Raw genomic sequence first — 128,481 nt, 5'->3', positions numbered from 1 at the left:
GACTCTGGTACCTAGAACTGAACCGGGACTGCAATGCATTGTAAGTATTTAACCCTCTACACTGCAGCCTTTTTTTTTTTCATGCTGGAGATCAACCCAGGGCTCACACATGTAAGGTTTATCCCCGGTTTTAAGGCCCCTTTGAATTCTAACAATTATTAGAAGCCTTCTCTAAACTTCCTTTCCCTAAGACCACTGGCTCTGCAGTCATTTCTGTGTTGCTTGCAGGGGACCTTAATTACTGACGCTCTGAATGAAAGAGGCCGTGGAGAAGAGGTCTCCAGTTCAATGCTGACGATTTTTCAAAAAAAAAGTCTGGGAAAGCAGAAAATCAGGGTATTATGGGGCTTGTGAGCAAAATATCAGGGAAGTTCCTGTGGAAATTTTTGTCAGCTCTCATGTTGGATATATATGGTCAGAATTTGGATCTACCCAAGGATCGCTCAGTAGCAAGGGTTCAGTTATGTAACTGAAACCCAATCACTAACTGTATCTCACTGTGATTCAAAACAAACAATTTACAAAACAAAGAAGGGTTCAGAAAGGGGTAGGGAACAAGAAAAAGCACAGGTGCTAGCACAGCCAGCTCTGCCCAGGAAGAGAAGAAACCTTGGCAAAGCGGGTCACAAAGTAATCAGAATTTTGTTTTAAATATGGAACAAAGAAAAAACACGAGAGGTAAAAAAAAAGGAAGAAAAAACACCATGGAGTGCTTAGAATCCAATGATTTTGTGTCTTGAGTAGGCAGCTATTCGAGGGTTCGTCTGACAGGCGGAGGCACCGTCTGGCTCAAGGTTTCCGAAAGTGGAATCATCAAGGTGGTTTCTTGATACTAAAAAAAAAAAAAAGTGTCCACGACCAAATAAGATGAGAAACTTTTTAAAGAAGGTTATTTGGAGAAGAGAATTTAGGGCAACATTTGTCCAGCTTTAAAATTTATATGTAGGATTTATATATAGGGGCTGGAGAGATTGCACAGCGGGTAGGGCGTTTGTCTTGCACGTGGCCGACCTGGGTTCGATTCCCAGCATTCCATATGGTTCCCTGAGCACTGCAGAGCCAGGAGTAACCCCTGTGCATCACCAGGTGTCACCCAAAAAGCAAAAGCAAAAAAAAAAAAAAATATATATATATATATATATATATATATATACAGAGTCTCCTGCCCCCGTGCTGGCTGTCCTCACCAGGGCCCCTTGGAGGGAAGCGTGTTGAGTTTCCTCCTCCCCTCCACCCCGAGCAGAGCCCTAACAGCCAAAGACCTCCAGAACCAGCCACAGCCATGCTGAGACCACTCTCCACATGTCTGGACAAGCCTCATGCATGAAGGAACTGGCAGCGGAACCCAGGCATGTGGGTCCTGGGGCTGAGATCTCCAAGCCTGCTAGGATCGGGACTAGGTCTTCTCCACCCAGATCCCCCATCTTCCAGTAGGTAGGCGTCACACCCACTAGCTGCTGCCAGCGCCAGGTTGGTCCCATCAACGATCAAGACGCAGAGACTATAAAACCCAGCTCCCGGAAGAGAACAGCACAGTCTCCTGCCCCTGCGCCTGGCTGTCCTCACAGGGGCCCCTTGGAGGGAGGTGGGTTGAGTTTCCTCCCTCCCCCACCCCCAGCAGAGCCCCAACAGCCAAAGACCTCCAGAACCAGCCACAGCCATGCTGAGACCACTCTCCACGCGTCCGGACAAACCTCATGCATGAAGGAACTGGCAGAGGAACCCAGGCATGCAGGTCCCGGGGCTCAGATCTCCAAGCCTGCTCGGATTGGGACTGGACCTTCTCCACCCAGATCCCCCATCTTCCAGTAGGTAGGCGTCACACCCACCAGCTGCCGCCAGCACCAGGTGGCTGCGTAACATCTTATTATCTCATTCTTCCTTTGGAGAACCTGGCAGGCTACCAAAAGTATCCTGCCTGCACGGCAGAGTCTGGCAAACTCCCTGTGGCATACCCAATATGCCAAATACCAGTAACAATGATGGGTCTCATTCTCCTAACCCTGAAAGAGCATTGAATGTGGCTCTTTTAAAATCTCAGGGCTGGGGCTGGAGCAATAGCACAGCGGGTAGGGCGTTTGCCTTGCACGCAGCCGACCCAGGTTCAATTCCCAGCATCCCATATGGTCCCCTGAGCACCGACAGGGGTGATTCCTGAGTGCAGAACCAGGAGTAATCCCTGTGCATAGCCGGGTGTGACCCAAAAAGCAAAAAAAAAATAAAAATAAAATAGGGCTAGGACGAAGGAGATGTTACTGGTGACTGCTCGAGGGAATCGATGAACAACAGGATGATTGTGATCGTGATATATATGCACACATATACATATTTATATATATATATATGTTCCTTTTATGTTAGCATGGAATTTTACAATGATTGTCTTCCCCGCCCCCCCAAAAAAAGTAAACTTTGGGGTTCAGAATATGCTTCTTCCAGTTGCTCAAGCACCACCCTGGAAAGGAGCTGACAGTGACCTAGAAGAGTAGGTGACAAGGTGCCAGCCTTGGCAGAGGTGAAGGGTCCGAGCCTTCTTCGGCGTGAGCATGCCTGCAGTGACGGAGTCAGGCCAGGCCGGAGCTGGGGTCCCAGGTCAGGGAGATCCTTCCTCCTGCCTGTGGCCACACTGGTGACCCAACACAGCCCCGAACAAACTGGCAGGTTAGGCTCGGATGGAACTCTGAGCAGTGGGTGAGGTGCCGAAAAGAAAAGGCTGTGACCCCGCGCGAGAAAATACACGTTTAATACAAAATAATGTTTCATGATGAGGGTAGAAGAATAACACTGAGCTGCTAAGAAAGTTCTGGAGCCCAGTCTCTGAGGAGGGGCATCTGCGTCACTCTGGAGCGCTGTCCCCAGACCAGTGTGGCACGGCACTGTGGTGCGGGGCGTCAGGGCGGATCCCGCTGGAAGCCCAAGGACCTTGTGTGAGCCCCGAAGATGCTTTGGCCACGGTGACCAGAGAGGACAGCCTGTGGTCAGCAGGGGTTTGGTTTCTGGGAAGGACCCGGACAGGGTCAGCCTCTCCCCTCCCAATACTTAGGCTGGTCGTGAGGGAGCAGATGGTGCCCAGTGGCCTGATGCGGGCTTTGCTGCCCAAAGGTCCGTGCGGAGGAGAAGCTGCGACTCTCCCAGGCCGAAGTGACCCGCCGGTTCTCACTGGGGTGGTATGTGTGGTCTCGGTCCAGGAGATTCTTGTACTTCAAATCTTGTCCAGACTGAGGGAGAGAGAGAGAGAGAGAGAGAGAGAGAGAAAATGTTAAAAGACCAGAGAACTGGGGCTGGAGTGATAGCACAGCAGGTAGGGCATTTGCCTTCCACGCAGCCCGACCCAGGTTCGATTCCCAGCATCCCATATGGTCCCCGGAGCACAGCCAGGAGTAATTCCTGAGTGCATGAACCAGGAGTAACCACTATGCATCGCTGGGTGTGACCCAAAAAAAAAAAAAGACCAGAGAACTGCTGGATTCTACAGGCCAAGTCTCTTGGCCCCAGAGAACAAGAATGTCTTCCCTGCAGGGTGATGGACGGTCTAGCCCAAATGGGACAGTCCCATGGAGAGCTTCTCCCCCTCCAAAGTTCTCCCGCCCTGCCAGGATCTGGAAGGAGAGTGACTCCCTCCCTGGGTCGGGGGGCACCCGCCCCCCCTGGGGCGACCTCCTCTGGCGAGAACGGCCCAGTGGCGCCCTACCCGCTGTACTATCACTCCGGTTCCAGAAACTTACCTGGAGAATGCGGCCAGGGTGAGCACCTCCAGCAGCAGCTCGGTGCCGCAGAAGAAGAGCAAGATGCAGTTGAGGACGGCCTCCAGGCGGAGCGCATAGGTCTGCAGCAGCAGGTAATAGGCGGCCATGGTGGCGCAGGGGAAGGTCAAGGCCACGCTGATCCCAAGCGGCATCTTGCGTTGGCACAGGTTGCCCTTGGAGCCTGTGGGACACAGCCCAGGGCATCACCTCGGAGGAAGGCGGGTGGGATGGACGGGCGAGGTGGGGAGGTGCGGGTCCATCCCTGGGCTCCCGCCGTGAAGAGTCAGCGGCTTTGGGAGAAGGGACCGGACTGGAGCCGTTGATCCCAGTCCGGTTCCTACACCGGGATCAAAAGGCCCTTCACTGGGGGGAACTTGGAGTGGAGCCTCCCACGCGGTGCTCAGGGGCATCACAGCTGGCTGACACCGGGCCAGATGCGCCGGCAGCTCAGTGCCTGGGAATGCAGATGTTCAGGCCCTGCAGTGCTTGGGGCCTCCGGGCTACCCCTGGATGTTTGCCAGGTGGTGCCAGGTCAGCCATGCGCCCTGACTACTGTTCTGTCTCCCAGTCCCTGCAGAGGGAAACTTAAAAATGATGTAAAGAAGATTACTGAAAGATTTTCAACTCATATATAGAATAATAATTTTTTCTCTGCTTTTTGGGTCACACCCAGTAATGCTCAGGAATTACTCCTGGTGGTGCTTAGGGGACCCTATGGGATGCTGGGGATTGAATTCGGGTCAGCTGCGTGCAAGGCAAACGCCCTACCTGCTAAACTATCACTCCGGCTCTAGAAAAGAATTTTATAAAAAGAGAAAGTGAAGGGGCTGGAAAGATAGCACAGCGGGTAGGGCGTTTGCCTTGCACGCGGCTGACCCCGGTTCGATTCCCAGCATCCCATATGGTCCCCTGAGCACCGCCAGGAGAGATTCCTGAGTGCATGAACCAGGAGTAACCCTGTGCATTGCCGGGTATGACCCAAAGAGCAAAAAAAAAGTAAAATAAAATAAAACAAAAAAGAGTGTGAAGATATAAAAGCCACAAGAGTGTGGGACTGCAGAGACCCGCATCTCATCTCATACCCTCTTCTAAATACGTCCTCTGAAACCTCTTCATCTGATGGGTGACGACGGGGCCTCGTTTCAATGTGTGTTTTGGGAGTCTGGCCACTTTATCATCTTTATTGGTCATCTGTAATTGTTCCTCATGGGAACTGTCTTTTCGTGCTCCTTACCAATTTTAAAATTAGGTTGTCTTCTTTAGTGACTTAATGTGAGCCGTGATATCCTTTTCATGTTGCGAGTATATTTCTCCCTAGGTCTGTGGCTTAACACGTTAGGGATGAAACAGCCTAAGGAGAGATTTACGCTGTATTTCTGGGGATAAAAAAAATGTGTCTTGTCTTGGGGCTGGAGCGATAGCACAGCAGGTAGGGCATTTGCCTTGCACGCAGCCGACCTGGGTTCGATTCCCAGCATCCCATATGGTCCCCTGAGCACCGCCAGGGGTAATTCCTGAGTGCAGAGCCAGGAGAAACCCCTGTGCATCGCCGGGTGTGACCCAAAAAGCAAAAAAAAAAAAAGGTGTCTTTTTGCACAGCAGTGGAAGGATCTCAGTGCTAACCTGTGTGGACATGGACAGTCCTGGATGAAAGTTACAACTGAACCTATTCTCCCCACAAGCCAGTGAGAGGAACCATTCTTGCAGCCGAGAGGGTACTAGGTAGTACCTCATGCCACCTCCACCCCCAAGTCGCAGAAAACAACCAAGGGGCAAATCTGGCCCCCGATATGAAGTAGGTTGTGAAGGGAGAGGGGAGGGTCAGTAATGGGGTATAATTAGATCAGATCTCCATCAACTTAACAGATCCCAGGAATGCAGAGTCTCCGGGCAACTCTCACCAAAAAACAGGCGAATGACTTCAATTCCAAGATACAGGAGCAGCATCGTCACATCCAGGACCAGATTGGCTGTTGGGTACGGCAGTAGCAGACCTGCCCGGACAAAGGCCAGAGCTGACCAACACAGAGGCACCCACAAGAACCCACAAGAACTCACACGCTCTTGGAAACAAAGGGGCCGCCAGTCGAACCTGCCGTCCCTTGGGATGTGGGCAGGGGCTGTTTAACCTGCAGCCAGGCGACCGTACGTTACTATGAGGCCGCCATTCCCCGAAGTGATCAGATGTGGGTGAGGGCACAGACTAGCAGAGTTCAGGGGAGAGGTAACGGGAGCATCAGAATGGAGAAGCCCATTGGGGCTGGAGCGATAGTACAGCGGGTAGGGTGTTTGCCCTGCACGTGGCTGACCAGGGTTCAATCCCCGGCATCCCATATGGTCCCCCAAGAAGCAGCAGGAGTAATTCCTGAGTGCAGAGCCAGGAGTAACCCCTGAGCATCACTGGTGTGACCCAAAAAGCAAAAGGAAAAAAAAAAAAGAATGGAGAAACCCAGGGGCTGGAGCAATAGCACAGCAGGTAAGGCGTTTGCCTTGCATGTGGCCGACCCGGGTTCGATTCCCAGCATCCCATATGATCCCCCGAGCACTGCCAGGAGTAATTCCTGAGTGCATGAGCCAGGAGTAACTCCTGTGTATCGCCGGTGTGACCCAAAAAGCAAAAAAAAAAAAAAAAAAAAGAAAGAAACCCATACTTCCCTAGAGCAAGAAACGCTTTTCCAAGGAACTGCTCTCTAGGAAGCTGTCTGACCAGGTCACTGCAAATAAGGAGGCTCTTGGCAGAGGAAGCTCTGGGTGCAGGTGGGGAAGGCGAGCCCCAGCCCTTACCTTTGTACAGAAAGATGAAGAGTTCCAGCAGGAAGTAGGCCGCAATATACCATCGGTTCAGAGAGAAGAGGATTTCCAGCGGGGTGGAGGACAGCCGCTTCCCTGCAGGGTGGGCGGAAAAGCGAGAAGAGGGATGGGCCGCGGGCCTGCAACGCTCCAGCCCATCTGCATTGCTGCTGGGGCTAACGGGGAGGAAACGAGGTCGCACCTGCAGCGACCTGGGGGACCCTTCTGAGGGCTAATGAGGGTGTACTGGGGTGAGGCCCTTCCAGCCCCACCATTCCCCAAGAGGCAAAGGCAACTCTTGGCTCCAGGGAAGAAAGTCGGGACCCAATAATGGTTCCCTGAGCATCACCAGGAGTGATTCTTGAGTGCAGAGCCAGGAGGAAGCCCTGAGCATCACCGGGTGTGACCCAAAAAGCAAAGAAATAAATAAATAGAATTGGGGGAGGGGACTGGAGTGATAGTTCAGCGGGTAGGGCGTTTGCCTTGCACGCAGCTGACCCGAGTTCACATATGGTCCCCTGAGCACCGCCAGGAGTAATTCCTGAGTGCAGAGCCAGGAGTGCAGAGCCCTGTGTAATACCGGAAGTGACCCAAAAAGCAAAAAAAAAAAAAAAAAAGAAAAAAATTGGGGGGGCTGGAGCGATAGCTCAGCGGGGAGGGCGTTTGCCTTGCACGCAGCCGACCCGGGTTCTATTCCCAGCATCCCATATGGTCCCCTGAGCACTGCCAGGAGTGATTCCTGAGTGCATGAGCCAGGAGTATTCCCTGTGCATCACCGGGTGTAACCCAAAAAGCAGAAGAAAAAAGATCGGGGCCAAGCTCCTTTTCCAAGAGCTCATCCCCCGACACTCCTGGGGGCGCAGACCAGTACTGGCTCCTTCCAGGCCACGCCACGAACCGGTATCGGAACCGCCCGGGACCGACGCGGGGATAACGGACTCCACCACCCCCTCCCAAGACGCCTTCGGGGGGCGGCGGGCGAGGACCCCTCCCACCCACCCACGCCCGGGGACGGAGGGTCCGGGGCTGGCGCTGCGGGGACAGCAGGACGCGGAGCCAGGGTGGGCGGCGAGGTGATGGGGTGACGGCGGTGGGCGGCGAACCCGCGGCTCCCACGCCCCCGACGGCTCACCTCGCGGCGCCATCTTCAGTCTCCATGGAAACTGCGTCCGGCGCCGCCACGGCCGCTCCCGGAGCAACGAGGCGCGGCCGGAAGCGCGGGGTAGAGTGGCGTCGGCCTGCGGGTCCCCGGCTCCCCCCCGCGCCGCACTCTATGGTCACACGGGCCGACGGCCCTCCCTGCGCGCTCTGCGCCTGCGCGGGCCCGAGCGCGGCCGCCAGGGGCTCTGGCTGCAATTCCTGTGCGGCTGGGGGAGGGGGAGGGCCCCAGGACTGGGGCCCCGGCGCGGGGGCCCGGCTTCGTGCAGTGCCTCCACCCCCCGGCCGGCCGTGCACGGCCGCGTGAGCTCAGGACTGGCACACAAGCGCGTGTCCCGTGATGTTCTTTCCGTTTCGCGGTCCACAGATGCAGAGGGGTGTGCGGGGATGCTCTGCAGATGCGGAGGGAGCGGGGGTGGGTGGGCACGCGTCTGCACCAGACTTTCGTGCTGGCGATTAATCAGGCAGCTGGGACGAGCCACCAGAAGGAATCCCACTCGGAGATTGGGATCCTGGGAGCACTGTGAGGCGAGCACACGAAGGTGGCCCTTGATGGGCTCCTGATCCAGACCGTCTTGGTGGGGGATGGGGAGAGTCCTCCCTACTGCTAGGCGTCGTACTGAGAGATGCGTCTTTGGGAAGCCTGTGTTTGGAAGCGCAGACGCCCCCGCCACCTCCCGGGGGAGTGGGGGAGAAAAGGCTTGAGTGGGCTTGGATGGACTTGGCTGTCTCCCGTTATCAGGCGGGACGGGATAGAAAACAGATGTGCGGCCCAGGGTGGACTGGCGGACCTCTAAGCCAAGTGCTGTCCTGGCCAGCCAGCTGGGGAGGGAGCTGGGCAGGGGCTGCTACCTCTTTGCGCAGAAGGGAAACGACAAAGCAGTTCCCTGAGCTCGGGAGAAAGGCTCAGGGCAGCAGAGAAGGTGGGGAGCTCTGTTTGCTGTCACTGTTCCTGGGGTTGACCCCATATGGGCCCCTGAACCCTGCCAGGAGTGATCCCTGAGCACAAAGCCAGGAGGAAACCCTGAGCATCCCCGCTGTGATCCAAAAACAAATAAAAAAAACTAGTAGGGCCGGAAACCAAAACAAAAAACCCAACAAAACCAGAAGGGCATTGAGCCAGCCTGAGGAGCTAACAACTCCTCCTCTTCCTCTTCCTGTATGGACCCTGCCACTTGGGCCATCACCCCAAGACCTAACTTTTCTTTTTTTGCTTTTTGGGTCACACCCGGGGATGCACAGGGGTTACTCCTGGCTCTGCGCTCAGGAATTACTCCTGGCGGTGCTCAGGGGACCATATGGGATGCTGGAAATTGAACCCGGGTGGGCCACATGTAAGGCAAATGCCCTACCCGCTGTGCTATTGCACCAGCCCCCGAAAGAACTAACTTTTTAAGGTATTCTCCCCTTATTTTTATTTTTGCCTTCTAGAAAGAAACCCATTTGGTCATGGTATTTGGTTTATAAGATCCTATGATTTGGTTAGAAAATAAGGGACATACCCAGACCAGAATGGTCAGTGGGCTGCCGTGCACATTTTGCAGGCAAGAGGTGCAGGTTCAGACCCCAGAACCACATACTCCCCCTGAGCACTGAGCGGGGAGTAACCCCTGAGCACTGCTGGGTGTGGTCCCAGAACCGAACAAATCGGACTGGAGAGTACAGGGTCGTTAAGATGCTTGCCTTGATGTTGAAGAGATAGTTCAGCAGGTAAGGTCCCCACCTAATCAGGGTTCAATCCCCAGTATCCCATATGTTCCCCTGGGCCAGCCAGGAGGGATTCCTGAGCACTGAGCTAGGAGTGAGCCCTGGGCACAACTATGGGTCAGTCCAAAACAAAAGTGCCTGCCTTGGCAGCTAGAGCAATAGTACTACGGGTAGGGTGCTGGCCTTGCATGTTCCCGACCCTATTTCAGTCTTCCTCAGCACCCCATAGGGTCCCCCAAGAGGTGCCAGGAGTGAACCCTGAGTGCAGAGCCAGGAGTAAGCCCTGCACATCACCAAGTGTAGCCCCCAAACAAAAATGTGTCTTGCGTGTGGATTGTGGTTCAATCCCTGCTACCGCAGGGTCTCAAACACCACTGAAGCGATCCCCCACATGGAACAGAGTACCCCAAGCACCACGGGCATCCTCCTCCCCGCCCCCCCCCAGCCCTCCCCTCCCCACACAATAAAGGACAGAGCTGGCCTTGAAGCTGCTCTTGGAAATCCTTGGAAGGTTGGCCTCCGGGCTCACATTTAAGACCCGAATTTCAGAATTTCCACCACTTCTAAGAGGCTCATTTTGCATGGACTGCAGAAACCGTGCAGTGGACACCGAACCCCGCTTTCCTTATGGGGTGCTAGGGTCAGAGGCCAAGCAGAGGTTACTCAAGAGGCCAGGCTGCCACAACAGTCCCGGACACTGGATCTCTTAACAAGCTTTCCCGGTTGACAGCATTTCACCCGTGAGGTCAGCACTTGCTTGAGGCATGAACGTCCTTGGGATGTCATGGAGGTGACCCTTGGAAGCTTCACCCCTGGTTCCCTCTAGATCTCACAGGAGTGCTCCCCGAGCACAGAGCCAGGAGTAAGGCCAGAGTACCACTAGGTGCACCTTCTACATTTGCGGAGTTTGCTTTTTTTTTCTTCTGGTATTTGGACCACACCTGCCAGTGCTCAGGGCTTACTCCTCTGCATTCAGGAATCACTCCTGGCAGGACCCTGTGGGATTCCAGGGATCAAAATCCGGGTTACTTGGCCGTGTGCAAAACAAGTGCCTTCCCCGCTGTTCTATCTCTTGGGCTCCCGAGTTTGCTTTGTACCCTTTGACTTAACAAACCGTTTAGTGATCTGTGACCAAGTTATCAAATCCTGAGATGCTCTTGAGGACTCCTGACATGTGTTACCCATTTTATATATTACTCTAGTTATTCTTGTTTACTCTCGTTATTCAGAGTCTCCTGCCCCCATGCCTGGCTATCCTCACCGGGGCCCCTTGGAGGGGGGAGGGTTGAGTTTCTTTCCCCCCCTCCACTGCCCCAAGCAGAGCCCCAGCATCTGAGGACCTCCAGAGCCAGCCACGGCCATGCTGGGACCACTCTCCACATGTCCAGACGGGCCTCATGCATGAAAGAACTGGCAGAGGAACCCAGGCATGCAGGTCCCGGGGCTGAGGTCTCCAAGCCTACTCCGATTGGGACTGGGCCTTCTCCACCTAGATCCCCCATCTTCTAGTAGGTATGCGTCACACCCACCAGCTGCTGCCAGCACCAGGATGGTCCCATCAATGGCCAAGATGCAGAGACTATAAAACCCAGCTCCTGGAAGCACGCCGCCGCAAATGCGGCCACGCAACATCTTATTATCTTTTTTTTTTTTTGGAGAACCTGGCAGGCTACCAAAAGTATCCTGCCCACACGGCAGAGTCTGGCAAACTTCCCGTGTCGTGTTCAATAATACCAGTAGCAGTGATGGGTCTCATTCTCCTAATCCTGAAAGAGCATTGAAATGGCTCTTTTAAAATCTCAGGGCTAGGACGAAGGAGACGTTACTGGTGCCTGCTCGAGGAAATCAATGAACAACGGGATGATCGTGATCGTGATCGTGATTCTTATTTTATTTATGGGGGTGGGAGTGTCACACCCTGCTGTATTCAGGGCTCACTCTTGGTTCTGCACTCAAGGATCATAACTCTGGCAGGATCTTAGGGGACCATTTAAGCTTCGGGGCTCAACCCGGGTCAGTAACATGCGAGGCGAGCACCCTGCCTGATGTGCTGTTTCTCCTGCCCCTCATTCTAAGTCCTTTTGCTCATATTTTTCTCCAGTTTTTACAGGTCTTCTGAGAGAGACTGATTAGTAGTTTTACTTTTCTGGGGAGTCATACTTAGGGCTCCCTGGGGTGAGAGAGATAGTACAGTGGGTACATGCTTGCTCTGCACAAAGCTGACCCAAATTCAATCCCTGGCACCTCATACGATGCCCCAAGCCTGCCAGGAATAATCCCTGAGCACAGAGCCAGAAGTAAGTTCTAAGCACCTGAGTCCCCCCAACTAACCAAAAGAATTTACAGTTTAAAACATTTTTCTCTATTCCCCCCCCTCCATGATCTATGTATTTCTGGTTTTACCTTTCCTCTTTCTTCTAGCATTTCTACCGAGTTGGGTTTAGGTTGCTCATTTAATGGTTAAGGTGAGAATTTAAAACTTTAGATTTTCATTTCTCCTGTAAGCTGCCTCTGATGCATTTCATTATGTTGTATCTTCATTCACAGTCACAGTCCTCCCGTTGTTCATCGATTTGCTCGAGCGGACCCAGTAACATTGTGATGTTACCATGTTTGGCATATCGAATATGGCACGGGGAGCTTGCCAGGCTTTGTCGTGCGGGCGAGATACTCTCGGTAGCTTGCCGGGCTCTCCGAGAGGGGCGGAGGAATTGAACTTGGGTCGGCCATGTCGGCCGCATGCAAGGCAAACGCCCTACTCACTGTGCTCTCGCTCCAGCTATTATTCAATAATAATTATTATTATTATTATTAAGTGCTTCCTAACTTATTCCTAGCCTACTCGCTGATCGCTGGATAATTTATCGGGGTGTAGTTATTTCTATTATTAATTTTGCAGTGCAGGATCTCACATCCTGAAGGCGGATGCTCTGTCTCTGACCTGCACCCCTGGTTCCACAAGGTTTTATTTCACTTCTGTGTAGTTGTGGTTTCCAAGTGCAGCTGTTGTGGACGTGTTACCTCTCCCCACCCCCAGTCCCCGTCAGTCCTCGTCCATGACTGTCGTCATCAGTGTCAGTCTAAGCTTTGTCACTAGAGGGCAGTAGAGAGACACAGCAGGAAGAAAGGAGTTTTGTGTGTGTGGTTTTTTTTCCTGGTTCCAGCATGCTGAGCGGTTTGTTTTTGCTTTGGGGGGCCCCACCCAGCATTGCTCAGGGCGTATTTCTGTTCTGTTCAGTGATCACTCTTGGCCGTGCTCTGGGGACCTTAGGGGATGGTACCAGGGATCAAACAATGGTCAGCCTGGTGCACCCTACCCTGTTCTCTCTAGCCTGTTTTGTTTGTTTGTTTATGGCCACACCCAGTGGCAATGCTCAGGGCTTCCTCCTGGCCCTGCACTCAGGGATCATTCCTGATGAGTGCAGGGTTCTGATGGGAAGGCCAGCGTCCAACTGGCTGTACTATCCCACCCTTTTATTAATATATTATTATTATTATTATTTTACTATATTATACCAAATGTAACCTGCCCACAAGGCAGAGTCTGGCAAACTCCCCGTGGCATACCCAATATGCCAAATACCAATAACAATGATGGGTCTCATTCTCCTAACCCTGAAAGAGCCTTGAATATGGCACTTTTTAAAATCTCAGGGTTCGATTCCCTGCATCCCATATGGTCCCCTGAGCACCACCAGGAGTAATTCCTGAGTGCAAAATCCAGGAGAAACCCTTGTGCATCGCCGGGTGTGACCCAAAAATTAAAAAAAAAAAAATCTCAGGGCTAGGATGAAGGAGACATTACTGAGGCCTGCTCAAGGCAATCGACGAACAATAGGATGAATGTGATCGTGATTCTTATGGTAATTGTTATATATTTTTAATTGAATCACCGTGAGATGCAGTTACAAGGCTTTCATGTTTGAGTTTCAATCCTACAATGATCTAACACCCATCCCTCCACCAGTGCACATTCTCCACCACCAATGTCCCTAGTATACCCCCCACTCCCTTTCTAACCCTCCCTCTGCCTCCGTGGCAGGCAATTTTCCCCATACTCTCTATACTTTGGGGCATTGTGGTTTGCAGTAACAGATACTGAGAGGCGATCACGTTTGGTCCTTTATCTACGTTCAGCACACATCTCCCATCCAGAACGATCCCTCCAACCATCGTTGTCTTAGAGATCCCTTCTCTGTCCCAGCTGCCTTCTCCCCCAGCTCATGAGCTAGGCGTCCAACTATGGGGCAACATTCCTGGCCCTTGTGTCTACTGCTCTTGTATCCCGCTCTTTTGATGCTCAGGGCTTACTCCTGGCTCTGCACTTAGGGATCACTCCTGGCAGGGCTCAGAGGATCATTTATTTGGATTGCTGGTGATTGAACTCAGATCAGCCACGTGCAAAGCAAGTGCCGCCCCTGCCTTTATTATTAAGTTTTTTTATTTTTGCTTTTTGGGTCACACCCGGCGATGCTCAGGGGTTACTCCTGATTCTGCACTCAGGAATCACCCTTGGCAGTGCTCAGGGGACCATTTGGGATGCTGGGAATCGAACCCGGGTCAGCCGCGTGCAAGGCAACCGCCCTACCCTCTATGCTATTGCTCCAGCCCCCTTATTATTAAGTTTTGCTATGGTTGTGAGGGCCCCACTCAGTGGTGGTGGTGGGGTGTGTATGTGTGTGTGTGTGTGTGTGTGTGTGTGGGAGGGAGGGAATCATGTGGTGCTAGGGATTGGTCCCAAGGCCCCACACATGCAAATCATGTGCTCCGCCACTGAGTCACTGAGTCACCCGCCCTCCTTTGCATTGTGATGCTCTTGCCCATGCCGGGAGAGACACTACAGCTCCCGTATCTGCAGGCCAGAGTCAGATTCCCTGGATGTGGTGCTCAGTGGCCATTTCATCCTCTTTAGCTGCAGATTCATAGGACACCCGACTGTTGCTTGCTGCACGGAGGAGGTGTAGGGAACAACGCATCTGACCATAAATAGTAGACACTGAGGCTAGCTCAGAGCACGTGGAGGCCCCTGAGATTGAACTTCTGGTCTTGTGCTTGCAAGAGCTTTCAGCCTCCTGGTGCGTGCATCTGCATAAACATATATGTGCACGTGTGTTGTGTTTGTATGGGTATGGTTAGAATGCGTGTATGTGTGAGCATGTGCGTGCATGTGGTGCGTGCATGTGGACATTAGTGTGTGCATGCATGTGTGTGTGTGTGTGTGTGTGTGTGTGCGCGGTGCCAGTGACGTTGAAGGCAGGTGCTGCACTGTTATGTCCCATTTCCCTTGGCACTTTTCCTTCGTCACAATGTTCTGAGTGGTTGCCGGAGAGACGGTACAGCAGGTAGGGTGCTTGCCTTGCACGTAGCCTACTCAGGTTCGACCCCCAGCATCCCGTAGGGTCCCCCAAGCACCGCCAGGAGTGATCCCTGAGTGCAGAGCCAGGAGTAACCCCTGAGCATCACCATGTGTGGCCCCCAAACCAAAAATGAAGAAGTAAATTGCATAACATGCATCTTTTTTGTTTGTTTGTTTTGTATTTTGGGACCTCACCCAGCAGTGCTCAGGGGCTATTCCTGGCTCTGCTCAGGAGTATGAGCATCCTGGTGGTGCTGAGAATTGAACCAGGGTTGGCAGGATGCAAGGCAAGAATTTTATGAACATTATTGTTTGGTTCTGGGGCCTCTGGCATTGCTTACGGCTTACTCCTGTTTCTGTGCTCAGGGATCATTTCTGGTGGGGCGTAGGGGGCCATATGTCGTGCCGGGGATCGAACCCACATATAGCAATCCCCTCCCCAGACTTCAGAGCCAAAAATGCCATGGCGACTTTAAAGAAAACAGCTGTGAAGACCAGAGATTCATTTAGCTGTGACTCATTTTGCGGCACGGGAAAAACTGCCTATCCTTCAGGGATTGTGGCAAGGAGTAGGGATTACAGTCTTCCTGAACCAGCTTTCTGGAAAGAATCGATCAGAATTGTTATTTGGGGAGCTGGGGAGACTTTGAAAGGCAGAGTGCGTGCTTTGATGCAGGGGTCCAAGTTCAATTTCTGGCACCTCCTGGTGCCCCACGCACTGCAATGTCCCCCACCACGTCAATTTTTTCCTTTTTGTGTGTGGGGGGGAGCCACACCTGCTGGTGCTCAGGACTTCCTCTTGGCTCTGTGCTCAGGGATCATGCTGGACAAAGTCAGGTAACATAGGGGATGCTGGGGATTGAACCCAGGTTGGCTGTATGCATGGCAAGTGCTCTCTCCGGCCCCCATCTTTTTTTCTCTCTTTTTTACAGATGAAGGTGGTAATAAATATGCATGGTGACTATTTTTGGTTTGGGGGCCACCTCTGGTCATGCTCCATCGTCACAGCGATGCTCAGGGAACCAGGTGATGCTATGGGTTGAACTTGGGGTTCCCACATGCCAGCTACCCCTTGTCCCATCTCCTGGCCCCTGAGAGTTTTCTGGAGCACAGCTGCGTTGCCTCATTAGGTACCCCCCCCCGGGTCGTGTTCACGTCCTGGAGGGGCCGGCCCCCAGATCTTGCCTAAATGGGCCTTCGCAGGAGCAAGCTGTCCTCGAGACTGCTGTGGATCTAGAGATGAAGTTGCTGAAGCAGTGGAGATGGAATGTGGCCTTGTCTTCATGCCTCTGCCTGGGAGCTGAGAGACTTTTGTCCCTCCGGCCCCGGGGGCTCCGTGACACTCACTCTGATCAGGGGGGGTCGGAGACAGTACACAGAGTTGGGGAATGGGATTGCAGCAGGGAGCTCTGTCCATGGACAGGCCCAGACTAGTGGACGGAGGGTGAGTCAGGTCACATGAATCTGGGCTGATCTGTATGGTCACTCGCTGAGGTCTGCTGGGTTCGCCCAGGCCATGGCAGCTGCCCAGCCGTCCCGCAGCTGACCACACACGGCGGCAGGCCCAGCAGGAAACCTAACCCCACCCCAGCCTGAGACACCGAGGCTACGTAACGTCTGCTGCTGCAGGCTTAGGGCTGACTCCTTCTCCGTCAGAGCAGACAGGTACCCTGGGCACACAACCTGGGAACATTTCTTTTGCCCAAATAGGCAAAGGGTTTTATTTTTTTTTTCAGGCCACAGCAGGAGATACTCAGGGGTCACTACTGACTCTATGCTCAGGGCTCACTGCGGGCTTTGTGCTCGGGGCTCACTCCTGGCTCTGTGCTCGGAGCTTACTCTGGGCTCTGTGCTCAGGGCTCACTCCCGGTTCTGTGCTCAGGGCTCACTCCTAGCTCTGTGCTCAGGGCTCACTCCTGGCTTTCTGCTAGGGCTCACTCCTGGGCTCAGTCCTGGCTCTGTGCTCAGAGCTCACTCCTGGTTCTGTGCTCAGGGCTCACTCCTGGCTCTGTGCCAGGGCTCACTCCTAGCTCTGTGCTTGGGGCTCACTCCTGGCTTTCTGCTAGGGCTCCCTCCGGGCTCTGTGCTCAGGGCTCACTCCCGGCTCTGTGCTCAGGGCTCACTCCCAGTTCTGTGCTCAGGGCTCACTCCTAGCTCTGTGCTCGGGGCTCACTCCTGGCTCTCTCCTAGGGCTCACTCCCGGCTCTGTGCTCAGGGCTCACTCCGGGCTCTGTGCTCAGGGCTTACTCCGGGCTCTGTGCTCAGGGCTCACTCCTGGCTCTGTGCCAGGGCTCACTCCTAACTCTGTGCTCAGGGCTCACTCTTGGCTTTCTGCTAGGGCTCACTCCTGACTCTGAGCTCAGGGATCACTCACTCCTGGCTCTGTGCTTAGGGCTCACTCCTGGCATGCTCAGGGCACCAAATAGGGTGCCAGTCAGCCCTGGGTCAGCCCCCTGCAAAGCAAACATTATTCTTATTGTACTATCTCTCCGAGCCCCAAAGGAACATTTTTATACTTTTGAGGCAATTTAGGCATCAGATGAGGGAGCGACAAAGTCTGAATGAAACACAAGTCTGGAATTCCAGGACCGGGGCAGAGGATGAACCACACATTTCTACACAGTTCCCTTGGACTCCCGCGGGACTCCGTAAGTAGCTGTATCTGTCAGGGTGCAGACCGTCTGCCGGGTACGGTGAGAGAGGATGCCGAGGCAGGACACCAAGGAGAGATGAGACGCACACAGACTCCACCACTGGTGGGGGGGAAAATGTCAATTTATTTCCTCTTTGTAAAAAGTAAAAAAGTGGGGGCTGGAGTGATAATACAGTGGGGAGGGCGTTTGCCTTGCACACGGCCAACCCGGGTTCGATTCCCAGCATCCTATATGGTCCCCTGAGCACTGCCAGGGGTAATTCCTGAGTACAGAGCCAGGAGTAACCCCTGTGCATTGCCGGGTGTGACCCAAAAAAGAAAAAAAAAAGTAAAAAAGTGGGGGCTGGAGTGATATGATAGCACAGCGGGGAGGGCGTTTGCCTTGCACACGGCCGACCCGGGTTCGATTCCCAGCATCCCATAGGGTCCCCCGAGCACTGCCAGGAGTCATTCCTGAGTGCAAGAGTCAGGAGCAACCCCAGTGCCTTGGATAGAAAATCCAAATGATGTCTCAGTCTGGTGAGTGAGAGCAGAGAGCCGCTCTGCTCTCTCAGTCTGTGTGATCCGAGGGACACCCTGCTGGGCTCCTGGGCCAGGGTGCGAGCCCCGGAGTCTCTGGGAAAAGCGTGGAGGGCAGGATGTGTGTGTGTGTGTGGAGGGTGTGGTGAGGAGTTGCTGGTGCAGAACTGAGTGGAGGCCGGAGGGGCCCCTGCGCTCTGCACTGGGGTCTCCTGGCTGCTGTGCCCTTCCCAGGCCTGTTGGAAGCTGGACCAGCTGCATCCCGGGGGGGCCTGGGTCACGTGTGCCTTGGTTCCAGCAGAGCGCCGCGGTGCCTGTGACTGTCAGGAAGGAAGGGCATCCATCTGTCCGCGCGAGGGGTGGTGGTCACCTTCGGACCTGCAGGAAGGCCTTGCGCAGCCACAGCGAGTCCTGGTAGAAGCGCGGGTCTCCCAGCCGTACGGCCGCGCGCTTGTAGAAGTAGCAGTACAACACGGCCGCTGTGGGCAGGGCGGGCGGGCTCAGGTGAGGGAGCCCATCGAGGCAGGCAGGTGGTGAGGGGCCCGGCCGCCCCCTTCCCCAGGGAAATGAAGCCTCCTCTTGGCAGTTTAAGGGAGCCTGGGACAGACCGTTACTGCCAGAGCCCGCGGACCCTCCAAGAGGGGCCTGCTGCGGCCTGTCCTTACCTAGTCTTTGGAAGACAAACAGCGTCTGTAGTCCATCTGTCCAGACGAAGCGTTGGGAGTTCTTCCAGCGCAAGTTCTGAAGGAAATGGGGAGAGGAAGAGGTGAATGACCAGCTTGGGCCTGAAGATACCCAGCTAGCTGGCCACCTGGGAGGGATCCGTGTGGTTTAAAATCATGTTCAGGGGGCCCGAGTGATAGTACAGTGGGGAGGGCGTTTGCCTTGCATGCAGACGACCCGGGTTCGATCCCCGGCATCCCACAGGGTCCCCTGAGCACCACAAGGGGTGATTCCTGAGCACAGAGTCAGGAGGAACCCCTGAGCATCGCTGGTGGGACTCAAAAAGCAAAAAAATAATAATAAAATAAAATTATGTTCAGAGGTGGAGCGATAGCACAGCGGGGAGGGCGTTTGCCTTGCATGTGGCCGACCCGGGTTTGATTCCCAGCATCTCACATAGTCCCGAGCACTGCCAGGAGTAATTCCTGAGTGCAGAGCCAGGAATGACCCCTGAGCATCACTGGGTGTGACCCCCATCCCAAAATCAAACTTCCCCCCTCAAAAAAAAAACCCAAAAAACAAATCACGTTCGGTGCACCCTCCTTCTTCAACCCCCACCCTGACTTTGCAGTTTCCCAGAGGAGCCTTAAACTGCCTTTCTCCTTTTTAATTTTGGCTGCAGAAGAAACAGCCTTTATTGTAAATCCCGAGGAAGAGGAAGCTGGAATGATGATATTAATTTCCTTGCATTCCACGGTCTTGGCCAAAGGGATACATATAATCTCAGGAGGTCAACTGGTCAGGGTCTTGCCGAGAAAAGTCCTGGGCTCAGCTCCTGTCAGATAAAGGCCGCCTTAATCAGCTTAGTGGCCTCTGTGTACAAAGCTGGGACATTTTGGGCTCCAGGAAGCAACTGTGAGTGCGCCCTCCTGCTGACAGGGCGGCCTCTTCAGTGGGCGCTCCAGGCTGGCTGGCACTGTGGATCGGGGGAGGAAGTACCGGGCCACCCTGGAGTCTTACTGTGAGCCATCAAACGGGAACACAGGCAGGAGGGAAGGAGCTGACTTGGCATACAGAAGATCCCGGTTCAATCGCCAGCAGTACACTCGGGGTCCTGGGCACCACCAGGAATGATCCTTGCACACACGCACCTGGGTCTAATCCCCGGCACCCCATAAGGGTCCCTGGGACCCCACCACGAGTGACCCTTGAGCGCAGAGCCAGGAGTAAGCCCTGAGCACCTCTGGGTGTGGCCCAAAAACCAAAACAAAACCAAAAAAAAAACAAAAAGACATACAAAATAAACACCCCCCCAAAAAAAACCAATGGGTCTATGAGAAACACACAAGATACTCAGAGACAGAAGCATCTGTGAAGCAGGAAAAAAAAAACAAACAGGAAAAAAAACACCCCAGGGGACTGGAGCCATAGCACAGCGGGGAGGGTGTCTGACTTGCACGTGGATGACCCGGGTTCAATTCCCAGCATCCCACAGGGTCCCCTGAGCACCGCCAGGAGTGATTCCTGAGTGCAGAGCCAGAAAGAACCCCTGTGCATCGCCGGGTGTGACCCCCCCCCAAAAAAAACAAGCAAAAAACCCAAACCACTCCAATCCCAAAAAAAGGCCACAAAAGGGGATCCACTGAGAGGGCAGCAGGGAGAAGGGCATGGGCAGCGGTGCTGTGTGACACTGATGCCCACAAACTCCACGTCCCAACACTAAGCCGAGCCAAAGAGCCGACAGAGATTCACTTCCTGACCCCGCCCCTGGCAAGCCTGTCTGGGGGCAAAGGTTGAACAAGCCGAGAGGGTTCAGTAGCATCGCACTACAGCGCGGGCTGTCTCTTCACTGCACCAGAAACGCTCGCTGGCCCAACTCCAGGCTTTAGCCGCGGCCGTTTTGCTTTGCCCGGGATCAAATCCAGGGGCTCACACATGCCAGGCAAGCGTTCTGCCGTTCAGCGCCATCCCTGGCCGCGTCCAGCTCCCAGGCTGGACTCCACTGACCTCACCTCCGTCCTCGAAAAGACTCTGGGCCGTGTGCACAAAAAGGGCGCCGGGGCCCAGGCAGACGCGCAGACGTGGCTCCCAGCCCGCTCGGGACTCAGAGACTCCCCGACCTGCTCTTACCATGACCCAGACATGGAGGGAGATGCTGAGGGCGAGGTAGACCACGGTCAGGATGATGGTCCCTTTGAACTTATGGAACAGGAGGCTGACCAGGCCGGCCTGGAAGACGAAGGTGTTGAAGAACATGAGGCAAATGATGATGATGTTGAAGAGGATGGCCACGTCCTGGATGCTGTGGGCAGACGAAGCACAGTCACGTGGAGCCTGTGTGAGGACCACGGGTCGGGCCTAGTCCTCAGGGGACCGAGCAGGTCTGGCTCTGGCCTTCTGGGGCTCCGGGCCCCTGAAACCTCCTTGCAAACACGGGCTTTCTTGCTTTTGCGGCCGTGCGAGCTCTCATGATATTCAAAATGAGCGATGGAAATTACATTATCTAGCGTCTGCCCCTGGCAGGTAGGCTTGAATGGTGATGGGAAAATAATGCCTAAAAGTAGAGAGAGAAGGGCGGGAGTGATAGCACAGTGGGGAGGGCGTTTGCCTTGCACACGGCCGACTCGGATTAGATCCCCAGCATCCCATATGGTCCCCTGAGCATCGCCAGGAGTAAATAATTCCTGAGTGCAGAGCCAGGAGTAACCCCTGGGTGCATCACCAGGTGTGACCCAAAAAGCAAAAAAAAAAAAAAAAAAGAGAGAGAGAGAGAGTATTGAGGAAATTGTCTGCCATAGAGGCAGGGTGAGGACTAGGAGGGGGGATGGGGAGGGCGGAGGGGGGGTTAATACTGGGGACACTGGAGGTAGAAAATGTGCACTGGTGGGGGGATGGGCGTTTGATCATTGTATGGCTGAAGCTCAAACAGGAGAGCTTTGTAACTCTATCTCACGGTGATTCAATAAAAAACAAGAAACAAACATGGGCTTTCAGCTCCAAACAGCACAGAGCTTCAGGGCTGGAGCAATAGCACAGTGGGTAAGGCATTTGCCTTGCACGTGGCCGACCCGGGTTCGATTCCCAGCATCCCGTAGGGTCCCCCGAGCACCACCAGGAGTGATTCCTGAGTGCATGAGCCAGGAGTAACCCCTGAGCATCGCCAGGTGTGACCTGAAAAGCAAAAAAAAAAAGAAAGGAATAAAAAAAAAGAACAAACAGCACAGAGCTGAAACGACCCACGGGCCCCACTGCTCGGGGCGTTCCTTGCCCTCACTCAGCTCGACGCAACTACCCGGTGCTTGTGAGAAGTCCATTTTCTGCCGCCTTCCAGATGATACCGACCCGTTGGGCCTCGAGGACGTTTTTATCAAGCGTGGCAGCCAAGCCCTGCCCTGATCTAATCACGGCCGGTACCTGAGTGGCTCCCAGACCTTTCCTATGTCCCCTCTCAACCCCACCACCTCGAGTAGCTGGCTGTCCCCCTCACAGGGGACAAGTCCTCGTGGTCTCTCCCCGGTAGGACAGACGCCCCCTGGGAGCAAGGCCTCGTCACGGGTCCGGTTGGCATGTCGGTGGCCTCTTGCTGCAGGCACATGGACGCTGTCAACTTTGCTTTGTGTGTGGCCGCCTCCAGAAGCCTCCAGAAGCCGATCAATCCCAGGAGGAGACTCGCCAACAGCTGCCCCGTGTTGGGGTTCATGTGTATTTGTTTGTTTGTTTGTTTTGTTTGTTTGGGGGTCACACCTGGCAATGCTCAGGGCTTTCTCCTGGCACTGCACTCAGGAATTACTCCTGATGGTCCTTGGGGACCATGCCAGGAAATTGAACCCGGGTCGGTTTTGTGCAAGGCAAATGCCCTCGCCGCTGTTTTTATCGCTCCAGCCATTGACTGTCCTTCTCACTGGCCACGTTATTCTCTCTCTCTTTTTTTTTTTTTTGCTTTTTGGGTCACACCCGGCGATACTCAGGGGTTACTCCTGGCTCTGCACTTAGGAATTACTCCTGGCTGTGCTTGGGGACCATTGGGGATGCTGGGGATCGAACCCGGGTTAGCCAAGTGCAAAGCAAATGCCCTACCCACTGTCCTATGGCTCCGGCCCCCACTTTATTCTCCTTGATGGCGATGGAAGACAATCCGGCTCGGACTGCCCGCAGCTCACCACGAGGAGGCTGGCTGCGTTTCCTATGTGGAATGCTCCCCTTACCCCGGGCAGCAGTGCAGACCGACCGACGGACAGACAGACAAGCCTGTCGGGGGGCCACGGGGCACCCCAAAGCAGCCTCCTCCCTCCAGTTTCCCCGTGCACAGCCCTGAAGTGCCGAGTCACCCTGCGCGTGGGACTCACATGAAGAGCACCAGCTGGATGACAGGGGCCGTGCGGAGCAGCTCCGAGAAGGAGTTGACGAACAGGTCATAGGACAGTAGCAGGAACTGCAGGGACAGCACCAGGCTGTAGCTGCTGGTCTGCAGCATCTTCCTCCGGCCCCGCGGCCCCGCGGGGGCACATGCCCCGGTTCCTTCCCCGGCACAGAGGGAGAGGGGCCACGTGTCACTCCCGCAGAATCACAGCGGTCTCCCTGCTTTAAGGCTCCAGCCTGTTGAGACACAGGAAGGGCCGAGGTTAGAAAATCATCTGTGGGGCTGGAGCGATAGCACAGCGGGCAGGGCATTTGCCTTGCATGCGGCCGACCTGGGTTCGATTCCCAGCACCCCATATGGTCCCTCAAGCACCGCCAGGAGTAACTCCTGAGTGCAGAGCCAGGAGTTACTCCTGGCAGTAACCCCTGTGCAATGCTGGGTGAGACCCAAAAAGCAAAAAACAAAAACAAAAACAAAACAAAACAAAAAAACACCTCATTTGTCCGAGGTAAAGGGACATACGTGATAACCTTTCGGTATCTGTATTGCAAACCATAATGCCCAAAATGAGAGAGAGAGAGAGAGAGAGAGAGAGAGAGAGAGAGAGAGAGAGAGAGAGAAGAGAATAATAGTGCTATAAGTACCTTCCACAGGGTGGGGTACGGGAGAGAAACTGGGGCATTGGTGGTGGGAAATGTACACTGGTGAAGGGACAGGTGTTGCAACATTATATAAGGAAAGCCACTCATGAACAACCTTGTAACTGTGTATCTCACTGTGATTCAATAAAAAAATACAAAATTTGGGGGGGCTGGAGAGACAGCACTGCAGGTAGGGCGTTTGCCTTGCATGCGGCCGACCCGGGTTCGACTCCCAGCATCCCATATGGTCCCCTGAGCACCGCCAGGAGTAACTCCTGAGTGCAGAGCCAGGAGGAACCCCTGTGCATCGCCAGGTGTGACCCAAAAAGCAAAAAAAATAAATAAATAAATAAAACAAAAAAACAGAAGCCCAGCACCAGATAGCTTGCTGACGAATTCTAGTACATCTTCAAAGATGATCGAGAAAAAGAAATAAAATTCATTTGTCCTGGGACCGGAGAGCTAGTACAGTGGGTAGGGTGCTTGCCTTGCACACGGATGACCCAGGTTCAATTCCCCGAACGCCACCAGGAGGGACCCCGGTGCGCGGGGCCAGACGCAGGGGTCAAACAGAAAACAAAAAAAAAAACCCAAACAGAAAGACCCAGATTCATTTGTCCAGGGCCGAGAGAGACAGTTATGAGGACTGAGTACATGAAAGCTGGTGGCCCGGGTTTGGCCCTGGCACCCACAGAGCCCCCCCACATACTGCCGGGACGACCCTCTGAGCACAGTGTAGTAGTAGTCCCTGAGCACTGCTGGGTATGGCCCAGGAAGGAAGGGGGGGGGGGGGAAGTTCACTTTAACACAGTATCCAGTGGGGCCAGAGGAACAGTACAGTGGGGAGGGCACTTGCCTTGCATCGGGGGTCCTGGGTTTGATTCCCCACATCCCATATGGTCTCTCGAGCCTGCCAGGAGTGACCCCTGAGCATTGCCAGGTGTGGCTCCAAAAAGAAAACCACCCCCCCAAAAACAAACAAACTGGGGCTGGGGGGATAGCTCAGCGGGTAGGGCGTTTGCCTTGCACGCGGCCGACCCGGGTTCGATTCCCAGCATCCCATAGGGTCCCCTGAGCACCGCCAGGGTAATTCCTGAGTGCAGAGCCAGGAGTAACCCCTGTGCATTGCTGGGGGTGACCCAAAAAGAGCAAAAAAAAAAAAAACTAAGATGTGATCTGGAAAGGAGTTTGGACATCACCTCCAGCTCCGGACTGAACCCACCAGCCCACACCAGAAGAGGGGATCACGTCAGGAGCAAAGGCCCTCAGGGACAGAAGGAGACCCTCCCCCCCAGAACTTCTTCCTCCTGCCACCACAACCAGCCTTGCGAGTCCACTCTGGGGCTGCCCACACCCCCCTGCTCTGGATGTCTCATTTCCTGCTCCTCTCTTTTTCTCCGATTTCTTATTTTTCTTGGGGGTGAGGCACACCCCAGTTGTACTCAGGCCTTACTCCTGGCTCTGCGCTCAAGAATTGCTCCTTGGCAGACTTAGCGGAACTATATGGGGTGCTGAGAATCGAACACAGCTTGGCTTATGCAAGGCAAGTGCCCTATCCTCTGTACTATCGCTTTAGCCCCTCTCCTCTCTCTTCTCTCTTTTTTTGCTTTTTGGGTCACACCCAGTGATGCTCAGGGGTGACTTCTGGCTCTGCACTAGGAATTACTCTTGGCAGTGCTCGGGGGACCATCTGGGATGCTGGGGATTGAACCCAGGTCGGCCGCATGCAAAGCAAATGTCCTACCCGCTGTGCTATTGCTCCGGCCCCTCCTATTTCTTAAATACAACGGATTGGCGTCTCTGTCTTCTGAGGTTCCTTTCTGCAGTAACAGACAGTGTAGCCAGGGACTCCTGCTTCGGCCTCCATCCCCGCCCGCTCTTCAGGCAAGGCTGGGACAGGCCTGGCTGAAGGGAGCAACTGCATCCTCTCAGGATGATGCCTCACAAACCCCACTGGCAACACTCACCTTATTTTTATTTCGGGGGGTGGGGCATACCTGGCAGTGCTCAGGGTTTAGTCCTGGCTCTGTACCCAGGGGCTCAGGGGACCATGTGGGGTACTGGCATTCTGTCACTGTCACTGTCCTGTTGTTCATCGATTTGCTCGAGTGGGCCCAGTAACGTCTCAATTGTGACAATTGTTACTGTGTTTAGCATATCGAATACGCCACCGGGAGCTTGCCAGGCTTTGCCGCGCGGGCGAGATACTCTCAGTAGCTTGCCGGGCTCTCTGAGAGGGGCAGAGGAATCAAACTCGAGTTGGCTGCCATGTTGGCCGCTTGCGAGGCAAACGCCTTACCCGCTGTGCTATCGCTCCAGCCCATAGAGTACTGGCGGTCTAACCAAGGCAAACATCCTCTCACCAGTACTACTACTCAGTTGGAATCTCCCCCCCTTCCAGCACTGCATAGGGTCCCCCGGCACGGCCAGGAGCACACAGCCAGCAGCGACCCCTGAGTCCCACTCAGTGTGGTCCCCAAATCACAACAAAAAACTAAATCTGGGGCTGGAGCAATAGCACAGCAGGTAGGGCGTTTGCCTTGCACGCGGCCGACCCGGGTTCGATTCCCAGCATCCTATATGGTCCCTCGAGCACTGCCAGGAGTGATTCCTGAGTGCAAAGCCAGGAGTAACCCCTGAGCATCGCTGGGTGTGACCCCCCCAAAAAAAACAAAAACTAAATCTTTTAACAACTCCGTGAGGCAGACACATATTATTACTCTCTCCACTTTAGAGCTGGGGCAACGGAGGCCCACAGGTAAAATGATTAGTCCAGAGACAGGTAGGGTGCTTGCCTTGCTCATGGCTGACCTAGATTCAATTCCCCAGCACCCCATATGATCCCCTGAGCTTTGCCAGGAAGGATCCCTGAGCCCAGAGCCAGGAGTAAGCCCTGACACAGCTGGATGAGTTCCAAAACCAAGCCAAAAAAAAAAAAAACAACCAAACTACTAACAATCATTTCCAAGATAATACAGCTCTAAATGAAAGAGCTGGGATTCAATCCAGCCGCCCTGGGCTCGGAGTCTGCCCTGAAACTATCGCCCCAAATGCAAAAGGCTGAGAGACCCCAGCATTGGCGTTAAGGGCCCCCCCCCTTCCCCGTCCGGGCAACCTTAAAAGCAAAAGGCAATTCCATAAAACTGCCTCATAGGATTGGAGAAATAGTTCAACAGGATGAACAGCTTTGTGTGCCAGAGGTCAGGGTTCAGTCCCTCACACAGGATTCCCAGGGCACTGCACCCTGGAAGCACTGAACCAGGAATAGCCCACGAGCACTGATGGGTACAGTCCTGAAACGTACCAAGAAGAGAGTGCAGTGGGGAAGGCATTTGCTTTGCACGCGGCTGACCTGGGTTGGATCCCTGGCATCCCATATGGTCCTTCCAGCGAGTAATTCCTGAGTGCAGAGCCAGGAGCATTGTTGGATGTGATAACCCCCCCCAAAAAAACCCCCACAAAACACACTCCCCTACCCCCAAACAACAGCCTTTATATAACTGTAAGTATGGGGAGGAGGGGCGGGGAAATTTGTGGGTCCTGGAAGACAGGGGACTGTTGTAGGCGGAAAAGTCAACAGGTTTCCTTGCCTGCAGGACTATGATTCACGCTATGATAATAACACAGCAGGGACAGGTAGGGAGAGCTGAGGCATTTGTTTTTGTTTTTTGGGGGGGCCACACCCAGCAGTGCTCAGGGCTTATTCCTAGCTCTGGGCTCAGGAATCACTCCAAGCTGGGCTCAGGGAACAACCTGGGTCGGGCTGTGCAAGGCAAGCGCCCTACCCACTGTTCTATCTCACAAGCAGCCCTGGGGCTTCATTTTTCTAAATTCCCAGGCTCTCGGGGATGGAGCTGGTAGAGCGCGGCTAACCCAGGTTCGATTCCCAGCATCCCAAAGGGTCCCCGGAGCACGCCAGGGGTAATTCCTGAGTGCAGAGCCAGGAGTAACTCTTGTGCATCGCCGGGTGTGACCCAAAAGGCAAAAAAAAAAAAAAAAAATTCCAAGGCTCAGTGTTTACTTTGGTGGGGGGTCCTGAAGAAGGCCCTGCAGGTGGGGGCCGGCGTGTTCTGGGGTTTTGAGAGAGCGGCAGGAAAAGAATCTCGAGAAGCGCCGGGCTCCGTTCCTGCAGGGCGGCCAGGCCCCCTCCCCGCCCCCAGCCTCTCCCCGGCGCGTGCCAGGGAAGCACAGTCGCGCTAGCCGGTTCCCGCCGCGTCCCGCGCGCCCGTTCGGGTGCGGGTCATGCCCAGGAAAGGGCGCCCGCCCGCACGGACACTGGGCGGCGGGGCGCGGAGCCCGCACGGGCAGCCACGCCTGCCGCCCGCGACCCCGCTCCCAGCACACGGACAACGGGGACACACACACACACACACACACACACACACACACACACACACGAGGAACGTGTCGCTGGCGCCCAATCCCCCCTCCCCCACACACACATACAGGAACGTGTCGCTGGCGCCCAACCACACACACACACACACACACACACACACACACACACACCATCAGGAGGAACGGTCGCTGAGCCCGCGCCACCGCCCACCCTCCCACGCACGCGCGCGCGGGCGTATACACACACACACACACACACACACAAAGCATCACGAGGAACGGATCGTGCACACACGCGCACACACACACACACACACACTGACCATCACGAGGAATGGGATATGCACACACATACACACACCATCAGGAGGAACAGGGCGTGCACACACACACATACACACACTACATGCACAAACCATCAGGAGGAACGGGTCGTGCACACACACACTACCCCATCAGGAGGAACGGGGCGTGTACACACACACACACACACACACACACACAAAAGCCATCATGAGGAACGGGTCGTGCACACACACACACACACACACACTACACACACCCCATCAGGAGGAACGGGGCGTGCACACACACACACACACCCCATCAGGAGGAACGGGGCGTGCGCACACATATACACACACACACAGACACACACACACACACACACAGAGACACACACCCATCACGAGGAACGGGTAGCCGGGCCCGCGCCGCCGCCCACCCTCCCGCTCACCTGGGCGCCCCGACGCCGGTTGCCATGGCGACGCCGTCCGGGGCTCCCGGAAGCGCGTGTACAATCCCGGAAGTCCGCGGAGGCCCCGGTTGGAACTGGGGGGGGAGGGGTGCACCTGGAGCGGTAGTACAGTGGGCAGGGCGTTTGCCTAGCACGAGGCCTACCTACTCGGGTGGGACCTCCAGCATCCCATAGGGGTCCCCGAGCACTGCCTGGAGTGATTCCTGAGTGCAGAGCCTGGAGTGACCCCTGATCATCAATGGGTACGACCCCCACCCCCCCGCCCAAAACAATAAAAATTTAAAAAAAAACCGGAACTGGGCTCTTCGCGCGGGGCGTGAGCCCGCCTCCCCGCGGCTCTGGACTACAATTCCCAGGGGGCTGCGCGCGCGGCCGGAAGCGGCGCGAGCCTATAAGAGGGCGAGGCGGGCCCCGTTCGCCTAGTGTGGAGCGGCGGTGCCCAGTGCGTGCGGGCTAGTGCTCGGGAGTCCCCTGACCCACCTCCCAGGAGCCCCGGGAGCGGTGTCGCCGGGGCGAGAAACCGGCTTCGGAGAGTGCAGCCCCGCCGCGTCCCGTTGTGCTTTGGGGGTGAGAAAGAGCCCAGTCCGGGACCTGGGTCCGAGTGCCGACTTGGCTCCCTCCTCGCTTCCTGCTGCCGCGACCTCCCCCTCGCAGCCCCGCGCTTTCGACCTGAGTTTTGTCTTCTAGGAAACGGGACACTTGTCCTCCGTGCCCTTCCTGCCACCACTCAGGTGGCCGAGGCTCGAGAGCTGTTCGGAGGCTGCAGTCAGCAGGTGGAGCCCCTCGTCTGCAGACTCGCCCAAGGTTAACTTGCATCTCTAGTCCCCCGGCAGTGGTCAAGAACAGGGTTCTGCCCCGGTTCTTCGGACCCCTGACCCAGACGGAGCTGTTGGAACGGCGGGTGTCTAAACCCCTGGGCTTGGCTGGTGGCTCACGCCCCCGACAGGAATTGGGGGCTTTCCAGGCTTAACTCTGCTGGCGCTCCTTTGGCAGGGAGGCGTCTTGGGAGAGGGGGGAGTGGACCGGGCTCGCGTTCCTTTCCCTTTCTTAGCCAAAGCATCTTCATTCCTGGCGCTTTTAAAGGACTTGGGCTCTTTCCTGATTTGCGGTGCCGGGGACCGACCCTGGGTCAGCTGCATGCAGGGTAACCAACCGCCTTACCTGTACCCTGTACTGTCTCTCTGGTCCTGGCACAAGTTCTTACGTTTTTTAAAAATTAAGGACCAGAGCCATAATAGAACGGGTTCCCATGTGATTCTCTGAGTCCCTCCAGGAGTGATCCCTGAGCACCTCTGGGTGTGATCCCCAAAGCAAATAAGATTAATGGACTTCCTTTTTGGGCCACGTCCCAGAGGTGCTCAGTGGCTATTCCTGGCTCTGTTCTCAGCGGTTGGCCCTGTTGGTGCTCCGGGGACCACGGGGGTGCCAGGGAGGGAACCTAGCCTTCCCACATGCACTCAGCCCATTGTGCGTCCCCAGCCCCTGACATTCTTAAATGATAGGGAAAGAATGAAAGGACCAGCCGAAGTGATAGTACAGTGGGGAGGGCGATTGCCTTGCACGTGGGCCACCTGGGTTCAATCCCAGGCATCCCATAGGGTCTCCTGAGAGCCGCCAGGAGTGATTCCTGAGTGCAGAATCAGGAGCAACCTCTGAGCATTGCCAGGTGTGACCCAACAAGCCTAAAGAAAAAAAAAAAAGAAAGAAAATGAAAGCACTGTATTTTTTTTTTTTTTTTTTTTTTTTGCTTTTTGGGTCACACCTGGCGATGCTCAGGGGTTACTCCTGGCTCTGCACTCGGGAATTACTCCTGGCGGTGCTCAGGGGACCACATGGGATGCTGGGATTCGAACCCGGGTCAGCCGCATGGAAGGCAAACGCCCTACCCGCTGTGCTGTCGCTCCAGCTCCTTTATGCTGTGTTTTAATTAATTTTATCTATTAATTTAATTTATTGGTAGCACAGCGGGTAGGGTGTTTGCCTTGCATGCGGCTGACACGGCCGACCAGAGTTCGATTCCTCCGCCCCTCTTGGAGAGCCTGGCAAGCTACCAAGAGTATCTTGCCTGCATGACAAAGCCTGGCAAGCTACCCGTGACATATTTGATATGCCAAACACAGTAACAAGTCTTACAATGTTACTGGGCCTACTCGAGCAAATCGATGAACAACGGGAGGACAGTGCCAGTGCCAGTGATTTAATTAATTAAACCAAATTCCAGTCTCCAGAAAGTATGTTGGGAACACCAGTGCCATCATTTCTGAAGTCATCATTTTTGATGGTTCTGGCACTATCACCACTAAATTGACAGCAGAATTGTGCCGGAGATGTCACCATTAATCAGCAAAACCCAAAACGCTTAACGTTCTGGCCCTTCCCAGAAGTATCTGTTGACTTCTGCCTTAGGAAAGCAGCAGGATAAAGTGAGGTGGAACTGATGCCCGACTATGAGGGGCATCTTCAGAAACCACTGCACAACCTGCATTCTTAGAAGAACAGGGAGGAAGTGCCAGAAAGGTCGCACAGTGCCAAAGGCACTGGCCTGGGACGCTGCAGACTCGACCCTGGCACATATGGTCCTAGAGCCCACAGCCAGGAGAAAACTCTGGGCACTGCTGGGTGTGACCTCCCTTGCTGGGGGATGGGGTGGGGGGAGAAATGGGAGGATAGTCCTGGCCTCTGCGTTTGATTTTTCACTGCATTCTCTCAGCTTTGGCTCCCGATTTCTGGCCAAGAAAGGGCCCCCTAAGGGGAATAATCTGCTCCTGTCAGGCAGTGATCCATCCATGAGGCAGTCCTAGTCTGTCCCAGAGCAGAGATCCAGGACCTCCAGCCGGGGACCAGGTGTTTGTGTGTGTGTGTGTGTGATGTGTGTGTGGTGTGTGTGTGGGGGGGGGTTATGCCTGTGACATCATGCCTTTGCTTTTGGCTTTGCTCTGGGGCTGCCCCTGATAGTACTTGGCGACTACTGTCCATTTGGTGCTGGGCACTGGCTAGAGTCATTCCTGGAGGAGCTTGTGGGGGTGACTATGAGGTGCTGGGGGGGGGGTGTCACACTCGGGACCTCGTACATCTGCCACTGAGCCGCAAGAGTATATAGGTTCTTTGGCATTTACTTTTACTTGTATGGGACACGTGAAAGTGACTACTGTCCATTGCCGGCAGCTGACTTCCTCCTGCTTTGTGGGCTGCGGGAGTGACTGACCATCTTGTGACCCGACATGACACTGTCCCCTGTCCTTGCTGGAACTGAGGGCACAGCTCAGGCCCAGGAGTGCCACTTGGCTCTGTTGTTGGGTGTTTTTAGGGAAGTTGGTGGCCTGCTTTCTCCTTTCTTGTTCCTGGAAGCTTTATGTTTTTGTTTTGTTTTGTTTTTTCTTTTTTGTGGGCCACACCTGGCGATGCTCAGGGGTGACTCCTGGCTCTGCGATTGGGAAACTCCTGGAGATGCTTGGGGGACTGTATGTGATGCCGGGGATCGAACCTGGGTCAGCGTGTGCAAGGCAAACACCCTGCCTGCTGTCCTATTGCTCCAGCCCTGTTTGTTTTTCTTTTAGGGACCACCTGGTGATCTGACATGACACTCAGGGACTGCACTCTGCTCTGGGCTCACTCTGGCAGTGCTCGGGGGATCATGCAGTGCCAGGGATTGAACCCTCGCCTTTTGCACTCATCAGGTGCACTCAAGCCCTTTGAGTCATCTTTCTGGCTTCTTTCTGTGGCTTTTGGACCACACCCCGTGGCGCTCAGGAACGACGTGGCTGGGGAGGGGGTGCCCACGGTTGGGTTGGTGGGTGGGGTTTAGATTTGGCCTGCGCACCGTACCAGGCCTTTGTGCCGCTCCATAGCCCCCGGGAGCTTTCTTTTCCTAGCCAAAAGTGCTTCCTTTCTGAGATTCCAGCCAACTTGGTCACCAGGCCGAGGATCGAACCTGGGTCACAGAAACCGGAACCGGAAGAAACACCTAGTTGAGTCCCTCGAGTACCCAAGCCCCTGGATCTGGCATAGTCTGTCTCCAGGGGCACCCACGGCTGGCCATTGGGGTTCCTCTTGTGTGGGAATGTTCTTCCTGCCAGTGGGGGAGGGGGAGGGCTCTGCCGGGTGAGACTGGCCCACCCCCCCCTGGATCCCCCAAGGGTCTTTCTGAGCCTCTTTTTTTTTTCTCCTTTTTGGTTTTTTGGGTTGCAGCTGGCAATGCACGGGGCCTCCTCCTGGCTCTGCACTCAGGAATTACTCCTGGCAGTGCTTGGGGGACCATATGGGATGCCAGGGATGGAACCCGGGTCGGCTGCATGCAAGGCAAACGCCCGACCCGCTGTGCTATCGCTCCAACCGGGTCCAACCCCTCTGAGCGTCTTTCTGGTTAGATGGAGATCTTGCCTGGAGGGGGCCTGACATGGCATGAAATTAGGGTGCCAAGAGGCCTGGGCAGATGAGCAGGGCTGGGGGGTGGGGGGCTGAGCTCTAGATGTTTGGAGAGTTAGGACTAATTGCCATGCTGATATTATAAGATACCACCTTGCTGCGATGCCTGTTTGGGTTTATAGTTTGGGGGCCACACCTGGAGGAGCTCAGGGCTTACTCCTGGCTGTGCCCTCAGGGACCACTCCTGGTGGGGCTCAGGGGGACTATGTGGGATGCCAGGGATTGACCCCGATCGGTTGTGTGCCAGGCAAACGCCCTACCGGCTGTACTATCACTCCAGCCTCATGTCAGTGTCCTTTCATCTTTTTTCTCAGTTGCCCTGACAACTTGTGGTCCGCGAAGAAGCCTGGGCCTTACAGCCAAGTAAGCCGGACCCCTTTCCCCTCAATCCCAATCCCTGGGCCCTCATGCTCACTCCTTTATTTTTCTGAGCCTCAGTTTTCCCCATCTGTAAAGTGGGGGCGGTTACTACTCACAGGGCTGCCCAGAGGAGAAAAGACTGGGGTGTACGACTTGGGGCACTCTGTCCCTCGCTTCCTTCCAGTGAGTGACATCCTGTCAGATGCAAAGGCTGAGTCCTATGCAGGCTGCGTGCCTCTCTCGGGGGTCCCCGTTCCTGCGTGTTGGACACGGACCCACCACTGCAGCCACTGCCCCTGGCTCTGATGGTGCAGAATCCGGGCCTCTATCTTCTTGGGGGTGCCAGGCAGCGATGGGAGCCTCTCTGACAGCTGGTTGAGGCTGAAGGATGCCCCTGGTAGAGGCCACTACGTCCCCCTCCATAGAGAGGCTTCACCCAGGGCCAGTGCCGCTTGTGTCCACATCCACCCACTGGGTCCGGGACAGCTGCTCGTCCGCCCCCCCCCCCCCCCCAGTTGGCCTCACAGCTTACCCCGTGCACGCAGAAATCTCAAAATAAATCCCTGGTTCCTAGACCGTGACTTCTCGGTTCCTCTTTCTCCCCTGGGCTTTCCCCAGTGGAAGAGAAAAGCAGAAGTGACAGGCCTGGGAGGACTGAAGGCTCCTCTGGCCCAGGGTCCAGGTGTGGTGTGACTTGGGGGCCCAAGGGGGGGTGGATGGGCCAGCCTCACTCTGCAGAGCGCCCCCCCCCACCGGCAGGAAGAACATTCCCACACAAGAGGAACCCCCGCGGCCAGCCATGGGTGCCTCTGGAGACAGACTATTCCAGAACCAGGGCCTTGGGCACTCGAGGGACTCAACTAGGCGTTCCTTCCGGTTCCGGAGAGGCAAGGAGGCCCCTCTCACGGGCCGGACCTGGCTGTCCTGTGTCCTGTGGCATGGGGGGAATGGCGGGGGTGGGTCACAGCCCCAAGCCCCGATCCCCGGGGGCTCAGACTGAGACCGGGATCACAGTCATACTGTGATGTGACATGTGCCGTGATGTGACTCACGTGTTGCTGCCTCTAGGCCCCGAGCAGAATGGCTGCAGGCTGGTTCTACCTCTCGTGCGTGGCGCTGGGCGCGATGGGCTCCTTGTGCGTGCTCTTCACCACCTACTGGATGCGGCACTGGCGCGGCGGCTTCGCCTGGGACGGCTCGTTGCTCACGTTCAACTGGCACCCGGTGCTCATGGTCGCCGGCATGGTGGTGCTCTACGGGGCTGGTGAGTGGACAGCGGCCAGTGGCCAGGCGGGGAAGCAGCCTCCCTCGGGACGGGTTGGGGGGGGTGCGTTGGGATCACGGGGGCGGGGGAAGGAGGAGTGGGGAGGGAGGGTCCCTGTGAAGGCGGCTGACATGCTCCAGAGAGCACGGGTGTGTGAAGCGATTCGGACCCAAACCCAAATAGGAATCGGCAGCTTCCACCCCACCCGGGGCTGCCTGGCCTGCTCAGTTTCTCGCCAGATGAATTGCTTTATGATTGGTGATCGTCAGGGCTGGATTAGCATGTCCATTTGTTTTGTTTTGTTTGTGTTTTTTTTTTTTTTTTTTTTTGCTTTTTTGGGTCACACCCGGCGATGCACAGGGGTTACTCCTGGCTCTTCACTCAGGAATGACTCCTGGCGGTGCTCGGGGGACCCTATGGGATGCTGGGAATCGAACGCGGGTCGGCCGCGTGCAAGGCAAACGCCCTCCCCGCTGTGCTATCACTCCAGCCCCTAGCATGCCCGTTTGGATATCCCTGGATACTCCGTTGTGTAATAAATGTATCAGGCGAGAGCCGGGGAGATAGGGACAGCAGGTAAGGCGTTTGCTCGCCTTGCACAGAGGCTCTGGGGGGTCGGTACCTGACACCCCGTGTGGTTCTCTGAGCACCTCGAGGTGTGTGGCCCTCAAACAAAACAACGAACTTGCAGGCGAGGGCCCGGAGAGCTAGTGCAGGAGGGAAGGCGCTTGCCTGTTTATAGAGTCTGGGGGTGTACAAGCAGCTGAGACCAGGGCTGACTCCTGGCTCTGCACTCAGGGGTCACTAATGGCAGAGCTTAGGGGACCATGTGGGGTGCGGGGAATCAACCAGGGTAGGCCACGTGCAAGATAAGCACCCAGCCCTCTGTATGTGTCTCCAGCTCCGCATGTGGCCACTTTAGTCGGCTCTAATTCGAGCCCCGGCACCGAATCTGGCCTCCCGGGCTCTGCCGGGGGTCGCTGCTGAGCACAGAGCCGGGACTAGCCCCTGAGCACCCATCAGGTGGGGCTCAGCCCTCCCCCGACTCCGGAAGAAACAGATCATAAGTGGGCAAAGTCTGAAAGCGCCCCTGTAGGGTAGGGGCCAGGTGACAGATACTTGCAGGCCGGGGTGCTCTGGACTGCAACCCCTCAGCCCATCTCTTGAGGCAGTGGCCGCAGGCAGCAGGTAAACATGTGTGTGGTAGTGTTTGATATGCTCACCAGAATGGCAGGGCAACTCAGAGGGGAGAGTGCCCAATGCTGCCCATGTTTGAGGCCTTGGGTTCGATCCCCAGTGCCTGAAAACCAAAAATTGACAGAGGGCTGGATGGGGACTATAGTTTGTCTCACACATACACACACATACACACACACACTCACACACACACACACACTCACACACACACACTCACACACACACACACTTGCGCGCACACACAGTTACACACACACACACATGCACACACACACACACTCCCCTGTGCTAGGGAGCAGGAGGGGGAGACCTCGGTGACGCCGTCAGAGTGAGGGTTCTGCTTACCCCCTAAGGCAGAGCTGTGGCCCAAGTAGGTTTCAGTTCCTGGGGAAACTGGCCGTGATGATGCCACTGACAGTGAGTTTGTCCTGGGTACAGGGAGAACCCGGCCCTGCTGACTGTGTGACCCTGGTCACACTAGCCAGGTGCGCCGAGGACGAACCACCCAGCAAAAGGGTAGGGCAGAACCTGGGCTGGCCCACAACTCCAGGACACAGCTTTACCCCCTGACCCTTGTTCCACATTGTCGCCAGAGGGACACGGGGACCCTCCCTGTTTCTGGTCTGGAGCACCCGCCACCTGGGGTGCTTAACTAGAACTTAGGGACCCTGCGTGTGCGGTCAGGGGCAGAGGCCAGGGCGCGGAGGTTCCTAGTCTCGAACCCCACCCCACCCAAGGGGGTGATCCCGTGTTGGTGCCAGCTACACCCAGTTGCACCTCGGCTTCGCTGCGTTGGGCGGGGTCCCCCGCCCTTCCCTTTCATCATGGGCCTTTCTCGCCACACTTCCCGGCTGGCTGCCGTCCCAGAAGTAATTTCAGGGCTGGAGAGAGAGTGCAGTGGGCAGGGCGCTCGCCTGGCACATGAACGACCTGGGGTCAGTGCCCGGCATTCCGCACGGTCCCTTGAGGATAGCCAGGCGTGATCCCCGAGTGCAGAGCCACCAGTAAGCCCTGAGCACCACTGGGTGTGCCCACCCCCCCAAGATAATAATCTGAGGGGTTCACAGGATGCCCTCAAGCTTCCTTTCTTCCCTGGGGAGGCTGGCTGGGGCGCGGCCAGGCGGGAGTGTCCTGCGGCGTGCGTGAACCCCCTTGTTTCCCCGCAGCGTCGCTGGTGTACCGCCTGCCCCAGTCGTGGCTGGGGCCCAAGCTGCCCTGGAAACTTCTGCACGCGGCCTTGCACCTGCTGGCCTTCATCCTGACCGTGCTGGGGCTGGTGGCCGTCTTCTACTTCCACAACACCGGGAAGATCGCCAACCTCTACTCCCTGCACAGCTGGCTGGGCATCACCGCCGTCTTCCTCTTCGCCTGTCAGGTGGGGCCCTCCCCCCCCTCCTCCTCCTCCTCCCCCCTCCACCCCCCTCCTCTTCCTCCTTCCTCTTCCTCCTCCTCCCTCCTCTTCTCCCCCTCTTTTTCTCCTCCCCTCCTCCTCCCCCTCCTCCTCCCCCTTCCTCCTCTCCCCTCTCCTCTTCTTCCTCCTCTTCCTCTCCCCCTCCTCTTCTTCCTCCTCTTCCTCCTCTCCCCCTCCTCTTCTTCCTCCTCTTCCTCCTCTCCCCCTCCTCTTCTTCCTCCTTCTCCTCCCCCCTCCTCTTCTTCCTCCTCCTCCCCTTCCTCCTCCCCCCTCCTTCCTTCCTTCCCTCCTCCTTCCCTCCTCCCCTTCCCTCCTCCTCCTCCCCCTCTTCTTCCTCTTCCTCCTCCCCCTCTTCTCCCCCTCCTCCTCCCCCTCCCCCTCCCCCTCTTCTTCCTCCTCTTCCTCCTCTCCCCCTCCTCTTCTTTCTCCTCCTCCTCCTCCTCCTCCTCCTCCCCCTCCTCCTCCCTTCCTCCCCCCTCCTGCTTCCCTCCTCCCCTCCTTCCCCTCCTCCTCCTCCTCCTCCTCCTCCTCCCCCTCTTCTTCCTCCTCTTCCTCCTCCCCCTCTTCTCCCCCTCCTCCTCCCCCTCCCCCTCCCCCTCTTCTTCCTCCTCTTCCTCCTCTCCCCCCTCCTCTTCTTTCTCCTCCTCCTCCTCCTCCTCCTCCCCCTCCTCCTCCCTTCCTCCCCCCCTCCTTCCCTCCTCCCCTCCTCCTCCCCCTCCTCCTCCTCCCCCCTGCTCCTCCTCCCCTCCTCCTTCCCCCTCTTCCTCCTCCTCCTCTCCTCTCCTCCTCTCCCCCTTCCTCTTCCTCCTCCTCCTCCTCTCTCCTTGTCCTCCTCTCCCCCCTTCTCCTCCCCCTCCTCCTCCCCCTCCTCCTCCCCCCTCCTCCTCCTCCACCTTCTCCTCGTGTCCCCACCCTCAGCTGTCCTTCCCGGTCATCATGCCCATGTCGGAGGATGCGTGATGCCTGCACCAGGCCCTCTCCCCGCCTTTCCTTGCAAGGGAACCGGCTCCTGTGACTGCCGGGGCCGGGAGGGAGTGAGCAGGGGCTGGCCCGGGGAAGGAAGCGGCCTTGGCGGAGTAGAGGTGCCGTGCAGCTGTAGTTCCCTGTAGTTCCCTGTGTCACCTCATGTTCTGGGAGCAACCATCAGGACGGAGGCGTGGCAGGGCCCCAGGCTGCTGGGCAGGTGTCAGGAAACAGGGTGTGCAGCCGCCCCCCCCCCCCCCCCCCGTGGCGTGGCCTCGGGCCTCACCGGGTCCCCCCCCCCCCCCCCCCCGCCGTGTCCACAGTGGTGCCTGGGCTTCTCCGTCTTCCTGCTGCCCTGGGCCTCGGCGTGGCTGCGCGCCCTCCTCAAACCCATCCACGTCTTCTTCGGAGCCTCCATCCTCTCGCTGGCGATGGCGTCGGTCATTTCCGGCATTAACGAGAAGCTCTTCTTCAGCTTGTGAGTGGGCTGGGACCCCCCACCCCCCCGTGTGTTTCAGGTGTTGGGGTGGGAAGAGGGGAAGGATGGCCTTTGGGGCTGGGACGTGTCTCCACGGTGTCTCACGGCTGATGAAGTGGCTCTGTCACTCTGCTGTGTTGGCCCGACACCCGGTACCTCCCAGGCGTCAAGGCGGCTTCGGAGATGGCCTTGTGCCAGTGAGGGCCTGCAGGGATGTGCGCTGGGGTGTCACCAGGTCATGGCCATGCATAGGGCAGCGCCTTCTACCCTCGGGCCCCACCCAGCCCCCCTCCGAGGCCAGAGGCCCTTCCCAGAGCCCCACGGGTGTGGCAGGGACTCGGGATGTGTTCGCGCTGGTGGTCCTGGGAGAGGGTCGCTTTCACTTCTCTTCCTGGAAATCGCGTCTCTCAGAGCAGAAACGGGGAGAAGAGCTGTTCTCTGTGGTCTCTGCCCTTCAGGAAGAACGGCACGCAGTCGTACAAAGAGCTGCCCAGCGAGGCCGTGTTCGCCAACTGCACCGGGATGCTGGTGGTGGCCTTTGGGCTGCTGGTGCTCTATATCCTTCTGGCCTCGTCGTGGAAGCGTCCAGAGCCAGGGAACCTGACCGACAGACAGGTAGGGGTCCCGGCCTCCCACCCCCACCCCAGGCACCGAGTTTCCTGGGCAGCTTTCGCTCGGCTGAAGGGAGCCAGGGTGTCAGGCCAGCACATCTGGGCCCCGTCAGGCCAGTGCAGCTGCCCAGGGTACTCCAGGGCCACCGATGGGGAGGGGAGGGGAGGAGGCGTTGTGAGGTTACTTCCCTCCCAAATGCTGGAGGTTCTGAGAGGCAAAGTGTGGCCCATCTCCCCTCGGGGGGTGGGGGGGGGCTCAAACAGGATGTTGCAGCTTCTCCTTTGCTAGCTTGGGGGTTTGGCTGCCAGGCTGGGACTCCCCAAGTGGTGCTTGGGGACCGTGGAGCTCCCGGAGCGGGTCCCACTGTTTCCCTGGCCAGGCAGGGCACCCTAGCGATGTGGGGTACGGGGGTCTCCCAGACCCAGGGACTTGGGGGCTTCCCTGATTGATGTGGTATTGGGTCCCCGTGGGATCGGGAGGCCCCTGCAGGTGTGACATCTGTGCGTCAGGGACATTGGCCCTCATATCTCTTATGCCTGTGCATCTTTCTTTCCAGCCCCTGTTGCACGACAGGGCGTGACCCGGGAAGGGGCGCCCGGAACAGCCGGTGTCCCCTCAGCGGCTCTGCTCTACCTGGGGCTCCTCTCTGGTTGTCTGGCCACGGCGAGACCAGCCCCGAACCACTCTTGGTCTCCAAGCGGGGCCTGCACCCCACCCCGCTCGCTGCCTGATGCTCTGTGTGATGCCTTTGTCTTCTGCCCCCTCCCTCCCGCCCCCCCCCGCCGTCTCGGCCCCGACGTTGCAGACTCTCGGGTCCTCCCAAGGAGGCCCCCCTTCACCCTGGCTCAGCTTGCCCCCGTAGGGCCAGGTGGGGAGGCAGGCTGACCCCCTAAATTCCCAGATGTGGGAGACCGTCCTGATGGCTCGGCTCCAGCCGGCTTGTGGGGAGGGGACCTCTGTGCAGTCAGGGGTGGGGACGATTTTTCCCCCATGAGAGGGGCGCTTTGCATGTATGCCCCCCCGCCCCCCACCGCCTGCCAGAGCACGCTGTCCTCTGGGATCGGGAGAGCTGGCGGAAGTGTGGTGGCCTGGCAGCTTCCGCCAAGGAGCCGACTGCCTTCCGCCCTCCGTCACTGCCTGTCCTCTTCCAGCTACGGCTTCAGCTGGGGCCTGGATCCGGCCTTTCCCTGTGGCTTTTGTGCTGGCAGGCAGCCCCACGGGCCCTGGTGACCTGCTCTCTCAAGGACAGCCAGCCAGGTCCCCGTGGTGCCCATCAGATGGGCCGTGGGGGCCTGTGAACTTGGCCGCTTCAGGGCTGTCCCTGGGCCCGGGCCACCTTGCTTTCTGGACGGGGCCCTGGGCCAGCTGCTTTCACTCTCCAGCTCGCCAGGAACGTGCCTAGGTCGTGACCAGTCCTGGGAGCCACCACCACCCTCTGACGTGCTCCCGGCTGAGTCAGCGTCCCCCCTGACCCTGGCGGGGCTGCCCTCCACATCCAGTCCCTCCCTGTGTCATGGCAGAGAGGGGGAGGCCAGCTCGGTCCTTTCTGATGTCGCGTGCCTCTGGCTTGACCTGCCCTCTGGACACAGGAGCCCGGGCACCAGGGTCGGGGCTCTGACGGGCCATGTGGCGACTGTCTGCCCCGGCTCCCGGTGGCCAGGTACTGGCAGGAGACTGCGGAACCAAGCTTCGCCTGGATGAACGCCTTCGGGCGTGGGATGGGCGCCCCTGCCCCTATGCCACGGGGCGGGCACTGTTTATGACGTGTGGTGTCGCACTAAAGTATTTTTAAGAATCAGGTCCTGTTCTTCTGACGTGCTATTGTGTTTAAAGGAGTCCAGGCCAACTTGTGGAAGTCTCAGGGGACTCTGACACCCTCAGGGCAGGGGGTCAGGGCACCCAGGAGCCAGAGGCTTATCCCTGCCATGGGACCGGGTCACGTGCAGATAGGATGACAGGGAGCATGGTCCTCGGCGGGAATGGTTTTGGATCACTGGGTTCTGTCACAAGGAAGGAAGGAAAAGTCACCTTGGTGGTGACCTGCGTGACAAGATTTAAAACAGAAGTGACAGCCCGGAAGTGGCAGAGTGGTGAGCCTTGGGGCAGGTGGCTGGTGCCAGCCTGGCTTCCTGCTGCTGGTGGTGGCCCTCCAGCACACTGGGATCCCAGGGTCAGCTAGGGGACCGGACGGGACCCTAAACAGAGGCCCAAGGTTCAGGCGGAGCCCACAGCCAGGTATGAGCAGAGTGGGGGAGGGACCCCCTCCCCGTGTGACCAGCACAGATGCCCTGTGGCTTGGAGCAGACACGGTGATGGAGAAAGCCACGCCCAGTGTGGAACCCTCACATCCCCATCTGACAGTCCTGGGTTCGGTAGCTGGTGGGAGACGCGTCGGGATTGAGTCCTGGTGCCCTCGGTCACCCCTCCTGCTCGCTCAGGTTCCAGTGCTTACTCTGCACCACGGGACAGCTGGGGCGCAGTTTCTGTTCTAATACTGATGGTTCCCTTCTGGGCTCCCAGCAGCCCGTGTGCTTCCTGAGGAAGCCTTGAACTGTTGGCTTCACGCTGAGAAGGAGCACATGTGTGTGTCTCAGGAGGGTAAGAATGGGGTCCCCCGGGAGCCAATCCAGCCCTGCAGCCGTGATTTGGGGGGTCTCAGTGGCAAAGGAAGCGCCAGTACCAGCCCCACCAGGGGCTCGGGCTCAGCTGCCGCCGCCTGTTTGCACACTTGGGAACAGCGCCAGGAAGAACAACTCTGGCTCTGAAGTGGTTTATTGGGTTGCTTCCCACGGGGAGTCTCAAAAGCCAAACTAAAGGCAGAGAGGCTGGAGAGGCCTTATCACGGCAGGCCAGCGCCGGCGGGCGCAGGAGACCCGGAACCCCACCCTCCAGCAGGCAATGAGGCTCTGGGCCCACCCAGGCCTGGGAGGGTTCTGCAGCGCGCAGAGGGGTTCCTGCTGAACTGCCCGGGAGACCAGGGCAGAGGGAGTGAGTGGGGAGAACCGGAGTCACTTAGTGCTCAGGGTCTCCAGGATGGCCCCGAGAACCGCTGCAGCCGCCACTGCCCCAGGATCTGGCTGGTTCAGCTTCCCTGAGGCGATGTAACTGGCTCTCCCTGCCCCGGCTTCCATGTCCTTGGTGGCCTCGGCAGCATCTCTGGCACGCTGTTGGGTGGGAGTGGGGAGATTCGAGGTGAGGCCTTTCTGCCATGGAACCTGGGTCCTGTCTCAGCTTTGCCCAGGCAATGGTCACCAGGCTGGAGAGGCCCCTCGGACCCCTGGGGCCTGCTAAGTCCCTCCCGACCCCCTCTTCCATCCCAGCTCCAAGCTCAGAGGACGGAGTGGGCTGTAGGGAGGGCGCTGAGTTGCTTTGGGTCACCAGGAGCAGGGCAGGGGGCAGGGGCAGGGGCCGGTCCCGCCTCACCTGAACCGCTTTGGTCAGGACTTGGAGTAGATCCGCCCCGGGCCTCTTCCAGGCTTGGAGTTCCTGTCCTGCTGCCCACAGAGAATCCAGCTGGACAAGGTGTGGGAGAGGGTCAGTCTGAGGGCAGGTCCTGCCAGGGGGCCCGGCCCACAGGGCTGCAGCCCTCAAAATAGGGAGCACTGTAGCACTGTCCTCCCATTGTTCATCGATTTGCTCCAGCGGGCACCAGTAACGTCTCCATTGTGAGACTTGTCGTTACTGTGTTTGGCATATTGAATACACCACGGGGAGCTTGCCAGGCTCTGCTGTGCGGGCGGGATACTCTTGGCAGCTTGCCGGGCTCTCTGAGAGGGAGAGAGGAATCGAACCTGGGTCGGCTGCGTGCAAGGCAAACACCCTCCCCACTGTGCTGTCGCTCCAGCCCCCAAATAGGGAAGGGCTGGCCAAATACACACCATTGTCCTGTCCCCCGGGGCGGCATTGCCGTACCTGGCAGAGAAAGCCTGTGTAAGTTCACGGGAGGATACGGTCTGGGGGTGGGGATAGCTGGGAGCCGATGGGGTACCCACCTCCCCCAGCTTCCCCCCACCCAAGGCACCCGCTTGCTCACTTCTGCATGGCCTCCAGGCCAGCGTCCATGGCGCGAGACCAGCTGGGGAGGTCAGTACTGGCCCTCAGTGGCTGGGCGGCGGCCATCAGGAACAGGCCATAGAGCTGGGGGCGGGAAAGGGCGCATGAGCGGGCAGCCAGCCTGGGCCCCCTCCTGTGACTGCCCTCTACCTCTGGGGGGCTGCTGCACTCACCGCGCCAGAAGAGCCCCCCATCTTTTCCAGGAGCAGGAGGGACAGTTTGGACAGTAGCTGGGCAGGACTGGCAGGGGGTGGGCCTTCCTTCAGCCACCCCTGGATCGCTGCGGGCGGAAACGGTAAGGAATTCAGAGAGGCTCCGTCCTGATGTCTGGCCGTCCTGGCGCCCAGCCTCACTCTCGGGCAGAACGGAGGCAGCAGCAAGTATTCCGCCCGCATGGCAGAGCCTGCAAAGGCTCCTTCCTCACCCAGGGCACAGTGGCAGGGTGGGCAGTTCCCCCCCAACCCCGTGGCTGGGCCTGGCCACTCGCCTGCGTACTTCCTGCCCCGCTGCGCCCCTTTTCTCCGCGACTCTGAGCACTACCCTGGGCGCATCCCTAAACAAGGCTGGGGCTGTGACCCACTCTGCTCACTACACTATCCAGACTAGGGAAAATAACGCCTGGCCCGCGGTGGTGGGCGGGAGATGGAAGGTTCTAGACTGAACGTTCGGTGGTGGACGATGAATGAAGTGCTCTTTCTGGGTCTGGGTAAGTGGAGGGAAAAAAATGGGAGGAGGGTAACTCGTCCCTGGCGCTGGGATCGATCACTGCATGTTCTCTGGGCTGGCCTTCCTGCAGACATCAGCCAGGGGGCACTGGGCTGTGGTGACCTTGCCAGGCAGAGCCAGGTAGGTGGGTCCACGCCAGCACCCTGCCTGTCTGTGCGACTGCCCCAGCTGGTGAAAGGCCCGATCCGCCGCCCGTCTGCCGACCATGGGGACCCCCATGCACCCACCTCTGGCAGCACGGCTGTGCGTGGTGCCGCAGTCGCCGTCGCCCGAGGCGCGGTCCAGCTCGTTGAGCTGCTCCTCCAGGCCCAGGAGGGTGCTGCACACCCGCTCCAGCACACACACCACCACCTTCGGGGCAGGTCCTGTGGGATGGGAGTGGGGGAGGAGGGGCGGATGGCAGCAAGTGGCCCTCTGGTTGCAACCCAATCAGACCAGACCAGAATGGGAGGCAGGTGTTGGGGCCCTGGCACCCCTTCCATAGAACCACCTACTAGGGGGTCAGGCCAGAGCCCAGGCCAGCCTCTCCCGGACAGTGACAGCAGGGGACGGTACCTGCTGTGTCAGCCGAGGCGGGGACCTCCGGAGGCTCAGCGGGGGCTGGCCGGCTCTGCTTCCGCCCGGTCACTGAGACCTTGGGCACGTTCGGCCAGGCGGCGGCAGTGGTTTCGGCGTCTAGGGACAAGCAGGGGGACTCAGAGCCGGACCGCAGCATGGGGCCTAAATTCTCCAGCGGGGTCCAGTTCAACTCCGACACCGAGAGCCAGCACTGAGTGCTGACTGCACACCAGGGACCCTGGAGGAGCCCCGGGGAGGGGTCCCAACATCACTGGGGTATGGGAGGCTGCAGGAGCGGAAAGGGCGTGCCATCCTGTCAGCCCTCCGGGCCTCACCGATCAGTTTCAGGAGGGGCTCGTCCACCAGCAGGAGGGTGAGAGAAACGCCCTGCATTTCCAGGGCCGACATAAAGGTGCCCACCAGGGCTCGGGCAATCTTCACCCCGCGGGTCTCTGCAAGATCCAGGAAGGGAAGGGAGGGGGAGGTGGCGCTTCCCCTCGGAGATCAGAAGGGAATACCGAGGAATAAGAGGAAAAGGAGCCCCGAGACCAGGGAGAGGGCAGACACCCGCCAAGGACCGCCCTCCTCAGGGGGTTCCTGCCCCCTTGCAGGAGCACTAAGGGGGTCTTGGGCAGCTGCCGGGCCCGGGCCAGTGTGCCGTTCCCTCTCCGTAGCCTGGGAGGTAGGGCCCCTGGCCACGGACAAAGAAGCAGGTTTGGGGCTCACCGCCACCCCCTGAGGCCCTCGGCTGCCTTCCTTGGGATTCTGGTTTTTGTTTCTGGGCCATAGCTAAGAGGATTCAGGGGACCACGCTGAGCTGGGGACAGAACCCCGGCGTCCCCCAGGCCCAGCCTGGACTCCACCCTTCAAGCCCTCTCTTGGACCCTCAGCTACTTCCTTTTGGTTCCAAGAGCCACAAGTGCAGCGCTGGGGCGGGGGGAGCGGGGTGGCAGGGGTGACACCCAGAGGTGCTATAGCTGGGCCTCGGCTGCCGCTGTCTAGCTTCGTGGGGCCAGGGGTGAAGAGGGCGGGGGAGACACTCTGGGGTCAGGAGGTCCGGCCGTGGGGGGCTCACCCAGAGAGCGGACAGCGGCGTCGGCTATGATGCCCAGTTCCAGGAAGGACAGGCCACCCAGGTTGTTGACTATGAGCACCACCGTGGAGCCTGGGGGCAGACGTGACCCCTCGGTGAGACCCGGAGAGTGTGCGGGCTGGGAGAAGGGCATGTGGGCACCTCACCAGGCTGCACGGGCACATGGGAGATATTGGAGGGGTCCAGCATGTGGTCCAGCATGATGGTCACAATCTCCTTGGCGGTCGCCATCTGTCAGGGAGCCAAGGGTGAGTTGGGTGAGGGGCCTGGGAGAGCTGGGAGCCCCACCAGAGCCTCGGGGCGCCCCTACCTTGATCCGGCGCACGCCGGCTTCCCCGTGGATCCCTGTGGAGAGACACGCTTGCTCATGGCTGGCCTGCCCAGGGCCTGGAGACTCAGTCCCTGTGTTTTCCTCGAGGACTCACCTGTGCTCAGAGAGGTGAGGTATATTGGCAGTGGGGGTTGGGGTGTTGGGGTATGTGTGTGTGTGTGTGTGTGTGTGTGTGTTATAGAAGGGCAGACAGAATGGCAAGCAAAGTGGGGGGATGGAAAGCTGCCACTGATGGCCTCTGAGTGGCCCCCGAAAGACAGACTATATATATGTATATATATCTATATATATCTGTATATAGATATATATATATATTTTTTGCTTTTTGGGTCACACCCAGCAATGCACAGGGGTTACTCCTGGCTTGTGAATTCAGGAATTACTCCTGGCAGTGCTCAGGGGACCATATGGGATGCTGGTCATCAAACCCGGGTCGGCCGCGTGCAAGGCAAAAGCCCTACCCGCTGTGCTATCGCTCCAGCCTGCCCCCCCACCCCCCGAAAGACAGACTATAAAGGCCTCAAATATCCACTTGGAAACACAGGCCAGGCCAGGGAGACGCTGCACGTGCAGAAGTCCCGGGTCTGACCCCTGGTGCTTCATGGTCTTCCCGAGCACCACGTGGAGCCGCCCCCAAATACTGCTGGGTATGACCCCAAAACTAAAACAACAAACAGGAAACTAAGGCCAGCCCCCACCCCCCACCCACCCAGACTCTGGAAGCAGGCACAGCCGGATTGGGGTCCCCACGCTTACCCAGGCCCAGCTCAATCTCACTGGCCGAGAGCTCAAAGGTGGCTTTGGAGCCGGGGACACTGCAGGAGGACAGACTCACTCCCAGGGTGCCTGTGGGGGACAGGCAGGCAAGGGCTGAGGCTTTGCCTGGACAAAGGCTGCCAGGAGATCCTTCTCAGGGCCGGGCCTCCCAGGGGCATCTGCCCTCAGCCCCAGAGATGACCGGGGAGCCCTCCTGGGAGGTGCCAGGAACTCGCCTCTCTCCCTCACCCCCCTCCCAGCCCCAGGCCACACTCACCCAGGCCCTTGACAACTGCGTTCGCCTGCTCTGTGATCTCCTGCAGCCCCACACCTGCCTCAGCCAGGGCGCCCGTCACCTGCACCCACACAGACACAGGTCCCCAGGGTGGGCAGAAGACAGGCTGGGGCTAAGGTTTCTAGTCGGGAAGGCGAGGAGGGGACTGACCGGGCGAGCAGTCTGGCCCTCTGGAGGGCAACTGAGTGTCCCCCACCCCCGGCGCCTGGCGCCCCATCATCACGCGCTCAGAGAAGGAGGGGTCGGTCCTTTCCGGTGTCACACAGACATGGGCAGCGTTTAGCTCTGTGGCAGGTACACCCGCCGCAGGGTCTGGCAGGGGGACAGGAGCACCCTGAGCTCGATGGGCCTCTGCGCGCAGGGGCTGGGGAGCAGCGGCCGGCACCCCACCCCGAGAGAGAGAGAAGGGGATGCAGGCACAGGTCCCACAGGGCCTGCTGCGAGCCCACTCGCGGCCCCTGGAGAAGCCCCCCTCAAGCTGGGCCTCTCGACAACAGCGAGGACTGGGCGGCCAGTCACAGAGGTGAGTCCTGGCCATGGAGAGCAGGGACAGTGGGAAGGAGGGGTAGGCTGGGGGTTCTGGGGGGAGGGGATGGCAACCTGCATCCACTCTAGGGACGTCGGCAGGCAAACAACAGGTCAGACACCAGATACAGGTTTTTTTTTTTTGCTTTTTGGGTCACACCAGGCGATGCTCAGGGGTTACTCCTGGCTTTGTGCTCAGGGGACCATATGGGATGCTGGGAATCGAACCCGGGTCAGCCGCGTGCAAGGCAAACGCCCTACCCGCTGTGCTATCGCTCCAGCCCCCAGATACACATTTTTGTCTGGCTTCGGGACCACAGCTGGTGGTGCTGAACTCCTGGTTCTGTACTCAGGGATCACTCCTAGTAGGCTCAGGGGAGCAGATGGGGTGCCGGGTCAGCAAATCCCGGTCAACCACTGCAAGGCAAGGGCCTTAACCTGGGGGCCATCTCTCTGGCCCAGACACACATTTTAGAAGACTCCCCAGGGCCGGGACATGGGAATCAGCAGTGGAGCGCAAGGCTGATCTCCACGCGTGTGGCAGTCTGAGCGCAGCTTTGGGATGCAGTCTGGCCGGGGCAGCCCAAACAAAGACAGGTGAGGAGCCGCGTGGGAAACAGATGGCCGGCCAGCGGAGTGCCAGCACGAGGCTGGACCCTGCATCAGGGCTCTGAGGATAGGCCCAGCCTCCAGTGGCTGGGTATGGGAGAAGAACGCTGGTAGAGGCGGGGCGGCTGGTGTTGGGGTGTGTGTGTGGGGGGGCGGGGGGACCCTCACCTTGTGGACAAGCAGGGTGCCACAGAGCCCCCGCCTGCCTGTCTTCTTCAGGACGCTGAAGGCACAGTCGTCGCCCACGATCACCATCTCCACAGCGATGCCCTCGGCCCGGGCGTGCTCCCGTGCCAGGCCGAAGTTCAGCCGGTCCCCGGTGTAGTTCTTCACGATGAGGAGGACCCCCGCTGCAAGAAGGGTCCCCGGGCAGAGACATCATTGTCGTCATCGTCAGCATCTGCTGCCCCACTGCAGCCCCTCTCTCCCCCCCCCACCCCCGCGGCACTCACCTGTGCCCGCCTGGGCTACTGCCCTGATGGCCGCCAGGATGCTGCCCACGGCCGGGGAGGCAAACACGGCGCCTGCGATGACTCCCGTCAGCATCCCCTTCCCTATGAACCCTGGAACAGGAAGGGTGGCCGGAGGCGGCTTGGGTGGGGACCTGCAACTCCAGTCCCCAGATCCCCCCTCCTTAGCCCCCCGGGCTTCCTGTTGGGGTGAATCCTGGGGTGTCAGCCCTCATCCCCTTCTGGGACAGGAGAAGCTTCCAAGCTGCAGTCGTGCCTCGGCCCTGCCCACACCCGCATGCTCAAGGGTCATCTTCCTCACGCCCGTGACCTTTGGTCACTGTCTCCCTGTAGGAGGGCAGAGGCATCTTCTGTTTGGCTCCAGGGCCCAGAACAGTGACAGGCACACAGTGAGGGGTCACTGATGTATGACAAGTCACGGGGCAGGAAGGCTCTGCCCCTTGGGACAGCTGCCCTCAGGCCCTGGTGGGAAACTGCAGGAAGGTCCCTGCAGGTGTGTGAAACTGCAGCGGAGGGGCGCCCGGGTTAGGTCCCCCGAGTACCGCCAGAGGTCACTCCTGAGCACCCCGGGCTCAAATTTTTTTTTTTGGGTCACACCCGGCGATGCACAGGGCTAACTCCTGGCTCTGCACTCAGGAATCAACCCTGCCGGTGCTCAGGGGACCATATGGGATGCTGAGAATCGAACCTGGGTTGGCCGCGTGCAAGGCAAACGCCCTACCCGCTGTGCTATTGCTCCAGCCCCTCAAAAAATTTTTTTAAGTTAATTATTTTCCCCCAATATTTCCCTTGCACTTTATATATAAACACTGTGGTCTACAAAGTTGTCCGTGATGGTTTGTTACTGGCATTCGATATTCTAACACTAATCGCACCATCGCTACACCTTCCCTTCACGGCTGTCCCCAATTTTCCCAACCAGGATTTATGCCTGCTCCCGTAGCAGGCCCTGAGTAATTTATTTAATTTTGCTTGTTAGCAATAATTTGCTAATGGAACGATCAAAAGATGTTTCTTTAGAAGAAAATAAGTGAAACTGTTGTATTTCACCTTGAGTGTGGCTTGATATTTCAAAAGAAAAAGAAGACTACCACCTGATTGATAGTATAGCCCGTAGGACATTTGCCTCACACCCCATATGGTCCAAGCCCACCAGGAAATAATCCCTGCGTGCAGAGCTGGGAGTAAGCCCTGAGCACTGCTAGGTGTGGTCCTCCAAAACAGGAAAATGCAGGCTGGAGAGATAGTAAAGGGGCACGTGGCTGACTCAGTTCAATCTCTGCACCACATCCGATATCCTGAACCCTACTGGGTGTGATCTCTGAGCACAGAGCCAAGAGTAAGCCCTGAGTACTGCTGGATGTGGCCCTAAACACCCCAAAGAAGAAAGAAAATAAAATGCAGAATGGGGTTTCTGGAGGTAAGTACTGTATTAGACTGAAGAGTCAAGAAGGTATCATGGAGGAGAGGGTCAGCTGGGCCCGGACGGCCAGGAGGTCTGGCAGAATCACAACTCTCTGTGCCCGAGGGGTGTGAAAGACCATGGGTCCGACTTCATACCTTCACAGGACAGAGAGACTGAGACCGAAAGAGAGGCCTGGGGGCTGGAGCAATAGCACAGCGGGTAGGGCATTTGCCTTGCACGCGGCCGACCCGGGTTTGATTCCCAGCATCCCATATGATCCCCTGAGCACCACCAGGAGTGATTCCTGAGTGCAAAGCCAGGACTAACTCCTGAGCATCGCAGGGTGCGACCCAAAAAAACAAAAAACAAAAACAAAAAAGACAGGCCTGGTCGCAGTGTGGAGGAGTCAGAGAGTGGGGACACGGTTCCTGACTCTGGGGCGGGCTCTGGCCTGAACCTGCTACCAGCACTGCGGGGCTGCTGGGGGCCCTCATCCCCTCCCCCAGCTCCGAGGTACTCACCAATGTGGGCAGGCTCATGGCCGGAGCCCCCTCCCGTCAACAGTGCCACTCGGCCCTTGAGGCTGTCCAGGTCGGCACGCAGGGCTACGCGATGGCCCTGCAGGACCTGCAGGCCGGGGTTGCAGGCCACCATGCCCGCAAAGGCGTCGTCGGCACAGCCTTCGACCGAGTTCACCAGCTTCTTAGAGGACTGTGGGAGGTGAGCGAGAAGGTTCCGAGTGAGGTCAGCAGGGATGTGACCCCGTTCTGCCAGCCACACTACTCTGGGCTAGAGCACGTACTTTGCAGGCAGAGGCCCCAAATTCCGTCCCTGACACTGCGTGTCCCCCCTCCCCAGCACATCACTGAAAATGGCCCCAAACCAGAACAACTCCCCCGCCCCCAAGGGGGGTGGGTACTGGAATCTTAAATATAGAAAGCCTCCAGGGCCAGGGGCATAGCTTGGAGGTGTGGAATGGACGCCCGGCAGCTGTGAGGCCCTGAGTCCCACCCCCAGCACAGCCTGCTTCCCCCACGGCACCCAACAGCCAGGCAGTGCTGCCCAGCAGGCAGCGCCCAAGCTCATCAGGAGATCCCTGGGAGCAGCTCCTAGAAAGAATAAGATGGGGGTGGGGCTGGAGAGATAGCACAGTGGGTAGGGCGTTTGCCTTGCATGCGGCCGACCCGGGTTCGATTCCCAGCTACTCCTGAGCACCGCCAGGAGTAACTCCTGAGTGCAGAGGCAGGAGGAACTCCCGTGCATCGCCGGGTGTGACCCAAAAAGCCAAAAATAAATAAATAAATAAGACTGGGACTCCAAGAGGACTCTTCTGTCAGAGGAGAGGCCCCAGATGGAGGCCTTGAGGCTAGGGAAGGGTCAGGCAGGCTCAGACCATCTGCTGCCCTGCCCAAGAGGGGCCACTGAGACAGGACTGGCAGTTGCCAAACCTTTTGGGATGGCCCAGGGCTCTGCCTGTGCAGGAGGTGGCTGGCAGCCACTGCGGAGAAGGGTCATTAGGAATTGGGAAGGGAAATGGAGGAGAGAGGGAGAGGGGAGCAGCTGGCTGTGAATGCCTGAGGGCAGGTCACCCAAACCAGCCAGGACAACCAGGACCTGCAGGAAAGCAGAGGGTGGAGCCGCCCGAGTGTCCCCCTTGCCCCCAACACCCTCTGCCCACCCCAGGAGCTGCCTAAGAGGGTCATGGGCAGGCTGGCCAGGCAGAAGGGAGCAGTGTAGGGCCTTGAGTGGGGGGGGTCTATAGTCATGGCTATCTGACCCCCCATTTCTGCCTCCTATCAGCAGTGATGACCCCTCGGTCCTGAGCCTCAAGTCTTTCTCTGCCAGATGGGGTCTAAACAAAGCCGAGTACGAGTACGTGTCTGCCACATAAAGCAAGCATGAGCTGAAAGGGAGCTCTCCCAAGATGCAGCTTCCGCCTTTAACCGCCAGAAACGCTGAAACTGGACCCAGAGGGCTGGGCACCCAGTGCCACCTGGTGGCCCTCAGTAGAATGGGTCCTAGCAAGGTACCCTTTGCAACTACTTCTTCCTGTACCTACTACTCCTTCCCTTTGTGCAAGACTTTCCTTGTCCAGGGGCCAGAGGGGCAGTACAGCAGGTAGGGTATTTATATTGTATGCAGCTGACCAGGGTTTGATCCCAGCGTCTCATATGGTCCCCGGAGCTCCTTCAGGAGTAACTCCTGAGCGCAAAGCCAGAAGTAAGCCCTAAGCACCGCCAGGTGTGACCCCAAAACAAAAAAAAAACAACAAATCTTGGCCTTCCCAGGGCTGGAGTGATAGCACAGTGGGGAGGGCGTTTGCCTTTCACACGGCCAACCCAGGTTTGATTCCCAGCATCCCATATGGTCCCCCGAGAACCTCCAGGAATAATTCCTGAGTGTAGAGTAACCCCTGTGCAACACTGGGTGTGAACCAAAAAGCAAAAAAAAAAAAAAAAAAAAAAACCAAAAAACAAAAAACAAAAAACCAACAGGGACTGGAGTGATAGCACAGTTGGGAGGGCATTTGCCTTGCAAGCGGCCAACCCAGGTTCGATTCCCAGTATCCCATATGGTCCCCCGAGCACCGCCAGGAGTGATTCCTGAGTGCATGAGCCAGGAGTAATCCCCGTGCATCGCTGGGTGTGACCCCTCCCCAATAAAAAAAAGAAGCTTGGCCTTCCCTGTGCATGGCAGGGATCAAGGCCTAGCGGCTGCTTTACGATGGGACAGTGATTGAGATCAGTGGGGAAAATTCTCCATTTACCGCACAATGACTAAGAGCCAGGTAGGTTCTGAGAACTTCTGGGCAATTCTCATTGAACTGTCCTCTTGGCCCTAGAGCCATTCATAAAAGCCATTATTCTACTTCATGGGCTGGAGCGATAGCACAGCAGGTAGGGTGTTTGCCTTGAATGCTGCCAACCCGGGTTCAATTCCTCTGTCCCTCTCGGAGAGCCTGGCAAGCTACCGAAAGTATCCCACCCGCACGGCAGAGCCTGGCAAGTTCCCCGTGGAGTATTCGATATGCCAAAAACAGTAACGACAAGACTCACAATGGAGACATTACAGTGCCCGCTCGAGCAAATTAATGAACAATGGGAGGACAGTGCTACAGTGCTATTACTACTTCATTATTTTATGTGTGGCTACTCTGTGTGTGCACGAACACATGTGCATGTGTGCATCAGGGGTTGACCCAGATCTTCAGGCATGCAAGGCCTGTGTTTTGTTTTTTTTTTTTCCTTTTTGGGTCACACTCAGCAATGCTCAGAGGTTACTCCTGGCAGTACTTGAGGGACCATATGGGATGCTGGGGATTGAATCCTGGCCGGCTGTGTGCTAGGCAAATGCCCTATCCACTGTACTATCGCTCCAGCCCCAAGGCATGTGTTATTACACTGAGCTACTCTGAGCCTTTAACTTTGGAAAGATTAGAAAATGTTGGGCCGGAGCAATAGTACAGTGGGTAGGGCACTTGCCTCGCATGCGGTCAACCCTGATTCGGTTCCTCCCTGACACCTTACATGGTCCCCTGCGCACTGCCAGGAATGAGCCCTGAGTGCAGAGCCAGGAGGAAGCAGGAGGAAGACCTGATCACTGCTGGATGTGGCCAAAAAAAAAAAAAAAAAGCAGCAAAATAAAAAAAAAAAGAAAAGAAAGAAATATGCCCCTCACCATCACTGAAGGTCTGTCCTGCTAGCAATATGTAACCTTTCCCCAAATCAGAGCCAGAGAAGAGCCTGGACTCCCAGAGGCGGTACAAAGACCAGGAGGACGGGAAGACAGATCAGCACTTTGTAAGAAGCCCCCAGGACTCTGGTGGCCTGATTGATACCTCCCAGCCACTTGGAGCAGGCGTTTGTCTGCTTGGTTCTGCAGAAGAGGTCGAGGAGGCTTGGAGAGATGGAACTGTCCTTAAAAATGTCCGAGGCAGGCTGAAATTTGAAGCCAGGTGTGGCCAAGTGGGGAGTCCAGCTCTGGGACCAAACCACACAGCCCCGAGGCTGGAACGGTTCACGGTTCAGGATCAGCTCATGAATCATTTAGAATACATAAAGAGAGGGAAGTGATAGGTGTGGGGGGGGCCCTGGGGCAACTCTCCTGCAGGGACCAGATGGTGAATGACTCAAAGGGATCTGACCCTCAGAAAGCAACCCCCTTCCTCTCTCTGCACCCCGGAAGGCAATAGCTCATCTCTGAAACAGGTCAGGAAGCCCAAGGCCTGCCTGGCCAGTGCTCCAGCACCCGTGGGGGACCTTGCTTCCTCACTTGCCTCGCCCTGGTCCTCGAAGGACTCACCATGGCGCCTGCAGAGTTCACACCTTCACAGCAAGCCTACTCGTCAGCCACCCGTCGGGCCCGAGGTAACGTGGGTGACACCGTCAGTGGCTGAAGCGCTCCCAGTCGACTGGTGCTTTCAAGCTTCCAGGGCCCTAGGGAGCTGCCTGGGACTCTGATCCAAGTCCAAACTCCAGGCTGTAGGCTGCAGGTGGAGAGAAGCGTGCTCTGAACCGTTGTTCACCTGCACCTTTCACTGCCAGGACCCTAGATCGATCCATCCTGGCTGAGCACGGTCCCTCCAGTGCTGCCCAGGAGTGTCACCGATAAGCCTGGACACTGATAAGCCACTTTCTCTGTCACCCGGGGAGAGGGCATGAAGTCATATGTTTACAACAAGCCCAGATTGCTACTGGTCGCCCCGGGAGGGAGGGAGCTGAGCCGCGATTCCCTTGAACTTCTGGGCAGGGACCCAAAATTCCAGGACTGCATCCAAGGTCACTCCAGGAGAGGCGTCAGGACTCAAAGCAGGTGGTCTGGTCGGGGGCTGGAGAGATGGCACAGTGGGTAGGGCGTTTGCCTTGCACACGGCCAACCCGGGTTCAATTCCCAGCATCCTATAGGCTCCCCTGAGCACCGTCAGGAGTGATTCCTGAGTGCAGAGCCAGGAGAAACCCCTGTGCATCACCGGGTGTGACCCAAAAAGCAAAAAAAAAAAAAAAAAAAAAAAAAAAGCAGGTGGTCGAGGTCAAGTTCTGGCCTGCGGAGCCACTGCTGTCCACTGACAACAGTGCTTTGGCAAGGGAAGACCGGGTCTGAGGGATGGAGCGACAGCACAGTGGGTAGAGCGTTTGCCTTTCACGGCGCCAACCCGGCTTCCATTCCCAGCATCCCATAGGGTCCCCTGAGCACCGCCAGGAGTCATTTCTGAGTCCATGAGCCAGTAACCCCTGTGCATTGCCAAGTGTGACCCCAAAAAGAAAAAAAAAGGAAAAAGAAGACCGGGTCTGGGGGGTCACCCTAGCTGGGGGGAGGGTTCGCCTTCTCTGGGGCTTCCTCTTGGGAAAATCTGACTAACATAGGGGTGCAGCAGAGGCCCCCTGGGGTCCTTAGGGTGCTCCCCGGGGGGAATCCTGCTGCATTAGTGTTTGAGACACGTGAATGGGGGAGAGGGGGACGGGTCTCCTTCCAAGGTGGGCAGGCCGCCCTCTCACAATAAAAGTGGGGGTGGGTGACAGATCCTGCAGAGGGGAGGGGAGGGAGCTACGCGTGGGTGGCCTCTCTCCCTGAAGACGGGACACCCACTGCGGCCACCCCAGTCCTTTCTCAGGCCGCGGCAGAGCTTCCGGTGGGGGGGGCGGAGAGAGCCCGCCCCCCCCCGTGGGGGGCCCATCCCCCCCACGTCACGGCTCCTGGAGGCCGAGGGGGGGGGTGCGAGGGCAGCGAGTGTGCGGCGGGGCGGCTCCGGGGGGGTCTCGGCGCACCTCCCCCACCCGCTCTCGCCCGCAGCAGCCACCTGCCTAGTGGCCGTCGCTTCAGCAGGGCCGCCGCCGCCAGCCCGCCGCCATCCGGGTCCTCCGGGTTCGGGCGGCGGGCGGCGGGGCGGGACGGGGCGGGGCCTCCGGCGGCCGGGGGCGGGGCCACCGGGGCGGGGCCTTCTCTGGTTGGCTGCCTCCGGAGCCGGGAGTCCTCCAGGGGGTCCGGGGAGGCCGTCCCGTGATGCCCCGCGCCGCGGCCGCTCTGGCCTGCAACGTGTCTCCGGGGCGGAGGCAGCGGCCGCCGAGTTCGCTGCGCGCGGCTGGGGGGGGGCTCCCTGTCTCTTCGCTGGTGTCCATCTCTCTCGCCGCCTGGCGCTCGCGTCCCCACGGGCCGCCCCAGCCCTCGCCATGTCGTACAACTACGTGGTAACGGCCCAGAAGCCCACCGCCGTGAATGGCTGCGTGACCGGTGAGGCCTTTCACCCCCCCCCTTTCCCGCTGCGGGCTGGAGACCCCGGCGAGGGCGGGAGTGAGGATGGCGGGGGGGGGGGGGCGGGTGGATGGGGAAATCGAGGCCTGGGGGTAGGCCTCCCGGGGGGGGCGGCGCGACAGGAGGACGGGAGCCCGGGAATGGAAGGCTCTGGAGAGGCCGAGGGGCCTCCCCGAGGCCCTGCCTTCGGACAAGCGCTCTCAGCCCACGCCTTTTTTTGGGGGGGGGGAGCTGCATTCGGCGTGCGCGGCCGGGGGCGATCGTGACTTTTCATCAGGGCAGGGTTGGGGGTCACCTGGCCTCGAGGACGGGAACGGGCACGGGGGCGATCGCAGAGGGACGTGTGCGTCGGCTCGTGCGCGTCTGCTCGGGTCCCCGAGGTGCTGGGCGGCGGGTTGGGGAGGTCGGGGGTCTCCTGTGGCGGGGTAAGGGGTCGTGCGACTCGGAGGGAGCGCCCCGGGGGCCCGGCGGGGGAAGGGACGAGAGGAATGTCCCCGCGGGCCAGGCGCCCGCCTCGCCGGGGGCTGTTGTTTGCCTGCGCGCTGGAGCGAGCGCGCGCTGCTGGACAGCGGGGGAGGGGGGGCCCAGGGTGCTCGCCCCCCCCAACCCCGATCCCCCTCCCCCACCCCTTTTCCCGGAGGCTCCGGGCTGCACTTGGCCAGTGTCGACCCCGGATCCCGTGCAAGGATCGTTGCAGACGCTGCTGGGATCCGGGACCCTGGGAAGAATGGCCCGAAACCCACCCCCCCCAGCCCCCAATCCCGGCAGAACGCTAAGGAAGATCACCCCCAGCCACTAGGGCTTATGCACGTCCTAGTCGCGATTTCCAAACTCGAGTGTTGTTGGGAGAAAAATGAAAGCGTCCGTGGTCTGGGCGGGGGGCGAGGAGGGGGAGGGGGTGTGTGTGTGTGCCAGCATTGAATGCTGGGAGCAAAAGAGGTGGAGATGAGCCGCTGTTTACGTCCAAAGCTCCGAGGATGGTCTGCACGTGACCATGGTGTGTTTGGTGACGGTAAGGGCGCCCCTGCACCCTCGCGTTGGAGGGGAAGTCAGCATCAGGCTGTAAGACAAATAACGGGGCCATCTCAGAGGTATCCCCTCCCATCCCCGAACCCCCAACCCCCAACCGCTGTGGCTTGAAGGATGCGGTCCAGTCCGGATTTCTCAGTCTGACTTCCGAGGACCACCACCTCCCCCCCACCTCCCCCGTTGAATGACTGTTGGGTCTGATGGGCAGGATTTGGCTGCAAAGGAGTTGAATGGAGGGAACTCGAGCGTTCCAGGAAGTGTGTGAGAGCCCTGCAGGTATTTAAGTGGAAATGATCGGATTGTTCTCTACTGCTTTGGCTTTCAAAATTGGTAGATGGCCCCAAGATAGCTGAGTGGATGGAGTGCATGCTCTGCAGGAGGTCTGGGTTCTGCTTCTGAGCAGACAGCCTTGTATAACCCCTCCCCCACGTGGATTTTCTTTCTTTCTTTCTTTCTTTCTTTCTTTCTTTCTTTCTTCTTTCTTTTTCTTTCTGGATCACACCTGATGATGCTCAGGGGTTACTCCTGGCTCTGCACTCAGGAATTAATCCTGGTGGTGCTCCAACCATAATGGGATGGCAGGGATCAAACCCAGGTCAGCCAACTGCAAGGCAAATGCCCTCCCCACTGTACTATGGCTCCAGCCCCCAAATGGATCTGTTCTTTCAGGACACTTTACTTCGGCTGAAGACTTGAACCTGTTGATTGCCAAAAACACGAGATTAGAAATCTATGTGGTCACCGCCGAGGGGCTTCGGCCTGTCAAGGAAGTGGGCATGTATGGGAAGATCGCTGTTATGGAGCTTTTCAGGCCCAAGGTAAGGCCGAGGGAGAACTGGGTTGAACAGTATTTTATGTTAATCGTCTCTTGGGGTGGAGTGAGCCTGATGAGAAACTTTATTTTTTGCTTGATTCTGTGTTGGGACCACACCTGGCAGTGCTGCTCCCGTGTTGCCCAGGGACTTGTCAGTGTTGGCAATCCAGGACTCCTACATGCCCAGCATGGACTTGGGTACTCTCATCCTTTGAGCTCGCTCTCTTTCTCTCTCTCTCTCTCTCTCTCTGGCCTGAGTCTTTTTTCTATTTGGATGGCAAGACTTGCCATTAGATGTTTGAACAAGCTTCCTAGATGTATCAGGAGAAATTTGCTAGAAAAAAAAAATTTCAAGTTGATTTTGTTTTTGATTTGGTTGTGCTTTTGGTTTTTGGGGCCGACACACCCTGTGGTGCTTAGAACATGAACCTGACCCTGTGCTCAGGGATCACTCCTGGCAGGCCTTGGTGGACCACATGGGGTGCTAGGTATTTAACCAGGGTTGGCCACGTGCAAGGGAAGCACCCTTCCCTCTGTACTATCACTTTGGCCCACAAGTTGATTTCCTTGGAGGGGAAGGTGTGAAATGTGGGTAGCCATACTGTGGTTGTTCTAGTGAGAGTTTGAGACTCCAGAGTTAGGGCAGTGCTGCCTTTTTTTTTTTTTTTTTTCATTTTAACTTTAGATGCTGCTTATCCTTTCTAAGCCTTGATTGTCTGTTTTGTTTTGTCCTTCCAGACAAACCTCCTCCCCTCCCCCCACTTGCAAAGCAGGTAACAAGTATCCAGACTATATTGTTATGGGTTATTGTGAGTAGTAAAAGATTTGTAACTCAGTATTTGGTACTTAGCAAGCAATCTTAGAGACAATTATATTATTGTCACTGTTAAAAAAACAAAATGCAGGTGTGGTTTTTTTTTTTTTTTGGATCACATGGATTGGTGCTCAGAGCTTACTCCTGACCCTGTGCTCAGGGATCACTCCTGATAGCACTGGCAGGACCATATGGGTTGCCAGAGATTGACCAGGTCGACTGCATTTTACCTACTGTACTTCGGCTTCTGTTGTAGTTGTAATTTTTAGTTTTGCTTTTTGGGGTCACACCAAAGGGGCCAGTGCACAGGCCTTGTTCTGTGCTCTGGGATCACTCTTGGCTGTGGCTGGGGGACCATATGTGGTGCTGAGAATTTGAATTGGGGTTGGCCATGTATAAGGCAAGTTTTTCTCCTGTGCGCCCAATGGTGTTCTGGGGACTTTGCAGTGTCAGGGATTGAGCTGAGGCCTCCTTCGTGCAAAGCATGTGCTTTAGCCCATTGAGCCCTCTCTCTGGCCTGGTTCAGAGTTCTAATTGTAAGCCTTTAGTTCTTATTTGTTTCTGTTTTGGGGCCAGACTTGGCTGTGCCCAGGGCTGACTCCTGGCTCTATGCTAAGGGATCACTCTAGGTGACTTGGGAGAACCAGATGGAGTGCTGGGAATCGAACCCTTGTCAGCCACACAAAAAACAAGCACCTTTCCTGCTGTACTTTCCCTCTGGCCCTTTCATTATAATCCTCTTTATTATAATTACAACATTCTTATAAAATTCTTTGGAGACAGATATCTGCATTATGGAAGACTTTGAGCATCACATTTTTGGTCCTCATTCTCCAAATACTTGAAGAATTTGGAAGGATGATTGAAATTAGCTTGAATTGGAAATAGATGAAGAAGGTGTAGGTCGAGCAGAGAGATGGAGAATTATTAAAAGAACTAGATGTTTACCAGCTTCGGTTCTGGCCTTTGCTGTTTATCTTTAGGGCAGAGATCTTCAAACTTATCTGACCTATCACCCCCTTTTGGGAGAAAACAAAAATCACTCAGTACCCCTTCCCTCCTCCTTGTTTAAGTGACCAAAACAGAAAGCTCTTTCCTATTGGATAGAGTCCTACTGACCCCCGCACCCCCCACCCTCGTGGATCTTGGGTGTGGGGGTAGGGCAGTCTTATTGCCCACTTCGGAAAACATTGCCTTAGGGTAAGTATATGTCTATACTTACCTTGCTTTTTCTCTTGGGGGTGGGGGATGGAATTTAACAGACTCCGCTGTGACAAGCTGGGCAGGTACTCCTGACTCAAAAGACACCTCTCTGATAGTAAACGTTGGGTTCCAGGGGGAGAGCAAGGACCTTCTGTTCATCCTGACAGCCAAGTACAATGCCTGCATCCTGGAGTACAAACAGAGTGGCGAGAGCATTGACATCATAACACGAGCCCACGGCAATGTCCAGGTGAGGGGTTTGCTACGGTGGCAAGAGTTGCCTGGTGCGACTTTGGTAAAAATTCAGTGTTTTGGGTGCGGGGCATAGATGAGCAGAGAAAAGAGGAAAACTTGGTCTGTAAAACTCAACTCGGCGGTTGGCGAGAAGGCCTGCCTTACCACTTGGACTCCTGGGCATAAATGCCAGATAGATGCCACAGGTTTCATTGCCGCTCCTGCGAGCATCTTGGGGAAGTGATGTCTGGTTTCCAGGGTTTTTCTGGGTGTCAAGGTTCTTCCCTACCTGCACTTTCCCTTCTCAGGACCGAATTGGCCGCCCCTCAGAGACGGGCATTATCGGCATCATCGACCCTGAGTGCCGGATGATTGGCCTGCGACTCTACGATGGCCTTTTCAAGGTTATTCCTCTAGACAGGGACAATAAAGAGCTCAAGGCCTTCAACATCCGCCTGGAGGAGTTACATGTCATCGATGTCAAGTTTCTCTACGGTTGCCAGGCACCTACCATCTGCTTCGTCTACCAGGTACTGAAGAGGGAGGAAAGGTTTGGCGTGTAGGCTCTTGGGAACGTCTGGATTTATAGTTGTACTGTAGCGTAGAGTTGTCAGTAATGGATTCGTCTTGGAATGCTTTGAACGTGAAAAGGAGTACGGGTCCGATTTTAGTCGCTTCTTGATGCAGTTGGTGCTTACCACGAAGGCAGGAAGCTCCCTGGGGCTTGTAGCAGGACTTAATCCTGAGATTATACCTTGGTTGTGGGTCTTCGAACATTTTATAGGATGACCCAGTTTATCCTTTGAATCTCTAACCGGTGTGCTAAGGGATTATTTTAACTGTGGAAAAATGGTCTGGAAATTGCCTTTGGAAGAAAAAAGAAAATGTCTTGGTGGTACCTTATTTATGTCTTCTAAGAAGAGACTGGCGTTCTGTCCAGCACTCACTTTCTTATGACCTGTTGGCTCTTGACTTCTATTTTAGTCTGTGTCTAAAACTTCAGCAGACCTGATCCTGGGCAGCTGTTCTCAGTCATTTGTGTTATGTGGGGTGGGGGTGGGGCGTGGGGGAGCCATCGCAGAGTAGCAGACTGACAGTCTGTGCCTGTGTCTTGGCAAAACACTGTTGTTGTTGTTTCAAATACAACGTTTATTTATTTATTTTTGTGTCACACCCAGCGATGCTTAGGAGTTACTCCTGGCTCTGCACTCCGGAATCACTCCTGGAGGTGCTTGGGGGACCATATGGGATGCTGGGAATCGAACTCGGGTCGGCCGTGTGCAAGGCAAACGCCCTACCTGCTGTGCTAGCGCCAGCCCCTAAATGAAACATTTATTATTGTTCAGGTGACATGTTTAGGATAGTGTTAATGTTTATGGTTTTGATGTACAGTTACCACACATCACGGCAGGAAAAACAGTATCAATCTTTTCGGCCTCTACATGGCTTCCCTGCTTTGCATGAGCCAGACCATGATTTTATGCCCAGTACTGTTTTGTTTTATATTTTGGGCCTTACCTGGCGGTGCTCAGGGCTTGCTTCTGGCTCTGGGCAAAGGAATCACTCCTGGTGGGTTCAGGGGACCCTTTGAGATGCTGGGGCTCGAGTTCGGGTTGGCCACTTACAAGGCAAAGGCTCTACGGGCTATGCTATGGCTACGCCCCCTCCTTGGACTGTTTAACAAAGGACTGAATAAAATGAAGTCATTGCACTCTCTGGTTGAATAAATGACGGAAGGAAACCTTTTCCAGTTCCACGTACAATGTGTGGGCATGCAGACACTTGGGTTGCTGTGTTAAGTACTGGAAAAAGAAATGTATTTTTATTTCTTTGTGTTACCATAAGTATTACAGTTTTGAACTGACTGGAATAATGATTGAAAGGGTTGAATTGTTCAGATGGTTTTGTTTATGCTTGTTTCTAGTGCATTGACTTTCAGAGCTGAAAATAAAAGCTTAAGACTTGTTTTCCTGTCTTTGTTTGATAAAAATTTATTGATGTTGGGATGCAGAGTTGTATCTTTTATTTCTTACTGTTTTTTTTTGAGCCACACCCAGTAGTATTCAGGAGTCATTCCAGGCCCAGACTTGGGGTTCACGCCTGGCTGTGTTCAGGGACTGTGTGTAGTGTTGGGCATTGAATTGGGGTTAGCCACAGTCAAGACAGTCACCCTAATCTTGGTACTGTCTCTCCAGACCCTCCGCTGGTGTTTGTTCTGTTTCTAGCCTCAGAGCTGTGGATTGTGAATGACCTTCACTTCTCTGTCCCTTAGAGCCCCGAATCAAAACCCCAATTTGAAAACTATGCATGAGATTGAGTTGGTTGTTTTTTTTTTTTTTTTTTTTTTTGCTTTTTGGGTCATACCCGGTGATGCCTGGGAGTTACACCTGGCTCTGCACTCAGGAGTTACTCCTGGCGGTGCTCAGGGGACCATATGGGATGCTGGGAATCGAACCCAGGTCGGCCGCGTGCAAGGCAAACGCAATACCCACTGTGCTATCTCTCCAGCCCCATGAGATTGAGTTTTACTCCTCTTCATTAATGGGGAAATCTTTTCACCATCTGCAAATGATTTATCTCCTGCTATGTGCCCCGGATTTGACTTGAACACCTGTCCTGTGAAAGTCAGCTAAGATACACAAAGGGGTGCTAGTGTTGATGGTCCTTGCCATGAAGCACATGGTTGAATTCTGTCCACAGCTGTTGAGACTCGAGCTGGCCTTCACCGAGGCCCCCCTCTCGTAGCTGAGAGCAGCCTTCTCCGCAGCCCTGCCTTTTTACGGCTCAGAGGCGCCTTGGCAGTCCTGGAACTGAATCATGGTTCAGAAGAAGGGGAAGATGGTGTTGGCAGTGAACGGTTTCACTCATTTTGAAGGGAGCAGCGTGTTCTTTTCTCCCTGTGGTCCCATCAGAGGCTTTTAAGATTTGTAGCAACCAGGGTTAGAGCCATTACATTGCAGCGGGTAGGGTAGGGGGTTTGCTTTGCATGCAGCCGACCCAAGTTCCATCCCCAACATCCTATAGGGTCCCTGAGCACCCCCAGGAGTAATTCCTGAGTGCAGAGCCAGGAGTTAACGTTGCTGGGTGTGGCCCAAAAACAAAAACATCAAAAAAGAATTGTAGCAACCAATTTTTTTTTTTTTGCCTTTTGGGTCATAACCCAGCATTGCACAGGGGTTACTCGTGGCTCATGCACTCAGAAATTACTCCTGGCAGTGCTTGGGTGCTTGGGGGACCATATGGGATGCTGGGACTAGAACCCAGGTCGGCTGCATGCAAGGCAAACGCCCTACCTGCTGTGCTATAGCAACCGATTTTTTTTAAATCTCTTAGGGTGTATGTTTAGTTTTATAACGTGCTGTTTCTTAGCTGTTTCGTACGTTTTTTTTTTTTTTGGTATGGTTTTTGAGGCCAAGGAAAATGGGGTGTGTTTGTTTGTGTACATGTCATAGTTATATAAATGCACACACTTTGCATATACGCATGTGTGTGTGTGTACACACACTTTTATATGTCTGTCTATCTCAGTGTCTGTGTGCGTTGTATCTCGTAGCGATAGGGACTGACAAATTCTTTCTACTGATTGTTGTCTTTGTTGGCTGAATGAATTGCTCGAACAGTAGGCCTAACACCAGCAGGCCATAATAGGCTGCCTGGCTGAGATGCCGGTGGACGAGGGTGGGGGCTAGGTGTCAGGAATGTCACCTATGAGTGTTGCTGACTTGTTCTCTTCAGGACCCCTCCCTAGCCCAAGGGCCACCCTTCCCAGAAATTGACAAACCCTTGTACTTTTCCCCACACAGGACCCTCAGGGGCGGCATGTCAAAACCTATGAGGTGTCTCTCCGAGAGAAGGAGTTCAATAAGGGCCCTTGGAAGCAGGAGAACGTGGAGGCAGAGGCCTCCATGGTGATTGCAGGTTGGTTGGTTGTTTCAGGAGTTTGCGTCCACCCCTGTTTAGGGGTGTGTGTGAAGGTAGGGTGGTGGGGGCTTTCCCCTGGCTCTGTGCCCAGGGGTCACTCCTGGTGGCTTGGGAAAACTATATATGGTATCAGGGATCGAACCCGGGTGTTCTCATGCTAGGTAAATGCCCTCCCCGCTGTACTGTGGCCCTAGCCCTGTTCACACCCCCACACCCCCACCCCCCGTTTTTGGTCCGGTATCTTGTTCTGTTCCTTCCTGTTTTCCTTCAGCTCAGTATGCAGGTGCTGTAATACTCGCATAGGCATTGCTCAGCACCTTCCTGCTGTCTGCGCTCTCCAACTGTGTTTTCCTTTGCCTTTTTTTCCATTTCTTTTTCCTTTTCTTTTGTGTGGGGGGGCTGGAGCGATAGCACAGCGGTAGGGCGTTTGCCTTGCACGCAGCCAACATGGCCGACCCGAGTTCGATTCCTCCGCCCCTCTCAGAGAGCCCGGCAAGCCACCGAGAGTATCTCGCCCTCACGGCAGAGCCTGGCAAGCTCCCCGTGACGTATTCGATATGCCAAACACACTAACAACAAAGTCTCCAATGGAGACATTACTGGGCCCGCTCGAGCAAATCGACGATCAACGGGAAGGCCTTTTTTGTGGGGGGGGGAGGGAGGTGGAGCCACATTTGGTTGAGCTCAGGGGTTAAATGACTGCTGGGGACCAAACCTGGGTCAGGCACATGCAAGACCAACATCCTGCCAGCTGTACAGCCCCCCTTCTTTTTTCTATTTCTGTCTTTGGGATTGTTCTTCGTGCCATATTCAAGAAATTTGCCTATATTTGTGGGTTTTTTTGTTAGTTTTTGTGTTTGGTCCCCACCTGCCAGTGCTCAGAGCTTAGTCCTGAGGAGCTCTGTGCTCAGGGTTCTCTCCTGGTGGGCTTGGGGAACCAGATGGGGTGCCAAGGATTGAACCTGGGTCAGCTGTGTGCAAGCCCAATGCCCTACACATTGAACTATAGTCCCCCCCCCCCCTTTTTTATGAAACTTTATTTAAGCACTGTGATTTACAGAGTTGTTCACAATACAGTTTCAAATATTCAGTGTTCGGTAGGCCAGAGCGATAGTACAATAGGTAGGGCTTTTGCCTTGCACGTGGCTGACCCAGGTTTGATCCTCGGCATCCCATATGGTCCCCTGAGCACCACCAGGAGTAATTCCTGAGTACAGAGCCAGGAGTCACCTCTGAGCATTGCCGGGTGTTAGCCAAAACCCACCCCCAGGACCCCCAAATACTCAGTTTTTCAACACCTGTCCCATCATCAGTGTGCCCTTTGTTCCATCATTGTCTCAGTTCCTCCTCCCGGCCAGCCTGCTCCCTTAGCAGGCACAAAATACTTTATTTTACGTTCCTTTTTTGGGGGGTGGCGGGGGGAGGCTTTTTGGGTCATACCTGGAGATGCTCAGGGGTTACGGGCGAGGCTTTTTGGGTCATACCTGGAGATGCTCAGGGGTTACTCCTGACTCTGCACTTGGGAATTACTCCTGGATCATGTAGGATGCCAGAGATCAAACCAGCTCGGCTTCTTGCAAGGCAAATGCCCTACCCGCTGTACTATCATTCTGGCCCCTGAACTACCGCTCTTGTTCCGTAGTTTGCTTGTATTTGGGATGGAAGAGACAGAACTGAGATTGATATGCAGCATGGAATATGGAAAGTGTCTCATTTAATAGGATCATTTCCTTTTAACATTAAAAACTTCAAAATTAGGGTCCAGTAGGGTCCTGGGGTAGCAGTCCATTCCCCCCCAAAAAATGAGGGGACTGGAGAGTTAGTACAGTGAGTAGAGTGCCTGTCTTGCATGTAACAGTCTCTGATTTGATCCTTGGCACCTCTATGGTAGCCTAAGATTGTCAGGAGTAGATTACTAGTGCAGAGCTGGGGGTAAGCCCTGCATACCTCCGAGTGTGCCGCCTCACCTCCTCCCTGCAAAAGAAAAAACCTATTAAGAGGAAAATACCGTAAGATACTCAGGTATTAGCCTCTTCCTTGCCTGAGGCTGCACATTTGATTCTTGGCACTGCTCCATATGCTTGAATGCCATCCCTGTAGCAAGCACCACTGTTGTCTGGGATCCCTGGCACTGTAATAGTGTGTGGTTGGTACACCACGACTGAGTGTGTGTGATCATCGCAATCCAGGGTGTCACCTTTGGTTGTCCCTATAGTACCAACAAAGGAAAGAGAAAGTGAACATTTTTGTGAAATTTGTGAGATTTTTGTGAACATCTGGTTTTGGGGACACACCCAGCTGTGCCCAAAGGATTGGTTTGGGGGACTGCATGGGGTGCCAGGGATTGTACGTGGGTTGGCCACGTGCAAGGCAGCATCTTCCTTTCTGTACTATCTCTCTGGCCCTCGGGGGAGGGGAAAAGTTGTTTTGAAAATGGTTTTAAATACATCTTAAAAATGTGTTTAAAGCATTTTAAAATTTGGAGGAATCCGTAGTGCTTATCTGATTATTCTGCTGATGAGGAAACAAGGGACTTGCCCATGCCTGCTTTCCCGATCCACCAACCCTGACCAAAGCCCAGGTTCTCTCTGCTCCACATTCTGGACTATTCCACACTGTGTCTCACCTCATGGAGACATGGTGCTTTTATTTATTTATTTATTTATTTATTTATAATATATTCATTTATTGAATCACTGTGGGGAAAGTTACAAAGCTTTCAGGTTTAAGTCTCGGTCATGCAATGATCACACACATTTCCCTTCAGACATGCTGCTTTTATTTATTCATTTATTTTTTGCTTTTTGGGTCACACCCGGCGATGCACAGGGGTTACTCCTGGCTCATGCACTCAGGAATGACTGGCGGTGCTCGGAGGACCATATGGGATGCTGGGAATTGAACTGGGGTCGGCTGTGTGCAAGGCAAATGCCCTACCCGCTGTGCTATCGCTCCAGCCCCGACATGGTGCTTTTAAATGGTGGCTCTGATAGGGAATTAAACCAAGGTAGGAGGTGGGGAAAGTAAAAGCTTTTAGGTGGAAAGAATCAGAAATTTCTGAGAAAAATGGGAAGAACTGAGAACTGAGACAACTCCCCACCCCTTGAAAGTCAGAAACTCTCAAAAGAAGCACTAGCGCCAGAGAGAGTACAGTGGGTTAGGCGCTTTGCAACACTCCGTGTGGTTCTCTGAGCTTCCATCAGGAGTGACCCCTGAGCACAGAACCAGGAGTAAGCCCTGAGTATTTTTGGGTGTGACCCCCACACTGTCCCCCCCACCAAAAAAAAAAAAAGAAAGAAAGAAAGAAAGAAAGAAAGAAAGAAAGAAAGAAAGAAACTTGACTAGGGTTAGAAATGACCAGCCTAGAATTTCTTAGATAGGACTCTCAGGAAATGACTATTCTATTTCTTGAACTCTTATATATATATATATATTTTTTTTTTAATTGGCTTTTTGGGGGCCTAGGGAGGGAGTTCAGGGCCTAAGGCATATGTTTTGCATGTACCAGCTTTAGTCAGTCCTTGGCACCGCATGGTTCCCTGAACATTCCTGTCGCCACTGAGCATTGCTGGGTGTGACCCTAACCACAGCCTGGAGGCCCTAGCATGTTGCTGGCTCAGGTGGCCTGTGTAATCCACAACACTGCAGAGCCCAAGCAGTGCCATCCCCTTTCTTTGGGTTCGTCAAGAACTGCTGGAAGTATGGCCCCATAGATCCCCAAGCACTGCTAGGGAGGTGCTGCCCCAAATTAAAAGAAAAAAATATGTATATATTTTTAAATCATGCTCTGTGATGCTTAAGGGTTTTTCCTGATTCTGCACTAAGAAATTACTCTTGTGCTCAGGAGAGCCTGCGGGATGCTGGGGACTGAATCTGGGTCAGCGGTGTGCAAAGCAAGTGCCCTCCTCGCTAAACTCTTCTCTCCAACCCCAAGAAAAATAATTTTTTTAAAAGTTTGCCTTGGGGCCGGAGCGATAGCACAGTGGGTAGGATGTTTGCCTTGCACTCGGCTGACCTGGGTTCAATCCCCGGCATCCCATATGGTCCCCCAAGCACCGCCAGGAGTGATTTCTGAGTGTAGAGCCAGGAATGACCCCTGAGCATCGCTGGGTGTGACCCAAAAAGCAAAAAAAAAGCAAAAAAAAAAAAACGTTTGCCTTAGATATAACTGGATCAGTGTCCCGGCACTTCAGGGCTTGGTAGATCTCAAGTGCTGATACATGTTTCTCTTGCAGTTCCAGAGCCCTTTGGAGGGGCCATCATCATTGGGCAGGAATCCATCACCTATCACAATGGTGACAAATACCTGGCAATCGCCCCTCCGATCATCAAGGTGAGCAGGAATCCCTCTTTTTTTTTTTTTTAATTCCTATCTCCCCCCTCCCCCCACTTTCCCCCAGGTCTTACCTAGGTCTTCATTTCTCTCCCTCTGTCAAAGGAGATTCACAGGTGTGTGTCTCACTCCTTGCTCTCTATATAGGATACTGTGTTCGTCACTGGAAATAAAAAGAAAGATTGACCTGGTTTTGCTAACAAAGAGCGTGCTTGGCGAGATGCAGCTCAAAGGGTTGGGCACATGCAGAGTCCGAGGTTTGCTTTATTCCTTGCACTGCAGGGAACAGTACCTTCCAATCCCTTACCCCAGCACCATGAGCAGCAGTCCATCCCCCTTAAAAAATCACGGGGGAGCTGGAGAGACAGTAGGGGGCCTGCCTTGCATGTGGCAGACTCAGGTTCAATCCTTGCCACCCCGATGGTACCCTAAGACTGCCAGGAGTGATGACGAGTGCAGAGCCAGGAGTAAGCCCTGCAATATCTCCGGGTGTGCCCCCCACCTCCTCTCCCCTCCTCCCAAGAGAATAACACCTGCGTTTAGAGAAATGGTAATCAAATTAAGTTTATCTTGTGTATTGACTGGGCCGGATTTTTTTTCATTTTGGAGGCTCCCACTGCCGTGTGTGGGGGATACTTTTGGATTGGTACTGTTCCCTGTTCCCCCCTCCCACCCCCACCTCGTCCTCCAGAAAGGCAGGTTGTTATTGTAGTTTGAGGGTTTGGGCCACGCCTGATTTGGCAGGGGAACTTCGCCTGCTTTGTGTTTGGAGGTCACTCATTGTCAGTGCAGTGCCAGGGTCAAATGGGATTGACTGTGTGCAAGAAAATCACTTAACCGCTATACTATCCCTGGTACCCCCTTTAATCCCCTTACACATGTTTAAGGGATCACTCTCTGCAGTGCTCTGGGACCATGTGGTCTGGGAATTGAACCAGGCTTCACATGTGTAAGGCAAGTGCTCTATCACTGAGCCATATCCCCAGCACTTACTGGACCAACTTTAAGGAAGGAACTATTTTTTCTTTTGTCTGTTTTGGACCACACCTGGTGGTGCTCCAGGCTTAACTCCTGGCAGACATGGGGAGGGGGGTGCACCATATAGGGTGCCAGGGATTAAACCTGGGTGGGCCGTGTGGAAGGCAAACGCCATACCCACTGTACTATTACTCTGGCCACTAGAAAGAAAATGCTTTACAATCCTATTGATTATGATGTTAAGTCACATAAAGTGATAAATTATATAGATTTGAAAATACATTCATAAGAATTTCAGACCTTTGAAGGTATTTTTTTTTTGGTGGGGGAATCACACCCAGTTGTGCTCAGGATTTACTCCTGGTTCTGTGCTTGGGGATCACTCCTGTGGGCTTGGGGAAACTATATGGGGTGCCAGGGAGTGAACCTGGGTCTGCTGCATCAAGGCAAACTCCTTCCTGGCTGTACTAGCTCACTAACTGCCCTATTTTTGAGGGTTTTTTTGTTTGTTTGTTTGTTTGGGGGCTATACCCAGTGATGCTCAGGGGTTCGACACTCAGGAGTTCTCCTGGCGGTTTTGGGGGGGCCATATGGCATACTGGAGATTGAACCCAGGTTGGCCATGTGCACAGAAAGTGCCCTACCCGCTCTGACCCCCTCTTTTGTATTTGAAGGTAAAAAAAAATCATTAACATTCACAGTCCTGTGCCTATTTAGAGTTCCTTGTTGATATACTGCTATTTTCTGATAGAATAACATGTGAATAAACTTTCAAACTTCTGATGCAGTGTTAGCTGAATTGATTCCTTGCTTGTGAAGTGACTGGCTTGGTAAAAGGAATGGCAGCCCGTTAGGGTTTGCTGTGAAGCAGGTGTGTCGTGCAGTAACCGTGCCTTCCCTATCGGTAGCAAAGCACAATTGTGTGTCACAATCGCGTGGACCCCAACGGCTCCCGCTATCTGCTGGGCGACATGGAAGGACGGCTCTTCATGCTGCTGCTGGAGAAGGAGGAACAGATGGACGGCACCGTCACCCTCAAGGACCTGCGGGTGGAACTCCTCGGAGAGGTAGGTGTGGTCCTGCCCTCCTGACACCCGCGTGATGGGGAATCACGGTAGCTGACAGGCTTCACCCTTGCTGTGGAAGCTGATGTTTGAATGATCTAGGGATTGGTGAGTCTCACAACCAGGCACATCAAGTACAAAAAATGGAAAGGATACAGTTGAGAGTTAGAGCACTGTAGCACTGTCCTCCCGTTGTTCATCGATTTGCGCGAGCGGGCCCAGTAACATTGTGAGACTTGTTAGAGATTTATCTAAATATGAGATTAATACCCGAGGCCGATGGAAACAAAGGCTAGGAGGAATGGTCCACGGTCGGAAGCTGGCCATAAGTAGTGGTGGAGGGAGGGTAGCTAGGATAGAGAAGGGATCATTGTGCAAAGATACTTGGAAATGATCGCTCTGCATAAGAACTGCATGCTGAAAGGAGGGAAAGGGACAAACATGATAACCTGTATTGCAAGCCATAATGCCCAAAAGGAAAGAGAGAGAGAAAGAATAAAAATGTCTTCCATAGAGGTAGGATGGGGGGCGGGGAGCCAGAAGGAAACTAGGGATATTGGTGGTGGGAAGAATGCACTGGTGAAGGGATGAATGTTAGAACATTATATAACTGAAACCTAATCATGAATAACTTTGGAACTGTGTATTTCAAGGTGATTCAATGTAAAAAATACATAAACTTTTTTTTTAAAAAATTCATCTGATGCAGATTATTTGATTCAGGGAGATTATTTGCCCCCTCAACTTTTTTTTTTCTTTTTGGGTCACACCTGGCGATGCTCAGGGGTCACTCCTGGCTTTGCACTCAGGAATTACTCCTGGCGGTGCTCGGAGGACCATATGGGATGCTGGGAATCGAACCCAGGTCAGCCACGTGCAAGGCAAACGCCCTACCTGCTATGCTATCGCTCCAGCCCCACCCCCTCAACTTTTAAGAATTATGCAGAGCTGGGTAAAATAGTACAATGGGTAAGGTGCTTTCCTTGCACATAGCTAATACAGGTTCAATTCCTGGCACTGCATATGATCCCTGAACCCCACCAGGAGTGATCCTTGAGCATCGAGCCAGAAGTCCACCCTGAGCACACCTAGCTGTGGTCCCCTTCAGAATAAAATGCAGTAAACTTGATAGTTTTTCATTATTTTGCGTAAATTGGAATGATTGGGATTAGCAGTAGGTTGTTCAGAGCAGGCATCTCTTAAGATCAGTTACAGATTTTTCTGTCAGGATGTGATAAATGGAGCCACTCATTTCAGAGACTGACCCACATTGGTTCAGTGTGCTGCAGGATTTGAAGTTGGCTCAGGAATCATGTAGCAGACGTCTCTGAGGTGGGTGGGAGGGAGTCTGGATTCCTGGCGGAGCCCGCTCTGATTTCTTCCATGTCATTGACTGTCTTCTAGACCTCGATTGCTGAGTGCTTGACATACCTTGATAACGGTGTTGTGTTTGTCGGGTCTCGCCTCGGGGACTCCCAGCTTGTGAAGGTAAGGGGACGTTTTCTTTCTGCCTGTATTTTCACCCCCTTCCCTGCTTCTTCAGTTGCTGTTAAGTTTGGTGTCTCAGAGTTTAAATTAAGATCATCCAGCTTTCTGTTGCTCAGCTTTCTACTTGTACGTTTATGTTCTACAGTGACTAGCTCTCTGTCTCAAAAGTTCATCCAACAAATGTGCTAGGTAACGTTATTGGTGCAGTGAGTACAGTGAAGAGCAAAACCCAGCTCCTACCTTCCACTGTAGGGCATAACTAATGTGTGAGTTTAGAATTCATAGAACGTGAACATTTTGGAGCTTCTCTGCAGAATAATGCACATGACAAAAAGGGTTAATTTCCCAACTCTTCTGAGCTCCATTTGTGGGACTCCAGATTAGAAATCTCTGACTCAATGTGGGTTACCTATAGAATAACCATGAACCTTAGTCAAAAGCCTCGTTCTGGAAGCATCCAGTGGTATCCAAGAAGGATGTTTTACAGTTGAGGTCTTTTGGGTAATCGCCGTCTCTTTAAGGTGGTGCTGTTAAGAGCAATGCTCCAGGACTAACATTGTTCTTTTTCTCAGCTCAATGTTGACAGCAATGAACAAGGTTCCTACGTAGTAGCCATGGAAACCTTTACCAACTTGGGACCCATCGTGGACATGTGCGTGGTGGATCTCGAGAGGCAGGGGCAGGGACAGGTAAGAACTTCATCCTGGATGCGCATAGTTGGTGTGCCCACTGCGTTTAGTTATCTAGAACGGGGAGTGTGCACTGGAGATAACATTTAGGCGCCTCATTCACTAATCCCAAGGAGGCAGGGGCAACCACCATTTATTGGGTACCTATCATGGCCTGCCAGACGTTTCCAGTAGTTATCTTTAATTACCCAGTCACTGTTAGAAGTGCGGATCTCTGGACTGAGGAAGATTGTCCAAGATCACATACACAAGTCAATGTTAGGCCCATCTGACGCCGGCTCCTTTGCCCTTTATAGTAAACTAGGTTCCAGGGGTGGAGACACGCTCGCTTGAAGCAGGGGTTCTAGGAGTTTTTTTTTTTTTTTTTGCTTCATGGTCTAGTACGGCCAGTCATCTCAGTCAGTTTGGGAGATTTGGACATGAATATATACTAAGTCCGCATCCTCAAACCTAGCTCCCAAGTTCTTGGATTTAGTGTCGCTTACTTTCTGTTTGGACAGTGGGATGGCCTCAGTCTCTAGAGGAGCTTCCATAGAAACCTTTTCTCTACTTGCAGCTGGTCACTTGCTCTGGGGCTTTCAAGGAAGGTTCCTTGCGGATCATCCGGAACGGAATTGGAATTCACGAGCATGCCAGCATTGACTTACCAGGCATCAAAGGTAGCCTTGGGGTGGACGAACCTCAGACCTCGGTTGTATTTGAGTGAACCTGACCTTTGGACTTGTAAAAACACTTGAGTAGGAGCTAGAGGAAAGTGGATCGAACGAAGAGTTCAGAGAAGTCATTTTAAGTGATTGGGGCCAGAGAGATAGTTCCAGGGGTTAAGGCTCCTGTCCAGTGCACGGCTGACCCGATTTGATCCTTGATACCACAGATGGTTTCGTGAGTTCTGCCAGGAGTGATCCCTGAGCACAACCAGAAAGAATTCCCTGAGCATCGCTGATGTGTGGCCAGACCTCCCTTTCCCCACTGAAAAGAGTCATAATGGCAAGTCAAATGATAGAGGCTTCAATATTTAAAAGTAAAGTTAGGTTAAAACGGAAAATATTAAGGGCCGGATTGATAGTGCAGCAGGTTTATATTTAAAAAGTATCAATAGAGGCATCATTTGGGGCCAGAGCAATACAGTACAGCGGGTAGAGCATTTTCCATACACGTCTGGTTTCAGATCCCTGAGCGCAAAGCCGGGAGTAAACCCCGAGCCCTGGTAGGTGTGGCCCAAAGACTAAAACCCAAAAAAAAAAGGTACCAGTTGGTTGTTTTTCTTGATTTAGGTAAGTGAACATCCAAATGGCAAAAGGAAGAAGCAAGAATACAATAAATACTTTATTTTTTAATTTTAATTGTTTGGATTTGTGGTGGGCTGGAGCAGTAGCATGCGGGTAGGGCGGTTGCCTTGCACGCTGCCGACATGGCCAATCCAGGTTCGATTCCTCCGCCCCTCTCGGAGAGCCCGGCAAGCTACCGAGAATATCTCGCCTGCATGGCAGAGCCTGGCAAGCTCCCCGTGACGTATTCGATATGCCAGACACAGTAACAAGTTTCACAATGGAGACGTTACTGGGCCCGCTCGAGCAAATCGATGAACAACAGGAAGACAGTGACAGTGACAGTGGATTTTTGGTCACACCCAAGTGCTCAGGGGTTACTTCTGACGATGCTCAGGAACCATATGGGATGCTCGGAATCAAACCCAGGTCGACTGCATGTGAGGCAAGCTCTTTACCCAATCACTTTACCATAGCTCTGTCCCCACGGGAAATACTTTAGAAAGAGCAGCAAGGTCCTAGAGAGTTAATACAGTGGCTAAGGTGCTTGCCTTGCTCCTGGCCACTCCAGGTTCGATCCCTGCCTACCCTTCTGGTCCTCTGAGCACACCAGGAGTGATTCCTGAGTGCAGAGCCAGGAGTAACCCTTGAGCACTGCCAGATGTGGGCCCAGAACAAAAGTAAAGGAGCAGTGAGATGAACTAGGCCATTACATTGTAAAAGCATGCTGTTGAATCTTAGGAATTACACATTACACGTGTGCTTTCAGTGCATGAAGAGGCAGGAAACTCAGAGGCAACTCAGAGGCAGCCTCAGAAGTCCAGAAATAGACAGTTGGGAATGGGAATTGAGTTGTGTGGTCTCAGGGAAAGACAATTCTCTTTAATAAAGGGTGTTGGAAATACAGGCAGTCATTTGGGACAAGAACTGTTTGTGTTCACTCTTCGTATCAAAGTAAAAATATAGGAAGCTATACAGAAACTGAAAGGAAAAGTTGGTGGATAACTAATTTTGAAATGGAAAAGACTTCTAAATTTTATTCAAAGTCACGGTCACGGTCCTTCCGTTGTTCATCGATTTGCTCGAGCGGGCCCAGTAACGTCTCCATTGTGAGGCTTGTTGTTACTGTGTTTGGCATATTCAATATGTCACGGGGAGCTTGCCAGACTTTGCCGTGCGGGCGAGATACTCTCGGTAGCTTTCTGGGCTCTCCGAGAGGGGTGGAGGAATCGAACCTGGGTCAGCCATGTCGGCCATGTGCAAGGCAAACGCCATACCCACTGTGCTATTGCTCCAGCCAAAAAGAAAGCTTCATGACAAAAAACAAAGAACCTTTAGGTTAGTAGGAAAAAGAGGGAAAACTGTATAAAAATGTTGTTTACCTTTTCTGTTGGTTTCTGGCTTTTGCGTCATACCCAGTAGCACTCGGGCTGCTCCTGACTCTGCCCTTTGAAGGCCGTGGGTCTCTCCTGGCAGTGCTGGGGACCTGGATCCTGGAATCTGAGGGTCACACTTGGGCCTCCAGATCGCATAGCATTTGCTCCGTCCATTTATGGGGCGGGGTGGGGTTGGGGTTCCACTCTGCAGTGCTCAGGGGGACTGTTGGCATGGAACCAGGCGTGTGCAAGGACCGAGTTCCCCATTGAACTGCTCTCTCCCAGCTGCCTCAGCCTTTGGAGCGCTCTGGCCTCGTTTGCTGTCCTGTTGTTGTTTTCTTTTTCCTTTTTATTTAATTTGTGATCAAGGGGGTTGGAGCAATAGCACAGCAGATAGGGCGTTTGCCTTGCACGCAGCCAACCCTGGTTCGATTCCCAGCATCCATAATGGTCTCCTGAGCACCGCCAGGGGTAATTCCTCAGTGCAGGGCTAGGAGTAACCCCTGTGCATTGACGGGTGTGACCCAAAAAGCAAAAAAATAAAAAATGATAATTTGTGATCAAACAGAATAGTTTTTACTGAAATGTACTTTGTTTTTGTTGAAATTTACTTAGAAGGATACAGGGGAGAGAAAGGGAAATACTATTCAAGAGAGAACACAGGCTTCTCCAGAGTAGAAAAGAAAAGAAAAGAAACAGAGCAAGAAAAGTAACTTGTTGAAAGGAGAATACAGCTTGAAGAGCAAGCTTCCTTTTAAATTTTTTCCTATTTGATTTAATTTTATTTAGTTTTACTTCTTGGCCCACGCTTGGTGGTGCTTAGGGAATAATATTCTTGGCTCTGTGCTCAGGGATTGCTTGTTTTTTTTTAATGAATCACCGAGAGGTACAGTTACAGACTTACAAACTTTCGTGCTTGTGTTTCAGTCATACAACGATTGAGTACCCATCCCTCCACCAGTGCCCATTCTCCACCACCAATGTCCCCAGTTCCCCACCTACCCTCCACCTCTGTGGCAGGCACATTCCCTTTTACTCTCTCTCCCCCTTTGGTTGTTGTGGTTTTCAATACAGGCGTTAAGCGGCCATATGTTCAGTCTATAGTCTATAGTCTATATTCAGCACACATCTTCCATCCCGAGTGGGCCCTACTAGCGCCCTTTACTTAGTGGTCCCTTCTCTATCTGAGCTGCCTCTTCCCCCAGCATGTGAGTCCAGCTTCCAAGTCGTGGAACAATCCTCTGGTCAGGGATTGCTCTTGGTGGCCTCTGGGGGACCATATGGGATGCTGGGGATTGTACCTAGGTTGACTGCAAATGCCCTACTCACTGTACTACCACCCCCAGCCCCCGTCTGATTTATTTTAAAGACAGAAACCTTAGCTGCAGTATGCACAAAGGGAGTACTTGCCTGCCTTGTGTGAGGCCTTGAGTGCAATTCTTTTTTTTTTTTTTTGGTCACACCTGACCAGGCTCAGGGGCTATTCCTGGCTCTTCACTCAGGAATTACTCCTGGCAGTGCTTGGGGGACCATATGGGATGCCAGGGACCAAGCCCGGGTCAGTGTGTGCAAGGCAAATGCTCCCCATTGTATTATGACTGGCTCCAAGTTCAGTTCTTTTTTTTTTTTTTCTTTTTGGGTCACGCCTGGCGATGCTCGGGTTACTCCTGGCTCCTGCCTGTGTTCAGGGGACCATATGGGATGCTGGGAATCGAACCTGTGTCGGCCCTGTTGGCTGCGTGCAAGGCAAACGCCCTACCCGCTGTGCTATCGCTCCAGCCCCTAAGTTCAGTTTTAGCACAGCATGGATCCCTGTGCTCCAGGAACAACCCGAGCCTTAGCCCCCAAGCACAGAGCCAAACAAGACAGAGGCTGGTCTTGATTTATACGAAGAGTTCAGGGTGACTCTTGATGTCACCTGCACCTGCGTCTCCCCCAGCTGGGCAGAATATTCAGTGTGAGAACCCAAGGGTGCAACACTGCTTGGTGGGAATTCCCCTGGCCACTCTGGCAGTTCTTAAGGAAATGGGTGCTTAGGTACCAGAAGTTCTAGAAGGTTCGCCAAATTTCCTGTTCTCAAATTGACCAGGGCACGAATAGATAGGTCACAGTATTCACTTCTAATTAAAAAAATTAAAGTCAAGTCACAGCTGAAGAGTGGTACCATTATTCTATGTGGGTTTTTTTTTTTTGGTCACACCCGGCCATGCTCAGGGGTTACTTCTGGCTCATGCACTCAGGAATCACTCCTGGCGGTGCTTCGGGGACCATATGGGATGCTGGGAATCGAACCTGTGTCGGCCATGTTGGCTGCGTGCAAGGCAAATGCCTTACCTGCTGTGCTATTGCTACAGCCCCTATTCTATGTTTTTAAACTTTGCTTTTTATGGTAACATTCGTTGGGATTTTATTTAATTTTGGGGGCCACACTTGGCAGTGCTCGGAGGTGAGTCCTGGCTCTGCTCAGTGGTCACTTCCGGCAGGGCTCGGGGACCATAAGCAGTGCTGGGCATTGAAACCCAGATTGGCCGTGTGCATGGCAAGCGCCTTACCCTCTGTATGTCTCTTCAGCCCAGTGATGCCCATTCTTTCCACGAAGATCAAAATCGTAAGTTTGAGAACTTACCCCGTTGGGGAGGCAGTGAGGGAAGACGCAGGCACTGCCTCATCTTCCTAAATTCTATTCGGCATCCATCCAAGCATCCACCCAGCAATTCTGAGCATCTGTCCACAGACCTTCCTGTGTATAAAAATGACAGAAGTACAAGGTTATTATTGTGGCGTTATCTTTTAGAGCTGAATACCATAAAAGTGTCCACCAATAGGAACATAACGGATCCATCTACAGACTGAGTATAGACGGGGACCTGCCACGGCTCAGGGGGATAGTTACTGGGAGCAGGGATCATGGTGGCGGGGCCAGGGAAGCAGCCATTCAGACTGTGAAGCAGTTTCTCCTTTCATTGTTTCTTTGTTTTGTTTTGTTTTGTTTTATGTTGTTTTTTGTTTTTTGTGCTTTTTGGGTCACACCGACGATGCTCGGGGGTTACTCCTGGCTCTGTACTCAGGAATTACTCCTGGCGGTGCTCAGGGGACCATATGGAATACTAGGAATCAATCAAACTCGGGTTGGCTACATGCACGGCAAACAAACGCCCTACCCGCTGTGCTATCGCTCCAGCCCCTCTCCTTTCAGTGTTGACCGCCCTCAAGTTTGTTATCGTTTTGGGGGTCGCACCTGGCAGTGCTCAGGGCCGTTCCCTGCTGGGTGCTCAGAAGAGGGCTCTAGTGTTGTTCAAGTACCAGGTCAGAGCTCAGATTGTATCTGCGCCTCCCGCATCGCAAAGCACGTGTTTGTGTTATCGTCCTGGCCCAGCCTGCCCCAAGTTTAGACTCTGAAGAATTCTGTAGTTTTTTTCTTCTTTGTGTGGCGGGCTGGAGATAGTTCAGTAGTTTAGGCACTTGCCTTGCATCTGGCTGACCTAGGCTTGATCCCCACCCCTACACACTGTCCCCCTGAGGGCTGCCAGGGGTCAGTCAGTCCTGAGCACAGAGCTAGGAATGGCCCAGAGCTCAAATGCCTCCCACCCCACCCCCCAAACAGACAAGGAGGAACTGTTGTAACCAGGGCGCTGCCCCTGAAAGTGTGAAAAAGGATAGCATAAGATAAGTGATGAGTAGCGTATCGGAATCTTTCATTTGGTATTTGCGTGTAACACAGATTACGTGCAAATACAATCTTTGCTAGGTACCTCAAAATTAAGCATTAGAAGGATAAACAGGAAACTGTTAGTGATTCCTGCTTGGGAGTTGGGTTGTAGAGGCAGGGCTTGAGGGTGGGCATTCCAGCTCAGGACGGACTTCAAAGTTCTCGTCCCTCTGTGGGTCATCCTGCCTCTTCCGGTGACGTGAGCGCTGGCCTGGAGTGTGGGTCTTAAGCCTTGGTTCTTGTTCCAGGCCTGTGGCCCCTTCGGTCTGATCCGACCCGGGAGACTGACGACACTTTGGTGCTCTCTTTCGTGGGCCAGACAAGGTAAGATGAGTTGGGTGGGGACTGGAGCGATAGCACAGCGGGAAGGGTGCTTGCCTTGCACGTGGCCGACCCGGGTTTGATCCTCAGCATCCCATAGTGTCCCCCGAGCACCTCCAGGAGTCATTCCTGAGTGCAGGAGCCAGGAGTAACCCCTGTGCATTGCCGCGTGTGACCCAAAAAGAAAAAAAAAATAAAGATGGGTTTTAGTTGTGGGTGCACGCATGGAGGTTGGAGTGGGTGGCTGGCTGGCTGACGGGGCCTCTCGCTCCGCTCTAGAGTGCTCATGCTGAACGGAGAGGAGGTGGAAGAGACGGAACTGATGGGCTTTGTGGATGACCAGCAGACTTTCTTCTGTGGCAATGTGGCTCACCAGCAGCTTATCCAGGTACTGACCTGAGAAAGGGCAGCAGCGGGCCGGAAGTGAATCTGGCTGGCAGTGGAGTGCTGATGGATTTTCTTTTTAGACAGTCACTTTGTAGGGATGGGAACGGAGCAGCTATTCTAGAAAGAAGTTAAACTTGGCTGATAATCCCCTGCTCGAAAGGAAAACACTTGGTTGCCATTCACCCCAAGCTTTGTGTTTTCTCTCTAAACTAGAGAGCTTAGAGAGTGTAAATCTAGACTCAAATATAGTACTGTATTTTCTTTTTTACCCTAGAGTGATTGTCATTGTGTGTGTGTATACACAGCTGTTAATTTGGAATACTTTTTTTAAAATTTATATTTATTTATTTATTTTTGCGTCACATCTGGTGATGCACAGGGGTTACTCCTGGCTCTGCACTTAGGAGTTACTCCTGGTGGTGCTCAGGGGACCATATGGGATGCCAAGAATCGAACCTGGGTTGGCCGCATGCAAGGCAAACGCCCTACCCGCTGTGCTATCTCTCCAGCCCCATACTTTTTTTTTAAATGTAGGAGTATTGCTATTTATTCAACCATTGATTAGGCTGATTGAATTGGGCATGAACTCCACTGGAATACTGTTTTAGCAAGTACTTAGACGCTTTCTTCGCTTGTAACTGTAGTGCATAGTTATTTGTTAAAAAAAAAAAATTGGAAAATGTCAGGGGCTGGAGATACAGCACAGCAGGTAGGTTGCTTGTCTTGTGTATGACTGACCTGGCTTTAATTCCTGAAACCCCATATGGTTCCCCCACCACTGCCAGGAGTGATCCCTGAGTGCAGAGCCAGGATTACGCCCTGAGCACTGTGGGGTGTGGACCCCCCATTTTGGGGGGAAGGTATCAGAAAACATAAAGAAGGGGGAAAATAGTACTAATGGTACCATCCACCCCCAAGAACGTAGATATTTTAGGAAGTCAGATTGGATTAACCAATCCATTCTATGTATGTGTGTGTCTGTGTCTGTCTTGGGACAATAGCCATCACGGCAGTGCTCAGGGCTTAACTTCTGGCTCTGTGCTCAGGAGTCACTCCTGGCACTGATCAGGGGCCCCTGCCATGTCAGGAATTCATCCTCTGCCTCCTGTGCTCAGAGTATTCGCCCAGTCCGTTAGACTTTCTCCGGCCCATTCTGATCTCTTTGGACTGAGAAGAGCTGCTCATCACCGGGTCGTCCTTCCTTATTACGGTAACACTTACTACTGTCAGTGTTTGTGTTGCCTCAACCTTAGTAAGAATGAAACTGGCCGTTTTGTCTGACTTTAGGTACAGAAAGTGTCAGAATAGCTTTAGGCCAGCCCTCAGGGCTTCGTCTAGAAGCGGCACCGGCTGGGATGAATCGAGATCTCTGGCAGGAGAGGAGTGACTTTCCGGGCACTCCTAGGGCGGCCTCGACCACCTCTCGCTTCCCTGGCGATCCCTGCAGGAGCCCAGTGTCGTTTTCTCCTCCCCAGATCACGTCGGCGTCTGTGCGGTTGGTCTCTCAAGAACCCAAGGCCCTGGTGAGCGAGTGGAAAGAGCCGCAGGGCAAGAACATCAGCGTGGCGTCCTGCAACAGCTGCCAGGTGGTGGTGGCCGTGGGCAGGGCGCTCTACTACCTGCAGATCCATCCTCAGGAGCTCCGGCAGGTCAGGTGTGTGCTCGTCCCCTGCCCTGTCCCTCCCCCGTCCCCGGGGGGGCGGCTCGGCTATCTCGCCCCCTCCTCCCGCCATGTCCCTCTTTGTTCAGCCACACGGAGATGGAGCACGAGGTGGCCTGCTTGGACATCACCCCCTTGGGAGAGAGCAATGGCATGTCGCCTCTCTGTGCCATCGGCCTCTGGACCGACATCTCGGCCCGGATTTTGAAGCTGCCCTCCTTTGAACTCTTGCACAAGGAGATGCTCGGTGGAGGTCGGTGCCTCGTTAAGGCCCCCGGGCTGGGGTCGGAGGGCGACTGACTTCGGAAGACAAACCTCACGATGCCCTTTCCCCCGCAGAGATCATCCCTCGGTCCATTTTGATGACCACCTTCGAGAGTAGCCACTACCTCCTTTGTGCCTTGGGAGATGGGGCCCTCTTCTACTTCGGACTGAGTGTGGAGACAGGTGAGGGTGGCGCCGGGCACGGTCTTGGCCCTTTCCCCAGCCAGCAGCGTGTCACCATCTCATCTCTCCTCCCTCTCCTCGGGGCTCCTCTTTCCGTAGGCCTGTTGAGCGACCGCAAGAAGGTGACTCTGGGCACCCAGCCCACCGTTCTGAGAACGTTCCGTTCTCTTTCTACCACCAACGTCTTTGCTTGCTCTGACCGCCCCACTGTCATCTACAGCAGCAACCACAAGTTGGTCTTCTCCAACGTCAACCTCAAGGAAGTCAACTACATGTGCCCCCTCAACTCCGATGGCTACCCCGACAGGTGGGCCTCTCGGTTTCCCGCGGCCTCCGCCCCATGCCTGTGCTCTTTTCCCAGCGTCAGTGGCGTTAAATATCCGAAACGGAGCTTCTCCGCCTGCCCACTGGAAATAGAGCTAGAAGCTTTTTCAGAGTGATTTGTGTTTCCCCACTCCCCAGGGTCTCAGTGAGTAGAAGTAGGACCCTCGAATTGCTATTTTAGGAAAATAAAATAAAATTGCTATTTTAGCAATTCTCTTAGGTGTTGTGGGTAAGAGTCAGAACTCTTTTTTTTTTTTTCTTTTTGAGTCATACCTGGCAATGCACAGGGGTTACTCCTGGCTCTGTGCTCAGGAATTATCCCTGGCGGTGCTCAGGGGACCATATGGGATGCCGGAAATCGAGCCCGGGTTGGCTGCGTGCAAGGCAAACGCCCTCCCCGCTGTGCTATTGCTCTGGCCCCATTGTCAGAACTCTTTAGGTAGGTGATAGTTAGAATCGCTGCTCTGGTGGGCTGGAAAGGTAACAGAGGAATTCAGTCATTGGCCCCGCATGTAGCCAACCCTAGCTTGATCCACAGTAAGTGGCCCCTAAAGTCCTGCCACCAAGACGTGACTCTTCAGCACAGAGCCAGAAGTAGCCCCTGAGCACCTCTGGGTATGGCCCAATATCCCCGCCCTCTGCACCCCCCCAGAAAAAAAAAACCAACAAAAACAGAAACACCACTGTTCCAGATTCTAACGCACATATGCGTTAGATGGAAAACTGTCATCCTTGACACCCCCAGATCGGTCACTGTCACTGTCCTCCCATTGTTCATCGATTTGCTCGAGTGGGCCCAGTAACGTCTCCATTGTGACAATTGTTAAGTGTGTTTAGCATATCGAATATGTCACGGGGAGCTTGCCAGGCTCTGCCATGCGGGCGAGATACTCTGGGTAGCTTGCCGGGCTCTCCGAGAGGGGCAGAGGAATTGAACTCGGGTCGGCCATGTTGGCCGCGTGCAAGGCAAACGCCCTACCCACTGTGCTATCGCTCCAGCCCACCCCCAGACCAATGAAATAAATCTGGGGAAGGGCCCAGGCCTCAGAATGTTTCGTCTCCTCAGCTGGTGCTGGGTTGAGAAGCCGGCCCTGGCTCTCCCGCCCTCTGGGGAGTTCCCTCGGCCTCTCCTTCTCGTGGCTCCTTCATCTAAATTCTGCCTCTTTCTTCCAGCCTGGCCCTGGCCAACAACAGCACCCTCACCATCGGCACCATCGACGAGATCCAGAAGCTGCACATCCGCACGGTTCCCCTCTATGAGTCTCCCAGGTGCGGGCGGGGCGGGGAGCTGGCGGGGTGGCGGCCTGGGCCAGGCCCTGCTGCGGGTCTGAGCTCCTTCGTCTGTGGTGTCCTCTAGGAAGATCTGCTACCAGGAAGTGTCGCAGTGCTTTGGGGTCCTTTCCAGCCGCATTGAGGTCCAGGATACCAGTGGGGGCACGACTGCTCTGAGGCCCAGCGCCAGCACCCAGGTGAGGGTGGGCCGCAGAGGGCACGGGAGTAGGGGCACTTCTCTGTAAAGGCGGAGAGTGACCTGTCGGCAGGCCCAACCTCGTGTTGGCAGCACAGCTGTCTCAGAGGCAGCCGGAAATGGGTGGGCAGAGCTGACCGCCGTCCAGCTTCCTTGCCTACAGAAGGGCAGCGAGCTGAATGGGGAGGCTGAGGAGAATATTTATTTTATTTTGGGGGGGAGGTGCTTTTTGGGTCACACCCAGTGATGCACAGGGGTCACTCCTGGCTCATGCACTCAGAAATTACTCCTGGCGGTACTCGGGGGACCCTGTGGGATGCTGGGAATCGAACCCGGGTCAGCCGCATGCAGGGCAAACACCCTACCCACTGTGCTATCGCTCCAGACTTTGAGAAGAATTTTCTCATCATTAGTTTGGGTGCTTTGTGTCTGGGGGAGGAGGGCCTGTCATTAATGAGGCTCGGTAGCATGATAGGTAACGGTGTGGGACTTGGAGTCAGGCCTGGTTTCAAGGTTTGTCGTAGCTGGGTGCCTTTGGTAAAGTTGAAAATTCCGTTTTTCACTTGCAAAATGAGGCTATTAGAGCTGTACACAGCGGACTAGGTGGAGGGAAGAGCTGAGCCTTGGGAATCACTTGTCGGCTCGGCCTTTCCAGCTCTCGGGCCCTTCGAATCGGACTTCTTGGAGTAGGACTTTCCCATTTTGGCTTTTGGGTCACACTTGGCAGTGTTTGGGGGACGATGTGCTGCCAGGATCAGACCAGGGATTTACACGAGTGGAGCAGCTTTTATTTATTTATTTATTTATTTATTTTGTCTTTTGGGGCACACTCAGCGGTGCTCAGGGGCTACTCCTGGCTCTGCACTCTGGAATTACTTCTGGTGGTGCTTGAGGGACCATATGGGATGCTGGGGATCGAACCTGCAAGGCTAACGCCCTCCTTGCTGTACTGTGGCTCTGGTGCCCTGCTGCAGCCTTTTGGGGCTGTCTCCCGCCCTGCGTTGTCTTTTCAGTGCTCCTTGCTCTTCCTTGAGAGCTGAACCTCGTTCGTCTTGGCCTCATTTCGCCCCCATTGGATGGCCCGATTCCTGGGTGTTGTCTCCACAGGGGATTGGAGCCGCCTGCGCTCCGTAAGGGCCAGAAGCCTTGGGAGTGCGCCTGATTCCCCCGGGCTCCCGGGCCTGACCCTGATGCACCCTCTGCCCTGTCTGTCCCAGGCCCTCTCCAGCAGCGTCAGCTCCAGCAAGCTCTTCTCCAGCAGCACCGCCCCCCACGAGACCTCCTTTGGAGAAGAGGTGGAGGTCCACAACCTGCTCATCATCGACCAGCACACCTTCGAAGGTGCACATGCCCGCCCTCTTGGCACTCTCCGGGACCCCCAGACAAGGCGCTACAGACTCTGAGACCGTCCCGAGTTAGGAGAACAGGGGCCAGAGCGATAGGACAGCGGGTAGGGCGCTTGCCTTACATGCCGCCGACCCGGGTTCCATCCCCGGCATCCCATGTGGTCCCCCAGGCACCTCCAGGAGTAATTCCTGAGTGCAGGGCCAGAAGGAACCCCTGAGCATCTCTGGGTGTGACAAAAAAAAAAAAAAACCCAAAAACATCCCACGTTCGTCCCAGGAGAGGTGCAAGGGGTGGGCACCCGACTTGGCCATGATTGGGGCTTGTGGTGCCTCCTCAGGTTGTCCCAGGCTGATGGGGGGCACGCTTGGAGCCAGGGGCTGGCGGGGACCAGTGCTCTGCTTTGAGCCGGGCCCTAGGCCTCAGAAACGAAGGAGGAGGCGCCTCAGGGAATGCAGCCAGTCACTCTCTGCTGTTCTCCTTCTAGTCCTTCACGCCCACCAGTTTCTGCAGAACGAGTATGCCCTCAGCCTGGTTTCCTGCAAGTTGGGCAAAGACCCCAACACCTACTTCATCGTGGGCACAGCCATGGTGTACCCCGAGGAGGCGGAGCCCAAGCAGGGCCGGATTGTGGTCTTTCAGTACTCGGATGGTAGGTGGCGTGAGGCCGGCTTTCAGGACGCTCGGCTGTTGGGAAAGGGAAACGGGGGTGAATTAACTTGCGAAAGAGCCGTTTCCTCTTACACCTTTGGGGGGTTGAGTTTCAGGGAGGGTGAGCAGAGTCATAAGTGAAATGTCAGTATTTCATTTCTTTCATTTTGGCAGAGGAAACCTTGTTGCAGGACTATGTGCAACCCTAGAGTTGTCTTGGGCGGCTCAGCCATTCAGGTCCTCTGTCCAACTTCAGCATTTTGTGTTCAGTTTTCTGTTTATAATCATCTCCCCTGAAGACCAGCTGTCAGGCCCCCGAAGGGAAGGTCTGCCCTGAGCGGATTGGCTGCAGGTCTGGACACCGTCTGGTCATTGCACATGGCCGGGGGCCCACAGACCCGCCCAGGACAGTGACGTGTTTGTTTCTAGGCAGGCGCTTCGGCGGCAGGAACTGGGGCGCAGGGCAGGTGGGGGCGCGCGTGGGCTCCCGAGGGGGACTCAGGAGTTCTCTCTCCTCTCCCCCCAGGAAAGCTGCAGACCGTGGCCGAGAAGGAGGTGAAGGGGGCCGTGTACTCGATGGTGGAGTTTAATGGGAAGCTGTTAGCCAGCATCAACAGCACGGTGAGGCCCTCCCCTGGCACCAGGCCTCAGGCCGCTAGCCAGCCCGGGCAGAACACACGTCTGGGGGGTTTCCGGGGGCTGTGTGTGTCGTTGTGTTTGTTTCTCACACACGGCGATGCTCAGGGGTCACTCCTGGCTCTGCACTCAGGAATCATTCCTGGCGGCGCTCAGGGGACCATATGGGATGCTGGGAATCGAACCTGGGTCGGCTGTGTGCAAGGCAAATGCCCTACCCGCTGTGCTATCACTCCAGCCCCTGTGTTTGTTTCTTACCGTCCCCACACCCTATTGCTGTTTTGTCGGTGGTGTTGCACACCCATCTGCTGCTCACAGGGAGCTGGCTATCCGATCGTGTGCTTGCACACTTCGCTTTGGTGCTCGCTGAGATACAATCTCCTTTAGTATGATGCTCGCACTCATACTTGCCAGGGCCCCACCCGCTGTGCTTGCAGTGCTTGCTGGGGGTCACTGCGGTGCCGGCCAGGCATGCTCATCACTTGGGTTGCAGTGCTTTTTCTGGCCTTGCTCGCCAACCCCTGGAAATAGCTCCTGACGCCAGGGGTCACTGGCAGTGCAGCTCATGCCCATGCCTGTGGGACCTGGCGAAGTCGAACTCATGCTTTTGAGGCAGGGCCTCATGTGAGTCGGAGATCCTCACTGCCGGGGGGATTGAGCTGGTGCCCCTGCACACAGTGTGTTGTGCTGTAAGATTTCATTCCTGTGGCACAAATGAGCTTCGCCGTATTGCCAGAAGCACATCCCTGGAATGCTAGTCTTAACGCGGTGTTCCATGTTTCTCTGCCAGGAGACCGTTTGCTCCCTCATTTAAAAAAATACGGTGACTGGAGAGATCCTATAGTGGGTAAGGTGCACATGGCCGACCTGGGTTCGGTCCCCAGCAGCCCATATGGTGGTCCCCCAAAGCACCACCTAGTGTGGCTCAAAAATAAAAGGTGTGGGGTGCTCCCAAGAGGTACTCAGGAACTGGGGGAGGCAAGCCTGGTGATTCTTGCCCAGTGTTGCTTGCTAGGTCAGTGATTGGGCCTGGTGCTAACTTGCGGCTTGGGCCTGGCTGTGCTGGGACCCCCAGGGTCATATGTGATGGAGCCGGCAGGGGCTGGGGGTTGGGGGGGAAAGGGCAGGTTTGGTTTGGTTTGGTTTGGTTTGGTGGCCACACCCAGTTGATGCTTGGGGCTTATTCCTGGCTCTGTGCTCAGGAATCACTGTTGTCGGGGCTCAGGGAACCAACCATACAGGGTTTGAGGATTGAACTTGGGTCAAGGGACAATTGTGTGCACGACAGGTGCCTTACGCATTCTAGCCTCTTAACACCCCGGGGCGGTATTCTTTTTTTTAAATTAGTTTTCATGCTCCAATGAATTCAGCAAGAACTGCGTTGTAGAGTTTCACAGTGCCTGGTGTAATTTATGAAAGGTACCAAGAGGGGAAGTGAATATGAAGAGAACTTTTGGTTTTGGTTTTGGATCATGTGAGCAATGCTCAGGACTTGTGCCTGGCTCTGCGCTCAGGGGTCATTCATGGTGGGCTCGCGCTCCATATGGGTTGTCCGGGATGGAACCCAGAGCAGCCGTGTGCAAGGGCAAACGCCCTATTCACTGTACTACAGCTCTAGTCCCTTAAAGAAAGCTTTTCGCTTGATGGCTCTGCGATTGTTTATGCATTTTCATTCATTGGTCCTGGGGACATAGTACAGGGAGCATGTGCATGGCCCAGTTTGATCTCCTGCCCTGCTTGTTTGATCTCCTGAGCACTGCTGGGTGTGACCCCAGAGTTGGGAGTTGCCCCTGACTACTGCCAGATGTGACCCCAAAAGCAAATAAAAATAAGATTATAATTTTAAGCTGAAAGTCTGGATGAGGTCACCTAAATTCTCTCCGTTGATGTTGGCTAGTGGCTGCAGTATTGGGTCATGACTGTCTGGGACCTATTAGGGTATACTTGGGAGTCTTGTGTTTGTGGTCGTGTCTGAGCTTATTTGTGTGTGTGTGTGTGTGTGTGTGTGTGTGTGTGTGTGTGTGTTTAAGCTCTCCCTGTGGTGCTCAGGGTAGCTTTGGGAGGTGAAGCTGTTGATGCCCAGCGAGGCTGGCTTCACCCAGGGATGTTCTAGACTCTGTTGACCAGTCAGTGGAGGGCACTAGACCTGGCTGTTACTGCGGATGACTCTTGGAGTCTGAGTTTGTGGCGTTGGGGTTCCTTAAACGCCCTGGGGGGATTGTGGCTGACCTTCTTCTGTCCTTCAGTGTCTGTCTGTCTGTGCAGAGGCTGTGGGTAGAACCCCCTGCACTCTGAAGGGTGTGCCAGGACATCTTCCTCCAAGTATCCCCCCCTGCCCCCACATTGCCCTCAAGGAAATGGGGGTCCCGGGGGTGGGAATGTCATTCCGAGATGTTCCGGGTTGAGAGATGGCCCGTCCTGCACAGGTGCGGCTATACGAGTGGACCACGGAGAAGGAGCTGCGCACCGAGTGCAATCACTACAACAACATCATGGCCCTCTACCTGAAGACCAAGGGCGACTTCATCCTGGTGGGCGACCTGATGCGCTCCGTGCTGCTGCTTGCCTACAAGCCGATGGAGGGCAACTTCGAAGAGGTGGGTGGGCCAGCGTCTTGCTGGAGCTGCGGCCCCTGCGGGCGTTGTGTCTTGTGGTGAGGGATTGTCATCCCAGGGCGGGTGGGCGGAAGTGTGTTACCGCAGCGGTGAGCTGCGTGGAAAGACGGGAAAACTGAACTCGTCACTGCAGCTAAGTGACCTGCAGTGGCCAGACTCCGGGGATGGCATTCCTCGAACACGGGCACTGGCTGCCCTGTGCGCTGCTGACCGGCCTTTTCTTGTTGCCCCTTGTCTGTCTGAAGATCGCACGAGACTTTAACCCCAACTGGATGAGCGCTGTGGAAATCTTGGATGATGACAATTTCCTGGGGGCCGAGAATGCGTTTAACTTGTTTGTGTGTCAGAAGGACAGGTGAGTGGCCTGGGAAAGGGGCGGGGAGGCTGGGGCCTCCGGGTGGCCGAGGCAGCCGAGGACCGTGGGTTTCCTCTTGGACCCAAGCGCTTTCTCTTCACGGAGGTGGGATTTTTCTCATGAGAATCACAGCCACAAAGTCAGCCACTTTGAGCGACTCCGTGGCAGAATGGGTAGCAGCTTGGACTTCCAGAGGCCCAAGGCTTTCAGCATGGGGTTGCTTCAGGGACTCAGAGAGAGGCATGCAGTGGGGGCGGGGGCGGGCGGTGACATTTCACTGCCTTTCAGCGCTGCCACCACCGACGAGGAACGGCAGCACCTGCAGGAAGTTGGGCTTTTCCACCTGGGCGAGTTCGTCAATGTCTTCTGCCACGGCTCTCTGGTCATGCAGAATCTGGGCGAGACGTCCACCCCCACCCAAGGCTCGGTGCTCTTTGGCACAGTCAATGGCATGATCGGTAAGACCACGTTCCTAGCGGGCCGGCCTCGTGGTGTCTGTTCCGAGCAGCTGCAGGGGGGCCGGATGCCACCGTCTGCAGCGCATGCTCTCTGTGACTGCAGGGCTGGTGACCTCACTGTCGGAGAGCTGGTACAACCTCCTGCTGGACATGCAGAATCGGCTCAATAAAGTCATCAAAAGCGTGGGCAAGATCGAGCACTCCTTATATCCTTGCCAGAGATGCCCCTAGCTGGGAAGCGTGTTACCGTAAGCTGCTGCTGAAGGCTTTGGAAGGGGCTTGTCTGGGCTTGGGGAACAAGCTTGATTTTTTTTTTTGGGGGGGTCACACCCGGTGATGCACAGGGGTCACTCCTGACTCTGTATTCAGGAATTATCCCTGGAGGTGCTCAGGGGACTATCTGGGATGCTGGGAATCGAACCCAGGTCGGACGCGTGCAAGGCAAACACCCTACCTACTGTGCTATCGCTCTAGCCCCTTTTTATTTATCATTATTTTTTTAAATGTATGTGTTTTGCCACACCCAGCACTGCCCAGGGCTTACTCTGACTCTACACTCAGGTGTCCCTCTTCTTTTTTTTTTTTTTCTTTTTGGGTCACACCCAGCAATGCACGGGGTTTACTCCTGGCTCTGCACTCAGGAACTACTGGCGGTGCTGGGGGACCATATGGGATGCTGGGAATCGAACCCGGGTTGGCTGCATGCAAGTCAAAGGCTCTACCTGCTGTGTTATCACTCCAGCCCCCTCAGGTGTCCTTCTTGTGGGGCTCAGGGCACCATATGAGGTGCCAGAGAGCTAACCTAGGTTGACTCTCGCTGGTGCGAGGCCAGCGCCCTCCCTGCTGTCCTGACCTCCGGCCCGGGAATAAGCTTTTCTGACGGAATGGTTCCGGTTCGGTGTAGGAAAGTGCGGTACTGCCCTGGTCACGTATTTACCACTCAGCTCCAGCTGCTCCCTCTCGGAGGCACCCACGTCTATTCCTGTGTCTGCGTCTGGGTCTCCTGATGGCGCCCGGCAGCCCATGCATTGGGGTCTACCCTTGGGTACCTCCTTTCAGAGTTGGCTGGCGGCAGCCACTTCCGAGGCCCCTCACTAGTGGGTTAGCAGCAGTACCTCCAGGGGGAGAAGGGAATTCTCGGCGGCACCAAATCCAAATTCTACTGGCTGGAATCCTGCAGATTAAGGCAGTTTGGGGGCCCTCCCAGGGAGATGGGTTTTTACGGGGCCACGTGTCCGGAGGAGACAGGCAGGGCAGTGGAAGGGTGTGGTGTGGGATTTGCTGACTACCAAGTCCTTGGCGGGGGCGCCTTGTCTCAGTTAAGCTGTAAAGATGGAAAACGGGCTCAGAAGAGTGTTCCCCGGGCCTGCAGGCTCAGGAAACACCCTGCACGTCCGCTCGACACCAGCCATCATACGGGCTGCGTGTTGGGAAGCCTCAGTTCAGCTTTCTCTCCTGCTGACTCAGTCTTCCGTTTCGGAGGAGCTGCAGCCGGCACTGCTGGGGTTGATTCCAGCTCATGATGCTGAATCCTGGGTGCAAAGCCCACGTTCCCTTGCCCTGGAGCTCTCTCTGGTCCCATGATTATCTAATTTGCGTAGGAGCAAATAACCGTGTTTCGTTAAACTCCAGGATGGTCCAGAAAGCAGTGATTTTGGGGGGTCTGGTAGAAACTAGTTTCCTGGTCTCGCCCTGCTGCTTGCCTCAGCTTAGTCTTGGCAGAGGTGGGGTTGGCCGAGGGGAAGGGGAGCTGTGAATAGAGGCACATCCTTAACTCGCCGCCACCTGGAGATCCTTCCATACTGAGCGCAAGACGGAGCCGGCCACTGGCTTCATCGATGGAGACTTGATCGAGAGTTTCTTGGATATCAGCCGCCCCAAGATGCAGGAGGTGGTGGCAAACCTGCAGGTGAGCTCTGCGCCTCGGCTCAGGCCCGTCCTAGGACGTGCCAGGGCAGCGTCAGAACTCCGGGCTCTCCCTTCTTTTTTATTATTATTATTATTATTTTGCATTTTGGGTCACACCCAGCGATGCACAGGGGTCACTCCTGCCTCATGCATCCAGGAATCACTCCTGGCGGTGCTCGGGGGACCATATGGGATGCTGGGAATCGAACCCCAATCGGCCGCGTGCAAGGCACTATCGCTGCAACCTCATGTTGTACCTCGCCTGACCCTGCTGAGGGGTCAGCCCGGTCCGCGGAACGCGGAACCGCTTCCCTTTCGTCCAAGAGCCCAAGTGGCGTGTCTGGCGCGGGGAGGCCGCGCTGGGATTGTGCTGGGAAGAGGCATTCCCAGCTTGGGTGTTGCTGGTGCTAGGGACGGGTCGCCTCTGGGGCCCGGCGCGCGGTGGGCGGTGGGTGAATGTGGGTCCCTCCCTCCGGAACGGAGCGTGCCCGCTCAGCCCTCACGGTCCTGCCCTGCCTTGCAGTACGACGACGGCAGCGGGATGAAGCGTGAGGCCACTGCCGACGACCTGATCAAGGTGGTGGAGGAGCTCACACGGATCCATTAGCCACGGGCACGGCGCCCCCGGGCCCCGGCCCCGCCTGACGGCTTTGCCCACCCGCTCTCCTCCCTCTTGCCCTCCGCGTCTTCGCCTTGGGAACCCTGTCCCTCCGCCACGGCCCCAGGAGCCACGGGGCACCTTTGTGAGAATGGGGGTTTCTTAGAACTAAAACCAGTTCACCGGAGACCTGGCAGTGGGCTGGCGGTGAAATCCTTCCCCCTGGGCTTGATACCAGTCACGGGATTCCCGCTGTCACCTCGGACCACCGGCCTCGTGGGTGTGGCCCGCGGCCCTCTTCCCGGGGAGGGCTTTGCTGCTCGGGCCCGAGGGAAGCTCTGGGCGTGAGTGTGTTGTGCTCCCGCACTGTCCGCCACTCTGCTCGGGCCGGGCGTGTGGGGAGACTGGGGTCGGGGATTGGGGGTGGGGGGGTCGCTGTCCTTGAGGTGCGAGCTTCCTTTTACTTTCTTCGATGGCCTCCGAGCGCTCTGGGGTCCGCGTGTGTAAAACCCGGGGATGGTAGATGAGCCCCAAGCCACAGCCTCTCTGTCTCTGGGGAACCGCCTCCTTCCAAGGGAAGGCGGTGGGGGGACGTGAATTGGTTGTTAGTTTCTGAGTTTTACCAAATAAAGTAGACTCTAAGAAGATCTGTTGCTTCCTGCTCTGCTTCCTGCGACTTCAGGCACTCGAGGCCAGGCTCCGTGGATGGTCCCTTTCCCGTGACAGCTGTGCCCGTCACTGCATGCTGCGGTGGAAGACCTCTGGGCCTCTGCTGGCCTCGGCACCGTTTGGGGGGATCCCAAGGTTGATGGGATTCGGGGTTTATGAGATTTTGTCATCCCAACAGGTTGTCGTTGGATGCTGCATTGCCTCCACAGTGACCCGCTGGGGCCAGGGACTGCCGGGCTGCCTTCCTGGGCAGTGGCTGGCCAGTGGGTCCCCACACCTTGCTGCTCCCACACCTCCCAGGAGATATGCACTTTGGAGTCTTTTTTATTTTTTTAAATTTGGACTTTTTTGGGTCTGAAGAGATAGCATAGCGGGTAGGGCATTTGCCTTGCACACGGCCGACCCGGGTTCGATTCCCAGCACCCCATATGGTCCTCCAAACACCTCCAGGAGTAGTTCCTAAGTGCAGAACCAGGTCACACCCTGTGCATCGCTAGGTATGACCCAAAAAGGAAAAAAAAGTTAAAAAAAATAAAATAAATTTGAACTTTTTTTTAAAAAAATTTTTATTAAGGCACCTGCATCTACAAAATTATTCATATAAGAATTTTAGGCGAGCAGTGTTCCAACACCAATAACACCACCATTGGTGTCAACTTCAGTCCACCAATGTAGCCAGATTCTTCAGAGAAGCCTCTTCATTTCTGACAATTCAAACAATCTTTATTTATTTATTATGCTTCTTGGGTCACACCCGGTGATGCACAGGGGTTACTCCTGGCTCATGCACTCAAGAATTACTCCTGGCGGTGCCTGGGGGACCATATAGCATGCTGGGAATCAAACCTGGGTCGGCCGCATGCAAGGCAAACACCCTACCCGTTGTGCTATCACTCCAGCCCCTCAAACAATCTTTAGACGGATGCTCAGCGTTAGGGAGATAAGCAAAATTTGGATTATTCTTAAGGAAATCTTTGGTTTGAAAGTCGAGGAAAGGGGCACATCGGGTTTTCACCCTCCACTCTGGAGCTCCGTTGGCAGCAGTGCCCCGTGGGAACAGAGGCCACTCTGGCGCAGCAGGGAGCGAGGCAGCTGGGCCCTGCCTGGCATGGGCTGGGGCGCTTTAAGACCAGCCTGTGATACAGTGTTAGGGAAATTGTTATTTCTGAGTCTAGCTGTGGTTTTGAAAGCTCTAGGCTTAAACGGAAAAGAGCAGGGGAGCATCTCCCCTGGCAGGGTCTCCCTGAGGGAATTCTCATTTCGGACCCATGTCTTGTGTTTCATGACTGACTGTGTTTTTCCCCTGACTTCCTTGGGTTTTTTTTTTTTTTCTTTTTGGATCACACCCAGCAATGCACAGGGGTTACTCCTGGCTCTGCGCTCAGGAATTACTCCTAGCGGTCCTGGGGGACCATATGGGATGTTGGGAATCGAACCTGGGCTGGCCGCGTGCAAGGCAAATGCCCTACCCGCTGTGTGATCGCTCCAGCACCCGTGACTTCCTTGATTTTTGAGGGCGCTAAGGGATTTGAGGGGAGGGGAGGATGAGTTTTTAAGAGAAAAACAAAGACCACATCTCTCAAAATCCCCATGTAAACTGGAATCTTCACACTGTGATTTGAATTCAAGGCCCGTTTCAAATGGGAAAGGCTTGTGACCAGGCTGGGGGCTGGTTGATCCCAGTGTGGGCTGAGTCTGCTCAAACTTTTCACTCAGCAAGGGGAGGTTTGACCCTAAGAGGGCACAGTCAGAAAGAAAAAAAGGCGGGGAGTGTTCTGATCCCTTCAGCAGACTCAGACTCACCCCTACTTTCCATCCACTGTGGAAACTATCTTCGTTCCCTGTGGTCTTGGGTAGAATTACTCGAAACAGAATTCTGGCAGTCCTTTGAAAACTGACATTCTCTTGCCCCCCACATCTCTCTTAAAAAAAAACATTTAATCATCGGGACCGTAGAGCGAGAACCATGGGCAGCACACCTGCCTTGCATGCAACGTCAGGTCACTGGATTCAACCCCTGGCACCCCATGTGGTCCCCTGAGATTGCCAGTAGTGATCCCTGAGCAAAGAGCCCTGAACTCAGCTGGGTGTTGGCCCAAAACAGAAAACTCATTAATCACCTCTGCAGGGGTGAAAGGTCGCCTTCGGAGCTTAGCTCCAGTCTGCTGGGATAGTTCCGACTGGGATCCACGCTCCAGGCCTCTGCAAGGGACTTGGGGAAGAGCACAGACACCTCTGCACCGTTGGGAAGGATCGCAGGCCAGAGGCTGCCTTTCTGCCACCGACAACTTGGGTCCTCTGTCCTTGGGAGCGGGTTGTTACAGAGAAACCACAGAAATGGGAGGAAAATACTGAGAAACTGGAGCTAAGGGTTGTGCCCAAACCAGCCCTTAAAGAGGAGACGTCTCACACAGGCTGCCCTTGGAGAGGCCTCCGAGTCCGACTCAGAAGACCAAATAAGAGAGTGGACACCAAAGAAGGAAAGACACAAACTGTTGCTCAAAGCTAGGTGATGGTCATTAGGTCAAGGGAAATCACGATAGGAATTTACAGTCTCTTACAAAACCTGGAGTCTCTAAACATAGAAGGGGATTTGCAACTTAAAAAAAAAAAACTGATGGTGGGGCTGGAGCGATAGCACAGCAGGTAGGGCGTTTTCCTGGCACACAGCTGACCCGGGTTCGATTCCCAGCATCCCGTATGGTCCCCGAATACGGCCAGGAGTAATTCCTGAGTACAGAGCCAGGAGTAACCCCTGTGCATCACTGGTTATGATCCAAAAAAAGAAAAAAATGGTGAGCTGGAACGGGTAGGGCGTTTGCCTTGCATGCAGCTGATCCAGGTTCAATTCCCAGCATCTCATATGGTCCCCTGAGTACCGCCAGGGGTAATTCCTGAGTGCAGAGCCAGGAGTGACCCCTATGCATCGCCGGGTGTGATCCAGAAAGCAAAGCAAAGAAAAAAAAAAACTGGTGATGTGAAGGTTGGAATTTTAAGTTCGCACGTATGCTAGGCAGTGTCCTATACTGAGTCATAACCTTAAGGGGGAATTTTCTTTAAGCCCCAACTGAACCAAAGCTACAGGAGAGAGGCAGGGTAGGGAATTCAGAATGGAGTTGCCCAGGCATGCAGGAGTCGGGCAGAAGATGCTGCATGGTACAGGCGTGTAAGAGGAAATTAGGGCTGGAGAGCTCAATGGGCTGAGTGCACGCTTTGCCTGCAGGATCCCTCCTTACCCCCCCATAAGACATTCCCCTCCCCTGCCAGGAATACCCCCCAGAACCTGGGAACAGCCCCTGAGCACTGCCACGTGTGACTCCCAAAACAAGCTTGTTGGAGAAGTATGTTAAGAATTGGTGGACGGGGGCTGGATCTATAGCACAACGGGTAGGGCATTTACCTTGCATGCGACTGACCTGGGTTCGATCCCCAGCATCCCATATGGTCCCCCGAGCACCACCAGGAGTAATTCCTGAGTGCATGAACCAGGAGTAACCCCTGAGCACTGCTGGGTGTGACCCAAAAAGCAAAAAAAAAAAGGGTGAATAGCTTCTTGGGTGGCAGGAAAGGGTCGCCTATTATTTGACCTTGAGTAAGCATCTATGTGGACTGATAGGCAATAGTTTTGTTTTTGTCTTTGTTTACTCAAGTGATAGAAGCACTTTATTTATTTATTTATTTATTTATTTTGGCTTTTTGGGTCACACCCAGCGGTGCACAAGGGTTACTCCTGGCTCTGCACTCAGGAGTTACTCCTGGCGGTGCTCAGGGGACCATATGGGATGCTGGGAATCGAACCTGGGTCGGCCACGTGCTAGGCAAACGCCCTACCCGCTGTGCTGTCTCTCCAGCCCCAATATAGAAGCACTTTATTTTTGAAAAAAATTCAGAGCTAATTCCCCTCCCCCCTTGACCACATCCTGCAGTGCTTAGGGGTCATTCCCGGCACATTGCTGGGGACCCGTGTGTTGATGGTGCGTAGGACTCCTGCATGCGAAGCATGTGCTCCAGCCCTTTGGGCCATCTCCTTGGCCCCACAGGCTTCTGAGGAGGTGGACACTGAGGCTCTGTACCCTCGGTGAGGAGAGCAGGAGTACTGGGTGGGGAAGAAGGTGCAGTGGGATGTTTGGGGTGAAACAGAAAGATGTTCTAGAGCGTTGGACGCAAGGCCAGTTCTGGAACGCCTGTACTCCGACCCAGGGCTTTGGGCTGAGAATGCACATAATATGGGAAGTCGCTTTCTTCTTACCCTATGGGGTGAGTTTTGGGGCAGATGGCTCAGATTTTGTTTAAATTAGAAGAAACTAACAAGGTCAGAGAACAAGGCTCAAACCATCACCGTCTGCAAAAACAGCCCCACATGCTCAGGGTAAGAAAATCAGCTTATGCTCAATCATCAAAGCAGTAAAAGACAACAGGGGCCAGAGAGATAGCACAGTGGGTAGGGCACTTTCCTTGCACACAACTGATCTGGGTTCAATCCCCAGCAACACAGAAAGGATTCCCTGAGCACTGCCAGGAGTGACCCCTGAATGCGGAGCCAGGAATAAGCCCTGAGCACAGCTGGGGATGTGCCTCCTCCCCCGCACCGCCGCCCCCTCCAATAAGGGATGGGCTGCAGACAGTATAGCAGAGAGGGTGCAAGGCACTTACCTTGTACACAGCCAACCCAGTTTAATTTCCAGCATCCCCTGTGGTCCCCCCAAAACCCACATGGCATGATCCCTGAGTGCAGAGCCAGGGGTAACCCCTGAGCACTACTGGGTGTGACCCAAAACAAACAGAACAAGACCAAATCCATCTGAGGTCTAATGTAAACCCAGCGTCAGGAGTTACAGAATCGATCACAGGGTTGCCCAAAGTCTAAGGAACCCTAACCAGGCTGTGTGGATAAGGAATCAGGAGGCCAGAATGTGGACCATGTTGGCACAGCCAGGTGCTTTATTTGTGGCCACCAGGGGACCTTGGTGACAGACTGAAGTAGCCAGGGCACCTTTTTTTTTTTTTTTTTTTTTTTTTTGCATTTTGGGTCACACCCGGCGATGCTCAGGGGTTACTCCTGGCTCTGCACTCAGGAATTACTCCTGGCGGTGCTCGGGGGACCATATGGGATGCTGGGATTCGAACCTGGGTAGGCAAGCCACCGTACCCACTATGCTAGGGCTCCAGCCCCGGGAGGGCACCTATCTTAACAGCTCTGGTTCCCAGCCCACCACCCCAGGGAATGCTGAGTTCCTGAGCTGGGGAATGTGTAGGAAACTGTGTTCAGTGGGAGGTAGACTCTGGTCACTCTTTAACTGCCCCACTGTCCTATGACCTAGCTTCCACCCACCACCTGTCCACCACCAGTTCCCTGCTTCCACGCCTGTTCTACCAACTTCTCCACCTCCAACCACAGGCTGACCCCCTGCCCCTGGGTAGCCCCGAGGCTGACTGGTGTGTGTCAGGGTGCAGACCAGCAGGTTTGCCTAGAACACAGCCGCGAAATGACCCAGGGTCCCGGGTCCGGATCCCCACCTCCTCCTCCTCCTCCTCCTCACACCCTGGCATCTTGTGTTTCTCGCAGTCGAGCGGTGCCGGGGGGGCGGCGGGTGTCCCATGCCAGCCCGCCTGGTTTCCTCCCCCAAACCTCAGCCTGACGCCACACAGCCTCCCTTTGCAGGAAGCCGACGAGCACACCCGGGCCGGGCCGGGGAGGGTGCGGGCCTTGGGCGAGAAACCCCGCCCCCAGGGGGGTCCCTGATCTTTGCCCCGGCCTGGGGCTCCGCGCTTCCCCGGGAGGCCGCGGGCGGGAGCGCGTCGCGGCCTTTTGTGCGTCTCGCTCCGAGGTGCCAGAGACCCCCGGCCGTGCGCTCTAGGCCCCCCAGCCCCTCCTCTTGGCGTCTCCAGCTCCCCCGGCTTGGCTCGACTTGCCAGCTCCAGGCTCGCTGGTTCGCTCCCTGCAGCGCCAGGAGGAGGGGCGACGGCCGGCAGCCCCCTCCTCCCCCGCGCGCGGCGCCGGAGCCCAGCCGAGCCGGGGTTGGGGTGGGTGGGGGGGACCCGCCGCTGCCTCTGTCGCCGTCGCCGTCGCTGTCGCCGGTCATGTGGGCCGGACTGTTCCTTGGGGTCGCCTGTGTCGCGCTCCTGCCGCCCGGGACCCCGGCCCGGGGCTACCCCGCGAGGAAGCCGTCCGGGCACTCGGCGGCCGAGAGGTAAGCGCCCCGCGACCCTCCCCTGCGCGGCTGCAGGGGCGCCCCGGGGCGCTGTCCGCGGGGTCGGGACAAAGGGCTGCGTGCGCTGCGGGCGGGCGCCAGTCCGATGCCCCTGCTTGGGGGGGACACTAACCCCGGCTGGGCCCTGGGGGGGACTCGGGGGGGGCGCGGATCCCGGGCCAGGGGGCCTGGGGACGTGCCACCTGGTGCGGGACGCGCCTCCCGCTCTCCCCGGGCACTTTCCCGGCCTCCCCGCGCCGCTTTGGCCGTCCTGGGAGCCCCCGAGCTGGAGGGACCGGCTTGTGGGGTGGGGGTCTGCACGCCGAGCCGCCGGGGTCCCCCGGGGGCTGTGTCGGTTTCCGCCGCCCCGGACTCCTCCCGCGGACGCCGCCTCCAGGGAGCCGCCTCCCGGCCGGCCGGGCGCGCGTGTGCGTGATGCTCCGAGCCAGGGAACACGGTGTCAGCGGGCGGCCAGGCCTGGCCGGCGGCCACGGATTGGGGGGCGCGCGGGGGGCGCACACGTGCGTTCCGCAGCCCCCGCCAGTTCCTGCGGCGTCTCGGAGCCTTCCTGCCACCTGTCTCCCCCCGGCCCGCTCCGGAGCCGCTTCCCGGCGCCTCGCCGCACCCCTATCAGCCTTCCAGCACCCAGCCAGGGGCGCAGGGGGAGACCCCCGGCCGCTCGCTCGCCCGCCCCGCCCCCTCCCGGGCCCCTCCCCTGCTGCCCCCGCCCCCAGTTCTGTGTTGACTTTTTTTTTCTTTTTTGCTTTTTGGGTCACACCTGGCGATGCTCAGGGATTACTCCTGACTTTGAACTCAGGAATCACTCCTGGCAGTGCTGGGGGACCATATGGGATGCTGGGATTTGAACCCGGGTCGGCCGGGTGCAAGGCAAACGCCCTACCCGCTGTGCTATCACTCCAGCCTGTCTGTGTTGACTTTAGAGAGGGAATGAGCCTCTCCGGGCTCGGCTCCTCCGGGCTCCTCTGTCCGGGATGCTTGTCACGTTGGTCACCAACGGTTCCTCAAGGTGGGAGTGGGTCCCCAACACTGGCTACAGTGCCCCCCACCCTCGTTCCCGGGTGCTCTCTGAGCTGCCCCATCCCCAGGATATTCCCATCAACTCCTGAACTCCAGTGGCGGGAATCTGGGGGAGTTGGGGGAGATCTGGGGTGGACACACCATGGGAGAGGTGACCTTAATCCGTCAAGCTGAGCAGGCTGGACTCCCACACCCTCTAGCTCAGAGATCACACCACAATCTGTCCTGCTCCCACTGTCCCCTGTCGCCCCCCCATTTGCTTCCCTCCACTGATTCTGGGCAGCGGACCCTGCAGCAGAGTCAGGGGATTGGGGGGTCCCCGACTCTCCTGTGCCTCCCCCTACCCCCAACACTTGTCATACTGTGTGACTGTCACTGTTTGTCTGCTCACCGAGGCTTGGTGATGACTGAGCTGCCTTTTTTTTGTTTTTGTTTTTTGCTTTTTGGGTCACACCCAGTGATGCACAGGAGTTACTCCTGGTTCATGCGCTCAGGAATTACTCCTGGTGGTGCTCGGGGGACCATATGGGATGCTGGAGATTGAACTCGGATTCGCCGCGTGCAAGGCAAATACCTTATCCGCTGTGCTATCACTCCAGCCCCTAAGCTGCCTTATTTTGTGGGGGGTTGAGGATTGGGGGTATGACACTTGCTTTGACTCAGGGGCTACTCCCAGTTCAGTGCTTGGGGTCCTTCCTGGCGGTGCCGCAGATCTAGCTGGGGTTGTCCACGTGCAAAGCCAGTGCCTTAGCCCTTGGCCTGTCTCACCCAGCGCCTGGCACCTTCGTTCCCCTGGAGGCCGCCGGCCCTGGCCGCTTTACAGTCTCCACCTGACTCTCCCTCACCTGCTCTGCCCTGCGCTGTCCAGGTGCTGGGGGACAACGGGGAATCTCGGAGAGAGGCAGGCGACAGTCACGAATCATGAAATCAAGTCATTCAGGGCTGGAGAGCTAGTCCAGGGCTTAAGGCACTTGGTTTTGCACAACAAATGGCCCCAGATCCCCCCCAAAAATAAGTAATAAAGTAATTCAGTGCCAGGACTGGAGCGATCGCACAGCCTTTGCCTTGCACACGGCTGACCCGGGTTTGATCCCCAGCATCCCATATGGTCCCTTGAGCACAGCCAGGAGTGATTCCTGAGTGCAGACCCAAGAGTAACACTGAACATCGCTGGGTGTGACCCCAACCTCCTCCCCACCCAAGAAAAAAGGTAATTCAGTGCCCAGGAAGTAGGTTGTGTTATGAAGAAGGGCTCAGGGGCTTGGCACTCCTGTATTGAATTGAGTAAGTCATGAGTTCAAATCACCTTCACTGGGGTTGGTTCTAGCAACCTTGCCACCTGAAATGCCTGAGGCCACTAATGATTTCCCTGCTGCCTGGTCGCTAGAGGCACCTAGGGAAGTGTGCAGGAGCCCGGGCAGGTGTGGGTACCACAGCAGCACCCCAACTCAGAGAAGCCCCGCCGAGCACGCATGCGGGCACCACCACCGGTGGGCTCCTTGGTGAGCCCTGACACCTGCGGGCTGCCCAGTGAGCTGGGAAGGGGCAGGTGTGTGACACCCCTGCCCCCCCCCCCCCACTTCATCGCTACAGTGTCCATAACAGCAGCAAGGGACGGAGGGAGGAGTAAAGGTCTGCAAGACTGAGACTCTGTGAGCCCTCTAGGAGTTGCCGGAGCCGTGAAGGGGCTGGGGGAGGGGCTGAGGAAGGCCCGTCCCCCAACACCAACCTGCTCTTGCTCCTGCCACGGCCTGTCTTCAGCTCTGACTCCCCTCCTTGCCCCCTGCTCAGACCTTTGTCTCATTCTGCCTCCAGATCACTCCTCCCTCCCTCCCTCCCTCCCTCCCTTCCTTCCTTCCTCTCCTCCCTCCCTCCCTCCCTTCCTTCCTTCCTCTCCTCCCTCCCTCCCTCCCTCCCTTCCTTCCTTCCTTCCTCTCCTCCCTCCCTCCCTTCTGCCCTTCTTTCCTCCTTTCATTCCTTCCTTCTTTTACCCCTCTGTTCCTCCTTCCCTTCCTCCCTCCCCCATCTTCCTCCTTTACTTCCTATCCTCCTCCCTCCTTCCTTTCATCCTTCCTTTCTACCTTTTTCCTTTCTTTCTTCCTCCTCTCCCACCTTTTCTTCCCTCCTTCCCTCCCTCCCTCCCTCCCTCCCTCCCTCCCTTCATTCCGTCCTTTCCTTCATTCATTCATCCTTCCTCTCTCCCTTCCTCCCTTCCTTCCCTCCCTCCCTCCCTCCCCTTCCTCCCTCTCTTCCTTCTCCTTTTGGGGTTGCCTGGTGGCAGGGCCCCACCCGCCTTGGATCTCTCAAGCCATGCCTGCACCTAGTCGTGCCCACCTTCCTGTCCCTGCCGACCCCTCTCCCGGGTCAAAACCCAGCCCGTGGCTCTCCTCTCTTGCAGACGCCGCCTGGGCCCCCACGTCTGCCTCTCGGCATTCGGGAGTGGCTGCTGCCCCGGCTGGGCACCATCGCTGGGCAGCGGGCACTGCACCCTCCGTAAGTGCCAGCTCCTGTGCTGGGCTGGGGGCTGGGGGCAGGGGGGGCCCAGCCCCCTCCCTCACCACTCCGTCTGCTCCCAGCTCTCTGCTCCTTCGGCTGTGGGGATGGCATCTGTGTTGCTCCCAACCTCTGCTCCTGCCAGCACGGAGAGCAAGGGGCCACGTGCCCAGGTAAGGGGGGTCACTGGGCGGGGGGCGGGGGAGGTCCTGCCTTCTCACCCCCAACAATGGAGGGGGTTCCTGTCCTACTTCATTTATTTCCGGTTGGATCACACCTAGTTGGGTTCAGGGCTTATTCCTGGCTCTGTGCAGGGCTGGGAGGGACCACTGGGGATTGAACTTGGATCAGCCACGTGCAAGGCGAGTGCCCTGAGCCCTGGACTATGGGGGCGGGCGGGGCTCGCTGCCTGCTCACGGGGTCCCTCTGTTCCCAGAAGCCAGCAGACCTTGCGGGGAGTATGGCTGTGACCTCAGCTGCAACCACGGCGGCTGTCGGGAGGTGGCCCGGGTGTGCCCTGTGGGCTTCACCATGACGGAGACAGCGGTTGGCATCAGGTGTACAGGTGAGACGTCCGGGCAGCGGCAGGGCTCTCGGGTGCTGAGAGGGGACCCCACACGGCAGGGACAGAGCTCTCCGCCCCCCACGACCCACCCACGGAGACTTGGATCTGGATTAGCCCCTGGTGCCCCACAGCTAGAACCAAGCCCACCTCTGCCTCTCGGTGGTACCACGCCCCCCCCCCCCCCGCACCCCGCGGGAATAAGTGTTCACAGGCCAGGCCCTGGGGGAGCCGGGGGCTTCCCGGAGGCTCCCAGACTGCAGGCCCGCTGGGGGAGGGTGGGAGTGGTTCAGTCACACGCGTGCTCTCAGCAGCCAGTCCCAGGAAGTGTTCAGGCACCCTGGAAGGGGTTCAGTCGTTCTTCCTGCCACTTGCTCTTGAGTTTGGTTTTGATTTAGAGGGGACACACCTGTGTGGAGGCAGTTCCCGGCTCTGTGATAGGGGGGCCTTCCTGGGGGTGCTGGGGGTCAGAGCCAGGTCTCTCCCACGCAAAGCGCATTCCTCCCAAAGCGTCTCACCACTCAGCTTCAGGTGCAATGGAGGGGTGCTTTTCTTTTTCTTTTTTTTTTTGCTTTTTTGCGTCACACCCGGCGATGCACAGGGGTTCCTCCTGGCTCATGCACTCAGGAATTACTCCTGGTGGTGCTCGGGGGACCATATGGGATGCTGGGAATCGAACCCGGGTTGGCTGCCTGCAAGGCAAACGCCCTACCTGCTATGCTATCGCTCCAGCCCTGGAGGGGCACTTTCTGTGTGTTCACTTCAAGAAAGTAGACTGGAGGGGTTGCTGAGTGATTTGTTTGCTGAAAAGGGGTCCCTTGGCCTCTCCTTTCGGGGCTCCCTATGGCCTCTCTCCAGGTTGTGGTGAGGAGGCTTCCTCCCTGCACCCCATCCACAAGCAGGGCGGCTTCTGCAGGGGTTTCTCTCTCCGCAGACATCGACGAATGCTTAAGTTCCTCCTGTGAGGGCCTGTGTGTGAACACAGAGGGCGGCTTCGTGTGTGAGTGTGGACCGGGCATGCAGCTGTCTGCAGACCGCCACAGCTGCCAAGGTGAGCCGCTCCAAGGGTTGCCCCGCCAGCCTGTCCCCACCACTCACCGCCTTTCACCCCCGCCGTTCCCCCTCTGAGGGACAGTGTCCACATCCACACCTTCATGGGGGCGGGGGAAACTGAGGCCAGCGTGAAGCCGTCCTCGCAGGAGTGCGGAGTCAGGCTAATCTCCAGGTGCATAGACTCAAGGGCCCTCGGAGTTAGAAACCGGATCCTTAGGGTGACAGAGTCAACCAACCAGGGTGGGGGTAAGGGGGGGGTGACCTACAGATTCGGGGGGGGGTGCTGAATGAAGGGAGGGGAGTTCAGAGTGGGAGCCGATCATTTGTTCATTCATTTTTCCCACATGCCCCCAGTGAGGCCAGGCTCTGCAGTCACGCTTGCGGTATTAAAAATTCTGTTCTCCAGTGTTCTGTGGGGCTGGAGTGATAGCACAGCAGGTAGAGCGTTTGCCTTGCACGTGGCCAACCCGGGTTCGATTCCTCCGTCCCTCTTAGAGAGCCCGGCAAGCTACCGAGAGTATCCCACCCACACGGCAGAGCCTGGCAAGCTCCTTGTGGCGAATTCGATATGCCAAAAACAGTAACAACAAGTCTCACAATGGAGAAGTTACTGGTGCCCCCTCGAGCAAATCGATGAACTATGGGAGGACAGTGCTACAGTGTTCTGTGGGGTGGGGAGGGAAATAACAAAGACGTGAGGGTGAGGGATGTGTTGTGAGGGAAAGCAGGGAACAGTGCCAGACAACGGCAGGAGGCGACTTTGAGAAAGGAGGTGCTGTCGGAACTGGGTGTTGAGGGATGAGTAGGAGTTTTCCAGCCAGATGAGGTGGATAGACGTTCTAGACAGACAGAGGAACATGGGCAAAGCGGAGGCCCACGAGAGCATGGTACATTTGTGAAACAGCAAGAATTTAAGCCAGAGCCATAGCACAGCAGGTAGGGCACTTGCACATGGTGGGCCCGGGTTGGATCCCCGGCATCCCATAGGGTCCCCCAAGCACAACCAGGAGTAATTCCTGAGTGCAGCGCCAGGAGTAACACTTGAGCATCACCAGGTGTGATGCTATGCTATCGGTGATGCACCCGGCGATGCACAGGGGTTACTCCTGGCGCTGCGCTCAGGAATTACCCCTGGCGGTGCTCAGGGGACCCTGTGGGATGCTGAGAATTGAACCCGGGTCGGCCGCCTGCAAGGCAAATGCCCTACCTGCTGTGCTATTGCTCCAGCCACCCCCCCCCCCCCCAAAAGAAGAATTTAAGCAGGAGGAAGATGAAATGCAGGGACAGAGGTGGGGAAGGAAGGCAGTGAACGGCATTGCAGGCGCTTATGGGAGCCCTGATGGGTGGGTTTTTTTTTTTTTGCTTTTTGGGTCACACCCAGCGATGCACAGGGGCTACTCCTGGCTCTGCACTCAGGAATTACTCCTGGCGGTGCTCAGGGGACCATATGGGATGCTGGGAATCGAACCCGGGTCGGCCACGTGCAAGGCAAACGCTCTACCCACTGTGCTATCGCTCCAGCCCCCCCCCCCCCCATGGGTGTTTTAAGCGGAGTGGCCTGAGCAGAGATGATGTGGGTCAGAGCAACCTGGGGCCGAGAAACAGCCAAGGTGCTGGTCCCCAAGGTGCTGAGTGGAAACGGTGATCAGAGAAAGAGGCGAGGGCCCCCCCCCCGCCCCCCCCGTGCGCTAGTACTCCTTGCAGACTTGTTCCCTCCTAGACACAGATGAATGCCTGGGGACCCCGTGTCAGCAGAGGTGTAAGAACAGCTTCGGGAGCTACCACTGCTCCTGCAGAACCGGCTTCCATCTCCATGGCAACCGGCACACCTGCCTAGGTAAGGGCGGGGCATGCCGCTGTCTTCCTTAGGGGTGGGCGGGGAGAGGGGCGGGGCCTCCCTTTCCCTGAAGCCTGCAAGCGCTGGAGACTTTGCGGAGAGCCTGCCTTGGCCTTGGCCAGGGTTGGCGTGGCCCCTCCAGGGAGCCCCCTGGCCGGGGCTTTTCCTGGTGAGTGCCCCTTTCATCCTGTTGTTTCTCTTCCGTCCTTCTCCCAGATACACCCCAAGGATTCCTCTCTGCTCACCCATTTTCTTGGCTGCTTTGCTCCCCTGGGTAAATAAAGCACGTTATGTCTTGGTTCCTATGGTTTGGAAGGAGACCCCTGCTTTCTGAGTCATTAGCAGACATTTTCAGAAAGGGATTGGCATGTCCTGCCCTGAGCTTGGCTCATGGTTTGAAGGGGAGGGCCCGTGGGCCTACGAGAGACCTTGTTCTGGTGGAGTGAGGTCTGCACCCCCCTGGTGACTTTTGTGACTTTTCTGAAGGGGCCACTTCACCCTCCCAGACACATTGACAGGGTAAGGTTTGGAGGTTCTCAGCAGGGATCCTCCCCACCGGCCCGCAGAGCCCTTGCTGGGGAGTGTGGGGGTGGGGGAGACTCCCTGGCCCTTTGGACTAAGGGATGGGCGGGAGAAGGGCTTGCGCTGCCTCCCGGACAGTGGGCAGCAGCAAGGCTCTCCTGCAGATGTCAACGAGTGTCGGAGGCCGCTAGAGAGGCGAGTCTGTCATCATTCCTGCCATAACACCGTGGGCAGCTTCCTGTGCACATGCAGGCCAGGCTACAGGCTCCGTGCTGACCGCGTGTCCTGCGAAGGTGAGCCGCCAGCCCTAGCTCTCGCAGCCCCGAAGCCTGGTCACTGGTCCTGCCATCTCCAGCGGTAACCCTACCCTCCCACTCCCCGCCCTTCCCCCAAGACCCTGCCCTGCAAGTACCAGGCCCCGCCCATAGGCACCAGGCCCCGCCCTTCCAGCACTAACCCTGCCCTCCTAGTCCCGACCCTGTCCCAGGCCCCGCCCACAGGCTTCAGGCCTCACCTTCCCCGGCACTAACTCTTCCTTCCCACTCCCAGCCCTGCCCCAGGCCCCGCCCCGAAACGATCAGGCCCTGCCCACATATTTTAGGCCACTCCCCCTCCAACAGTAACTCCGCCCTCCCACTCCCTGCCCTGCCCCAGGCCCCGCCCTGCAAGTACCAGGCCCTGCCCATAGGTGCCAGGCCCCGCCCCTTCAGCACTAACCCCGCCCTCCCACTCCCGGCCCTGCCCCAGGTCCCACCCACAGGCTTCAGGCCTCACCTTAGCACTAACTCTTCCCACACCTGGCCCTGCCCCAGGCCCCGCCCCGAATCAGCCCCGCCCATATATTTTAGGCCACTCCCCCTCCAGCACTATCTCGCCCTTCCACTCCTGGCCCTGCCCTAGGCCCCGCCCTGCAGTACCAGACTCCGCCCACTGGGGGGATCCAGGCCCCTCCCTCCCCAGAGTAAAGCCCACCCATCTGGCACCAGGTCCCGCCTTCCTGCTGCCTTTTCAGCTCATTTATTTCCAACACATTTCTCTATAGCTTTATTTTTTGGCTTTTTGGGTCACACCTGGCGATGCACAGAGGTTACTCCTGGCTCTGCACTCAGGAATTACCTACCTCTGGCGGTGCTCAGGGAATCATATGGGATGCTGGGAATCGAACCCACGTTGGCCACGTGCAAGGCAAATGCCCTACCACTGTGCTATTGCTCCAGCCCCTCTATAACTTTTTATTTCACCTTTCCCCCAAAGTGGTAAAAGCGGAAAGGAACCTCCCCAAAGCAAATAATGGCGTATTAGGAGACCTGGGCCCCTTGGTAACCTGGGTTCCCAGGGGCTCTGACTGCCTGTCGTGCTCTGTCCCTGAGCCTGTGAGCATGGGGAATGTCCTGTGAAACACTGAAGGTGTTCAGCTTGTCCACGGTGAGTTTTCCTGCTGTAAGAGTGTGTGAGTGTGTGAATGTGAGTGTATGCGGTAGTGTGTGTGTGTCTGTGTGTGAGTGAATGTATGTGGGAGTTTGTGTGTGTGTGTGTGTCCGTGTGGGGGTGTGTGAGCATGTGAATGTGTGTATGCGCTAGAGTGTGAGTGCGTGGGTGTGGCTTTGTAGTGTGTGCGAAGGTGTCTGTGATAGTTTGTGTGTATGTGGTCGTGTGTGTATATGTGTGAATATGTGAGTGTGTATGAGTGACTGGTACTGCATGGCTATGCATGCCAGTGCGTGTGAGAATGTGAGTGTGGTACTGCGTGTGTGTGAGTATGTGTATGTATTTATGGAAGGATGCATGGGCATGTGAGTGTTTGAGTGCCTGTGTGAGTGTGTGCCATCACTTGCTGTGGAGCTGGAGAGGATCCCGGGCTGATTCCCCATCCTGACCCTTCTCACCCCTTCCCAGGGAGCAGGGACCTCCCTCTCCTTTGATCAGGACGGAGCCGTGGAGGGGAGGAGGTCTGCCTGGCTCAGGAGAACTTGGCGTCCTCGTCCTCGGAGAAGGGAGAGGGCATCAGCAGCTGTTTGCTGTTGGGGCGCAGAGAAATCTGAGCCCTCAGTCTCTCCCCTGCTTTCCTTTCAGCCTTCCCCCAGGCCGTGCTGGCACCCTCGGCCATCCTGCAGCCCCTGGGACGCCCACCCCCGATGCTGCTGCTCCCTGAGGCCGGCCGGCCCCCCCTCTCTCCCGGACACAGCCCGCCTTCAGGGGCCCCTGGGCCTCCAGCTGGAGTCGGCACCACCCACCTGCCATCGCCCACACCCGCCCCAGCTGCATCCTCACCTGCTGCCCCTGACCAGCTGCCGTCCACTCCCACGGCCTCCTCGTCCACTCTCACGCCTCCCTCGGTACTCTCGGAGAAGGTGGTTGTGGCCCCATCCCTGCCCAGGGGGCCTGCGGCCACACCGCCGGCCCCGAAGCCCTCTGCCTGCTGGCACCTGGGGGCCGAGTATGCGTCTGGGAGCCGCTGGACGCAGCCGGGGTGTTGGCAGTGCTGCTGCGAGGTAGGTGTCAGGGCCCGGGGTGGCCTGGCCTGGCGTCTTGGCCTTGGGCTGGCCGGAACTCCTGCTTCTGCTTGCAGGATGGGGAGGTGACCTGTGACAGGGTGATCTGTGACGTTGCGTGTTCCCACCCTGTTCCCCCCGGAAATGGGAGCTGCTGTCCGTCCTGTGCAGGTAGGCACTGGTCAGCAAGAGGCCGGGTGGCCCTGCCCCTTCCTCATCACCGTTGGCCCTTCTGAAGCTGACAGTCTGCTCACAGGAGTCTTGCACTCCACCCAACTTCTGGCTTTGCACGCAAGAATTTTTCCTGGCAGTGCTCAGGGGCCCATATGGGATGCTGGGGATCGAACCTGGGTCCGCCACGTGCAAGGCAGATGCCCTAGCTTCTGTGCTGTCTCACTGGCCACCTCTTTTGTTGTTATTTGGACAACACTGGCAGTGCTCAAGGTTTACTCCTGGCTCTGTGCTCCAGAATATTTCTGGTACTGCTCAGGGATCATTCCTGGAGGGACTTGGGGGACTGTATGTGGTTCTGGGGATTGAACTGGGTCAGTCTTGTGCAAGGCAAGCGCCTTACCTGTTGTAACGCCTAGGCCCCTTGTGTGTGTGTGTGTGTGTGTGTGTGTGTGTGTGTGTGTGTTTTGGTTGGCTTCTGTTTTTCCCTCACAGTGATTGGGAGCTACTCCTGACTTGGTCCTCAGGGGTTGTTCTCTGCTGTGTTTGGGGGACCATGAGGTGCTGGGGATCGAACCTGGGTCTCCTGCATGCAAAGCCTACGCTCTGGCCCTTTGAGGATCCTCTGGTCTCTAGGGTGATGTCTTTCAAGGGGGGCGTTTTGTTGTGGGAGATCCTTTGGGAACTGGATTCACTCGCTCCATCTGTTCCATGAGTTCCCTCGGAGCACCCTGCAGTCCCCTTCCCGGGCCTCCCTCCCCTCCTACTGCCGGGGGCTGGCAAATTCTGCTCCTCCCTTTTCCTTCCGTTCTCTGCCTACAGCTTTTCATTGGCTTTGCTGTGAAGATAAGGACCCACCTCTCAACAGCTCCTTCAGCAGAGTTCCTCATTCTCATTCTGCACTTTTTTTTATTCTAATTTTTAAAAAATCGAATCACTGTGATATAGACCGTTACAAAGCTGTTCATAATTGGGTTTCAGTTATAGAATGTTCCAACATCCATCCCTCCACCAGTGCACATTTCCTACCACCAGTGTCCCCAGTTTCCCTCCCACCTCCACCCCATTCCCCCACTCCACAAGCTCCCCTCAGGTAGGCACTTTTCTCTGCCCCCCCACCCCCCCGTCTGAGCATTATGGTTTGCAATACAGGTACTAAGCGGTCATTGAGTTTGTTCAGGGTGTTCAGTATTTTTATCGGGAAGGAACAGCTGAAATAGATTTGTTTTGTTTTGTTGTTGTTTTTGCTTTTTTTTTTTGGGTCACACTTGGTGATGCACAGGGGTTACTCCTGGCTCTGCACTCAGGAATTACTCCTAGCGGTGCTCAGGGGACCATATGGGATGCTGGGAATCGAACCCAGGTCAGCTGCGTGCAAGGCAAATGCCCTACCTGCTGTGCTATTGCTCTAGCTCCTCAAATAGATTTTTGTAACTGAATGACAGCTTTGCGGTGTGGACCTGACTCACAGGGCTTCCAGAAGTACAGGGAAGTGGGGGGGAGGTAACCCATTCCAGCTTCGAGAAAGCCTGGAGATTTCAGTCACAAAACCTGCATACCTGCATTTTCAGCAGATTAATATCTCAGTGAAGGTTTGTCTCAAGATGGTGGAGTCTGACTGGGGACAGAGCAGCAATTTTGGATTGTGGGAGCAAGCAGCTCCCAGGATTTCTGTTTGGGCGGGCACTGGGCCCACCCACCCCACCTCTGATGTGCCCCTGATGATTCAGCCTTGCATGGAGATTTACGCAGCATTTTGAGCTCTTTCATCAGTCTGCGTTTTGGTTCTCTGAGGGTCCTCTTAAAGCACTTTCTCGCTCAAAAGCTGGAGGGGGGTGCCGAGTGCCCACGTTTCTAGGTCATCTCTTGTTCTCCTGCTCAGGCAGAGGAGTGGGGTAACTGGTTCCCCTGGGGGAACAGTTAATAGCTATTAATAACTTTAATAGCTCCGTAGCTTCCTGGCTGACCCCAAGAGACACAGGGACACAGCTAATCCTTGGGGCCTTGCAGATAAATTGGTAAAATGTGACTCCTGGGTGCCAGCAGCCCCAGGTGGAAAAAACCTTTCCTTGGGGCTGGAGCAATAGTCCAGTGAGTGGGTAGGGTATTTACCTTACCTGGTCATGTGACTGACCAGGTTCAATCCCTGACATCCCAAATGGTCCCTCGAACCTGCCAGGAGGAATTCCTGAGCTCAGAGCCAGGAGTAAGCCCTGAGACCTGCTGGATGTGCCCCCCAGACAAACAAACAAAAACTTTCCTAGAGGGCCAGGAGATGATCAACAGGCGGGCTGTGTCCCTAGCCTGTGCCCAGCCTGGATTTGATCCGCAGCATCTCTTGGTCCATGGGGTGCTATCCTAGCCCTGCAGGGAGAGTTGGGGAACCCCTGCACGCAGGGTCCCAGAGCAGCATCGCCTCCTTGGGGGTTTGCATCCAACCACTGACCTGGTTGTTAGAAATATCACAAATGGGGCTTCGGGCCTCCTGACCACGTGTGGAACCCCCGAAACAATGTCAACCATGACACCAAAGCACTTGGGAATGTTCCTGAGTACTTGCTCAGAGAGCACCGGGGCCTTTCCTGGCAATGCTTAGCCTGGCTTTGCGGACTGGACGGTCCAGCGCTCTTGCCCATATGGTGCTGCTTGTGCCCAGCAGTCCTGGGGATGACCAGGACTCCACCCAACAGTGCTCAGGGTGCCACTGGTGGCCCTTGAAGCCTTGTGCTTGCCAGGCTGGTGCCCCAGATCTTTGGACTCTCCCTGCTCCTGCAGTGATTTTCTTTCCTTTTGGGGATGTGTGTGGGAGGGTACTGGGGGTGGGTCACTTCTAGCTCAGTGCTGGAGTGCCCCTCCTGAGGTGCTCCGGGGACAGGAGGTACCGGGGCCTGAACCCGCGGTCTCTCCCCATTCCCTGGGCGATCTTCCTAACGGCCACCCTGCTGCTTCCTGGACCCTGTCCTCCTTCTGAGGAGTTACGGGTTTTCTCCACATCTCCTGCAGAGTCCCGAGAGGTGAGGTGACCTGTCCCAGGCCACGCAGACTCCCGCTGGGGGCGGCCTGGTTTGTGCGCAGCACCTGGCAGGATTAGACGCTGTGATTTCGGCACCAGGCGGTTTCTGAGACTGGTTGGAAGCCACCAGTGTGGCGGCTCCCCAGGGGTCCTGGGACCCCACCACTGTGCATCCCTCTGTATTCCCACGGGTGGGGCATCCAGTGATGAAAGAAAGTTCCAGAGACACGATGCCTGGAGAGTCACACCAAGCTCCCCCTTTGGTGATACCTCTGTTCCTGTCTATCTGTCTGTCTGTCTGTCTCTCCCAGGCTGTCTACACAGTGGCGTCCTCCGGGCCGAGGGGGAAGTGTTCTCCCCTCCCAATGAGAACTGCACGCTGTGTGTCTGCCTGGTGAGCATCCCTCCGGGACCTCCCCTCCACCCCAGCCTCCTGGGGCTCTTCTTCCCCTTTGGGGTGCAGGAGCAGGGAAAGGGGAGCATCTCAGAGTGTGGGGTGGGGCTGGGGATAGGGAACCTCTCATTCTGTGGGGTTGGAGACGGCGTCTGCAGAGCAGAAATAAACCCTGGGCAACCAGAATCCTCAAAGGAGTGGTGGGTTCTTCAAAGGAGTGGCACAGCCACCCTTGAAACTCCAGCCTCCATGGACTGGAGCGATAGTACAGCAGGTAGGGCATTTGCCTTGCACGCGGCTGACCTAGGTTCTACTCCCAGCATCCCATAGGGTCCCCTGAGCACCGCCAGGAGAGATTGCTGAGTGCAGAGCCAGGAGTGACCCCTGAGCATCGCTGGGTGTGACCCCCCAAAAAAAGCCAAAAAAAAAAAAAAAGGAAACCCCAGCCTCAGCCCCCAGGGAACTTGGTTTTCTCTCTGCAGGCAAATAATTTGCTCCCCTCATATAGGGTTTTCCATTTGGGAAGGAGATAGCTTCCTTCCAGATCATTCATGTGAAAGAAGGTGACCCCGGAAAGCAATCTGCTCTCCTCTCTGCCCCTTGCCTTAGAATGGGGGTGTTATTATTATTATTATTATTATTATTTTGCTTTTTGGGTCACACCCTGCGATGCTCAGGGGTTTCTCTTGGCTCTGCACTCAGGAATTACCCCTGGCAGTGCTTGGGGGACCATATGGGATGCTGGGAATCGAACTCGGGTCGGCTGCATGCAAGGCAAACGCCCTACCCGCCGTGCTATTGCTCCAGCCCCCCATGAGGGTGTTCTTAACCATACCCCCATAAACACCAAGAAGGTTCCCCTGCAGACTGTCCTTGGGACATGGGGTGGGGGGTGGGAGGGGTGCGGCGTGAGAGGTCTCAGCATCCCTTTAGGACTGGAAAGTGCAGGTTGGGGGTCCCAAGAGAAATGGGCCGTTCTCGGGCAGGGGGGTGTGGAGCAGAGCCTGGAACCGGCTCCCCACCCCCGCCCCTGCCTCTGCCTTCCCAGGCGGGAAACGTGTCCTGCATCTCCCCGGAGTGTCCTCCGGGCCCCTGCCGGCCCTCCTCGCCGTCAGAATGCTGTCCCTGTGCTCCAGGTCAGTGGGGGGCCTGAGGGGTGGCGGGAGGCCTGCACTTGTCGGGGTGTCTCTGGAGAATGTTCTGGAGCAGAGAGGGAGGAAGGAGATTGGCTTTGGCTCCTGAAACCCCGTTTCAAGGGTCTGCATGAATGAGTCCCTCCCGAGTGTCCCCAACACCCGACCCTCACCGGAACGGGGCTGTGAGCCACCCACCCCCAGCCCCCCGCTATGGCTGTGTGCTTGGTGGGGATCTCCCCCTCAATCAAGGTGGGCTTCTCTTTCCTGGAACCTCCTCATTCCCATCTGGAACATTCCTGCCACACTGTGTGACAGTTTGGGGCACATATTTGTCTCACCGTGTCCCCACGGCACAGCTCCGAGGGAGCCCCAGCCATCATCCCATTTACAGATGAGAAAACTGAGGTCCAGAGAGTTCAAGTGCTTGCTCAGAGAAATGAAGCAGTGGATGAAGGAGCAGCATTTAGAATCGTCTGCTGGGTTCCAGCCTGTGTTCTTGGGGCAGTCCGGGGGGGGGAATGAGGGGTTCCGTCTCTGTACTTGGGGGTGTCCTTTCCGGGAATGCTGAGGGCGCCATGAGATTTTGGCATGCAAAGCATGTGCTCAGCCCTTAGAACTATCCCTCTATCCCTGATGACAGAGTTTTTTTTTTCCTTGTTGGGTCATACCCAGCATTGCACAGGGGTTACTCCAGGCTCATGCACTCAGGAATTACTCCTGGCGGCGCTCAGGGGACCATATGGGATGCTGTGAATCGAACCTGGGTCGGCTAGCCGCATGCAAGGCAAACGCCCTCCCCGCTGTGCTATCGCTCCAGCCCCTGACAGAGATTTTTGAGCTCTGAAGTGTGGCTAATTTTTATTAAAAGTGTTTAATAGGTATTATAGTCCTGAGGAGAGAGGAGCTTTCTTGAGCCCCATTGCACAGAGAGGAAAACTGAGGTTGAGAGCTTAAGGGAGCAATAGAATATCAGGGAGGGGGATTGCCTTGCATGCAGCCGACCCGGGTTCAATCTGCAGCATCCCATTTGGTCCCCTGAGCACCTCGAGGAGTGATTCCTGAATGCAGAGTCAGGAGTAACCCCTGAGCTTCTGAGTGTGACCCAAAAAGCAGAAAAAAAGGGGCTGGAGTGATAGCACAGCGGGTAGGGCATTTGCTTTGCACGTGGCCGACCCTGGTTCGATTCCCAGCATCCCTGAGCACCACCAGGAGTAATTCCTGAGTGCAGAGCCAGGAGTAACCCCTGTGCATTGCCAGGTGTGACCCAAAAAGCAAAAAAAAAAAAAAGGAGCTTAAGTGTCTCTTTATGTCCCCAGGGTAGAACCCAGGCAACCTGCATGACCTTCTGGAGGTGACCTGGCCCTGCGCCCGCACTTAGGGGGCACAGCAGCCCCTTCCCTTCCTCCCTGCCCGACCCCCTCCCATGGGGCCCCCACCGATGCCTTCTCCGTCTCCCCCCAGTGCGCTGCCATTTCCAGGGCCAGTGGTACGCAGATGGTGCCGTGTTCACCGGGGCAGGGGACGAGTGCACGTCTTGTGTGTGCCAGGTAGGACCCCGGGGATCCCGCCCTGCCTTCGCCCAGGAACCCCCTGCCCCCCGAGTTTCCCCAAAGCTCCTCCTCTGACCTGTGCTGTGTGTGCAAGGCGCCAGGCCCCCCTGGCAGGTGGGGACAGATGGGGGGGGGACGGTGCAGACAGTCCCAGTGGAGGGACATGCCAAGGTGGGCTCTGGGAAGTGGGCTGAGAGCTTGTGGAGGGGGGTCAAGGGGGGAGGGGGGCTCAGGCTGCTCCTGAGTGAGTGGGGGTGGGCGCAGGGAGCTGAGCTCCCCTTAATGAGATTGCTGCCTCAGTTTCCCACGGGGTGGGATCACAAAGGAGGCCTGGCCTGGGCACCCCGGGGTCCAGGAGACACAGATGGTCAGATGGTGAGGGGGGACGTTCTTTGGCTGCAGCCGGCTGACCCCGACCTCCCCTCATCCCCTGGGCCCTCACCCAACTTCCTCCCTCCCCCTCTTCCCCCCTCACCCCTTCCTCCCTCTCCTCTTCTGGGCCCTTGTCCCTGTGAGGAGGGTGTCAGCGCAGCCTGTCGCCACCCTCACTGGCCTGGCCCCCCGCTCTCTTCAGAAGGGGGAGGTGGAGTGTTCCTTCACGCCCTGCCCAGAGCTGGACTGTCCCCGCGAGGACTGGAGGCTGGGCCCGGGTCAGTGCTGCTTCTCGTGCCGGGAACCCTCGCCCATGACAGGTGAGGCTGCTGTGCAGGGCTCGGGACAGGTGTGTGTATGTGTGTGTATGTGTGTTAAAAGTGAGTGGTCTTTTTTTGTTTGTTTGTTTGCTTTTTGGGTCACACCTGGTGATGCACTCCTGGCTTTGCACTCAGGAGTTACTCCTGGCGGTGCTCAGGGGACCATATGGGATGCTGGGAATCGAACCCGGGTCTGCCGCGTGCAAGGCAAACGCCTTACCTGCTGTGCTATCTCTCCAGCCCCAAAGTGAGTGGTCTTTACAGTGGTCATGGTGCTTACTCTGCCTGCTGGAACCCCACCTGGCTCCCCAGGTCTGCTATCATCCCTGAGCACAGAGCCAGGGGTAAGCCCTGAGCACCACCAAAACCAATAAAATATAAACAAAAGTGAGTGACCTGTATGTGTGTGTGTGTCTGTGCCTCTGTGCTTATGAGTGGTCTGTGTGTGTGGTCTATGTGTGGTTGTGAGTGGTCTGTGTGTGTGGTTGAGAGTAGTCTGTGTGTGGTTGTGAGTGGTCTGTGTGTGTGTGGTCTATGTGTGGTTGTGAGTGGTCTGTGTGTGTAGTTGAGAGTGGTCTTTGTATGTGGTCTGTGTGTGGTTATAAGTGGTCTGTGTGTGTGATTGTGAGTGGTCTGTGCTTGTGTAGTTATGAGTGGTCTGTGTGTGGTTGTAAGTGGTCTGTGTGTGGTTGTGAGTGGTCTGTGTGTGGTGTGAGTGGTCTGTGTATGTGCTTGTGAGTGGTCTGTGTGTGGCTGTGAGTGATCGGTGTGTGTGCTTGTGAGTGGTCTGTGTGTGTGTGATTGTGAGTGGTCTGTGTGTGGTTCTGAGTGGTCTGTGTGTGGTTGTTAGTGATCTGTGTGTGTGTTTGTGAGTGGTCTGTGTGTGTGATTGTGAGTGGTCTGTGTGTGGTTGTGAGTGGTCTGTGTGTGGTTGTGAATGGTCTGTGTGTGGTGTGAGTGGTCTGTGTATGTGCTTGTGAGTGGTCTGTGTGTGGCTGTGAGTGATCGGTGTGTGTGCTTGTGAGTGGTCTGTGTGTGTGTGATTGTGAGTGGTCTGTGTGTGGTTGTGAGTGGTCTGTGTGTGGTTGTGAGTGGTCTGTGTGTGGTTGTGAGTGATCTGTGTGTGTGCTTGTGAGTGGTCTGTGTGTGTGATTGTGAGTGGTCTGTGTGTGGTTGTGAGTGGTCTGTGTATGTGCTTGTGAGTGGTCTGTGTGTGGTTGTGAGTGATCTGTGTGTGTGCTTGTGAGTGGTCTGTGTGTGTGGTTGTGAGTGGTCTCTGTGTGGTTGTGAGTGGTCTGTGTGTGTGGTTGTGAGTGGTTTGTGTGGGGTTGTGAGTGGTCTGTGTTTGGGGTTGTGAGTGGTCTGTGTGTATGTGGTTGTGAGTGGTCTGTGTGTGTCCATGTGTATTCAGTGTGGCAGTGTGTCCCAGGGTGTGTGTGTGTTTTGGGGTGTGAGTATGTTGGCGAGTGTTACGGGCATCTCTCAGCCTGAGGTCTGGCGTGCTCAGGGTCCTCCTCCTCCCTGTCCCCAGGCTGCTCTCTCGATGACAACGGGGTGGAGTTTCCGGTGGGACAGATCTGGTCTCCGGGTGACCCCTGTGAGTTATGCATCTGCCAGGTGAATGACAACCTGCGCGCCTTCAGCTGCTTTCCGGCCGCCCCTGCCCTCCCGGGGCCCCTGCCTGCTGCCCCTCGCCCTGCGCCCCCTCAGGCCCACTGGCCTCACTCCCCACCTCTGGGCCCCACAGTCACAGAAAGGGCGTATTTGACTCTCGACAGTGGTCCAGGCCCAGGGACTGCGGGGCTTGGTGTGGGGGTGCAGACCCGAGGGGGGTACAGCGCTGGGGGTCAGGAGATGGGGTCAGGAGCTGGGGTGGTCAGGGGGGCAAGGGACAGCTCGGGGCTCTGTCCTTCCGTCTGCTTTTGGGACCACAAAGGTTCCTGACCAAACCCCAGTCTCGAGACCGTGGTGACCCCCTAGTCCGATGACCTCGCCCCTGGAGCAAGCAGGCTTGTGTGCAGATGGGACAGAGGGAAACGGCCCTAGGTCCAAGGATGCTGCGGACCATTCCGGTGCTCATGGGCTGTGCAAAAGTTCGGGATTTGGGACTGGAGTGATACACAGCAGGAAGGCTGTTTGCCTTGCACGCAGCTGATCCGGATTTGATCCCCGGCATCCCATATGGTCCCCAGAGCAACACCAGGAGTGATTCCTGAGTGCCGAGCCAGGAGTAACCCCTGAGCATTGCTGTAAGTGATCCAAAAGACCAAAAAAAACAAGAAGTTTGGGGCTCACTAGAGTTTAGTGCTTCATTTTATTTCATTAAACATTTTTTTTGAGGTGGGCTCACACCTGGCGATGCTCAGGGGTTACTCCTGGCTTTGCATTCAGGAATTATTCCTGGCGATGCTCAGGGGACCATATGAGGGTGCTAGGGATCAAACCCAGATCGACTGCATGCAAGTCTTAGTGGTCCCCCTCTCTATACAGTCAGATGCCTTCCCTGCTGTACCATCGCTGCTCTGGCCCCTTATTTCATTTTTTGGAGGGTCACACCCAGCAATGCGTTGCATGGGGGACCATATGGGATGCCAGAGACTGAACTCCGGTAGGCTGTGTGTAAGTCAAACGCCCTACCTGCTGTACTATTGCTCCGGCCACTGTTTCATTTTTTTTTGGGGGGGGGGTCACACCCAGCAGTGCACAGGGTTTACTCCTGGCTCTACACTCAGGAATAACTCCTGGTAGTGCTCAGGGGACCATATGGGATGCTGGGAATCGAACCTGGGTCGGCCGCGTGCAAGGCAAATGCCCTACCCGCTGTGCTATTCAGCCCCCCTATTTCATTTCTTTACTAGAGTTTTGAGCTTTAGTTCTTAAAAGGTTCCCCACACTAGCCCTGCTGTGGCTGCTCCCCCATTGGGCTCCAAACCTGCATTTTCACGGCCCGGGACGCACGTACCCATTAGTTAGCAGTAGTGATCCCCTTCTCTACGGAGTCAGAACGGGGGCAGGGATGGTGTTGGGGTACAGAGCTCCAGGGTGCTCTGATTAGCCACACAGGAGCACCCAAAATCTTGGGCAGGAGCCTTGGGAGATACATTCCCTGCTCCAGGGAGTCACGGCGGGCTGGTTGCCCAGGGAAACAGAGAGGAGAATTTGGAAGGGATGAAGATGCATTCTCGGGGGGCAGGGGGAAGCAGGCACCCCATGGCTGGTTATGCAACCCCCCTTGTTGTGGGAAGATTCCTTGGAAGGCTGACACCCCCTCTTCCCAGTGGCCGATGTCCTCCGGGCCAGCGCTGGCCAGTCCCAGGCCCTCATTTGCGGGGGGCTGGTGGGGCGAAGCTTCTCCTTTCTTCAGGCAGATGGCTCCGTGAGCTGTAAGAGAACAGAGTGCCTGGACTCCTGCCCGCACCCCATCCGGATCCCTGGGCAGTGCTGCCCCGACTGTTCCGCAGGTAGTTCCCTGCCTGGGCACCCCATACCCCTCGTCTCCGGGTTCACCTTGCAGGGCTCCCCGCATAGGCTCCATCTCAGGAGATACTCAGAGAAGGACACTGAGGCTCAGAGATGGATGCAGCAGGCCGTGGTCTGGGCACTGGACAGGGAGAGCTTACCGTGTGGATAGCCAAGGGCCAGCGGGGCCAGTGGCAAAGAAACTGGGCGATTTGCTCACTGATTGTTGCAGAGCCAAACCTAGGGGTGCTTGGGGGGTCTCCCCCTTAGCCGAGTGTGCTCTCATTCAAGCCGAGCCCCGACCCAATGCCAGGTCTGCTGCTAGTGCTGCATGACCTCAGGGTCATGCAGGACGTTTAGAAAGTACAGGAAGAGGTAGACAAGAGCCAAAGGGCGGGTCCGTGTCCAGATTGTTCTTTCAGCAGCTTCTTCCTTCTGGGGCTGATGCATCTAGCTCAGAGCTACAGCTCTGCTGGTATGGATCCACCTTCTGTTTTCTTTTCTTTTTTGTTTTGGCTTTTTTGGGTCACACCTGGCGATGCTCAGGGGTTCCTCCTGTCTCTGCACTCAGGAATCACTCCTGGTGGTGCTCGGAGGAATCATATGGTATGCCGAGGATTGAACCCATGTGCAAGGCAAATGCCCTCCCCACTGTACCATCGATCCGGCCCCCCACCTTCTGTTTTCTTGGATCAGATCCCGCCTTCTTCTTCCTCTTTCTTCCCCCACCCCCCACCCCGCAGCTCTGTCCCCATGGCCTGATGCAGTGAATGCCCCGGGTGGGGAGGCGGGGGAGTGCTGCCCAGCTCAGCACTACAGGCTTTGGGGAGCAAAGTGTCAGGGTGCAGGAAGGTCCTTAGCGAAGGAGAGCAGAAGCTTGCTAGCAGAATGGCCTGCTGGTGAGGGAAGGCCTCGAACCCCTCCTGGCGGGGTGTCCCTGAGAGAAGAGACCGTGATCTCTCTGCTGAATCTAGTTGGGGTGTAGGGGGTGCCCCTCCTGCGTGCATGCACTCTCCCTTCCCCACTCCCCTTGGGGTGACTGGCTGGGTGGCGGGTGCTGGCTGACCTACCCAGCCTCGTCTGTATTGAGAGGGTCATGGGCGGGCACTCACCGCGTGCTCCCACTAGCAGGCTGCACCTACATGGGCAGGGTCTTCTACAACAACGAGACCTTCCCGTCGGCGCTGGACCCGTGTCTGAGCTGCATCTGCCTGGTATGAACTCCCTCACCCCCCCTCCCTGCCCCAGGCCTGTTGTGCAGGACCCCTGCAGGATCCGTCTCTGGGAAGATCGCTCTGGGCTCCCCCCAACCAGGCCAGGGGGGACCTTTACCAGGGCCAGAGAATTTTGTTGGTTTGTGTTTTGGGCCACGCTTGACAGTGCTCCCAGTGGTGCTTGAAGGGGCTCCTGAGGTGTTGGGCTCCAACCCAGGACTTAACCACTGCCCCTAGAGAATTATTGTTGCTGCTGTTATTATTATTCGTTGTTGTTGGGACTAAAACGATAGCACAGTGGGAAGGGCGCTAGCCTTGCCCAGGCCAACCCAGGTTTGTGTGTGTGTGTGTTTTTTTTTTTAACCACAGTGAACAGTAACTGTCTCTTTATTTTTATTTATTTATTTATTTATTTATTTTTTGCTTTTTGGCTCACACCCAGCAACGCACAGGGGTTACTCCTGGCTCTGCACTCAGGAGTTACTCCTTGCGGTGCTCAGGGGACCATATGGGATGCTGGGAATTGAACCCGGGTCGGCCGCGTGCAAGGCAAACGCCTTACCCGCTGTGCTATCTCTCCAGCCCCCCAACCCAGGTTTTTTGTTTTAAAGTTTAAGCAAGCTTGATGGTATTAAATTCTGAGAACTAGAATAAGGTGCACTTCCTAGATCACTTACATGGGTTTTTTAATACACAAAAGAGCTCCCCTATGATAAATAGCAGGATATATAAATTCTCTCCTTTTCTTCTGAGTTTCCAAAAATATAAACTTGACAGAAATCTACAAGTAATGCAGTCCTCTACTCTGCTTCTTAACTTGATATGGAAGTTCAAACCACAAGAAAGAAGAGAAAATACCAATTTGGAGCTTTTCTGAGTCAAGGGTTAGTGGCGTAAGGAGCTTGCCTTGAACTCACACTTGCTGTTATTTTCACTTTTTTTTTCCTCCTTCTTAACTTATCTGTACATGTAATGGTTTCTGGAGTTTGCCTTGGATTCACACCTGGTGCATTTTCACTTGCTTTTTTTTTTTTTCCTATTAACTTGTAATCAATGAATAACTAGATCGGGCCAACGCGGGTTTGATTCCTGGCATCCCATATAGTTCCCTGAGTACTGCCAGAAGTAATTCCTTAGTGCTGAGCCAGGAGTAACCCCTGAGCATCGCCAGGTGTGGCCCCCAAACAAACAAAAATTTTGGGGGGGGGCACATCTTGCTGTGCTTAGGGCTTACTCTAGCCTCTGAGCTCACGGGTGACTCCTGGCGGTGCTTGGGGTACTTTATGTGGATCTGGGGACTGAGCCTGGTTCAGTTATATGCAAGGCAAGCGCCTTACCTGTATTATTATCTCTCCAGCCTCTGGAGAATTATTGTTAACTCCACAGCACAAGTCCTTGATTCTGTTTGCATGACCAGTGAGGCTGTGCTCAGTAGAAAATCATGGCCAGCATGGCAGAGGGGACAGAACCCAGCCCAGAACTTGTTCCCGGGCATCAGAGTTCAGCGAAGCCACACAAGGGTTCCTTGGATTAGGCTCTGTCTCTTGTGCTCAGTGAGAAAATGGGCCAGTGGGCCAGTATTCTCAGCTTGGGAGCCTGGAACCAGCTCCCCGATGCCCTAAGTCAGCATCCCTTGCCGTTGGGGTCTGAGCTCCCGGCCTCCGAGACCTACCAAGGGGCCGCAAGAGGCATCTGGAAGCTGGAACCAAGGTCTGGTGCTTTCTGGCTGGAAATGTCTCTCGCCCCAGACCACCTTGTGGGGTGCAGGCGCGGGGGCCAGGCAAGGCAGAGAGGAGGCCCTCAGGTGGGGGTTTTCTGGCCTCTGAGAACCCTGAGCCTCAGGATGCTTTGACTTTGGGGGAGGGAGTTCCCCTTTCCTGTGGGGTTTGTGGATTTGTTCCTCATGGATCCATGAGCTCCAGGGACAAAAGTGGGCCCTGCAGGGCTTGTGTCTTAGTGGGCAGACACTCATTTTTCCACTCCAGGCCTCCCTCCTTGCCCTTGACCTGGGTGCCCCTGGGTGCTGCGAGGTGACCTGGCCTCCCCGAGGCAGATCAAAAGGCCTCCCTCGCTTAGGGTTCTCTGTGGCCCGCAGCTGGGCTCCGTGGCCTGCTCGCCCGTGGACTGTCCCATCGCTTGCACATACCCATTCCACCCGGATGGCGCGTGCTGCCCCGTGTGCCAAGGTGAGTTTGAGACCCTCACTGCCCCCACCCCGCCCAACGATTCTGTTTCGGCGTTGGCGCTCACGGTTCCTGTTCCTGCCCCTCCCCCCCTTCCCCGCAGACTGCAACTACGAGGGACGGAAGGTGGTCAACGGGCAGGTGTTCTCGTCGGACGAGGAGCCCTGCACACAGTGCACGTGCCAGGTGGGCTGCACCCGTGTCCCCATGCACACTCAGCGCCCCTTAGCCAGAGCGCGTGGCCGTCCCTGTGCCGGGAGAACCGCAGAGGGGCCGGGGGCTGCTGGTGCTGCCCGGGACACTGGGGCATCGTGGCCACAGGTCCTGCTGCCCCGGCTCCTGCCCTCGAAGGTGCAGTTCCTGCAGGCTGGGTGCTCGGGGCGGCCTCACGAATGTCCTTCTGCTTCCCCAGCTGGGAGAGGTGAGCTGTGAGAGGGTCCCGTGCCTGCGGGCCTGCTCCGACCCCGCCGCGGCTGCTGGAGACTGCTGCTCCTCCTGCCCAGGTAGGCGGGCCCTGGGGCTGGGGAGGTCCCCGCTTTGTCTCCCCGAGATGGAGAACCTGCAGAGGCCACACTCGCAGCCCCACGGCATACAGGTCTATCCATCCCGGGCTTTCCTTTGTTCTCCTTGAGCGCCTCTTCTTCCTTTGCTTTTTTTGGGGGAAAGTGTAGAGGGGGCCACACTCAGTGATGCTCAGGGGTTACTCCAACTCAGGAATTACTCCTGGCGGGGCTCAGGGGACCCTATGGGATGCCGGGGCTTGAACCCGGGTCAGCTGCAAGGCGAGCACAGTCCCTGCTATACTATGGCTGCAGCCCCTCCGCCTCCTTTTTCTAAAGTCCAGGTTTCAGAGTGGAATCGTCTGTTCATTTCCAGTACAGATGGGCACTTCTTCCGGGTCAAGGCACGTTGTTCATCGGTGGTGTGGATAAGCACTCCTTCTGGGTCAAGGCACTCCTTCCGGGTCAGGATGCATTGTACACTGCTAGTGTGGATAAGCACTACTTCCGAATCAAGGCACTCCTGGGTCAGGGCACATTGTTCATTGCTGGTGTGGGTAAGCACTCCTTCCGGGTCAAGGCACTCCTTCCGGGTCAGGGCACATTGTTCATTGCTGGTGTGGGTAGGCACTCCTTCCGGGTCAAGGCACTCCTTCCGGGTCAGGGCACATTGTTCATTGCTGGTGTGGGTAAGCACTCCTGGGTCAAGGCATCCCTTCCGGGTCAGGGCACATTGTTCATTGCTGGTGTGGGTAAGCACTCCTTCTGGGTCAAGGCACTCCTTCCGGGTCAGGACACATTGTTCATTGCTGGTGTGGGTAGGCACTCCTTCCGGTTCAAGGCACTCCTTCCGGGTCAGGACACATTGTTCATTGCTGGTGTGGGTAAGCACTCCTTCCGGGTCAAGGCACTTCTTCCGGGTCAGGGCACATTGTTCATTGCTGAGCGCTCCTTCCGCTTCAAGGCACTCCTTCCGGGTCAGGGCACATTGGTCATTGCTGGTGTGGGTAAGCACTCCTTCTGGGTCAAGGCATCCCTTCCGGGTCAGGGCACATTGTTCATTGCTGGTGTGGGTAAGCACTCCTTCCGGGTCAAGGCACTTCTTCCGGGTCAGGGCACATTGTTCATTGCTGAGCGCTCCTTCCGGTTCAAGGCACTCCTTCCGGGTCAGGGCACATTGGTCATTGCTGGTGTGGGTAAGCACTCCTTCTGGGTCAAGGCATCCCTTCCGGGTCAGGGCACATTGTTCATAGCTATGGATAAGCACTCCCTTCGGGTCAGGGCACGTTGTTTATTTCCAGTATGGTTGAGCACTCTGGGATTGTTCATCTTCCGTATGGATAAGCACTCCTTCCGGGTCAGAGCACGGTGTTCCTCTTCCATGTGGCTGCGCAGTTCTTCTGGGTCAAGACACTCCTGGGTCAGAGCTCGTTGTTCTTCTCCCGTGCAGATGAGCATTTCTTCCAGGTCAGAGCACGTTGCTCTCCCTGCTGCTTCCCCGTACTGTGGTGTTTGAATCCTTGAGGTTGCGCCCCCTGGGAAGTGCTCTCCTTACCTTCGTGTGTTTGCGCCCCTGTTTTCTCAGCAGGCAGGCTTTGTTGTGGCATTGGGATCATCTCAGTGCATGGGGGAGGTGCCAAGATTCAAACTCGCAACCTCAGTGCTTGCCCGGTGGGTGCCTTGGCCTGTGCGCCATCTCCCGATCCTCCTCAATGCTTTCCTTCATTTTCCTTTGCACCATAACTCTTTAAAAAAAAAAAATTTATTGAATCACCATGAGATAGTTCCAAGCTTTCATGTTTGGGTTACAATCACACAACGATCAAACACCCATCCCTCCACCAGTGCACATTCCCCACCACCAATATCCCTGGTGTAACCCCCCCTTTCCTACCCTCCCCCTGCGTCCATGACAGACAATATTCCCCATACTCTTTCCCTAGTTTTGGGCATCACAGTTTGCAATACAGGCACTGAGAGGTTATCATGTTTGGTCCTTTATCTACTTTCTGCACACATCTCCCATCCCGAACGATCCCTCCAACCATCATTGTCTTAGTGATCCCTTCTCTAGTCCGGCTGCCTTCTCCCCTTTGCTCATGAGGCAGGCTCTCAGCTTGCACCATAACTCTTTGAGACCAGAACTGTTGATGACCCTAGCTCCTCCCTCTACCCCACTGTTTTCCAGGTGAGGAAACCGAGGCAGAGCGAGGGGAATTAATTACTGTGCTTGGGGTCACATGGCTGATTGGCAGGGCCAGCCCCGTTTCCAGCCCAGAGTTGCTATCTTCTTGGTGCCTGAAAATTAGTTTCTTGTTTGTCTTTTTGCCCCCTGAGTGTCCTTCCATGCCGGCCCAATGGGCAGGACCCAGGAAGCGTTCTGAAACGTGGGACTTTGCAGTTTGCAAACACCCCCAGTGCTCTGGTCTGCTCCCCACTGCCATACTGGTGGACCTTTAGCCGATCTCTCTCTCTCTCTCTCTCTCTCTCTCTCTCTCTCCCTTGCTCCCTCCCTCCTTCACTCAGAGCCAGGAGTAACCCCTGAACATCATCACTGGGTGTGGCCCAAACACAACAACAACAGAAACAACCCCCTCCCCTGCCCCCCAATACACAAACCCTTCTGTTGAGACAGTTCCCATTCATTCTGATTTCACAAAGTCTACATGTCACAAACTTGTTTGTCTGGTGGTGATTATTTTTTCTGGGGTTGGGGGTGGGGTGGTTCAGGAGCCCTGGAATGATTCGGGGGGCTGAGGTCTCCGGGAGCCACACTGCTTGGGCTCTGTAGTTTGAGGATGGCCTGGGTCACCTGGGTTGTGCTCAGAGTCCTTCAGAGCCACACCAGGAGGTGTTCAGGGGACTGTGTGATGCCAGGCACCAAACTGGGGTCGTCAGCCACTTGCAAGGTCTGTAACTTAACCCATGGACTATCTGCCCCAGTCCCGCAGTGATTCTTTTTTTTTTCCTTTTTGGGTCACACCTGGTGATTCCCAGGGGTTACTCCTGGCTCTGCACTAAGGAATTACTCCTGGCAGTGCTCCGGGGACCATATGGGATGCTGGGAATCGAACTCGGGTCGGCCGCATGCAAGGGAAATGCCCTTTCCTCTGTGCTATCACTCCAGCTCCCCGCGGTGATTCTAAACCTGGACCATCACAGTGTTTCTGATGGGACCCTGTGGGTCTTTAGGGGTGGGGACATCCTTGTGGATGGGGCCACAGCTCCGGCTCTCCTCCTGTCTTGTTCATTCTGCTCTTTTGCCCTTGGGGGGGGGTCTGTCTGCTTCCACTTATGCTTCCCCTTGGCCTTTTCTTGTCTCCGGCCACATGGGACATCCCGGTCATATCCTAACCCAGTGGCTCGGCTGCTCTGACTGTCACCTACGCCTGAGGTTCCCTTTGGTTCCAGGCTGTGACTTATCCCTGCACTGACTGGTGCGTCTAGCACCCACTTCCCAGGGTGTGGCCACTGCCTGTCACAGCATCCACAGGGAGCAGGTCACCTCTGTCCTGTCAGGGAGGTCCCTCAGAAGGCAGCTGGGGTGGCCACCGCAGCATGTGAGCTCTCAGGGACCTCTCCCTACCCCTCATCTCCCCTCCCCCCCTAGATGCCTTGTTTCTTCTGGAAGAAAGGCCGGAGCTGACCCCTCCGGAAGATGTGGAGTTTGGCAAAGGCACCCGGAACCCCCACGGAGACCCCAAGCCCCCTGAAAACTGCAGTTCTTGCTCAGATCCTCCAGCTGGGCTGCCTCCAAGACCGACGCCCCATCTCCTCCACCTTCTCTTCAGGGTGAACTTGTCTCACGGGCAGACCCCAGCCACCAGCCCCCCCGGGGAGACAGGGGGCACATTGTCAGGGGGGCAGGGGGCCTCGTCGCCCCCTCAGCCTTCACGGGGAGCCGCCACTCTACCTCCAACTGTTCCGGGGACACCTGAGCCACCGGCCCTTCCTTCCACAGAACCCCCAGCTGCATCCTCTGCGGCATGGACACTGCCTGGGCCGCCCTCCCTGCCCACCTCCATGCCTACAGATGCCGTGGCCCTTTCCTCGGAGGCCTCCAACTCCTCAAAGACCCTCAGCAGCTTCATCCAGCCTCCTAGACTGTCCCCCACTGCTTCTGGACCCCCTGCAGACCTGGCCAGTCTGGCAACAGTAACACAAAAGGAGGAGGAGGAGGAAGAGCCCCCCAAGTAAACAGGGTACTGGGAAGGGCACCCCCAACAGAGACAGTTCTGTGAGCAGAGGCTGATGCCCCCGAGGCCACTCTCATGGGGCCCCCACATAGAAGCATCTGGAATATTCCACGAGACCTGAGTCTCCGCTAGCTCCATCAGCACCTTCCCAGGACGTGGCGTCCAGCTGCTCTGCGGCTAGAACTAGAGGGTCGGAGGGGCCGGAGGACCGAGGGGTGTGGGGTGTGGGGCCTGCCTGGTGGTGCCCCGGACTCCTCATTAAAGGCTGTCTCAGCTCTGGCCGCCCCCTCTGTGACGGTGCGACCCACCCTGGACGCCCCAGCTTGGAGGAGGGAAGTCTGCGACAAGGAGAATAAAAGTGGGGAAGGAGGGGGCCTTGCAGCACCCTCCACCGCCCGATTTCTTGGGCATGCTCTGTTTGCACACAGGGGGAGGCAGGGGAGGGGAGAGGGGGACCACCAGGCTACCCCAGGGTACTACCAAGCTATTTCTGAGGGCAGGGACGTGGCACAGCGCTAGAGCCCTAGCTTGCATGTGTGAGGCATCTGGTACACGC

The 128,481-nt window shown here is 55.8% G+C and overlaps 6 protein-coding genes across 8 annotated transcripts; 3 read left to right on the top strand and 3 right to left on the bottom strand.

Moving 5' to 3' along the window:
- Positions 1-3,113: 3,113 nt before the first annotated feature.
- TMEM216 (transmembrane protein 216) lies at positions 3,114-8,878 on the bottom strand. The gene is made up of 6 exons (XM_056131551.1): positions 8,819-8,878; positions 7,669-7,807; positions 6,531-6,632; positions 5,648-5,740; positions 3,726-3,927; positions 3,114-3,218 (listed from the first exon to the last, which is right to left on the bottom strand). The coding sequence occupies exons 1-6, from the start codon at positions 8,876-8,878 to the stop codon at positions 3,203-3,205; spliced, it is 612 nt and encodes a 203-aa protein (XP_055987526.1). The 3' UTR covers positions 3,114-3,202.
- Positions 8,879-18,285: 9,407 nt separating this feature from the next.
- On the bottom strand, positions 18,286-23,078 carry TMEM138 (transmembrane protein 138). Its single transcript, XM_056132073.1, has 4 exons — positions 22,939-23,078; positions 20,723-20,894; positions 18,595-18,670; positions 18,286-18,408 (listed from the first exon to the last, which is right to left on the bottom strand). The coding sequence occupies exons 1-4, from the start codon at positions 23,064-23,066 to the stop codon at positions 18,296-18,298; spliced, it is 489 nt and encodes a 162-aa protein (XP_055988048.1). The 5' UTR covers positions 23,067-23,078; the 3' UTR covers positions 18,286-18,295.
- Positions 23,079-29,135: 6,057 nt separating this feature from the next.
- Positions 29,136-41,185, top strand: LOC130040035 (lysosomal membrane ascorbate-dependent ferrireductase CYB561A3). Of its 2 annotated transcripts, XM_056132070.1 has the most exons (7): positions 29,162-29,255; positions 33,428-33,476; positions 34,542-34,737; positions 37,101-37,309; positions 38,632-38,786; positions 39,245-39,401; positions 39,955-41,185. In XM_056132070.1, the coding sequence occupies exons 3-7, from the start codon at positions 34,554-34,556 to the stop codon at positions 39,976-39,978; spliced, it is 729 nt and encodes a 242-aa protein (XP_055988045.1). In that variant the 5' UTR covers positions 29,162-29,255; positions 33,428-33,476; positions 34,542-34,553; the 3' UTR covers positions 39,979-41,185. The 2 variants fall into 2 exon arrangements, with proteins under 2 accessions (XP_055988044.1, XP_055988045.1); XM_056132069.1 differs by lacking the exon at positions 33,428-33,476 and having other exon boundaries at positions 29,136-29,255.
- Positions 41,186-42,160: 975 nt separating this feature from the next.
- TKFC (triokinase and FMN cyclase) lies at positions 42,161-54,662 on the bottom strand. Of its 2 annotated transcripts, XM_056132059.1 has the most exons (17): positions 54,522-54,655; positions 50,741-50,930; positions 48,797-48,907; positions 48,513-48,694; positions 47,193-47,271; positions 46,916-47,005; positions 46,139-46,173; positions 45,975-46,059; positions 45,811-45,900; positions 45,071-45,187; positions 44,733-44,852; positions 44,405-44,542; positions 43,625-43,731; positions 43,432-43,535; positions 43,277-43,310; positions 42,822-42,911; positions 42,161-42,562 (listed from the first exon to the last, which is right to left on the bottom strand). In XM_056132059.1, exons 1-17 carry the CDS (start codon positions 54,522-54,524, stop codon positions 42,407-42,409), a joined length of 1,731 nt encoding a protein of 576 aa, XP_055988034.1. In that variant the 5' UTR covers positions 54,525-54,655; the 3' UTR covers positions 42,161-42,406. The 2 variants fall into 2 exon arrangements, with proteins under 2 accessions (XP_055988034.1, XP_055988035.1); XM_056132060.1 differs by lacking the exon at positions 45,071-45,187 and having other exon boundaries at positions 54,522-54,662.
- A 1,538-nt stretch (positions 54,663-56,200) lies between these two features.
- Positions 56,201-92,936, top strand: DDB1 (damage specific DNA binding protein 1). The gene is made up of 27 exons (XM_056132075.1): positions 56,201-56,447; positions 58,167-58,315; positions 60,462-60,578; positions 60,871-61,092; positions 64,366-64,480; positions 68,719-68,816; positions 70,703-70,861; positions 72,263-72,346; positions 72,919-73,035; positions 73,592-73,694; positions 79,637-79,712; positions 79,989-80,097; positions 81,572-81,750; positions 81,846-82,009; positions 82,096-82,203; positions 82,303-82,510; positions 83,701-83,796; positions 83,885-83,996; positions 85,213-85,336; positions 85,827-85,991; positions 86,517-86,611; positions 89,053-89,223; positions 89,487-89,596; positions 89,885-90,054; positions 90,158-90,260; positions 91,840-91,963; positions 92,486-92,936. Exons 1-27 carry the CDS (start codon positions 56,387-56,389, stop codon positions 92,567-92,569), a joined length of 3,423 nt encoding a protein of 1,140 aa, XP_055988050.1. The 5' UTR covers positions 56,201-56,386; the 3' UTR covers positions 92,570-92,936.
- Positions 92,937-99,310: 6,374 nt separating this feature from the next.
- VWCE (von Willebrand factor C and EGF domains) lies at positions 99,311-127,926 on the top strand. The gene is made up of 20 exons (XM_056131549.1): positions 99,311-99,420; positions 102,857-102,951; positions 103,035-103,124; positions 103,388-103,516; positions 104,448-104,564; positions 106,287-106,403; positions 107,090-107,218; positions 108,999-109,417; positions 109,495-109,588; positions 112,913-112,995; positions 114,044-114,131; positions 115,593-115,678; positions 116,256-116,373; positions 117,905-117,990; positions 119,738-119,834; positions 120,964-121,046; positions 123,142-123,232; positions 123,333-123,415; positions 123,642-123,732; positions 127,340-127,926. Exons 1-20 carry the CDS (start codon positions 99,311-99,313, stop codon positions 127,924-127,926), a joined length of 2,793 nt encoding a protein of 930 aa, XP_055987524.1.
- Positions 127,927-128,481: the final 555 nt, after the last annotated feature.

Source organism: Sorex fumeus, unplaced genomic scaffold (assembly GCF_029834395.1).
Source record: "Sorex fumeus unplaced genomic scaffold, SorFum_2.1 ptg000093l, whole genome shotgun sequence".
Taxonomy (NCBI): Eukaryota; Metazoa; Chordata; class Mammalia; order Eulipotyphla; family Soricidae; genus Sorex; species Sorex fumeus.
Note: the sequence above shows the minus strand (reverse complement) of the source record. Positions and strands in the feature narration are given on the sequence as shown.

Bases quoted from the DNA above. Each gene is read 5' to 3' on its own strand.
- TMEM138 (XM_056132073.1), bottom strand. From the start codon at position 23,066: ATGCTGCAGACCAGCAGCTACAGCCTGGTGCTGTCCCTGCAGTTCCTG. The intron at 20,895-22,938 runs GTGAGTCCCACG...GTCTGCCCACAG, and splicing joins ATCCAGCTGGTGCTCTTCAT to CATCCAGGACGTGGCCATCC. The intron at 18,409-18,594 runs GTAAGGACAGGC...CCCTGCCCACAG, and splicing joins GTTTGTCTTCCAAAGACTAG to CGGCCGTGTTGTACTGCTAC.
- TKFC (XM_056132059.1), bottom strand. The intron at 48,695-48,796 runs GTGAGTGCCGCG...CCCTTCTTGCAG, and splicing joins AGTAGCCCAGGCGGGCACAG to CGGGGGTCCTCCTCATCGTG. The intron at 45,188-45,810 runs GTGAGCCCCCCA...TGGATCTTGCAG, and splicing joins CGCCGCTGTCCGCTCTCTGG to AGACCCGCGGGGTGAAGATT.
- LOC130040035 (XM_056132069.1), top strand. From the start codon at position 34,554: ATGGCTGCAGGCTGGTTCTACCTCTCGTGCGTGGCGCTGGGCGCGATG. The intron at 34,738-37,100 runs GTGAGTGGACAG...GTTTCCCCGCAG, and splicing joins GGTGGTGCTCTACGGGGCTG to CGTCGCTGGTGTACCGCCTG. The intron at 39,402-39,954 runs GTAGGGGTCCCG...CTTTCTTTCCAG, and splicing joins GGAACCTGACCGACAGACAG to CCCCTGTTGCACGACAGGGC.
- VWCE (XM_056131549.1), top strand. From the start codon at position 99,311: ATGTGGGCCGGACTGTTCCTTGGGGTCGCCTGTGTCGCGCTCCTGCCG. The intron at 106,404-107,089 runs GTAAGGGCGGGG...GCTCTCCTGCAG, and splicing joins CAACCGGCACACCTGCCTAG to ATGTCAACGAGTGTCGGAGG. The intron at 115,679-116,255 runs GTAGGACCCCGG...CGCTCTCTTCAG, and splicing joins GCACGTCTTGTGTGTGCCAG to AAGGGGGAGGTGGAGTGTTC.
- TMEM216 (XM_056131551.1), bottom strand. From the start codon at position 8,878: ATGGCCCAAGTGGCAGGGTCCATACAGGAAGAGGAAGAGGAGGAGTTG. The intron at 6,633-7,668 runs GTGAGCCGTCGG...CCCACCCTGCAG, and splicing joins ACTGAAGATGGCGCCGCGAG to GGAAGCGGCTGTCCTCCACC. The intron at 5,741-6,530 runs GTAAGGGCTGGG...TTGTCCGGGCAG, and splicing joins CTTCATCTTTCTGTACAAAG to GTCTGCTACTGCCGTACCCA.
- DDB1 (XM_056132075.1), top strand. From the start codon at position 56,387: ATGTCGTACAACTACGTGGTAACGGCCCAGAAGCCCACCGCCGTGAAT. The intron at 83,997-85,212 runs GTGAGGGTGGGC...TGTCTGTCCCAG, and splicing joins GGCCCAGCGCCAGCACCCAG to GCCCTCTCCAGCAGCGTCAG. The intron at 85,337-85,826 runs GTGCACATGCCC...TTCTCCTTCTAG, and splicing joins CGACCAGCACACCTTCGAAG to TCCTTCACGCCCACCAGTTT.